The sequence below is a fragment of the Mytilus californianus genome, unplaced genomic scaffold, assembly GCF_021869535.1.
Source record: "Mytilus californianus isolate M0D057914Y unplaced genomic scaffold, xbMytCali1.0.p SCAF_6, whole genome shotgun sequence".
In the NCBI taxonomy this organism is placed as follows: domain Eukaryota; kingdom Metazoa; phylum Mollusca; class Bivalvia; order Mytilida; family Mytilidae; genus Mytilus; species Mytilus californianus.
The window spans coordinates 103681528-103825706 of record NW_026262712.1 but is presented as its reverse complement, the minus strand read 5'-3'; the positions used below and the strand labels follow the sequence as shown (position 1 = coordinate 103825706).

At 32.8% G+C, this 144179-nt stretch overlaps 3 protein-coding genes across 8 annotated transcripts in view; all 3 read right to left on the bottom strand.

Moving 5' to 3' along the window:
- Positions 1-9201, bottom strand: part of LOC127706246 (uncharacterized) — a 13878-nt gene extending 4677 nt beyond the window's left edge. Inside the window, exons 1-4 of the mRNA XM_052210748.1 lie at positions 8688-9201; positions 4346-4457; positions 3830-3955; positions 138-324 (exon numbers count right to left, since the gene is read on the bottom strand). Of these exons, the coding sequence (XP_052066708.1) occupies positions 138-324; positions 3830-3955; positions 4346-4457; positions 8688-9111 (849 nt within the window). The 5' untranslated portion in view covers positions 9112-9201. The remainder of the gene's footprint in view (positions 1-137; positions 325-3829; positions 3956-4345; positions 4458-8687) is intronic.
- A 14218-nt stretch (positions 9202-23419) lies between these two features.
- LOC127706245 (choline/ethanolamine kinase-like) lies at positions 23420-73584 on the bottom strand. Of its 4 annotated transcripts, XM_052210745.1 has the most exons (11): positions 73524-73584; positions 69593-69699; positions 66975-67217; positions 46089-46311; positions 45447-45580; positions 44463-44564; positions 39048-39106; positions 36246-36330; positions 33763-33874; positions 32794-32961; positions 23420-26406 (listed from the first exon to the last, which is right to left on the bottom strand). In XM_052210745.1, exons 3-11 carry the CDS (start codon positions 67133-67135, stop codon positions 26335-26337), a joined length of 1116 nt encoding a protein of 371 aa, XP_052066705.1. In that variant the 5' UTR covers positions 67136-67217; positions 69593-69699; positions 73524-73584; the 3' UTR covers positions 23420-26334. The 4 variants fall into 4 exon arrangements, with proteins under 4 accessions (XP_052066705.1, XP_052066704.1, XP_052066706.1 ...); XM_052210744.1 differs by lacking the exons at positions 69593-69699; positions 73524-73584 and having other exon boundaries at positions 66975-67365; XM_052210746.1 differs by lacking the exons at positions 66975-67217; positions 69593-69699; positions 73524-73584 and adding an exon at positions 66882-66965.
- Positions 73585-90819: 17235 nt separating this feature from the next.
- On the bottom strand, positions 90820-136338 carry LOC127706247 (choline/ethanolamine kinase-like). 3 transcript variants are annotated; one of them, XM_052210751.1, is made up of 12 exons: positions 136181-136338; positions 129097-129148; positions 127460-127556; positions 118840-119056; positions 110838-110971; positions 105073-105093; positions 103565-103648; positions 100834-100892; positions 100124-100208; positions 98805-98916; positions 97220-97396; positions 90820-95344 (listed from the first exon to the last, which is right to left on the bottom strand). In XM_052210751.1, the coding sequence occupies exons 2-12, from the start codon at positions 129134-129136 to the stop codon at positions 95285-95287; spliced, it is 1086 nt and encodes a 361-aa protein (XP_052066711.1). In that variant the 5' UTR covers positions 129137-129148; positions 136181-136338; the 3' UTR covers positions 90820-95284. The 3 variants fall into 3 exon arrangements, with proteins under 3 accessions (XP_052066711.1, XP_052066712.1, XP_052066710.1); XM_052210752.1 differs by having other exon boundaries at positions 136185-136285; XM_052210750.1 differs by lacking the exon at positions 136181-136338 and adding an exon at positions 136045-136140.
- Positions 136339-144179: the final 7841 nt, after the last annotated feature.

Here is a 144179-nt window from a genome sequence, read left to right as displayed (position 1 = left end):
TAAAAAGACTGATCATCAAATGATGAATGATAGTTTAGTACAAAAATAAGCAAGTTGTATTATTTTAAGAAGAACAGATATTACACTTAAGATGTAAACTTTACATGCTATAGTTAATATCTACATGTAATACTTACCCATTCATACTGAAATCCAGCAAAGTGAAGCATAACTTTTAATCTGTCCTTTTGACGATATGTTCTGAGAACTGGAAGTTTATGAAATGAAGAAATCTCCAGTGATAGTCTCAGTGGATATTTAAATAAAGTACTCCGATTCCACAATTGATCAAACTCCAATACAGCAGGATACTCTTTTAAAGCTCTAAAATATATATTCAAATATCTGTCTATGTAAACGCCACTTTCAACACTATTGTGCTATTTCATGGCAGGCAGTTTTATTGGTGGAGGAAGCCGGAGTGCCAGGAGAGAACCACCAACCTTCGGTAGGAAAACTGACAATCCTAGTTAAGATTGGAGTCTAGCACACCTGCCAGGTGCGGGATTTGAACTCACAACCTCAGTGTTGACAGGCTAGTGATACAGTAGGTGGACTACTTAGACCACTCAGTAACCAAGGCCCCTTAATTCCAAATCAATCTGGTTTTAAAAAAAAAACAGCTATTAATCTTCAGGGTACCAGATGATTGCTAAGTCAAGAAAATTAACCTTATTTCGAATTTCAACTTCACAAGTTCTATCTCTAATTTAAATGCATTGCACTATTTGAATGATTCATGATAGATTACTTTCCATAGTTTGAGCTGTCAACACAATTTAATATAAACATGATAAAATAAGATGGATGGATGGATGGATGGCTGCTTAATGTCCAGCGTCAAATAAATATGCATATTCAGGACGAGAACATGTTAATGTAATATGAATATAAGCCCTGCTTTGTACTAGACCGACACGCTGAGCCAGATTTTTAACTTGCTAGTTCACAAGGTAACAGTCCACAGGTAGACATGTCACCTTACCTGGACACATTATTCTGACTCTGAGCCGACAAGTCTTTGCTCTTACACCTTAATGCTGTGTGCCTTGCAGAGAAGCAGCAAATACCAATTTTAAAGTCTTTGGTTTGAACCGGCCAGGGTTCAACCCAGGACCCCCCCGCACTCGAGACAAACACGCTACCATGAGACCACTGAGGCGTTGATAAAATAAGATGTTTCAAGCATGCCAATGAATCAATTATCCGCCAGACACTAAATGATGTGGATGTAGGCACTTATAGGTCACCATTTATCAATTAGGCCTACCCATATCGTAATAAGTTTGCTTCTCATAATCAAAAAGCTTACAAACTACGTATTCCCATCCCCTATTACATTGTGTTACTGTATATTGCTTTAAAGACCCCATTAATTTTCCCTTTAATTATAACAGAGTTCCAATGTCCCCTGCGTTGAACATATTTTATCTATCCAAGGTACAAGGGCAATAACTAAAAAAAGCACTTTTTTGTTGTTCTATAAGACTTTTTATTAATATCTTAGAGAAATGAAGACTTCAGAGCAAACGTGATGTGATTTCCATTATAATTAATTTTTCCAAGGGGCATAACTTGTTAAAAAAATATGATCATAACTTATTTTCGAAAGTGTCAAAGACATTGCTGATATAAACCTATGATATAAGTTTCATAAAATTCTGGCAAGAATTGAACTTATGAGACCGCTAACAACGCAATTTTCCATATAATTAATATTTCCAAGGGGCATAACCATGATAACTCTTTTAAATTTTTTTGATCGGCACTGATTTTTGAACTCGTCAAAGACATTGCTGATATAAACCTATGATTTAAGTTTCAGAACATTCTGGCAAGAATTGTACACATGAGAGCGCTAACTATGCAATTTTACATATAATCAATGTTTCCAAGGGGCATAACTCTTTTTATAAAATGCTTCGCTGAGCGCAGCTGGATATGACCGCCGAGGTCCAACCCTGAACAGTTGGGGCAAAAATGGACACAATATTCCCGCTTGATACAGATCTGAATTTGGATTGTAATTAAATATTTGACACATAATAGGTTTCTGGCACAGAATAACTGTAGTCAAAGAACTTAGAATTGGGAATATGATTTGAATTTATATTAAAATTTTTGCTTTTGTGCAATACATTATGCTGTTGCGAATTGCCCCCCCCCCCCCCAAAAAAAAAAAATGTATCCCCTTTTTTTTTTGCTTTTGTGCAATACACTATGCTGTTGCATATTGACCCCCCCAAAAAAAATTTTTTTTAATTTCTTAAATCTGAAATGAGAAAAGATTGCCCCCCACCCCTTTTTCCAAAAAAAAAATTCTTTCCCTCAAGATATGGTCATAATCTCAATTCAAATTTCCAAGAGAGTTTGCAACCATAATTACCAATTTAAATACATTATAAAAGTCTTAAAATAGAAAATGACATAAATAATCATGGCTAAAATTAATATTCCTTTAATAATAACTTCTAAAAATAGATTGACAGCTTATCATCTCAAGACAATACAACATTTCTTTATAGATAATTTAAAAGAAGTGTAAGGGAGGTAGACCCACACATACACAACATTGTACTTTAAATGTGTTTGGATTACCTCCCTTACACTGCTTTTAAATTGTCCATTAACCAGGAAACCCTTGTTTTCCCCCTTTTCTGCCCCTAATTCCTAACCGGTTTGAGCCATAACCCCCCAAAGTCAATCCTAACCATCCCTTTGTGGTATGGAAACTTGTGGTATAATTTCAGAGAGATTCATACACCATTTTTGGCCCCTAATTCCTAAACTGTTATGACCATAACCCCCAAAATCAATCCCAACCTTCCTTGTGTGGTTATAAACCTTGTGTTTAAATTTCATAGATTTCTATTTACTTATACTAAAGTTATTGTCCGGAAACCAAATGCCTTCGGACGACGACATACCAATATATGACCGCAAAATTTTTTGCGGTCGTATAAAAATAATTGATCTGCACTGATTTTCGAACTCGTCCAAGACATTGCTAATATGAACCTATGATATATGTTTATTTAAAATCTGGCAAGAATTGAACAAATGAGAGCGCTAACAATGCAATTTTCCATATAATTAAGGTTTCCAAGGGGCATAACTCTTTAAAAAATAATAAAAATAATTGATCGGGGCTGATTTTCGAACTCTTCCAAGACATTACTGATATAAACCTATGATATAAGTTTCATAAAAATCTAGCAAAAATTGTACATGTGAGAGCGCTAACAAGACCGGACGGACGCCTGCATAACTGTGGATTCATCTATTTTTGTGGTATCATTATTATGGATTGAGGACAAATTGGAATAACTTGATATCCTGGTTTCAACAATTTCTGTATACAAACTTATATGAATTATTTTTTGTTTTGCATCATTCTGTGAGATCCACAAAAAGTAATTTCCAACTAGTAATAATCATGATAATGAATCCACTGTAATTTGAAATATTAATCACTTCATACATTTAAGTAGACAGCACACAGTACAAGCCCCCTCTTGTCTCCCTTGTTTACGTATATTAATAAAAAAATAATTTGTTTTAAATAATTGTATTAAGGTATTCCTAAACTGACTGCCACTTTCAAATACTGTACAATAAAGGGTGATCACAAATGTAGGCACACCTAAATGTCTCACCTTCTTATTTGTAATACATGTATCTATGTAACATATGTTTTTGGCCAACATAAGGTTCTAAGTCACTTCACTTCCAACTTGACAAGGCTATCAACTTACTTGCTTAGTACAATTTATATAATACTTTCACATTAGTTTTGAAGTGTTAAGACATTTCAATGTATATCACTTACTTGCTAGGCTTGTGGCCTATAGGACTGATCAGTGCAATAGATCTGACTGCATGTTTATTTAATAAATTAGCTGTATAACTTATGACTGTATTACATCCACTTCCTTGTCCAATAAGCATATCAATTCTGCAATGAAAAGGAGGAAAATGCTCATACTCACTTTAGCTAATGATATTCACCAAAGCTTAGAATTAAAAACAACTTTTTATATTCAGTAAGGTGTAATACATATATCCATTCTGCAAAAATCTCAATAATAAATGCACGCAATAATTTCTGAATTTACATTACGGTACTTCTTTCATTTACTTTATCATGTAAAACATACATGGTACCCAGGGAAGGCACTTTAAAAATGGGGTAACTATGCAAAAACATAGATGACATCTACCCATAGTTGAGTTTTAGAAGTGTCTTCCCTGGGTCCCATGTATGTTTTTATGGAACAGCCCTAAAGAGAAGGATTCAGTTTAAAACATGAAATTTACCAATACCTATATAAATGTACATATATACCTTTCTATACCAATAGTTTTGAGGAAATCATGAAGAAATGTAACTCTTTCATCTGTTTTACCAGAAAATGTGGTATCATCATATTTACTCATCCCTCTTGTATGGGTGCTATCTGAAAAATATAATTAGACATCTTCACTTAGTGTCATCATATTTACTCATCCCTCTTGTATGGGTGCTATCTGAAAAATATAATTAGACATCTTCACTTAGTATCATCATATTTACTTATCTCTCTGGTATGTGTGCTATCTGAAAAATATAATTAGACATCTTCACTTAGTATCATCATATTTACTCATCCCTCTTGTATGGGTGCTATCTGAAAAATATAATCAGACATCTTCACTTAGTATCATCATATTTACTCATTCCTCTTGTATGGGTGCTATCTGAAAAATATAATTAGACATCTTCACTTAGTATCATCATATTTACTCATCCCTCTGGTATGGGTGCTATCTGAAATAAATAATTAGACATCTTCACTTAAAGTATCAGTATATTTACTCATTCCTCTGGTATGGGTGCTATCTGAAAAATATAATTAGACATCTTCACTTAGTATCATCATATTTACTCATTCCTCTGGTATGGGTGCTATCTGAAATAAATAATTAGACATCTTCACTTAAAGTATCAGTATATTTACTCATTCCTCTGGTATGGGTGCTATCTGAAAAATATAATTAGACATCTTCACTAAGTATCATCATATTTAGTATAATTTACTCATTCCTCTTGTATGGGTGCTATCTGAAAAATATAATTAGACATCTTCACTTAGTATCATCATATTTACTCATTCCTCTGGTATGGGTGCTATCTGAAATAAATAATTAGACATCTTCACTTAAAGTATCAGTATATTTACTCATTCCTCTGGTATGGGTGCTATCTGAAAAATATAATTAGACATCTTCACTAAGTATCATCATATTTAGTATAATTTACTCATTCCTCTTGTATGGGTGCTATCTGAAAAATAATTAGACATCTTCACTTAGTATCATCATATTTACTCATTCCTTTGGTATGGGTGCTATCTGAAAAATATAATTAGACATCTTCACTTAGTATCATCATATTTACTCATTCCTCTTGTATGGGTGCTATCTGAAAATTTAATTAGACATCTTCACTTAGTATCATCATATTTACTCATCCCTCTTGTATGGGTGCTATCTGAAATAAATAATTAGACATCTTCACTTAAAGTATCAGTATATTTACTCATTCCTCTGGTATGGGTGCTATCTGAAAAATATAATTAGACATCTTCACTTAGTATCATCATATTTACTCATTCCTCTGGTATGGGTGCTATCTGAAATAAATAATTAGACATCTTCACTTAAAGTATCAGTATATTTACTCATTCCTCTGGTATGGGTGCTATCTGAAAAATATAATTAGACATCTTCACTTAGTATCATCATATTTACTCATCCCTCTGGTATGGGTGCTATCTGAAAAATATAATTAGACATCTTCACTTAGTATCATCATATTTACTCATTCCTCTTGTATGGGTGCTATCTGAAAAATATAATTAGACATCTTCACTTTGTATCATCATATTTACTTATCTCTCTGGTATGGGTGCTATCTGAAAAATATAATTAGACATCTTCACTTAGTATCATCATATTTACTCATTCCTCTGGTATGGGTGCTATCTGAAAAATGTAATTAGACATCTTCACTTTGTATCATCATATTTACTCACCCCTCTGGTATGGGTGCTATTTGAAATAAATAATTAGACATCTTCACTTAGAATCAGCTCGTTTTTGTGTCCTTTTTTTGTCTGAGTTTCTTGTCAATACTGCTATCTCAAATTTGTCTACAAATTATTCCATGCTGTTTCTGTGGAATTGTACACTTAGCAAACTTAACAAATATACCAGAAAGAAAAATTCCCCATATCTCCCTTGTCATACAGATCTGCATAAAAGTTAATGAGCTTAATTTATCATAAGCAAAACTGATCAGTTTTACACAAACCACATCTTCGATAGCCAAGGGTTACGATCCACTTCCCTCCTCTCCACCCTTGGCGGATTGAGATAGAATTTCGGAGACACAAGGTAATGATTTTCATTGGTTGCAGTCGAAACTCACTGCATCCAATCAAAAAGCGCATATAACATGATCACGTGTAAATGTAGAAAGTGTATGTAAACAATTGCCACGTGCTTATTGTGCAATAAGTCTTTACACCCCTAAACATACGACTATATTTATTGACAATTTGAATGTTTTTAATCAACTAATAGAAGTTCCTGTGTATGTTTCTTGCACAAATGCATTAATGTCAACGTATATTTTCGTTTCCTGCTTTACCAAGTGCGTAGAATCTAGACGCTACCGTGTTTTTACCTTCAAATTGAAGAGTTCAAGTGCTACCATTGGTCAGTCAGGGGACTTATTGAAATAACTGATTTTTAAATCACTAATTTAAGTAGCAAATTCAAAGTTTTGTCACAAATTGTGATTTTGTAGTTTTACCAAAATTCTAAACACATAGGTTTAGATAATATCTTTTCATTAGTAAAATTGAAAAAAATGAACTTTTTGCTTCTTTTAAGCAGCAAGGTTTATGCCTTTGATGCAATCATTTAGCTGCAAATTCTATTTTAGTTGAAAAAATGCTATAAAAATGGCTTTACATAATGAACTGATACTTTCTGAACAGATTTTTCCCAGCAGTGGGAGCATTTTTCCTGTAAAATTCAAGGTTTCATCTTATAGATTATGTAATAAAATTCTACTGTTCGCAATCAAAATTTCACTGTTCGGGGGTGTTGAAATTAGTGGGGGTTATTAAAATAATGATACTTAAAGAAGTGATTTTTTGGAAGGAAATTAAGGTATGATACTTAAACAAGTGATTTTTATGTCATTATCCTAGATTTAGTACAAGGTCATCACCTGACATGACCCGGTCATCCTAGCAACACAGATGTTGGTTCTGATAATTTTAGCAACATAATTAGTCCCTGGATCATTAGTATTCTATATTTAAAGCTACAATAAAATTAAATCACTTAGTCTAGTGATTAATTTGTATTACTTAAATAGATGATTATTAAAGAAAGACAACTCTTACTTCTAACCTTTATGGACATAATGTTACTTGAATCAGTGATTTAGAAAATCACTCATTTAAGTAAGTCCCCTGACTGTTGGTCAAGAATAATGTATTAGGAATGGGCGTGACTTTAATCTTCCGATAGATAGCGCAACATTAATGTTATCACAAATGTTGGCTTAATCTGCCAAGGGTGGAGAGGAGGGAAGTGGATCGTAACCCTTGGCTAGCGAAGATGCACAAACCATGGCATCAAAACTATCATTACTATACCTGCTATTATACTAGCATATGATAAAAAGAACATAACAGGTTTACATGTACATGTACTACATGAAATAGCATCCAAATGAAAAATCCATACAAAATATCATGACAAAAATCTCCTTGATTCTAGACAAGCCTTTATCATACTAGAAGACCTTTCATTACATTGTACATGTACATGTTCATTAACACTGAATTCCCTAAAGGAATGACCTTTTCATATTCTGAGAAGGGGACAGGGGCCTTTTGTGTGGTTGGAATATTTAACTTACCATATTGCTTCAATTGTTTTTGGTATTTACCAAGCCTGTTAATTCATTTATTTTAACTTTTGTACACAAAATTAAGTCACATTTAATGGGACAGAATATCCATTTCCATTAGGCAATATCAGAGAATTTTATCATGTTGTTATTTACAAAGCGAAAGGCTTCAAATATTGTCAAAGCAGCATGTCATATTAGAATCATTCATTTTGAAAAGAATTTTTCTTCATCACTGGATTTTCTGTACATTTTCTGCTATAACTTACACGCACAATGCAGACAGATAAAATTTGCTGCAAAAAACTATCAAATTACCATGGACATTTACTCAAATTTTACCTGGGAATTCATCCTTACATGTAAATGTAGCATGCTTAAGTTGGATGATTTTTTTAAATAAGGTTTTCCTGTTGAACTATTTAAAGAAACTGTTTTATGAGGCAATACCTAGGTATGAACTAATTTACCAGACATGGTCGTCTCCAAGTAAAACATGGCAAGCCTACATTTATACTTGCTTGTATATTTTTGGATTGTTCTAAGTTGTTTTTCATTAAAATTACGATCTTCATATCACTAGGCCTTCAATCAAACACACAGTAAAATGATTTACAAACTGTTTGATATCAACACGTGAATCATAGTACAGTCTTTGACAGGTAGATTCACAGGATTTACACATGAAACATGTAAGTAGTATGTAAAAAATTTTCACCTGGAAAATTAGGTGCAACAACTCTATAGCCAAGGTTACAAAATGGTTGAAGTATAGGAATCATATCATTTAGTGAACCAGGAGTGTCATGGAGTGCTACTATCACCGGTGTATCAGGATTGATGTTGATTCCAGGGTGTGTATCAAAATATGCAGTGTCAAACATCACACCAACAGGAATATCCATCCAGAAATCTACACAGGTGCGTACGAATACATATCTAAGATTTAGTTCCCCAATTTTAGGCGATATTAAATCTTTTTCTTGTGACTTTTTAAACAATCTGCTGAAGCCTCCAGTGAAGGTCGATCCCATACGAACTAAGTTTATACTTTTGCTTCTTTTCTTAAAATCCCTGTTCACTGAATTTATACGCGTGTTTAAAAGTTTTTTGCAAATATGTTGCAAATTTCGACTACACATCCTTTGAACTGTAGTAATGAAAGATTTAAAGACTACACAGCGTAATAATAGTCTTCATTCCAAATTTGTTTTCTGTAATGGGCGCAGACATTTTCGATTTCTAAATAAAGGTCAAATTCCGGACATGCAATTCGGAATATCTGTATTCGTACTTTTCAGAATCGCCCTAGGGCTTTGATCCACGAGCACTTGTCTCATGTACACTTTGATATAACACTGTATACCTGGGAAACAACAACAGTAAACTCAAATGCAATTGATAAAGAAACCCAAACCAAACTCATGGAACTAACAGCATGATCATTTTAACTTACCCAAATCCACTAACTACCAACAAGAGAGAACAACTTTCTTGATAAAGTACTAACTTCAAATCCACCTCTAGCAAAATCTTCAAAAATGCAACAGGCAGATCAGACAACGAAATGGTAATATTACAGACTGCGACACCAAGCCTTACTAGCAACGCACTAAACCAAGAAAAGTCTATATCTACTCAAAGGCAAATTGGGAGAAACTAAATAAAGACATCACCAAAAACATCATAAAGGACAACAACAGATGTACAATCAAGGCTCAAACGTCCAAGAAATTAGTGACACATTTGAAAATAGAATTATTCCAAAGCATGGACAAGCACATACCATCCAAAGAACTTGATCCGCTCAAAAACAGCCTCCCTTTAATAACACACAAAATAAGGAACTTGTTTAAAAAGAAAAGCAGTCTTTACCAACATGCAAAGCGTACAAAGAAATGGACTAACTATAGACACTTCCAAAAGAAAATTAATAGACATTCGAGCTAGGAAAACTGAATGGACATATATCGGCAACGATACCATACTAAATGATTTAGAAACAAATAATTCCAAACCGTTCTAGAAATATATTATATCCAGGAAAAATGACAACATTGGAGTGTCCCCATTAAAAAACAAAGGCAAACTCATTAGCGACAGTAAATGAAAAGCCGAAATATTAGAATACAACAATTCAAATCTTTCTTCACAATTTGACAAATCCACAACAATACTAGAAACAATAAAACATCATTATAACAGAAAAGGGACTTGGAAAACTGCTCAAAGATGTGAACCCATCAAAAGCTTCTGGATCAGATGGAATCCTGAACAGAATACTCAAAGAATGCGCAAGTCAAATAATACCAGGGCTGGCATTGATCTTTCAAAATGAATCTGTAGACACTGGAACTCTACCACACGACTGGCTAAACGCAAACATATCACGCGTATTAAAAAATAGAGGCTCTCAAGAGCCTGTGTCGCTCACCTGTATCTACTGTGGTTTTGGATACCATGTAACATAAGGTTACATTTTTTGTAAAATCATTATAAATAGTATTAGATACCTTAATAATGATTGAGGCCAAGTTTGGCTTAATTTGGCCCAGTAGTTAAATTTAAAGCAGGTCATCCCATTGTAGTCTTACAATAGTTACTGAAGACCCTTATCATTATTTAAATTAGTTTTCAAGTCAGTTGTGACCATTTGAAATTATTTTTTTTTTAATTTTCCCATAGACTTCTATAGTTAACCCCTATGTTCTATTTTTAGCCATGGCGGCCATTTTGGACAGGGTCATCTGATACATTTTTCAATCAAGATACCCTATTGAAAATTGTGGCTAAGTTTAATTCTATTTGGCCCAGTTGATTAAGTGGAGAAGATTTTTACAAAAATTTACGAAAAATTGTTAAAAATGGACCATAAACGGCAATAACTCCTTAAGGGGTCAATTGACAATTTTGGTAATATTGACTTATTTGTAGATCGTACTTTGCTGTTTACAGTCTATCTCTATCTATAATTATATTCAAGATAATAACCAAAAACTGCAAAATTTCCTTAAAACTACCAATTCAGGGACACTGAGCAACTTAACAACGGGTTGTCTGATTCGTCTGAAAATTTAAGGACAGATAGATCTGAACCTGATGAACACTTTAATCCCATTCAGATTTGCTCTAAATGCTTTAGTTTCAGAGATATAAGCCAAAAACTGCATTTTACCCCTATGTTCTATTTTAGCCATGTCGGCCATGTCGGTTAGCCGGCGGGGTCATCGGACTCGTTTTATAAACAAAATACCCTAATGATGATTGTGGCCAAGTTTGCTTAAATTTGGCCCAGTAGTTTCAGAGGAGAAGATTTTTGTAAAAGTCAACGACGACTACGGACGACGGACGCCAAGTGATGAGAAAAGCTCACTTGGCCCATTGGGCCAGGTGAGCTAAAAAGGAGATGAAAATGCTGCCGAGAATTGCAGACCTGTATCATTAACATTAGTTCCATGTAAAATCCTAGAACACATTATATGCAGACACTTAGTGAAACTTCTAGAATGGCATGAAGTTTTAACATCATTAAACCATGGTTTCAGATCTGGCTATTCATACGAAACACAATTACAAGTCACATTAAACGACTTTGGGAAAGCATATGACGGCGGTCTCCAATCTGATCTGATTGCCATCTTATATTTCTTCAAAGCTTTCGACACAGTATCCCATAAGAAACTACTGTAAACTAGAGGCTCTAAAGAGCCTGTGTCGCTCACCTTGGTCTATGTGCATATTAAACAAAGGACACAGATGGATTCATGACAAAATTGTGTTTTGGTGATGGTGATGTGTTTGTAGATCTTACTTTACTGAACATTCTTGCTGCTTACAATCATCTCTATCTATAATGAACTTGGCCCAGTAGTTACAGTGGAAAATATTTTGTAAAAAATTTACAAAAATTTACAAAATGTATGAAAATTGTTAAAAATTAACTATAAAGGGCAATAACTCCTTAAGGGGTCAATTGATCATTTTGGTCATGTTTGACTTATTTGTAGATCTTACTTTGCTGTACATTATTGCTATTTACAGTTTATCTCTATCTATAATAATATTCAAGATAATAACCAAAAGCTGCAAAATTTTCTTAAAATTACCAATTCAGGGGCAGCAACCCAACAACGTGTTGCCTGATTGGTCTGAAAATTTCAGGGCAGATAGATCTTGACCTTATGAACAATTTTATCCCGTCAGATTTGCTCTAAATGCTTTGGTTTCAGAGATATGAGCCAAAAACTGCATTTTACCCTATGTACTATTTTTTAGCCATGTCGGCCATCTTGGTTCACGGGCAGGGTCATCGGACACATTTTTTAAAACTAGATACCCTAATGATGATTGTTGTCAAGTTTGGTTAATTTGTCTTAGTAGTTTCAGAGGAGAAGATTTTTGTAAAAGATTACAAAAATTTACGAAAAATGGTTAAAAATTGATTATAAAGGGCAATAACTCCTTAAGGGGTCAACTGACCATTTTGGTCAAGTTGACTTATTTGTAGATCTTACTCTGCTGAACATTGTTGCTGTTTACAGTTTATCTCTATCTATAATAATATTCAAGATAATAACCAAAAGCTGCAAAATTTTCTTAAAATTACCAATTCAGGGGCAGCAACCCAACAACGTGTTGCCTGATTGGTCTGGAAATTTCAGGGCAGATAGAACTTGACCTAATGAACAATTTCATTCGTCAGATTTGCTCTAAATGCTTTGGTTTCAGAGAAATGAGCCAAAAACTGCATTTTACCCTATGTACTGTTTTTTAGCCATGTCGGCCATCTTGGTTCACGGGCAGGGTCATCGGACACATTTTTTTTAAACTAGATACCCTAATGATGATTGTTGTCAAGTTTGGTTAATTTGTCTTAGTAGTTTCAGAGGAGAAGATTTTTGTAAAAGATTACAAAAATTTACGAAAAATGGTTAAAAATTGACTATAAAGGGCAATAACTCCTTAAGGGGTCAACTGACCATTTTGGTCACGTTGACTTATTTGTAGATCTTACTTTGCTGAACATTGTTGCTGTTTACAGTTTATCTCTATCTATAATAATATTTAAGATAATAACCAAAAGCTGCAAAATTTCCTTAAAATTACCAATTCAGGGCAGCAACCCAACAACGGGTTGTCCGATTCATCTGAAAATTCCAGGGCAGATAGATCTTGACCTGTTAAACAAATTATTTTCATGTCAGATTTGCTCTAAATGCTTTGGTTTCAGAGATATAAGCCAAAATCTACATTTTACCCTATGTTCTATTTTTAGCCATGGCGGCCATCTTGGTTGGTTGGCGGGGTCACCGGACACATTTTTTAAACTAGATACCCCAATAATGATTGTGGCCAAGTTTGGTCAAATTTGGCCCAGTAGTTTTAGAGGAGAAGATTTTTGTAAAAGTTAACGACGACGGACGACGACGACGACGGACGACGGACGCCAAGTGATGAGAAAAGCTCACTTGGCCCTTTGGGCCAGGTGAGCTAAAAATGGGCGAATACGAAATTAGAGGACTTATAAACAACTGGCTGAATATTTTCTTGACAAACAGAAAAAATGAAAGTGGTAGTAGAAGGAGAACAACCAGAAGAATAACAGTTGACTGATGTGTCCCACAAGGCACAGTCCTAGGAGCGTTTCTTTTCCTTTGTCATATAAATGACCCCTAGACGCAGTCAGATCTTAAGTTCTACTATTCGCGACCATGACATGTTCTAAGAATATCTCAAGAACCTAGAAGTATAGACCAAAAGTGGGAAATGAGGTTCAACGAGAAGAAATTCTACATCCTATTAAGCATACAAAACAAGTGCCAAATATTCTACAGTTTAAACGGACACATTCTACAACAAGTCCAACATAACCCATGATACTTGGATCAGAATTTTAATCAGATTGTGAAAAATGCTAACTCAATACTTTAGGCTTTTGAGAAGGAATTTGAGATATTGCCCACAAGAATTCAAGAAAACGGCATATATTTCGCTGATCAGATCAGCAATGGAGTATGGAGCAATAGTATGGGACCCCTTCACCATGTTCACATCTACAAACATCAACAAGCTTTAAAGGATACAACAAAAATCAGCGAGATTTATAACAGGAGACTACAAATCCAGAGAAGATAGGTGCGTCTCTAATATGCTCACCAAACTTGAACTTCAAGGTCTACAGACAAGACGCTCATGACAAAAGCTTGTATAAATTTTTCTGTACAAAGTGGTTGAGGAGCATTCCTGCAATAGAACCAGACGAATTAAGAAAAAAAGCACGTCCAAAAAGAATTACTGCCAAGAAATTTGACAACTATACCAGAAAAAACATATTGTGGAAAAGCAAGTAAAGAACAACAAAAGTGTTTTGAATTTCCAATTAGCAAAACACCACAATATTCAAACTCATTCTTCGTGAAAACAGTGATCGAGGCGAACCACCTTGAAGACACTGTAGTGCGCGCACCGAACGTTGAAAGCTTAAAAAAAATCAATAAATCGGCGGCCGTTGTATTAAAGCCAGTATTGGAACACACAACGTATGCATACAGATACATATACAGACATGTAAGGAATTTTATTTTTCAGAGACAAATAAATGTCTGTGCTTTGAACCAACAGACGGAGACTGCAATTAGTTACAATTGCAAATAGTTGATACCGATATGAATCCTTCTGATGTGTGTGCAGTAACAATGTAGTGAAATATTTTTTTTCTTTCTACAGCAGTTTAGCTGATGAAAGAGTAGATACGAAAACGCAGTAAATCGTAATGCAGCAGCCCCGGAGTTATTTAATCCCTGCATATTTAATGCATGTATTCGTTAAGAAGAATTGAGGGACATCATATATAAATTTAAAATACGGGATTACCATTATTGTAAATTCGTATGGATAAGACTAAGAGCAAGAACACATTAAATAAGTGAAAATAAGTTAAAATATAATGGAATATTAACATTTTTTTTAAATGAAAACACTCACAATATATATAGCGTTGTTGTGTTCGGTTTTAATTGTATAAATTTGAAGATTGTTATAGTTAAATCAGAATAGATTGATATGATTCATTTTACATCATAATCATACTGATGAAGGATATCTGTTATCCGAAATATTTATAGATATTAGTAGTTACATGTAATGTTTCCTTTTTTTTCTATATTGGTGTTGTTTTGTACACTCTTTAGGCGTTTACATATATTATCTTCATGTCTAATATATCATGTACTGTTTTACAACTCTACTAGCGGATTCTACTGACGAGGAAAGGTAACAATAGGCCACCGAAAGCTGAATTTTTTAGTTAAGTCTAGGTGACCGAGTGGTCTAGAGCGCTGGACACAGTGCAGGCGGTCACGGTTGTCTCGATATCCCAATAGCAAGAGTTCGAATCCCGGCGAGGGAAGAACAAAAATTTGCTTCCGCAAATTTGTACATTGTTGTGCTGATATTTAGAGTAATTATGAATATAATATGTTTTTTTCAGCCGTGTATCACCTTCACTGGTGCTCCAATGGATGGATCTGTGACGTGTCGTAGAGTTGTCACTTGTTTAGACGTACTTATATATGTATATATAAAATATATATCCCCCAAGCGCCTATGAAGAAATCTTGAAAATGTTATCTTGAAGTGGAAATCTTGAAAAGGATAACTCCTGTAAAAATCTTCAAAATGTATATTACATTGTATAGTTAAAAATTATTCTTTGACAAGATAATTGTTAAAATTGAAATATTTGAAAAAAAGAAAATTTAGTTTAACATTAATGTGAGAGAAATTCGTTTTTAGTTATCAAGAAATTTGTTCCATAAAAAGAACGAACGGTGCTTAGACTTAAACTTTTACTTGAGGTTTGCTCCATGGGGAGTTATGGGGTGGAATTGTAATCCTGTTGGTAGTTTAGCGGACACAGACTGCTTCATAATCATATCAAATGAGAAAGAAGATCAAGTTCATAGCCGATTTTCAATAATCAGACAATGGTCGTCAAAATACAAGCCGAATAATCGGGCTTTTAATAGCGTACTACACGTTTCTGAGACATATGCATCTGTTTTTTTAATTAATCAAAAGAATATTTCCAACGAGCGTAGAATGATGATGATGATGATGATGATGATGATGATGATGATGATGATGATGATGATGATGATGATGATGATGATGATGATGATGATGATGATGATGATGATGATGATGATGATGATGATGATGATGATGATGATGATGATGATGATGATGATGATGATGATGATGATGATGATGATGATGATGATGATGATGATGATGATGATGATGATGATGATGATGATGATGATGATGATGATGATGATGATGAAGGAGGACAAGAACATATAAATGTAATATGCTAGTTCACAAGGTAAGCAATCCGCAGGAACAGATGTCACCTTCCCTGACAGTCTTTGCTCTTACTCTTTAATGCAGTCTTAACAATGAACAAATCACATACAGCCTATTAAGTTATTGGAATATGACAAAGTTGCTTTAAATAACAAGAAATAAATGGAGAATGTGTCCCCATGCTTGCATACAACATTATTTAAAAAATGCTTATAAAAGTCTTAACTAATTTTGAAACAAGCTATTGGCTTAGGGATATTGGTTTGCAGAAAAACCTGATTAAACCTCAACTTTAGATTACTAAAAAGAAATTGAATTCCCTCCCTTTGTATCAATACACAGCTAGTACTGTATTAAATTCTATCAAATTACTTCTTCATGCAGAAGATGCTATATTCACTATAAATAATTTATCAGTGGAAGGCAAAATTAAACATTGCATTGTATAAAGCATTGATTGTAGTTGATTCAACTATAATCATGGACAAAGGAAGATAACTCCAATTTTAATAAAATGCTCCGCAGGGCGCAGCTTGATACGACCGCAGAGGTCGAACCCTGAACAGTTGGGGCAAGTATGGACACAACATTCAAGCATAGGTTTCTGACACAGAATGAATGTGGTCTAAGAACTTAAAAATTTTAAATTGGACATTCACCTATTATGGTCCAATATCCAAAATCTAAATAAATGGTTAGATTCAGCATATCAAAGAACCCCAAGAATTCAATTTTTGATGAAATCAAACAAAGTTTAATTTTGGACCCCGATTTGGACCAACTTGAAAACTGGGCCCATATTCAAAAATCTAAATACATGTTTAGATTCAGCATATCAAAGAACCCTAAAAATTCTATTTTTGTTAAAATCAAACTAAGTTTAATTTTGGACCCTTTGGACCTTAATGTAGACCAATTTGAAAACGGAACCAAAAATTAAGAATCTAAATACACGGTTAGATTCGGCATATCAAAGAACCCCATATATTCAATTTTTGTTGAAACCAAACAAAGTTTAATTTTGGACCCCGATTTGGACCAACTTGAAAACTGGGCCCATAATCAAAAATCTAAATACATGTTTAGATTCAGCATATCAAAGAACCCTAAAAATTCAATTTTTGTTAAAATCAAACTAAGTTTAATTTTGGACCCTTTGGACCTTAATGTAGACCAATTTGAAAACGGAACCAAAAATTAAGAATCTAAATACACGGTTAGATTCAGCATATCAAAGAACCCCAATAATTCAATTTTTGATGAAATCAAACAAAGTTAAATTTTGGACCCTTTGGACCTCAATGTGGACCAATTTAAAAACGGGGCCCAAAATCCAAAAACTTAATACACGGTTAGATTCAGCATATTAAAGAACCCCAAGAATTCAAGAATAAAACCCCATTGAAATTGATCAAGAAATAAGCAATTTATACGAAGTATCTTCTTTTGCACAATACTGTGCAATTGAATATTTCTTGCTATTGCGCAATACTGTACAATTGACAATTTCTTGCTATTGCGCAATATTGTGCTATTGAATATTTCTTGCTATTGCGCAATACTGTGCAATTGAAGATTTCTTGCTATTGCGCAATACTGTGCAATTGAAGATTTCTGGCTATTGTGCAATACTGTGCAATTGAAAATTTCTTGCTATTGCACAATACTTATTAGATAATAATTTACACATCCTGTTTGGTGTGTATCTCCTACCATATCATTATTATTTGCTTTTAAATATTAATCAGAAATAACCAACTTAAAATGGAAAATTTTAAAAGAAAAAAAAAAGGAAAAAAAGAAAAAAAAAGAAAAAAAAAATCCCCCCCCAAATTTTTTGAACCCCCTTATGATTCATCACCCCCAAACTCAATCCCAGCCTTCCCTTTGTGGTATGGTACCTTGCAGTACAATTTCAGAGAGATCCATACACTTGAACACAAGTTATTGTCTGGAAACTAGAAAAATGCTTATTTTTGGCCCCTTTTTGGCCCCCAATTCCTAAACGTTTCGGGCAATTACCCCCAAACTCAATTCCAGCTTTCCCTTTGTGATATGGAACCTTGTAGTACAATTTCAGAAATATCCAAACACTTACACACAAGTTATTGTCATGAAACTAGAAAAATGCTTGTTTTTTGCCCCTTTTTTGGCCCCTAATTCCTAAAATTTTGAGGCAATTACCCCCAAAATCAATTACAGCCTTTCCTTTGTGATATGGAACCTTGTGGTACAATGTCAGAGAGATCCATACACTTACACACAAGTTATTGTCTGGAAGTTACAAAAATGCTTATTTTTGGCCCCTTTTTGGCCCCTAATTCCTTAACTGTTGGTACCATAACCCCAAAAATCAATCCCAACCTTCCTTTCGTGGTATTGAACCTTATGGTAAAATTTCATGGAGATCCATTCACTTAAACTAAAGTTAGAGTGCGAAACCCAATGTGTCTTCGGACGACGCCGGACGACGCCAGACGACGACGACGACGACGACGACGACGCCAACGTCATACCAATATACGACCAAAAAATTTTTAATTTTTGCGGTCGTATAAAAACTACTTGATTGATACTTTCAGAAAAAAAATGAAAAACTTAGCAAATTCAAGCTAATTTTTCAATTTGCAAAGGGCATAATTCTAGAACAGTAAAGTGACAGCACTAAAATTCAAACTTGATCTGTATATTGTGGTAATAAGCATTGTGTATAAGTTTCATAACATTTGATTGAAACAAACTAAAGTTAGATTTTGATTTGATTTTTGGTGTTTTAAAGCCACTTTTAAGCACTGCTTTTGGGCTATTTCGTGGCGGCCAGTTTTTATTGGTGGAGGAAGCAGGAGTGCCCGGAGAAAACCACTGACCTTCGATAGGAAAACTGACAATCCTAGTCAATTAAGATTGGAGTCGAGTGCACCCGCACGAGCGGGGTTCGAATTCACAACCTCAGTGTTGACTGGCTAGTGATTACAGTAGTAACTACTTAGACCACTCGGCCACCGAGGCCCCCAACTGAAGTTAGAGAACAGAAACGAAAAATTTAGCAATTTTTCCATTTGTAAAGGGGCATAACTCTAGAACGGTAAAAGTGATGCCACCAAAATTCAAACTTGATCTGTATTTAATTGTAATAAGCATTGTGTATAGGTTTCATAACATTTGGTTGAGGCAAACTAAAGTTAGAGAACGGAAACCAACTTTGGGACGTAGGTACGGACGGACGTGAAGACGGACAAGGGCAAAACTGAATGCCCCTCCGCTACGGCGGAGGCATAAAAACCAACAGCCAGATAAATACTACAAAAATGAACGAAAAAAACAAATATGGCAGGCAGCTACTAACAATAATCACTGGATTACAGGTTTCTGGCTTGGGACAGGCACCTACGAAATATGACAGGGTTTGATATGTTTGAAGGTACTCAACCCTCCTCCTAACCTGGGATAGTGATGTAACAACACAACACAAGAACAACTGTGAAAGTTGGCAACTCTTTTATCGGTATCTCCTTTAGTTAGTGCCCGAAACAGCCATTTCTAGCAACGAGCAATTAAGACTTGAAATAAGTTTCAAACGGAAAAATGATAATAAGTTATATAATGGGAAAATATGTTCTCAAGTAAAATTTTGAATCTATACTCCCTTTAGGATACTAGTAACTGGTACCGGTATTCCCACTTTCTTGAATCTGCATAACATCTGATTTATGTTTCACAAACTTTTACTTATTTTTCAGAACAACAAATTAATGTCTTGTGGTATTTGCTATAGTAAAAATAAACACTTTGATTAGTTGTCTCATTGGTAATCATTACATATCTCCTTATTTTTTTATTGATTGCAGGGTTTGTTACTTGTTCTGGTGGATACAGTAAAATGTGTCCCCATGCTGGTGGTGTATGCCTTTACATTTGTCAGGGAGAGAACCGTCTACCTTTAGTTTTTATTATTTAATTTGTTCTATTTCTTTCAATTGATTGCATTGTATTATCTTGAACTCAATTGGATAGTTGTCTCATTGGCAATCATACCACATTTCCTTATGTAATACCATCATCTTAATATTAAAATTCAAAGACATTATCAATATTTTCTATATTTTAATAAATATTAACATTAACAATAAGAATGTACATAAATCATCAATCTTTTTCTGCATATAATGATACATACCAATTTAATGATGCAATACAATATATAATATTAAACAAAGGACTTGAAAACAATAGAGTAAAATCATGTAAAACAAATAAAAAAACAAATATCAATTGCAATAAAATGCTCCGCAGGGCGCAGCTTGATACGACCGCAGAGGTCGAACCCTGAACAGTTGGGGCAAGTATGGACACAACATTCAAGCTTGATACAGCTCTGAATTTGGATTGTGATTAAATATTTGACACAGCATAGGTTTCTGACACAGAATGAATGTGGTCTAAGAACTTAAAAATTTTAAATTGGACATTCACCTATTATGGTCCAATATACATGGTTAGATTCAGCATATCAAAGAACCCCAAGAATTCAATTTTTGATGAAATCAAACAAAGTTTAATTTTGAACCCTTTTGACTTCAATGTGGACAAAGTTGATAACGGGGCCCAAAAATCAAAAATCTAAATACATGGTTAAATTCAGCATATCAAAGAACCCCATATATTCAATTTTTGTTGAAATCAAACAAAGTTTAATTTTGGATCCCGATTTGGACCAACTTGAAAACTGGGCCCATAATCAAAAATCTAAATACATGTTTAGATTCAGGATATCAAAGAACCCTAAAAATTCAATTTTTGTTAAAATCAAACGAAGTTTAATTTTGGACCCTTTGGACCTTAATGTAGACCAATTTGAAAACGGAACCAAAAATTAAGAATCTAAATACACGGTTAGATTCGGCATATCAAAGAACCCCAATAATTCAATTTTTGATGAAATCAAACAAAGTTAAATTTTGGACCCTTTGGACCTCAATGTGGACCAATTTAAAAACGGGGCCCAAAATCCAAAAACTTAATACACGGTTAGATTCAGCATATTAAAGAACCCCAAGAATTCAAGAATAAAACCCCATTGAAATTGATCAAGAAATAAGCAATTTATACGAAGTACCTTCTTTTGCACAATACTGTGCAATTGAATATTTCTTGCTATTGCGCAATACTGTACAATTGACAATTTCTTGCTATTGCGCAATATTGGGCTATTGGATATTTCTTGCTATTGCGCAATACTGTGCAATTGAAGATTTCTTGCTATTGCGCAATACTGTGCAATTGAAGATTTCTTGCTATTGTGCAATACTGTGCAATTGAAAATTTCTTGCTATTGCACAATACTTATTATATAATAATTTACACATCCTGTTTGGTGTGTATCTCCTACCATATCATTATTATTTGCTTTTAAATATTAATCAGAAATAACCAACTTAAAATGGAAAATTTTAAAAGAAAAAAAAAAGTAAAAAAAGAAAAAAAAAGTAAAAAAAAATCCCCCCCCCCCAAATTTTTTGAACCCCCTTATGATTCATCACCCCCAAACTCAATCCCAGCCTTCCCTTTGTTGTATGGTACCTTGCAGTACAATTTCAGAGAGATCCATACACTTGAACACAAGTTATTGTCTGGAAACTAGAAAAATGCTTATTTTTGGCCCCTTTTTGGCCCCCAATTCCTAAACGTTTCGGGCAATTACCCCCAAACTCAATTCCAGCTTTCCCTTTGTGATATGGAACCTTGTAGTACAATTTCAGAAATATCCAAACACTTACACACAAGTTATTGTCATGAAACTAGAAAAATGCTTGTTTTTTGCCCCTTTTTTGGCCCCTAATTCCTAAAATTTTGAGGCAATTACCCCCAAAATCAATTACAGCCTTTCCTTTGTGATATGGAACCTTGTGGTACAATGTCAGAGAGATCCATACACTTACACACAAGTTATTGTCTGGAAGTTACAAAAAGCTTATTTTTGGCCCCTTTTTGGCCCCTAATTCCTTAACTGTTGGTACCATAACCCCCAAAATCAATCCCAACCTTCCTTTCGTGGTATTGAACCTTATGGTAAAATTTCATGGAGATCCATTCACTTAAACTAAAGTTAGAGTGCGAAAACCAATGTGTCTTCGGACGACGCCGGACGACGACGACGCCAACGTCATACCAATATACGACCAAAACATTTTTAATTTTTGCGGTCGTATAAAAAGTTATTCAAATAAATTCATGACTTCCTAGATCATGTTGTGTTACTTCATTCATATGGAGACACTTGCATACTATATTTGACTATACACCAAATAAATCATCAATGATTGCTTACAAAGTATTGAAAAAAATGGTTGCTGAAGAAGTATTAGTATTTATAGTAAAGAAAATGTCAACCTCATTATACCATCTATTAAATTATTGCGAGGTTTTTATTAATTGGAATAATGCCATCGGACAAGTATAGCAGTAATAAGAACTCATATTCTGATATTTGAAACATATAAATTTTTTCTGAAATCGCAATAGTTAACCTTGCATTAAAAAAAACACAATTATAAATGCATGCAATAATTTCTGAATTTACAGTATTAAGACTGCAAAGGATATTTCTCGTCCAGAACATGCATGAAATATTTACTACTGGACATTTAGCAACCAACAATCAATCAATCAATATTTCTTCAAGAAAAACATAACACTTCACCAAAAAACAACAATAAATAAACATGATGCATAAAAAGTATTTCAGGATGACATACTGTCAGTAGATCTTAAAAAGCAGGACAATGATACCTACTTTCGACTGAATGCTGAACAGCTCAGAAATGTTCCAATGCATGCAAAATTAGATAACCTTCAATCACACAGCACCTGGGATATATTTTTCTCTAACATTAACCTTAAAGTCATACAAACATCAAATTCAGTTCATGATAATCTACTTTTCAGATGGAACCTCATTACAAAATCAGACGATTCTCTTTTTAAGTATCTTATACATCTAACACATGGACATGGATATAGATGCCCAAGGTAGCCCAAGAAACCATCTCATTTGTTTTGAGGGGGTAAGGATCTTTTTTCAGGAATTAAAGATTGAGCAGTTTAATTCACTGGAACTTAGGAATAGCCAATTTATTTGTAGGGAACAGACACATTAGGAAGTCAGGAATTCAGAAATCCATTTAATTTCTCTGGGGTTCAGAATATAAGACCCCTCCTATCCCACCTGTTTGACATGACCTAAAATGTAATGTAATTATATTCATTATGAAAGACAAAATATAGACAGAGCTATCAGAGTTCATCTATTCAAATACAAACTTATCTATTTTATTTTACACAGTCATGCTGGTATGCTTGTTGCCACATAATTCAACCACAGCAAAAGGCCAGATACAAAAAATCACTTTTACACTTCCTTTGTTTATAACAAATGCATTTACAAAAATAAAAACTTATATAAAATATGAGAGTTGGTCCCTATCAATAGCTTAAGAAGCACAAAATCTGTAACTTCATTTTTATTGTATATTACAGGGATGTATGTATTCTACATATGAAAAAAATATTTTTCTCTCCATTGAGGCACTTTTTTTTAAAAAGGAAGGAGAATCAAAATTAGATATATATCAACTTTCTTTCAAACATAAACACCCCCCCTCCCAAAAAAAAAATCGGATCAGGTTAAAATAATGATGTTATATGGTAAAAGATATTAGTTTAAAAGTAATTTTCCTTGACAATGATGACAGCAGTATGCCAGTATATGAGCATACTTCATATAAAAATTAATAAATACATTTACCATATCTTCAAAACATCTATGGTATTAAAAAAAGTTTTAAATTCTAGATAAATTGATACATAGACCCCCCTCCCCACCATTCAGTTTCTATTCAGTAAACTATTGTATTGGGCATTTCAATGTGTTTAAAGCTAAAAAATTGTAAACATAACATAAAAAACATGAAAATACATACTATATAAAAATAATTACAACAAAACTGTAACACATGATTAACATAAAGATATATATATACACACAATATCACTATGCAAGCTTAAAATAATACTTAGGAATCCAATCCTGTTCAAGTACAATCGATACCCTGCTTATAAATTCATAATTAAAAAAAAATCTGGTAAATATCTTTTTGGTTTACAATCATGAGTTGTAATGCTGAAACATCATCCCAGAGTCACTGACTTATTTCTTGATTTTTTAAAATGAACACGTATACATACCCTTAAACCTTATAAACATATTTATTTCTCAAAGAATGATGCAAAAAATGTGCATAAAAAAAAACCATAATACAATATAAGTAAATGAGAATGTAATTTGAGTGTGATGTCTATGGTCATTTATTATAAATGATTCTGGCAGTAATAGAATAAACTCTATAGACCAAATGCTACACAACAGATATCACAATTCACAAGTTAAAGCTTTAACACATATCTGGGACTTGAAATCAAAATGAAATTAAAGCAGTCACTTTTGAAACCTGTATCAATATTCTAAGACTATGCATATGAATAAAATATGAGAAAATTACGGGACTTTGTAGCACTTGACACAATGACATTAAAGCAATCAAATGCATCGAAAGTTTATGATATGAATAAAATATCAGCAATTTAATTATGAATAGCTACATACACATTTGATTTGGTATAACAAATTAAAAAAAGTTATAGTACACATATGTACAATTTCCTTTTATTTTTCAAACAATACAATCTGATTAAAATACAGGTCATGTGTCCATGCTTTACTTACAAGGATCTGAAAATGATCTGTTCTTCTTTATGTTTTAAAGACCTTTTTAAATCCTCTGGTTGTCATCATTATACACACCTTCTAAGGTATGTAGACAGAAACTTCATTAGGTGATGTTATAATTAACAGAAACAGATCTGTATTTTTATAAGACTGCAAACAAAAGTTCAGTTTACTCATTCTCTACCAATCTTACTGGGACTCTTGTTAAACACTTTTAATAGCAAGCAATTGAAATTTAATATACACCCTGTTACCACATAAATACTCTGTTTAAAAATACAATGTACATATAAAATAACAACAGAACCAGACAGACATTACCTGATACAAAAACAAAAATTTGAATTTTCTTATATTGAATTGACAGAGAGTTAAATGTATATTCATTCAAAATCTATTCCAAAATTTTAGGGCAACACACATGATTTATAGCAAATGGGAATTAACTACAATTCTTTTTTGAATTTTTATAAAGGAAAATCATTCTTTGTTGAGTAGAATAAAACAAATGGTAAATAGAAATTGATTTCTTTGGCATATTTTTATCTTTTATATCTATCCATCAGTCTGGAAACGAGAGAAGCCGGGACATCATATTTTTATCTTTTATATCTATCCCGATGATCAGTCTGGAAACAAGAAAAGCGGGGACATATTTTTATTGTACATATAATACGGACATACTTTAAGCAACATATCCAGTATGGCTGCCTTTGAGATGCATAAGTCTACCTTACTGATAGAAAATAAAACATACAAATAAATATATCTTAAAATTGAGAACCTGCAGTTAAAGATATTCAGACATTTTTTAGTTTCAAAATAAAGTGAATACAAAATTAGAAACTAATTTAAAAACAACTTAACTTAGTTAGCATCTTAACTTAACAAACAAATAAAATTTGAAAGACTGAATTAAAAAAAGATGTACAACTGAACACATAATTTAGAAATTTCACTTATACAATAACCTGTAACCAATTCCTGTAATGGATTCCTAATTATACAAATCATAACAGAATTATAATCTGAATTTCAGCATCATCACAGTAAATAAGAGAAAAGGCATAAAAACAACTATAGCACCTTGAGCAAATCAAAATTAAGTCTGTTTTTTTCACAGGTTATCTCCCCTCCATCACTATCCGCTCTGTTGGGACTGATATAGAAAGGAATTCAATGTGGATTATCACAACTGTGTAGAACATTATACTTAATCTTTCTCATCTGGAAACAATTCCTTTTTCAATCTGAAGTATGCCTCTAATCGACAAACAGCATATTCCTACAAAAAGTATGATGTCTTTATGTTAGGTTATCAAAATAACTTGTATGTCATAGGGTTAGTTTATACATAATATAACTTGTATGTCATAAGGTTAGTTTATACATAATATAACTTGTGTGTCATAAGGTTAGTTTATACATAATATAACTTGTATGTCATAAGGTTAGTTTATGCATAATATATAACACTATGGATTCATTATCATTTGTTGGATACCAATTTTCATGTTTTTAGTGTGTATAGGTAAACAAGAAATTAAATGTTTCACAAAGTACAAATTTTCTTTGGCATATATGTAGGCTTTGGAAAAACCACAAAATCAAATATTCATGAAAAAACAATTTTCTACAAATCCATGAAAATTGGTATCCATGAAAATAAATGAATCTACAGTAAATATTATAAGGCTATATAACTAGAGGTTCTAAAGAGCCTGTGTTGCTTACCGGCATCTTCAACAATGGCCACTTTTGAGTAAAAATCATCATTAAAGGGGAATAACTCTATCAAGAGTTAACTGATAATTTTAGTCATGTTGGCATACTTGTAGATCTTATGCAGCTGATAATTTTTCCTCTTTACTGTTTCTATTCATCTATCATAGTTTTCAAGACAATTGGTAAAAAAAGTAAAAAAATGTAAAAAATTATCATTAAAGGACAATAACTCCAATAATGAGTCAACTGAAGATTTAGGCCATTATGGCTTATTTGTGGGTCTTGTCTTGCTGATCATTTGTGCTATTTCAAGTTTCTATCTATCTATTAGAGTTTTCAAGCTTATAGGCAATAAACTGCTTCGCCGAGCGCAGCTGGATACGACCGCAGAGGTCCAACCCTGAACAGTTGGGGCAAAAATGGACACAATATTCAAGCTTGATACAGGTCTGAATTTGGATTGTAATTAAATATTTGACACATTATAGGTTTCTAACACAGAATAAATGTAGTAAAAAATTTTGAAATTGGTTGTATGATTTGAATTTATATTCAATTGAAGATTTCTTCCTGTTGTGCAATACTTAGTAAATCTGTTTTCAGACTATATACAAAGGATTAGCAAAAAATTGTGACCCCCAATTTTTTTCTTTGGAAAATTGAGTTTCTTTCTTTATACATAATTTAAAAGCAGTGTAAGGGAGGTAATTAAAACGTTGTGTTTGGATTACCTCCCTTACACTGCTTTTAAATTGTCTTAATTGTCCATTAACCAGGAAACCCTTGTTTTTCCCCTTTTTTTGCCCCTAATTCCTAAATGGTTTTAGCCATAACCCCCCAAAGCAAATCCTAACCATCCCTTAGTGGTATGGAAACTTGTGGTATAATTTCAGAGAGATCCATACACCGTTCCACAAGTTATTGTCTGGAAACTAGAAAAATGCTTATTTGGGCCCCTTTTTGGCCCCTAATTCCTAAACTGTTAGGACCATAACCCCCAAAATCAATCCCAACCTTCCTTTTGTGGTTATAAACCTTGTTTTTAAATTTCATAGACTTCTATTTAATTATACTAAAGTTATTGTCCGGAAACCAACTGTCTTCGGATGATGACGATGACGTGATACCAATATACGACTGCAAAATTTTTTGCGGGTATAGAAATGGGAAAAATTGTCATTAAAGGGCAATAACTTCAATAAGGAGTCGACTAACAATTTTAGTCATGTTGACTTATTTGTAGATCTTGTCTTGCTGATCATTTGTGCGATTTCAAGTTTTAATCTATCTAATATAGTTTTTAAGATATCAGGCAAAAAAGCCAAAAAATTGTAAAATGGTCATTGTAGGACAATCACTCTAATAAGGAGTCTATGATTTCAGCCATGTTGTTTTATTGTAGATCTTTTCCTGCTGATCATTTTTGCTTTCAAAGTTTCTGTCTATCTATTATAATTATCGAGATAATAGGCAAAAATTAAAAATAAAATGCTCCGCAGGGCGCAGCTTGATACGACCGCAGAGGTCGAACCCTGAACAGTTGGGGGAAGTATGAACACAACATTCAAGCTTGATACAGCTTTGGATTTGGATTGTGATTAAATATTTGACACAGCATAGGTTTCTAACACAGATTGAATGTGGTCTAAGAACTTAAAAATTTTAAAATTGGACATTCACCTATTATGGTCCAATATCCAAAATCTAAATACATGGTTAGATTCAGCATATCAAAGAACCCCAAGAATTCAATTTTTGATGAAATCAAACAAAGTTTAATTTTGGACCCTTTTGACCTCAATGTGGACAAAGTTGATAACGGGGCCCAAAAATCAAAAATCTAAATCCATGGTTAGATTCAGCATATCAAAGAACCCCATATATTCAATTTTTGTTGAAATCAAACAAAGTTTAATTTTGGACCCCTATTTGGACCAACTTGAAAACTGGGCCCATAATCAAAAATCTAAATACATGTTTAGATTCAGCATATCAAAGAACCCTAAGAATTCAATTTTTGTTAAAATCAAACTAAGTTTAATTTTGGACCCTTTGGACCTTAATGTAGACCAATTTGAAAGCGGAACCAAAAATTAAGAATCTAAATACACGGTTAGATTCGGCATATCAAAGAACCCCAATAATTCAATTTTTGATGAAATCAAACAAAGTTTAATTTTGGACCCTTTTGACCTCAATGTGGACAAAGTTGATAACGGGGCCCAAAAATCAAAAATCTAAATACATGGTTAGATTCAGCATATCAAAGAACCCCATATATTCAATTTTTGTTGAAATCAAACAAAGTTTAATTTTGGACCCCGATTTGGACCAACTTGAAAACTGGGCCCATAATCAAAAATCTAAATACATGTTTAGATTCAGCATATCAAAGAACCCTAAGAATTCAATTTTTGTTAAAATCAAACTAAGTTTAATTTTGGACCCTTTGGACCTTAATGTAGACCAATTTGAAAACGGAACCAAAATTTAAGAATCTAAATACACAGTTAGATTCGGCATATCAAAGAACCCCAATAATTCAATTTTTGATGAAATCAAACAAAGTTTAATTTTGGACCCTTTGGACCTCAATGTGGACCAATTTAAAAACGGGGCCCAAAATCCAAAAACTAAATACACGGTTAGATTCAGCATATTAAAGAACCCCATGAAATCAAGAATAAAACCCCATTGAAATTGGTCAAGAAATAAGCAATTTATAGGAAGTATCTTCTTTTGCACAATCCTGTGCTATTAAATATTTCTTGCTATTGCGCAATACTGTACAATTGACAATTTCTTGCTATTGCGCAATATTGTGCTATTGGATATTTCTTGCTATTGCGCAATACTGTGCAATTGAAGATTTCTTGCTATTGCGCAATACTGTGCAATTGAAGATTTCTTGCTATTGTGCAATACTGTGCAATTGAAAATTTCTTGCTATTGCACAATACTTATTATATAATAATTTACACATCCTGTTTGATGTGTATCTCCTACCATATCATTATTATTTGATTTTAAATATAAATCAGAAATAACCAACTTAAAATGGAAAATTTTAAAAGAAACAAAAAAGGAAAAAAAGAAAAAAAAGGAAAAAAAAATAAATCCCCCCCCCCCCCAAATTTTTTGAACCCCCATTATGATTCATCACCCCGAAACTCAATCCCAGCCTTCCCTTTGTGGTATGGTACCTTGCAGTACAATTTCAGAGAGATCCATACACTTGAACACAAGTTATTGTCTGGAAACTAGAAAAAAATGTGTTTTTTGGCCCCTTTTTGGCCCCAAATTCCTAAACATTTAGGGCAATTACCCCCAAACTCAAACCCAGATTTCCCTTTGTGATATGGAACCTTGTAGTACAATTTCAGAAAGATCCATACACTTACACACAAGTTATTGTCATGAAACTAGAAAAATGCTTGTTTTTTGCCCCTTTTTTGGCCCCTAATTCCTAAAATTTGGAGGCAATTACCCCCAAAATCAATCCCAGCATTCCTTTAGTGATATGGAACCTTGTGGTACAATGTCAGAGAGATCCATACACTAACACACAAGTTATGTCTGGAAGTTACAAAAATGCTTATTTTTGGCCCCTAATTCCTTTACTGTTATTACCATAACCCCCAAAATCAATCCCAACCTTCCTTTTGTGGTATTGAACCTTGTGGTAAAATTTCATAAAGATCCATTCACTTAAACTAAAGTTAGAGTGCGAAAACCAATGTGTCTTCGGACGACGCCGGACGACGACGACGACGACGCCAACGTCATACCAATATACGACCACAAAAATTTTTTTGCGGTCGTATAAAAATGGTAAAATTCATCATCTAAGGGCAATAACTCCTTCAAGAAGTCGTCTAACAGTTTTGACTTAAACGAACAATAGGTAGAGCTCAATATTCTGAACATTTTTGCCGTCAAATTTTCTCTATTCATAGATTAGTTTTCAAAATAATAGGCAAAACTTGCATTTTACCCCTATGCTCTATTTTTAGCCATGTCGGCCGTCTTGGTTGAATAGCGGGGTCATCCGACACATTTTTAAACTATATACCCCAATGATGATTGAGGCCAAGTTTGCTTAAATTTGGCCCAGCAGTTTCAGAGGAGAAGATTTCTGTAACAGTTAACAGACTTCGATGGACAACAATTAAGTGATGAGAACAGCACACTTGGCCTTTTTAGGCCAGAAAAGCTAAAAATGGAACTTAAAACTGACAAGCAGTATCTGTTTAGCCATTTAGATCCTGTATTTGGAACAATCTTTGGTCATTTCTGTTAAATGTATTCACAATGTGCCTAATTTGACATATGACATATACACTAGTTAAGAGTTTATTGTTGAAGACCATATGAAGATCTCTAGTTGTATTTTCTGGTCTTGTTGTGCTTTAAAGTTGCTACCTCATTGATATATACATATATAGATTATACCACTGCATCGAGCATGATACAAGATTTCTCCACTTGAGACAGTTAAATTTTCAAATTTCAATATTTTAAATTCAACTACCGAAATGGAGGAATATCCAATTGCATGAGATTTGGCGGTAGAATCTGTTTTTCTAATGGTTTTTTAAAAGATATGCAGACAAACCTAATCCTACCTTTTTAATGAACTGCAAAAACATGTGATCTTTCTTTGTAAGGTCATCATGCATGGTCGCCTTTTTTCGAGATGTCACAATAGGAAATCAGAGGAAAGCAGGAAATTTGATGTCAGAATTTTGATCAATAAAGAACTGAGATGAAACTAAACACACCTTGATCATTACACGTTGATTAAATAAAAATAATCAACAGGTAAAGAAAAGGATAAATTGGCTAAGAATTAGCAGTGGTAGAATATAGATTCTACCACTGCATCGAGTGTGATATGATATTTATCCACTCGAGACAGTTAAATTTTCAAATTTAAAACGCGAGGCTCACCGAGCGTTTTAAATATTTAAAATTTAACTGTCGAGAGTGGATAAATATCATATTACACGAGATTTGGTGGTGGAATCTGTTTCTCTAATGATTTTCAAACAATATGCAGGCAAACTTATTCCGTCTTTTCGAATGATCTGTAAAAAGATGTGTTCTTTCTATGTGACGTCATCAGGCATGGTCGCCTTTTTTCATGCCGTCACAATAGGAAATTCAGAGGAAAGCAAGTAAATTCGATGTCATAGTCGGATTTTAACCAATGAAGAACTGAGATCAAACGAACCACACTTTGATTAAATTTTTTTTATACAATGGATGCAGAAAGGGATAAATTGACGAAGAATTAGAGTAACATATATATATCCCAAACACTCCTATTATTCATCCATCTACCATGTGTACTGTATATGAATAAAAGGAGATCTCTTCAGACAGCACGCCAAAGACACAAAACCAAAATTGGTTGCCAAATACAGATGAAATATAGTTTGTATTAACACTTTTTCATATACATGTAAGAGACTTTAATATGTTATAATGTTTTAACACCCAATCACTGACCTTAACTATTTTAACCAACAAATACTGGTATCAGAACACTCTTATATCGACTTTTGGTATGACTATAGCATGATTTTTTTCCACACAATTTCAGCATTGAAATGGGACTAGAAAGATCTGGCTTTTTCACCACATCTCCTTATTTTTATATAGTATCAACGGTTTCATCGCATTAACTACATGAAGCATTGCAAACAAATATTTGTGCAAAAGGGCAATTATAAAGCCTGATCTCAATGAATTGAATGAAATTATTTCTGTACAATTAATTTTCCTGAACTAATCCCCAATACCATTTCTGTCATTGGCCTTTCAGGGACATATCTGGCAAATACATGTATGACTGGTTCCAGACCCTTGGACTATCAACCCAAATTTTGGAGCCAAACACAATTGGTTATTCCTCAGCCAGTTGCATGAATAACATGAAACTCACCAAATATCCAAACTGAATATCCGACTTGTCTCTCTGGACGATTGACCAGACTAACCACATTAGATGTGAAGCTAAGGCACATGTATTAGCCTCTCTGTATAATGTCTCTAGTATTTCATCTGTACAGGCCTCATTCTTAGCATCTAAGTATGCCCTGAAGAAATGGAACTGAAATAAAAGGAAAATCCAAATTAAATAAAAATACACTGTATCATAAATATATGCTATATGTAATTATAATGTCTCAACATTTCTACAGTGGTTTATCATTCAGATACTAGAAAACTTGAAATTAACACTTTTTCTTTCTTTTTTAATTTACGAAATGAAAGCATGCTTTGAAAACAATACAAGAATGCATGAAGTCTCTGCAATATAATTCAAATTTTAATTACAACTTCATCATATAAATGCTTGTTTCAAATATTCTTTTTTGTCTTCATCAACATACAGTTTATATATAAATATATTTAACTGGGAAGACAATGTTGACCATAGAATAGACCAATCATGGCTGAATATAATAAATAATAAGCAAACATTAAGTAATTGATTTTCACATGTGAAATAGGCTTTTTTCAAATCAATATTTATTTCCTTTTTTTTTTAAATTGCCTAGCTATATGACATTAAGACTAAATTTGATCATAAGGGAGGTAATTCAGTCAAAAGCTGAATTGAGTTTGATAACTTAGTATTTCAAAAATTTAAATCCCAATTATTATAAGTAAGGAGATACCCAAACAGACATACCATAGCATATAATATGTCACAGATTGATGTAGAAAGCTATCTTTTTTACCAATCTTTATTAATGATTAAATATCAGCCCACTAATTCATCTATACTAATCCAGACTGGCCAACATTGTACTTATGAAAATTGAGGAATGATAAACCACTGTATTTGAGACAATTGATGGGGTAGGAATTTCTCTGTTGGTTTCCTGAAAACATAACTGATACTCACTTGTTCTTGTTTAGATGGGTAAGATTCTTCATGGTATGAATAATAAGGCATTTCTTGTTCACTTTGATAGTCTAAGCACCACTCACAAAAGTGATTACCAAAATCAAACCCTCTGAAAACAATAAATAAAGATATACGATTAATAATTGAGTCTAAGCTGAGATGCCTTGTTAAAATCTCTGGAAGGAGTAACTTGGATTTTAGACTCGGACCAAAAATTGGTAATCCACATAAATTACACTACCGGATTTAGCCGTGTATAGTACGCACTTTCTTAACCCTAAAAATGTAGTTGATAAGAGGGGTTGCGTATTATACACAACTACAGATGGTTTTTGATTTTGATTTTTTAATTTAAATTTTTTTTTTTAATCTTCATTTTGTATATATATTCAAGACATTTCTTTTTCTATTTATTTATTTGTAATCTTTTTTTAATAACGTTTTTAAATAGTCTTTTTTTTTAACAACATAAAAAGGACTTTCATTCTGGACAGATTATCTATATCAATAAATAAAAGTGGAAAATACTAGCCACTTAAACATGGAATTTTAAACAAATTGATTCCAAATGGAGCCGTTGCCATTAAAAGAGTTGACATTTTCTTCATGTTAAAGATAAAACCATCTTCGCTCTCATCCCATATGGATTTTACTGACCCCATATATATCGTATTATGTCACTAGCACACTATGCAACTAATAGTGTTCTATTTCAATATTTCTGTCCCCATAGTTACAACAGTATATAAATGACTCTCATTGAGAATATTTCATTTCGACAAGAAATGTTGTAATACATAATAATATATGACCTAACCAAAGCTCCATTTATGACAAAACCAAAATGATTTTTATAAGCATTTTTTTTGTCAATGCCATTTGACTAAAAGTGATCAATAACACTGTTATATCAATATATTTTCTCCAGGGTTTTAGCTAAGCTGCTTCCTTCATAAGTTTTGTTTAAAGTAAAATATACAAAATGTATTTTGGAGGACTATATTATATCAATGAAAAGACCTGTGAATACACCAACACCACCCCAGGTAAATAATTGTCTGCTTTGATTATGACATACACATTTTTAACTACACTACATTTGATGGAGGTTGGAAATGAATGTTGTTAGACTTTGTGATGATGTACTGTTATATTAGTATAATTATTAATAAAGTATTACCTAGAAGTAAGATCTACCATGCCATTCACCAACTAAGCCAACTAATCAAGCTAGACATAAAAAAGAATCTATAACATGGAATATGTTAAGTGCTAAAACACTTTGCTGATGAAGAACCATTGAAGAAAAAAATAATATGACCAGTTAATTTTCAAAGGACTAATAATTAAGAATTTTCAGTTAAAAGAGTTTTGCTAGTTGATTTCATTCATAATTGCTTGCCATAGCTCTCTGTGATCACTTTAAACTGAATCTGAAGATTATGAGAGTGTAACAGGAGAGCAATATGACCCCCTTATAATTATCCTTGAGATCACCACTCAAATCCACTGTGCTAAAGATGTAATTCCCTCGTTGAAGCAATTATGGCTAGCTTACTATTCAATGAACCAATTTATCCATCATATCAACTCTATCCACTAGTTGGGTGCCATATACAACAGACGAGTATGATACAACACTGTCACCTCCAGAAATCAAACCTAGGTCATCTGTGTTAGAAGGCTTAAAGTGACTGAGCTAAAGAAATATTTCATACGCTAAACTGATTACAGTTAAGACTGATTGATTGTTGGTGTTTAAAGCCACTTTCAAGAAAAAACCATGACCTTCGGCAGGAAAACTGAGAATCGCAGTTTACTGAGATTGGAGTCAAAACGCACTTGCCATGTGCGGGGTTTGAACTCACAACCTCAGTGTTGACAGACTAGGAATACAGTTAATAAACTACTTAGACCACTAGGCCACCTAGGTCCCATCTACAGTTAAGAACTGTTAATTCAGAAACTATTACGTGCATTTAATACTGCAGTTGTAAAACAATAGACACAAATGAGAGTTTTATTATTGAGATTTTAGGAAAAGCTAAAATAATGCTGTCAAAATTCATTTTTGCAACACCAGTATCAAAACATCGCAATAATTTCTGAATTTACAGTATCTACATCTCAAGCCAATGTGCACTAAACTATACTTCTATTTATGACTTAACATAGATATAAACAACAGCAAACTTTGATGCTGCATACGATGATTAAATAAAGTAGGCCTGGGTGAATTGAGAGAACCCTTAAAATCACTACTATGTTTGTAATAGGCAGATTCATCATAGCTGTTAAAGCATTCATATGAAATAGTATCAAAATAATCTGTGTTAACTAGAAGCTTAGAATATTTATAAATGAATATGACTTGTATAAACATACCGTACATGTAGCAGTGACTTTTAAGAATAACATATCTAACCCAGGCCTACCTTCTTTAATCGAGATATTTAAAATAGACCCCTCTGAGAACATACCTATAGTTATAACTGCAATACTCTAGATCTATAACAGTCAGCTGTTTTTCTGGGTCTTTACAATCTTTCATATATAAAAGGTTTCCTGAATAAGAAAAACTAAAATGAGTATACCTGTCAAATTATTGGATTCATTTATTTTCTAAGCACACTTCAGTTGTGTTCTTAAATGCTAAAATTTCTTGAAAAAAAACTAATAAAAATGTTACATGCTTCCAAAACATTTAACAATGTCTCCTTTTATTCCAACAATTAGTTCTGCATTATCTTTACAGAATGGCTCCCAAATTTTATAAAGACTTCAGGCAACTACTATATACCCAAACCCTGTACAATGCACCAGCAACTCTTTTCACAAAAAATCTTAAGAGTAAAAATACTCGTAAGTCATACACATTTCAGTATAACTTACGACTAATTTTAATCGTAAGATTTTTTGTGAAAAGAGTCGCAGTATCTTTTCTTGTTAAGCTTTATGAAATTCAGAAGTAAATTTCACAAAAGTGTGCATTATTTACACCCATCATGTTGTAACAAATAATTCTAATGCAATTTTGCATATTTCAAGGCCATTTTACATCATAATAAAATTTTAACAAATATTATTGAACTGATTAAAATATTTGCTTGTTAAACTTCAAAATGCATAACTGAACTTTACTTGATATTATTGTTATTTGTACAATATGGTACAACAGACCACTGTATTATAATAACATAAAACAAGAAATTACTTAATAATTTGTTATTTACATGTATATATAACTTTCTTAATCTGTATAACAACCAGCCTATCTTATTACTTAGACCAAGACAAATTCATGTCTTTCATTAATCATAAAACGAGCAGGAGTTGGGTAATTTAATTAAAAGCTCGGCTCATCCAAAACAATCTACAATGATCTATATTTAATGATTTACAGTGGCTGTGGTGTCATCTGTTTTATTACAAGGGAATATCAAATCAATAAATGAATGTATATAAGTTTTCATTACATACCAATATTATGGCATATGTTACACTTTAACAATCAATGAAGGTCATGTTATTCTATTAGTCATATCACAAATCTTCCCCGTTCATTGACCGGTATACAGAAATGAATGTCAACTAATTACAAAAGATATTTCACTAGATGAGCAGTACCTATGTGTATGTTCATGTTGTGTATCCCCTTCTAAGAAAATATGGGAAGGTATAGTAGAATGATTTCCAATGAGACAACTATCCGTAGACCAAATAACAAAGATGTGAACAATTACGAAACACTGGTATACAGACACAAACATTTATCTGCTTCGGGATTGTTACCACATTTTATTTGTTAAAATTAATTAACTAAATTTAGATATAAAGTAAAACATCCTTGTTTCTCTCTGATTTTGTCACTATTATTTCATGGAAAGTGAACAGTTTCGCTGAACTAGTATACATTATTGTTAAGGGGCCAGATGAAGCCCGCCTACCGCAGAGGGACTTTCTTACTGCAATGAAGACCAATTGATGTGAAAAATAGGTCAGTATGTTTATAAAATCATTAATACTGTGAAAATTAAAGAAAATCCTGAAGAGAATCAAATACCAGTTCCCTAGCACAACCTCAATACATATATATACATATATATATAAATATATGTACAAGAGTTCTACAAACTAAAAAGATTCCACATTATAATCTATAGAGAAGTTTGATAAACAATGTGTCCTATATACAGACAGATTGAGTGATGAACAAGATGGACAGACAGATTGAGTGATGAACAGGATGGACAGCCAGACTGAGTGATGAACAGGATGGACAGACAGATTGAGTGAAGAACAAGATGGACAGACAGATTGAGTGATGAATAGGATGGACAGACAGATTGAGTGATGAACAGGATGGACAGTCAGATTGAGTGATGAACAGACAGATTGAGTGATGAACAGGATGGACGACTGAGTGATGAACAGGATGGACAGACAGATTGAGTGATGAACAGGATGGACAGACAGATTGAGTGATGAACAGGATGGACAGACAGATTGAGTGATGAACAGGATGGACAGACAGATTGAGTGATGAACAAGATGGACAGACAGATTGAGTGATGAACAGGATGGACAGACAGATTGAGTGATGAACAGGATGGACAGACAGATTGAGTGATGAACAGGATGGACAGACAGATTGAGTGATGAACAGGATGGACAGACAGATTGAGTGATGAACAAGATGGACAGACAGATTGAGTGATGAACAGGATGGACAGACAGATTGAGTGATGAACAAGATGGACAGACAGATTGAGTGATGAACAGGATGGACAGATAGATTTGAGTGATGAACAGGATGGACAGACAGATTGAGTGATGAACAAGATGGACAGATAGATTGAGTGATGAACAGGATGGACAGACAGATTGAGTGATGAACAGGATGGACAGACAGATTGAGTGATGAACAAGATGGACAGACAGATTGAGTGATGAACAGGATGGACAGACAGATTGAGTGATGAACAGGATGGACAGACAGTTTTGTTGATTTATTGCTGATTACTTAATGTCCAGTAGGAAATATGTCATGTTTTAATTCAGGAAAAGCACAAATTGGGTTTTCAGAAAAAGTGGGTATCTAAGAAAGGGTTAGATATTTTGTACTGCACAGCCAAACAGACATCTTTTTTAAATAGGTTTTACTACCAGATGGGATGTCAACCCTGGAGGTTACTTCAGTATTAACAGGGGTAAACTAATATTTGAAAATTTCAAGAAAGAAACATTTTCTGGTCAATGATAAATACTGTATATGCTCTCACCTTCTTGTAAATCATTGTGTGAAAATACAACTGGTGACTTCAAATCTTCTATCTTCTTCCTGCATAAAATAAACATAATAAGGGTTACATTCACAAATACATGGTAGAAATAATTTAGTTTATTTTTTTTATGGTGTCATTGATAAAATTGTGCAATTTCAACTCATCCTACTGATTAAGAAACAAAAACTTATCAAATCTTAAAAGTGGGTCTCATTGGGGTCTAAGCGTGATGCGGGATTGCCGAATTTTGTAAGCGTGACAGTCAAATTATTGTGCCGTGAAAATGGAAAATGAAGTCTAGCGGGATACGGGAAATTACAAAAAAATGAGAATTGCTTACATACATAGTGTAAGCCGGATACAGGAATCTGACAAAACAGTAAGCAGGACCCAGGATCAGAAACCCCCAATGAGGCCCCCTTAAAAATAAATGTGTAATTAAGTTTATGGAAATGTTAAATTTCATTCATAACCATGACAACAAAAGTAAAACAATAAATTTAAAATTAAACAAAAAATCTAGTCATATAGCAAAATTACCATGAATACTTTAAAACTACATTTTAAATTTATTGTTCCTATGTTTATGGTCATCTTGATTTTACTAGCAATGTTTATTTATTTAATCTTTTCACTGACGCAGTCAGTAATGATTTCGGTTTGTGACCTATTTTTAAAGGACGCTTAACTATGGTAACGGCATGCATGATGTCCCAAATTTTTACTCTGATTGGACGAAATTATGGATTTGAACAAATACCAATAAAAAAAGATATATGCTATAATAAAAGGAAAACATTTCAGACATAAAATCGAACTTAAAAATGAAATTATCCAGATAAATACAAATACAGTCAGGTAAAGAAAGTGTCATTATCACCACTGTCAAATAGTTTGGATTTTGTAAGCTTAGCCTTTTATACATGAGTAGGTAAATATCACTTACAGGTTCATTAGATCTACCGGGTCAATCAGGCTATTAAATATCTCAAGAGCAAGTGCAGTCTAAAAATTCCAAGGCGTAATAATAATCTCAAAGAGTACAAAATATTATACTTGAAGTGAAGAATGTCAAAATACATATATCGCAAATTTAATTACTTTTCAAAAGCTGTATTATATAGATCATCTCCTTTGGCGTCTGGCCGTCCCTGATATACATACCGAAAATAGGTTGTATCTCTAATTGTTAAAGTTGTGCTTGACATATAGTTATAATTGACATTTCTTCGTGGATCTAAACTGTTTCAAGTTTGTTCTTCATTACAGATCGTAACCTAATAATAAGTTATTGTCTGGAAACTAGAAAAATGCTTATTTTTGGCCCCTTATTCCTTAACTGTTGGCACCATAACTCCCAAAATCAATCCCAACCTTCCTTTTGTGATATTGAATCTTATGGTAAAATTTCATAGAGATCCATTCATTAAACTAAAGTTATTGTGCGAAAACCAATGTGTCTTCGGACAACGACGACGACGCCAACATCATACCAATATACGACAGCAGAAATTTTTTGCGGTCGTATAAAAAAAGGAGAAGTGATATGATTACCAATCAAATGAGACAACTATTCTCTAGAGAATAAAGGAAAAAGGTGTCACCCTACGGTCTTCAACAATGAGCAAAACTCATACTGTACAGCAAGCTATATGTTTGTTTTCTTGTGCGACATTTTCTGCTTTACTTGTTACACTATAATATAATTTAAAGTTAAAACTCTGATTAATTGATAATTTCTATCATTTACTGAATAGATTAACAAATGACGGCTTCTGGTCCAATGTCAGTAAAATACAGCACACTAGTGGCCCTCTATTTGTTGATAAGAAGGATTCAAACTGCAACTCTATGGCAGTAAACCAATCTTTTGGAAGACGTATTCCTGTGCCTGGAAAGACAGTATTTCCAAGCAAATTGTCTGCTAAAGTATATATTATATTAAAAAAAAAAGTGTGAATTTTAAATGGATATTGTACTTCATCACCTTATTTTTTAAATAATGTGTTGTTTACAATTTAAATCAGTCAAATCTTAAAACTTGGCCAGCCAAACCTTAAATGCATACTTTTAAACTTGGTCAGGTTGAGAACTTACAGTATACTTTCTATCAAGGTTGCATAACAACATACAACTATGCCCATTAATACAATCCTTTCAAGTTAAAGTTTTCTTGTGCGACATTTTCTGCTTTACTTGTTACACTATAATATAATGTAAAGTTAAAACTCTGATTAATGGATAATTTCTATCATTTACTGAATAGATTAACAAATGACGGCTACTGGTCCAATGTCAGTGAAATACAGCACACTAGTGCAGTGGCGGATCCAGGGGGGCGGTTCCTGGGGTTGGACCACCCCCCTTTTTTTTGACGATCAATGTATTTGAATGGGGACATATAGTTGGAACCCTCCCTTTATCCTGGGTTAGGAACCCCCTTTTATAAATGGCTGGATCTGCCCCTGTAGTGGCCCTCTATTTGTTGATAAGAAGGATTCAAACTGCAACTCTATGGCAGTAAACCAATCTTTTGGAAGACGTATTTCTGTGCCTGAAAAGACAGTATTTCCAAGCAAATTGTCTGCTAAGGTATATATTATATTAAAGAAAAAAGTGTGAATTTTAAATGGATATTGTACTTCATCACCTTATTTTCAAAATAATGTGTTGTTTACAATTTAAATCAGTCAAATCTTAAAACTTGGCCAGCCAAACCTTAAATGCATACTTTTAAACTTGGTCAGGTAGAGAACTTACAGTATACCTTCTATCTCTGTTGCATAACAACATACAACAAAGCTCTTTAATACAATCCTTTCAAGTTAAAATTCAATGATACCATACAATTCAAATAGACATTTATATGTAAATGTCAGTTAAATGGAACATTATAATATTAATACTTTAGTAGCATAATTTTTAGAAATACTGTTGCTCTTTTTTTTCCATTATACTTATTTATCCATTTTGAAACTGATTGTTCCTGTATTTGTGTTACTTGCTTACTTTTTATTACCATTACAGAAATTATCCAAAATATAAAAAACAATAAACAGTGGCTTGTTATTGCCAATAAGATTCTGCAGGGGCGGCACATCATGAACATGTAAAATATTACTTAGGGAATATAAAGACATTAAATAGGAGTAACTTTGCTTTGAGAAATTATTTAGAAAATTAATAAAAAATTACTTGGACTCAATTTCAAAATGGTAACTTTATGTTGTTGTACTGGTTATATTTGTTGGACTCGGGAGGTGCGATTGGGACGCTGAAGTGTGATTGGAACGCTGAAGTGCTATGGTCTTCGCCGAAGTGCGATGGTCTTTTTGCTGGTCTATATGACACATGATTCATAGTTTTAAATCTACTATCTAGTTAGTATAAAAATTTGCATTCATTATTGTCCATAAAACATGTATGGTATTTTGGTGTCGATGAAATCTTTGTGTATGGTTGCAAGAAAAGAATCTGTAAAAGAACTATCCTTCTGCAATACTAGTAACCCAATTTTGGATGATGTGATAATGGTATATGGATTGGATATCATCTGTAGGTACCCTGCTAATATTATAGTTTCATTTATACCTTTCATACTTTTAATGTACATCGTCTTAAAAGGCGTTTGCAACATTTGAAATAAAAGAGTATATTTCATATTATGTATCTTATACTAAATGAGGGATCGCCCTATTCAATTTTGCTGCCATCTCTCGATGATTTACTAGTACTTAATAACTGAAAATTTACTATAACAAAGAAATTAACATCTATATAGACATGTGAATATGATAAACATTGGAAATATGGTTCATGTAATCCATCACACTTCAGCGTTACCACCAACGCACTTCGGCGTAGCTATCAACAAGAAGTGGTACAATGCCACCATCGCACATCAGCGTGACCATTGAAGTTTGGAGTACCATCAGGGTTCAGAGTCCTACATATTTCCTGTGGAAAATCCTCTTATGTGGAGCAGGATGTGCTAACCCTTCAGCAGCACCTGAGATCACTGTTGGTTGAGTTTGTGTTGTTCAGCAGCACCTGAGATCACTGTTGGTTGAGTTTGTGTTGTTCAGCAGCACCTGAGATCACTGTTGGTTGAGTTTGTGTTGTTCAGCAGCACCTGAGATCACTGTTGGTTGAGTTTTTGTTGTTCAGCAGCACCTGAGATCACTGTTGGTTGAGTTTGTGTTGCTCAGCAGCACCTGAGATCACTGTTGGTTGAGTTTGTGTTGCTCAGCTTATGTATTGTTTTTAAGACTGTTGTTTCATTTTTTTTTCTTGCAATAATTTTGTTTGTCTCTCTTTAACTGATCCCTTAGGTATCATTTGCCTCTTTTAACACATGTCCAAATTCTAAAGTTTGGAATGCAGATTAGACAAGGGCACAAAGGTTTTACTTGGCTTATAAAAATGGTCTTTAAAGTAACATGCATTTAGGTATAGTCTTCTTTTGGAATTTGATACACATGCTGTGTACTGAATTAAACTTAAATTAGTAGAAACCCAGTTGGAGAAAAAATCTATAAGGTAGGTTTTTGTCAGAAGTAGGGGTATGTCTGTACACCCTCAACCAGGGGGAATAACCTCCTGGAAAAACAAAAATTTCTTTAAAAGACTATGAAAGGCAAATTCTAATGATATGTGACTATAAAAGTCAGAGCCACCCTCGAAGACATCCCGACTACAAGCCTGTGAATTGATTATTATACGCATTTATATTAAGACACTACAATATAGAAAAAATATAAAAGATAGGACAAATTAATACTTGTGAATAGCTATTCTCTTCTGTGCCAAGGAGTAACAATATTTTTTTAGAGCACTCAACTAGTAAACTCTGACAAAAATGTTTTAAATAAGTCTTAAATTGTTGAAATTATCTTATAGTATCCATGCAATTGTTATATTAGAAATTAGAAATATTTTGAAAGTTAGAGATCTTTGTGACACGACAACTCTGATGCAGTCAGATATTATCTAACCTAGTTTACTTCTCACCTTGTGTCTTTGAAGTTTGGCCACAAGATGTATCTTTTAGATTTTTAATTGATAATATCCTGATCCTATTAGCCATGTTAGCAGCCATAAATTGCTGTTACAGAATTTGAAGGATTATGGGCAATTTCATTGTTATTCAAAATGAAAATATCATCATGCCACTGAGATTAAATACCCTTTGTTTAAGACATTGAAAGCTGATCGCATTTGGACATTCTTTTGAAAATATTATCCAGAATGCTTCAGATTAAATTGAATTGACAGATTCCTTGTATACGTATGTAGCTAGTACGTTAAGACACTGAAGGCAGATCATATCATTTTGATGTATACTTTTGAAAATATTACCTAGAATGCTTCAGATTCAATTGAATTAATGGGATTTCTTGTATAAATACTTACAATAACCAAGATAACTCTGCCTCTAAATCATAGGATGTTATCTTTTGAATGTTTGGATCAGTATCATCTGGTCTGGTATTGTTCTTAGCTTCGGCTAACCAACTAAATAACAAATCATAACAGCATTTACAAATAATCAACAATCAATCAATTTATATATATTAAGCAATACTTTTACACTGCAGCAGAAGGCAACCGTTTAATTGATAAATTTATGTATACATTATATAAGACTGTAACTAAAGGAATGTTTGTACTTGTGCATGAGAAATAGTCAATGAAAAATCAATATATGTTTTTAACAAGATAAAAGTAGAAAATCTCTAATATAAGAAATCCTCTGCAAAATATATAAAAAAACAAAAGAAAATATCCTTTAAAAGAGATGTTCTTAAACTATTATATAAATATCTTTTGTCGCATGTCAGAGCTTATGTATGATTAAAAGCAGATGTTTGTTATATACAATAACATGTACGTCGATGAGACAGCATGGAAACAACACAAATAACCAAAAGACAGCTAGAGATCAACATACAGTATCAATAATAGACAGGTGTTTATATTACATGTTATTACAGCTCTAATATATGCTGTTGACTCCAATTTTCAAATTGATAACAAATATTAAGTTACGTCATAATTCTATAACACAATGTATGAAGAAATATTTAAAGGACAATTCCTAAACTTGTTGGCTTTATTAAAAATATTGTAGTAAAATCATAATTTTGACCTCAAGATGCTAGTTTTTTTTATACATATACATTTTGTTTTATGTTTTTACATGTAGTTCTTGTCTAAAAGACATTTATCCAATGTCTCCATAAAAGCAAGCTAAAAATATGCATATATTTTAATATGCTTAGTTTAATATTCATGATATTCCACTGCACACTATTATCAGTATAGCTAACTTTTTTTCCACCAATGATCAGTTTATACATCATGTACATGTTATATATGAAAGTCATCAATACTTACTGTCTAGTGAGTTCTCCAAGAAATCTTGGTTCTTTACATAAAGGCATATTCAGTTTATGAATGACAGCCAATTTTCTTGCTATCTTGCTGGATATCTCTGGTTTGTGTAAATCTTTCCTTGTTAAACTCCTTGTCTACAATAAGCATATTCTTACATCATGTACATATATAAGTTTGCTATGCACTAAAAAAAAATTCCAGCCTCATTTGATTGAATGAAATGTTGGAGATTTTGAACAAAGTACTTGATTCTAAAACATAATTTGATATCAATATCTGCAGTCAGAACAATCTCTCATCAAATCATATCCTGCATCTTAATTTCAACAAAAACTTTTCAAATAAATTGTACTACACATATTAACTATTATATTGAAATTGGTTATTTGAGAATAATTAATGACTGTTTGAGTTCAAAAGTGATCTGCTATGTATTTTTTTTAATATTCCTCTATTTTATATGACCGATAAATGTAGCATCATGATACCCTACCATAATTTTTTTCCTGAAATCCTAATTCTGAAACCAATTAATTAATTTTACTGGTCATGATTGTTTTGCATTCATTTTTATCAATTTCTCTTTTAACCTATGTGCTTAAATTACTATAAACATCTGTGATAATCAAAGCAAAGTCTTACTGGAATAAATTCTTCTATTCTTCCATTTGGATACAGTCCATAACATTTTGGTCCCAAGTGTTTCTCGGACAGTAAACAAAACACCACCGAGTTCTGAACAAGGAATTTTAAGTCTTTGGCAATATCACCATACACTCGCAACAAAACAGTTCTTGGTTCATTGTTTTTAGTCTGTATATTGTCTGATAATTCACAGGTATACAAAAGGTTTGTTAATCCACCTCTGAAATAAAAAGATGCAAAAAAATAATAAATGTCCATGTTTATAAACACAATGATAGATTAATATATGTTTAAAGTCAACAATGTTATAAGTGATTCACAATAAAAAGGATTCCATCATTAATTACTGACAACCACTACCTGACAAATCGTTTGATTAACATGTAAGACACACACAGTCAACATGGGCATGGTGGAAGGCGAAATTAATGATACCAGTACAAAGGATAATCATTATACAGTTAAACCAGAAAAGCACTTTCATATCATTAAGCCATAGCCTTATCAGACACATGACAAAAACACAAGTAAAAATGCTCATTACAGAGATGCAACTAATCGTCGGACCTGTCGGCCCCAGGGTCCGACACTTACGGTTGTCCGATTGCCCGGGGCAAGCTAATGCCGTATTCGGACAAGTAAAAACATCATCTTGGTTGTCCGATCGGGCAAGTGAAAAAAAAAGTGTTATATGATTAAAATTTCACAAAATCAATAGTGTCTGTTGTTTTGTCCATAGATTACTCAGTGATAACACCACACGGTCGAGTAAAGTGGTCTTAATCCCCCTTCAATGCGTATATTTCGTCAATTGTTCGCACTGAATTCCCCATTTTACCAAAAATAGATCACGTTTAAAAATATTGGCTAATCAGGCGGCCGCAGCGTTGCTTCGTCATTATCGTTATCCATCGGGACACCACTCGGGCGTTTCCGACGCACATGTTATTCCCACCGACCAATGGAAAGCGGAGGTCTATTTTCGTTGTTCTAACTTTATAATTTGACATCGGATGTGTATTTCCCTAAGATGGAATAAACGTAAAAGCTTGAAAGAGAAAATGAAATTAAACTTTAACAAATTTGTCAGTTGTCAGTTTATCAAGAAGGGTTATTTGAAATGGCATTTCTTAGATAAATTATTATGAAATAAGTATCTCTATGTAAATGATCCAATTCCCGTATATTCATCGATCTTTTCCCTCCCTCCTCGGCTTATATATGCCTCATAGTATATTTTCATACTCCATAATCAATTTACACCCCATATACATGATAACTATTTTATCTGCATGTACTACATTAAAACCACAAAAATAGCATGTAAAAGTTTGGGCATGTAGATTTCACTTTGGACAAGTAAAAGTAATAGGGCACTTGCCCAACTGGACAAGTTGGTATAAAAGTTAATGTCGAACCCTGGGCCCGAGGGGGCAGAAATAATTGAGCAGGTCCGGCATATTGGGCTTTTGTGCTAGAACTAATGACCGGCAGGCAGTTCTCTTGGATTTTTGTAAGATTTAGCATTTTTGGTGCTAACCTATTAGTGGGAATTGCCTTGTTGTAAATTTATTAATTAAAGTTAGTAAGTATGTTTGCTTTAGATGAAAAACATCAATGCTTTGTAGGTCAACTTTCCCGGTAAACAATGGGGATACATGAGATTGGGGAGAGAAACGGCAGTTTTCATTCTTTCTGTAACTGTAACTGTATTGCGAATCTTCTTCCAATAAAGGAGCACCTCAATTGATGAGTAATTATCCACCAAAATAAAAGTTAATGTATTTGAACACTTAAAATGTGTCATTTATTATATGAAAAGTAGTCTTCCATTAAAAGTTTGTGTACTATCATAATGGTAAAAAAATTATAAAATTTTCAAATGTTGCTTTTTAAAGTTTAAACATATTTATTCATGCAATTTACAAAGATATCAAAATATACAAGGATAACAAAAAGTAAGATCTGGAAACAAGCTGCACGCAGCTTATATCAATCTGATTGATTTTTGTAAGTACATGTATCCCTGTGATGAGAGTTGTAACTGGGAACTTTAAAGAGGGAAATTTAAAACTGAATTGACTTTTCAGTCCTCACTTTCCTGAGAAAGATGTAATCAATTAAAAATCTTAGAGCACTGTCAAAAAAACGGAGAATGGCCCTAGCCTGATGTTCAGTGGTACACAATAAACAAATTTAAAATATATTGTAGTAATTATTAAATAAAAGAACTCAATTGAATTTTAGATATTTTCTAAAAATAATCCACTAAAGCAGCTGTCACTGTAAAGACATCCTATCTCAGTTTTCTTACTGTATAAAAGGCTGATATAAAAAAAATGTAGGTCTGGCAAAAATTTGCTACCCTGCAGGCCCCAATGTCTGACAGAAAAAAAAAACTGTTTGCATCTCTGTCATTAATAAGCTCAAAGTTTATTACATTAAATGAAAATAAAAGAAAAATGTGTCCACAGCAAACAGATGCCCCCACTTGTAAATATCCTGCAAATTCAGCAATTTTTCTATTTATAAAGGAACGTTACTCGAGAACAATGTAAGTGACGTTACCCAAATTCAATCCTTGTCTGTGTTTGATGGTAATAGAAGCATTGTGTAGGATGAAACATTTAGCTGAGGCTTACTAAAGATAGAGTGTGGAAATGATAAATTTAGCATTTTCTTTTTCATTTATAAAGGGACATACCTCGAGAACGGTGAAAGTGATCTGTGTTTAATGATAATAAGCATTGTGTACAAGTTTCATAACATTTGGCTGAGGGAAACTTTAGTTTGAGAACGAGAAACTAATTTCGGGATGTACAGATACACTGACAGACAGATAAGGGTAAAACTCAATGCCCCCTCCGCTACATATTTTGTATACCGGTAAGACATTAAACTTCTTAATGTAATATCACATATATAATCATGATAATGTGAATAACTTTAACCTTTATAATCATGATAATGTGAATAATTTTAACCTTTGACAGATGACTGCAAATAATAAATACAAGTCCTGAGTTTTTTAGCTTAAAAAACATATTTTGATGCAGCAAGGCAACTTATCTTAACATTGTTTTAGCTACATGTTATAAGATTACAGTTTCAGTCATGGATTAACATCATTTTTTTTTTTTATGTTTATATGATTTTATAAAAAATTTACAACACTTGAACTGTCCAACTGACTACATTTCATCAAAACTTGATCAAACATAAAGAAGGAAACTTTGTTTAATCTACTTCCTTAAGCAAGTTTATTTTCTTATATGCGATAAAATGTTATTTGGATTTTATATTCTTGGACAGATATATACATGATATATATACATGTATGTTCTTCTCATGATATAAAAATGTGATCTGAAATAAAGCCGCCAATATTAGAGTAACTTAGTTTATTTAAAAGTGGCATGATTTCACCTTCATCAGGTTAAGAGAACTTTACTGTACTTTATTTCAGAAGATACAATGTACCAATCACTTGTTATTGTTTTGCTTAAACATGTACATGTGTATTTGATAAAGATTTTATCAGTATCATAAAGTGAAGTGTGTACTGTACTGATTATTAAGTGCATGAAATATATATTCTTTAGAGCAATCACCTCCCCTTGTTATTGCACAGATCTAAAAAAATAAAGTACAGAGGACTCAAAACACTAATACAGCTAACTTTGTCTATTATTCATATGTCCCAAGTCAGAAAATCTTTTGTGGTTGTTTGTTTATGTTTAATGTTTGTTTTTTTTTCATTAAGGAATAAACTGCTGAATTGATCTCTTTTAAATTTATTTATAATTTTTCTCCACTCTGGATAGTTTACTGAGGCTTAACAGCTGTGCATATAAAATAAATAGATAGATACTTGTCTAATGTTAAAAACTGTAAGAGTGTTTGTATTCAAATTTTGTATATCAAGTGATTGAAGTACATATCTCATAGATGAATACCAACAATTAATGTTTCCTGCATCTAAAATGTTATTACAAACATAAGCATCATAAAGTAACCCATCCTCCAATTTGTTAAGCCTGTGTACATATTTTACCATAGATATAATGACAGAAAAAAAAAGAGGAAATCTTGCAACCTCTGATAACACTGCCAAATTTTTTATTTACACCAAGAATATACTTTAGATATCTGAAATCTGATTTTCCAAATAATCATTTATATATATAAATGTAAATTAATTCAAATAGATAATCACTTTTTTCTTGCATTAGCAGCAGAGTTAATCTTAAATGTACCCCAAATTTCACTACAATATAAGAAAATTGGTTTTATTGTGTGATCATATAAATGAATTGTAGTATCAATACTTGGATTACAAGCTGACATGGATTTTTGTAGTTTAAATTTTGCCTTTAAGGACTTTTTGAATAGCTCTTCTTTCCCCTGCTGAAAAAGACCACTAGAAGTAAAGACTATCCCTAAATATTTATATCTGTTAACACATTCTATAGCCTCATTATCTAAACAAAGTGATTCCTTCAAAAATTTTCCAGGCTTGTTAAAAATTAAAACTTTTTGTTTTGGACAAGTTTACATCTAGACACCAATCAATACAATAAGTATGCAGTATATCAAGTCGGTTTTGAAGACCCTGTTTAGTGTTTGATAATATAATAATGTCATCGGCATACATAAGACAATCAATTCTACGCCCATTGATATAAACAGCATCTGGACTCGGCTCAAATCTTGGAGGCAGATCGTTAATGAAAAGCTTAAAGAAGTTTGGGCTTAGAACATCCCCTTGCCTTACCCCAACTAGCGAGCTGAATGATGGCGTTAATACATTACCCACTTTCACTGACATTTAATTTTTTCTTTATTATTCATATGCATGTCCCAAGTCAGAAAATCTATTGTGGTTGTTTGTTTATGTTTAATGTTTGTTTTTTCCATTAAGGAATAAACTTCTGAATTGATCTCTTTTAAATCAATTTATAATTTTTCTCCACTCTGGATAGTTTAGAGGCTAATTAACAGCTTTGCATATAAAATAAATAGATAGATACTTGTCTAATGTTTAAAACTGTAAGAGTATTTGTGTCCACATTCTTCCATTTCTTTGACTTTGGGTGACTGTCCTAAACCCCATATAAGAGACAAGAGAAGAGAAGAGATATATATATATATTGACCATTAACAATGTGAGATGATCTGGAAATTATAAGATTTAAAGGCAAATGGGTAAAATTGTCAGGATTGTTCTAATATATATATGTGTACAAAAGTCATTCCTTTTTCAATATCTCCCTTGATTACATGTATATACAAATTTGTAAATTTTCAAAAAAAATATGTTGAACTAATTTTCCAACAGATTTTAATGAAATTTTCATCATTAAACTCAAAAATATTTGTAGTTGTCTATATTAATTTTCATAATTTTGTTTATATCCTTAAGATTTCCAGAATTTGTAAGTTAAACACATGAACTTACTTATTTTGGTCACAAGTTATTATGTATAGCAATATTGCGACATCAAAACAAAAATTTACATCTAAAACATTCGCAGTCAAACAATAAAACAATCAGGAAAACCAGAGAGAAGTGAGATCAAAATATGGTTTTAGAAAATTTATTGATTTAAAAAATTTAAAATAAGGAAAAACCTATTCAAAGTAATGACTTTTTTCCCTATATTGATTTGTTCAGGAACATATATATTGATATACTGTTCCCAGATTTGTTGTACATCTTTTAAATACTATGGTGATATCTTTGTGACAGGTGTTTCACATTATTGTTCAACAATGTGTACTTATGTGCTAATCTTTTATAGCTAGTAAATGTACCTGATAGGAGGGCATTGCATTGCACTTGAACACAGGACTTTTCTGATCTTATAAAACAATTAAGTTGACTTCACATTTGGAATACCAGTATTACATGTTGTTTTGTTTTAATTTACTAACACATGTTTACATATTGTCAAAATTGTGACATTTTGTTTATCACAAAGTGTAATAAATTAACCTATTTAATTATGATGTCATCTCACCTGATCTGACAAAAGAAGAAGCGTCTTCTTCTTCTTCTTCAGGAAGTCCACCCTATCTGCAGGGTCACCGCATTTAAAAAAATTGTCTATTTTTAAAAATGCGTTATTAAAAATTTTATGTACTAGTTAAAATTTTATTAACAATATTAACAGAGTTAGAAAAGGACAAAAAAAAAAAAAAAAAATTAATTAAAAATTAAAAATTAAATAAAAACAGGAACTTGTATTTACACTACACATGCCCAGACTGATGTGAGTTTACAAAATTTACATTTATTTCAAAATGGATAAAATACTAGCTTATCAGTTGTTTGTAAAATTCTCTTAGAAAAAAGAAAGTGAAATGATTTACTATTCAGTATTAAGTAATGGGTAAAATAATGCACTTGTGTGGATAATATTTATTTTATATGTACTTAAAATCTAATAAAATGCTCCGCTGGGGCGCAGCTTGAAACGACCGCAGAGGTCGAACCCTGAACAGTTGGGGCAAGTATGGACACAACATTCAAGCCTGATACAGCACTGAATTTGGATTGTGATTAAATATTTGACACAGCATAGGTTTCTGACACAGAATGAATGTGGTCTAAGAACTTAAAAAATTTTAATTTACCTATTCAAACCATATCATTATTATTTGCTTTTATATATAAATCAGAAATAACCAATTTAAAATGGAAAATTTCAAAGAAAAAAAAAAACCCTCCACTAAATTTTTTGAACCCCTTATGATTCATCACCCCCAAACTCAATCCCAGCCTTCCCTTTGTGGTATGGTACCTTGCAGTACAATTTCAGAGAGATCCATACACTTGAACACAAGTTATTGTCTGGAAACTAGAAAAATGCTTGTTTTAAGGCCCCTTTTTGGCCCCAAATTCCTAAATGTTTTGGGCAATTACCCCCAAACTCAAACCCAGCTTTCCTTTTGTGATATGGAACCTTGTAGTCCAATTTCATAAAGATCCATACACTTACACACAAGTTATTGTCCTGAAACTAGAAAAATGCTTGTTTTTTGCCCCTTTTTGGCCCCTAATTCCTAAAATTTAGAGGCAATTACCCCCAATCTCAATCCCAGCCTTCCCTTTGTGGTATGGTACCTTGCAGTACAATTCCAGAGAGATCCATACACTTGAACACAAGTTATTGTCCTGAAACTAGAAAAATGCTTGTTTTTTGCCCCTTTTTGGCCCCTAATTCCTAAAATTTTGAGGCAATTACCCCCAAACTCAATCCCAGCATTCCCTTTGTGGTATGGTACCTTGCAGTACAATTTCAGAGAGATCCATACACTTGAACAGAAGTTATTGTCTGGAAACTAGAAAAATGCTATTTTTGTCCCCTTTTTGGCCCCTTATTCCTAAACGTTTTGGGCAATGACCCCCAAACTCAATTCCAGCTTTCCCTTTGTGATATGGAACCTTGTAGTTCAATTTCAGAAAAATCCATATACTTACACACAAGTTATTGTCCTGAAACTAGAAAAATGCTTGTTTTTTGCCCCTTTTTTGGCCCCTAATTCCTAAAATTTTGCAGCAATTACCCCCAAAATCAATCCCAGCATTCCCTTTGTGATATGGAACCTTGTGGTACAATGTCAAAGAGATCCATACACTAACACACAAGTTATGTCTGGAAGTTACAAAAATGCTTATTTTTGGCCCCTTTTTGGCCCCTAATTCCTTAACTGTTGGTACCATAACCCCCAAAATCAATCCCAACCTTCCTTTTGTGGTATTGAACCTTATGGTAAAATTTCATGGAGATCCATTCACTTAAACTAAAGTTAGAGTGCGAAAACCAATGTGTCTTCGGACGACGACGACGACGACGACGACAACGACGACGCCAACGCCAACGTCATTCCAATATACGACCAAAAAATTTTTAATTTTTGCGGTCGTATAAAAAGCATGTAAACACGTAAACAATACTAGTTTTTCAACTGGAAATTTATAAACATCGTACGATTTAAATTTCAAGGAGTGTCTTATTACCACAAAATACCCAAAATATACCACAGAACTTCGAAATATTAATACTTCAGACATTATTTATGTTGTTATTGTTAATTCTTTTAACAATTTGACATTTATTATTAAAAAAAAATTAATTTTTCTATTCAGAAATTAGGGTCGACTCACTATCGCTATGCCCCTAACTGAATCATCCCTAGTCCAAATAATTATGATGTCTCGAAAAAAATTAAAATAGCCTTGCAAGACGTTATAATTATTTGGACTAAATCATCCTATAATTGGGTCCATACCGAAAACACCTATTAAAACCATAATATACAAAAATAAACTGACAGTTAACAGATTAAAATAATGGGGAAGAACAATTTCATAACTTTTTTTTCTCAAATAGTGAAGCAAAGTATCAGACACATTCTTATCTTGTATTTTAATAATCCACATTTGTTTAGTTTAATTGATTTGTATAATTGGTTTATAAAGGTAAGCAATACAGAATAGACTTTTGATGTCAATGTTTGTTAAATAACATTTAATAAAATGCTCCGCTTGGCGTAGCTTGATACGACCGCAGAGGTCGAACCCTGAACAGTTGGGGCAAGTATGGACACAACATTCAAGTTTGATACAGCTCTGAATTTGGATTGTGATTAAATATTTGACACAGCATAGGTTTCTGACACAGAATTAATGTGGTCTAAGAACTTAAAATTTTTAATTTACCTATTATGGTCCAATATCCAAAATCTAAATACATGGTTAGATTCAGCATATCAAAGAAGCCAAAGAATTCAATTTTTGATGAAATCAAACAAAGTTTAATTTTGGATCCTTTTTAACTCAATGTGGACCAATTTAATAACGGGGCCCAAAAATCAAAATACATGGTTAGATTCAGCATATCAAAGAACCCCATATATTCAATTTTTGTTGAAATCAAACAAAGTTTAATTTTGGACCCCAACTTGGACCAACTTGAAAACTGTGCCCATAATCAAAAATCTAAACACATGTTTAGATTCAGCATATCAAAGAACCCCAAGAATTCAATTTTTGTTAAAATCAAACTAAGTTTAATTTTGGACCCTTTGGACCTTAATGAAGACCAATTTAAAAAACAGGACCCAAAATTTAATATCTAAATACATGGTTAGATTTGGCATATCAAAGAACCCCAATAATTCAATTTTTGATGAAATAAAACAAAGTTTAATTTTGGACCCTTTTGACCTCAACATGAACCAATTTGATAGCGGGGCCCACAAATAAAAAATCTAAATACAAGGTTAGATTCAGCATATCAAAGAATCCCATATATTCAAATTTTGTTGAAATCAAACAAAGTTTAATTTTGGACCCCAATTTGGACCAACTTGAAAACTGGGCCCGAAATCAAAAACCTAAATACATGTTTAGATTCAGCATATCAAAGAACCTCATATATTCAATTTTTGTTAAAATCAAACTAAGTTTAATTTTGGACCCTTTGGACCTTAATGTAGACCAATTTGAAAACTGGACCCAAAATTAAATATTTAAATACACGGTTAGATTTGGCATATCAAAGAACCCCAATAATTCAATTTTTGATGAAATAAAACAAAGTTTAATGTTGGACCCTTTTGACCTCAATATTAACCAATTTGATAGCGGGGCCCACAAATAAAAATTCTAAATACATGGTTAGATTCAGCATATCAAAGAACCCCATGTATTCAATTTTTGTTGAAATCAAACAAAGTCTAATTTTGGACCCCAATTTGGACCAACTTGAAAACTGGGCCCAAAATCAAAAATCTAAATACATGTTTAGATTCAGCATATCAAAGAACCCCATGTATTTAATTTTTGTTAAAATCAAACTAAGTTTAATTTTGGACCCTTTGGACCTTAATGTAGACCAATTTGAAAACTGGACCCAAAATTAAAAATCTAAATACACGGTCAGATTTGGCATAACAAATAAATAAATGTGGTCAAATCTAATGCGCCATACTGTGCAATTAAAGATTACTTCTTGAAATTTTTCAATATTTGAAATTTGAAAAAAAATAATATTTGAAGAATAATTCTTTTTAATTTTTGAAATCTGAAATGAGAAAAAATTGACCCCCCACAATTTCTTTTTACCCCCCCCCCCCCCCCCCTTTTCCCCCAAAAAAATTCTTTCCCTTAAGATATGGTCATAATCTCAATTCAAATTTCCAATGGAATTTGCAACCATAATTACCCATTTAAATTTACAATAGTGCTAACTTAATCTATTTTATAATAGAATTTAAAATATGGTGTCAAATCTTTCATATGGATTTTTTTGTAAGATGCAACATTTGCAGATATTTTTACTGGTCTTTCTTTATAAATATGCATTTCTTTAATCATAATTTAAAAGCAGTGTAAAGGAAGTAATCAAAACGTTGTATGTGGATTACCTCCCTTACACTGTTTTAATTTGTCTTAATTGTTCATTAACCATTACTTTATACATAATTTAAAAGCAGTGTAAGGGAGGTAATTCAAATGATGTATTTGATTTATCTCCCTTACACTGCTTAAAATTATGTTTTGTACTAAAGTATTTGTCCATATAAAAATGCTTGTTTTTTGCCCCTTTTTTGGCCCCTAATTCCTAAAATTTTGAGGCAATTACCCCCAAAATCAATCACAGCATTCCCTTTGTGATATGGAACCTTGTGGTACAATGTCAGAGAGATCCATACACTAACACACAAGTTATGTCTGCAAGTTACAAAAATGCTTATTTTTGGCCCCTTTTTGGTCCCTAATTCCTTAACTGTTGGTACCATAACCCCCAAAAATCAATCCCAACCTTCCTTTTGTGGTATTGAACCTTATGGTAAAATTTCATAGAGATCCATTCACTTAAACTAAAGTTAGAGTGCGAAAACCAATGTGTCTTCGGACGATGACGATGACGACAACGTCATACCAATATACGATCGCAAAATTTTTTTGCAGTCGTAAAAAAAATATGATATATGATTATGTCATCTTATTAATTTTACAAACAGTGTTTTGTCACATTTATAGTTATCATAATTATATATATATATATATATATATATATATATATAATGGGTTTAATTTCTTTTTACTTTCAGACTTTGGTCTAATCCATTTCAAGATGTTGTCCACAGATGTCACACATGCAATTAATGAAAAAATGTACAGTGGAAGGAAGATATTACAAGAGAAAGAAAAGGACAATTAAGGATTTTTCAGCATTAAACATTGTTTCAAAATATATCTTACTTCTTCATGCATAAAAAGTAATATGGCTTCAGGATTAACTAGATTTTATTTACTAGATAACATTTAAAAAGCAAGGATAAAGCTGTCATGTAGTCTGTTGTGAGTTTAGATCTTTCAGCAGTATTTTGGCTATATAAAATAAACAATTTAAATTTATTTTTTCTACAAATGTGTAGTCATCAGTTTGTAATGACCATCTAATGCTCAACTTTTAAAGACCTGGCCCTCAACTTTTAATGACCTGGCCCTCAACTATTAGCCACCTAGCCCTCAACTTTTAATGACCTGGTTGTCAACTGTTGGCCAGGTAGCCCTCAACTCTAATTGCTCAACTGTTGGACACCTAGCCCTCAACTATGATATTTTGCTCAACCTTGCTCAACTAACTTGCATAAAGTTGAGCAATTGATAGTTGAGGGCTACCTAATGTACTTAAAATCTAAAAAGCATGTAAACACGTAAACAATATTAGTTATTTAACTGGAAATTTATAAACATCGTACAATTTAAATTTCTGGGAGCGTCTTATTACCACAGAACACCCAAAATATACCACAGAACTTCGAAATATTAATACTTCAGACATTATTAATGTTGTTATTGTTAATTCTTCTAATAATTTGACATTTATTATTACAAAAAAAATTAATTTTTCTATTTAGAAATTAGGGTCGACTCACTATCACTACGCCCCCAACTGAATCAATGATTCCTTAGTCCAAATCATTATGATGTCTTGAAAAAAATTAAAATAGCCTTGCAAGATGTCATAATTATTTGGACTAAATCATCCTATAATTGGGTCCATACCGAAAACACCTATTAAAACCATAATATACAAAAAAAAACTGCTTCGCTGAGCGCAGCTAGATATGCCTGCAGAGGTCCAACCCTGAACTGTTAGGGCAAAAATGGACACATTATTCAAGCTTGATTTGGGTCTGAATTCTGATTGTAATTAAATATTTGACATATTATAGGTTTCTGAATAAATGTAGTCAAAGAACTTGAAATTGGTTATATGAATTGAATTTATATTCAATTAAAGATTTCTTGCTGTTGTGCAATACTTAGTAAATCTGTTGTCAGACTATAAACAAATAAAGTTCAACTAATTCTCAATGTCATATTAGAAATTAATGAAAATAAAAAGGGAGCTTACATCAATAGATATAAACGATTCACCAAAGTTTCATGAGAATTGGTGACAGCATTTTTGAGTTATTGTCTGAAAACTGGAAAATCACCCCTTTTTTAAAAGAATAAAACTCCACAACTCAGAAATGTAAAATGTAAAATTTATAAAATTCTAAAGGGAGCTTACATCAATACATACAAACAATTCGACAATGTTTCATAAGAATTGCTGAAAGCATTTTTGAGTTTTTGTCCAAAAACTGGAAAATCCCCCCTTTTTTATGAATAAAACCCTGTAACTCGGAAACATAAAATCTAAAATTTATAAACATCAAAAGGGAGCTCATGTCAATAGATATAAACAATTCATCACAATTTCTTGCAAGTTGGTGAAAGCATTCTTGACTTGTTGTCCAAAAACTGGAAAATCCCCCTTATTTTAATGAATAAAACCCTGTAACTCAGAAACGTAAAATCTAAATTTTATAAAAAACGAAAGGGAGCTCACGTCAATAGATATAAACAATTCACCAAAGTTTTATGCAAATTGGTTAAAGCATTTTTGAGTTAATGTCCGACATGTTGACGACGGACAGACAGACGGACAACGGTATACCATAATACGTCCCGTATAATTATTCAAAGATAATTAGATGTTAAGATTACAGCTTCAGGCATGGATTAACATCATTCATTTTTTTTATGTTTATATGATTTTATAAACAATTTATAACACTTGAACTGTCCAACTGACTACATTTCATCAAAACTCGATCAAACATAAAGAAGGAAACTTTGTTTAATCTACTTCCTAGCAAGTTTATTTTCTTATATGCGATAAAATGTTATTTGGATTTTATATTCTTGGACAGATATATACATGATATATAAGGATGTATGTTACAGTGAATTTGTAGAATCCCTGAAATATTTTGAGATTTTAAAAAATGCCTACCAGTTTTAGTAATATTGTTAAATCCCTGAAATTGTTAGGAATTTTATTAATAAGTTTATGTCTTCTCATGATGTAATAAAATGCTTCGCTGAGCGCATCCTGATACGACCGCAGAGGTTGAACCCTGAACAGTTTGGGCAAATTTGGACACAATATTTCAAGCTTGATACTGTCTGAATTTGGATTGTGATCAAATTCTTGACATAATATAGGTTTCTGACACAAAATAAATGTGGTCAAAGATCTTACAAATCTATTGCACAATACTGTGCAATTGAAGATTTCTTCTTGAACTTTTCAAAAATTCGAAATTTGAAAAACATTTTAACAAAAATATGAATCCCTTAAAAAAATAGGAAAAAAAATCCCCCCCCAAACTTTTTGAAACCCCCCTTGGAGCAATAACCCCAAAACTCAATCCAAGCCTTTCCTTTGTAGTATGGAACATTGTAGTACAATTTCAGAGAGATCCATACACCTAAACACAAGTTACTGTCTGGAAACTTGAAAAATGCTTGTTTTTGGCCCTTAATTCCTACATGTTTGGGGCATTTAACCCCAAACTCAATCACAGCCTTCCCTTTGTTATATGGAACCTTGTGGTACAATGTCAGAGAGATCCATACACTTACACACAAGTTATTGTCTGGAAGCTAGAAAAATGCTTGTTTTTGGCCCCTTTTTGGCTGTTGGCCCCATAACCCCTAAAATGAATCCCAACCTTCTACTTGTGGTATTAAACATTGTGGTACAATTTCAGAGCAATCCAAATACTTATACACAAGTTATTATCCTGAAACTAGAAAAATGCTTGTTTTGGGCCCCTAATTCCTAAACGGTTGGGACCATCATCCCCAAAATCAATCCCAAACTTCCTTTTATGGTATTGTCAACCTTCTTAAAAAATTTCATAGAGATCCATTCTCTTAAACTAAAGTTATTGTCCGGAAACCAATGTGTCTTCGGACGACGACGCAGACGACGACGACATCATACCATTATACGATCCCAAAAAATTTGTTTGCAGTTGTCTAAAAATCTGATCTGAAATACAGCCGCCAATATTAGAGTTACTTAGTGTATTTAAAAGTGGCATGATTTCACCTTCATCAGGTTAAGAGACCTTTACTTTACTTTGTTTCAGAAGATACAATGTACCGATCACTTGTTATTGTTTTGCTTAAACATGTACATGTGTATTTGATAAAGATTTTATCAGTATCATAAAGTGAAGTGTATGAAGTATATTCTTTAGAGCAATCACCTCCTCTTTTTATTGCACAGATCTAAAAAATAAAGTACAGAGGACTCAAAACACTAATACAGCTATCTTTGTCTATTATTAGATAAGATAAGATAAGAATTTTATTAATCTAATTAGGAACCCATAAAAGAGGGACAAAAGATACCAGAGGGACAGTCAAACTCATAGATCGAAAAACAAACTGACAATGCCATGGCCAAAAATAAAAAGACAAACAGACATGAAATAATAGTACAGATGACACAACATAGAAAACTAAAGACTAAGCAACACGAACCCCACCAAAAACTGGGGGTGATCTCAGGTGCTCCGGAAGGGTAAGCAGATCCTGCTCCACATGTGGCACCCGTCGTGTTGCTTATGTTATTACAAATCCGGTAAATAGTCTAATTTGGTAAGTCACATTCATGAAAAGGGAAGGGTATTGTAGTTACAACATAAGAAACATATCCGATATCATCTGTGAAACGGTTATTCCATAACGGTTAACCAACTCGTGATGGCATCTGTAAAATTTACGAAGGGATGATTTCAACTTCACCATTTGGAACTCTTGGTTTAATAGCTTCCTTGTGAGCAGCAATCCTCTATCAAGGAAATCATGATAGGAAACACAAGCCCGGGAATATCATATCAATTGGGAGATATATACTCTGTATGCAGGCGCTGCTGGAATGTTGCTGCATAGAAATGGAAAGTTCACAATTGGGAAGCTGAAATCATCTCTTTTGTCGTAAAGTTTTGTTTTCAACCGACCCTCATTGTCAATTTCTAGATGTAAGTCAAGATATGAGGCACACTTAACTGTATCTGTAGTATCCTTTATCTCTAGTTCGATGGGATAGATTCGTTCAACATAGTCACCAAATTTTGTATTATTTAGTGAGAGAACATCATCTATATAGCAGAATGTAGAGTTAAAGGATATTGCTAACTTCTTATCTTTCTTCCTAAGAAGTTCCTATATGAAGTCAGCCTCATAATAATAAAGAAACAAGTCAGCAAGAAGAGGGGCACAATTGGTTACCATTGGAATTCTGACAGTCTGTTGAAAAACACGTCCTCCAAACGTAACAAATATGTTGTCAATCAAGAAATCAAGCATCTTGATAATGTCAGTTTCAGAGAATTTTTTGTTTGAATCAGAGTGATTCTTTACAAAGTAGGATTTATCCCTCCCCAAGACAAGATACTTGTATCTACGTTTGCCATTCTTTTTAATGAAACAAAGTAATACCAACTCTTTCAATTTGTCTTTTAGTTTGGAATGGGGAATACTGGTGTAAAGTGTAGAAAAGTCAAATGTTTTTATACTATTGCAAGATGAGAGAGTCTTAGATTGTATGTTCTCTAAAAGATCTTTGGAATTTTTTAGTATCCACATCTGATTCACGCCACCTCTAGAATAGGCAGTTTCACAATAACTTTGGAGCCCAGCTTTGATTGCTGATAAAATAGATGTTAATAATTTAGAAAGAAATTTCGTGGAGCACTTGGAAGACCCAGCAATATACCGTTGTTTGTAAGGACACTTATGTAGTTTAGGATCCAATACAGTGATGGAACATCCAGTTCTTCATCTTTGGTTGAAATTCCAGGATTTCCTCTTTGGTAAGTGTCGTGAGGCATCATTTACAACAATATTATGCACAATATGATTGGAAAAAAGAAAAACTAGATCCTAATATGATACTATCATATTATGGACAGGATCAGAGCCTAACACATCATGTGTCTTACATAACTATTACAATAATTTCATAATAATTAAATATTATTTTATATATTTTGTATCCACCTGGATCTTATTTCTAAACACTTAATAATATAATTGCCTAGGCACATAAGACATGTAAGAGTTGGTAAATGCTCATTTATGAAAAGCCAGAAATATTTTTTATCCTTGAGTAATTCTTTAAAATTAGTACAAAAACTGTTTACTTTATCCCATAATAATTTTCTCTGTTCGTTATATAAAGGACAACTTACTGTAAAATGGGTCTCATCTTCAATAGAATTTGAACCATGTGATAGGCAGTGATGACATAGACGCTGAGTTCTCTCTATGTATTTTTTACTATATCTATCTTTCTCAATTTTAAGATCATGTGCACTTATTATCATTTTACATATAGCTCTTCTTATATTAAAATCTTTAATTAATAAATAAGCCTCCTTTAGGAAGTCAGTCTTGTGGTTGAAATAATTTTCTAATTTACTATTACCTTGTGATAAGGTATCAGATCTTTTGACCACCCAAAATGTTTTAAAACTGTTACAAAGTTTACATTTTACAAATTTAATTAATTCATTGATGAGCTTTGTATTCAAATTTTGTATATCAAGTGATTGAAGTACATATCTCATAGATGAATACCAACAATTAATGTTTCCTGCATCTAAAATGTTATTACAAACATAACCATCATAAAGTAACCCATCCTCCAATTTGTTAAGCCTGTGTACATATTTTACCATAGATATAATGACAGAAAAATAAAGAGGAAATCTTGCAACCTCTGATAACACTGCCAAATTTGAGGCTTTTTTATTTACACCTAGAATATACTTTAGATATCTGAAATGTGATTTTTCCAAATAATCATTTATGTAAATTAATTCAAATAGATAATCATTTTTGTTCTTGCAAGCAGCAGAGTTATCTTAATGGTACCCCAAATTTCACTACAATATAAGAAAATTGGTTTTATTGTGTGATCATATAATTGAATTGCAGTATCAATACTTGGATTACAAGCTGACATGGATTTTTGTAGTTTAAATTTTGCCTTTAAGGACTTTTTGATTAGCTCTTCTTTCCCCCTGCTGAAAAAGACCACTAGAAGTAAAGACTATCCCTAAATATTTATATCTGTTAACACATTCTATAGCCTCATTATCTAAACAAAGTGATTCCTTCAAAAAATTTCCAGGCTTGTTAAAAATTAAAACTTTTGTTTTGGACAAGTTTACATCTAGACACCAATCAATACAATAAGTATGCAGTATATCAAGTCGGTTTTGAAGACCCTGTTTAGTGTTTGATAATATAATAATGTCATCGGCATACATAAGACAATCAATTCTACGCCCATTGATATAAACAGCATCTGGACTCGGCTCAAATCTTGGAGGCAGATCGTTAATGAAAAGCTTAAATAAGTTTGGGCTTAGAACATCCCCTTGGCTTATCCCAACTAGCGAGCTGAATGATGTCGTTAATACATTACCCACTTTCACTGACATTTCATTTTTTCTGTACATATCTTTATTATTCATATGCATGTCCCAAGTCAGAAAAATCTATTGTGGTTGTTTGTTTATGTTTAATGTTTGTTTTTTCCATTAAGGAATAAACTTCTGAATTGATCTCTTTTAAATCAATTTATAATTTTTCTCCACTCTGGATAGTTTAGAGGCTAATTAACAGCTTTGCATATAAAATAAATAGATAGATACTTGTCTAATGTTTAAAACTGTAAGAGTATTTGTGTCCACATTCTTCCATTTCTTTGACTTTGGGTGACTGTCCTAAACCCCATATAAGAGACAAGAGAAGAGAAGAGATATATATGTTGTGTACAAGTTATCATTTTGTACAAATTATAATTTGTACAAAAAAATTGTACAAATTATAATTTGTATTTTGACTTTGTACAAATTGCAATTTGTACAAAAAGTGCTTGTACAAATTACAATTTGTACAAAATTTGACTTAAATTCACTTATAACTTGTACAATATTTAATAGTATGGATTTTGTTATAAACAAGCATTGATACACACTATAGAATGTTTATTCAATGACCACACAATAAATCCTATTTACAAAATACAAAAGTACCCAGATGGAGACAGGAAATGTAATTGACACATGCATGCAAGTTAATTCTGATAGTACAATATAAATTGGCCCCAGTGACAATTCTGATGGAATAACAAAAATTGGCCCCAGTTACAATTCTAATAGTATAATAGAAATTGGCCCCAGTGACAATTTGATGGTACAATAGAAATTGGCTCCAGTGACAATGTGATGGTACAATATAAATTAGCCCCAGTGACAATGTGTCGGTACAATAGAAATTGGCCCCAGTGACATTCAGGATGACGCTGACGTTAAGTGCCAGGCCAACAGATCCAAGCCGAATACCTAACTAAGAAAACGAAACAGAAATAATCAGAACTTGCAGTGGGGGATGATGTCATAATACCAATTTCTCAGTATGATCGTGCCCCAACTGATCCTCGAAATATCTTGGGTGTAATTATTGGCTCTGGAAAACTTGGGTACCGCATTGGAACAGCTGTAGGAATTTTAACAGGATATTTGTCGAGAAATCAAATTGAAGCTGTTAAAGACACATCTTTATTCGCCGCAACGGTTTCTGAGCTTCAACTTTCGCTACGTGAAGCAGTTAAGAAGCTTTCAAAAACTAGTGGTAAGGGGTTTCTTTCGTGTAAATGCAAACGGGGGTGCACCACTTCTAAATGTAAATGCAAAAAGCAAAAGATGTTGTGCAATTCCCGATGCTATAATTCACTCACATGCTCAAACAAATGATACAAAACTATTTTTGTATTTTGTAAATATAAATTTGTGTGGTCATTGAATAAAAAATCCATAGTGTATATCAATGCTTTTTTATAACAAAATACATACTATACATTATTGTACAAGTTATAAGTGAATTTTAGTCAAATTTTGTACAAATTGTAATTTGTACAAGCACTTTTTGTACAAATTACAATTTGTACAAAGTCAAAATACAAATTATAATTTGTACAATTGTTTTGTACAAATTATAATTTGTACAAAATGATAACTTGTACACAACATATATATATATTGACCATTAACAATGTGAGATGATCTGGAAATTATAAGATTTAACAGCAAATGGGTAAAATTGTCAGGATTGTTCTAATAAATATATGTGTACAAAAGTCATTCCTTTTTCAATATCTCCCCTGATTACATGTATATACAAATTTGTAAATTTTCAAAAAAATTAGGTTTAACTAATTTTCCTACAGATTTTAATGAAATTTTCATCATTAAACTCAAAAATATTTGTAGTTGTCTATATTAATTTTCATAATTTTGTTTATATCCTAGATTTCCAGAATTTGTAAGTTAAACACATGAACTTACTTATTTTGGTCACAAGTTATTATGTATAGCAATATTGCGACATCAAAACAAAAATTTACATCTATACATCTAAAACATTCACAGTCAAACAATAAAACAATCAGGAAAACCAGAGAGGAATGAGATCAAAATATGGTTTTAGAAAATTTATTGATTTAAAATATTAAATAAGGAAAAACCAATTCAAAGTAATGACTTTTTTACCCTATATTGATTTGTTCAGGAACATATATATTGATATACTGTTCCCAGATTTGTTGTACATCTTTTAAATACTATGGTGATATCTTTGTGACAGGTGTTTCACATTATAGTTCAACAATGTGTACTTATGTCCTAATCTGTTTTGCCTGATACAGCTCTAGTAAATGTACCTAATAGGATGGTTCAATCATGTCAATGTCTACTATATATACATGAAAACAATCATGGAAATTTATGAATAACATTGACTTTAAGTGTGGTAAGGCAGGACACAAACTCATAGTGAAACTTTCAGAACATAAATTTATGTGCAATAATTTAAAGCCAGATGTCATGGGATTTTTTATGTTGTTGGTCCTGCAGGTCTCATTGCACTGATGTTTAATGTTGCCCAAGGCCAGATTTTTTTTTAGGAAAGGGTGGGGGGAGGGCATTGAATAATTGCACTTTAACCATGTAAACACAGAACTTTTCTGATCTTATAAAACACTTTAAGTTGACTTCACATTTGGAATAATTCTGTGCTACATAGTGATATATGTACACAAAATGTATGTTCATGCAAAAAATACAGACTATTTTAAAAATTGAACATCGAAAGGAAAGACAACCGTTTGTTGCCTTCAATATTAATGTGGCATAAACTGACATATGAGATTAAAGCTAGAGTCTAAAGAGTGTTACATGTTGTTTTGTTAACATTTAATTGTCTTACACATGTTAACAAATTGTCAAAATTGTGGCATTTTGTTTACCGCAAAGTGTAATAAATTAACCTATTTAATCATGATGTCATCTCACCTGATCTGACAAAAGAAGAAGCATGTAAACACGTAAACAATATTAGTCATTCAACCGGAAATTTATAAACATCGTACGATATAAATATCTTACCCTAATTTGGTGAATATGAAATCTTCTTTTTTGATAGTTGACCACGATCCACCAAGAAATTCCCGACACCATTGGTAACCTTGCTCTCTATGTGTCTGATATAAAATCAATTCTTTATTTCCACTCTCTAAATGTTCTTCTACGTTCATTTTTTCACACATTCCACCACGCCAAAGTTCACAAACGATATATATGACACGTTGGACTTTATCAATGAACTTAGTCAATATTTGTGGACCATATCTGTAGATAGACATTGCATTAAGATAAGTGGACTTGGATATCTTTACTTGAAGGTTCATATTTCAATCGGTTGAATCTCTAAACTTGATAACGATGTGTGCTTGACTTGTTTTACTCTCGAAATCTATGTCAATGTTTGTTTACAAGTGTGCGCACAAGATTTTATATTGTGTACGTTTTAAAAATAGACTGACTGGTTTCCCTTTGCCCTGGATCATATCGTTTTTATGTTTGAGCCTACTGAAATGTTCATATGAACTTAGTGACACAAAGTGCCAAGAAACCAGCATTCACCCGCCGTTACCGGTCATATCTGGTTTAGCTGGGACTATTATATTATATAGTATAATAGTCCCAGGGTTTAGTTATTAAGTCGGTTAAAATCTGTTTACAAAGTTTTTAATTGTAATCTGTGTGCCGACTTTGAGAATAAAAGTTAAGCAGAGACCTATATACTAAATTTATATGTCTCTGGTTAAGAGAGAGAAAACAAAAAAAAACAAGCTAGAGTTGGGACAGTATAATAGTCCCAGATGACAGCAAATTTTACTGACTACAAAATCAAAGACATCTGTTACTGTATGGTATATTAAAAATTAATTTGTATTTAACCAAAGTCGAAATAAATGTTTGTCCTGAAAGGGGGGGGGGGAGTAGGAGCCTTACATGAGGGAGATGTATTCTTGAATCATTTAAAATGATTTCCACAATATTTTAACAGCAAACTTCAAACAATATCCATAATATCATGAAACAAAATAGGCATCGGCCCAGTGGTAGTAATTACAACGGTACCAATTTTCTGCCGACCTGCGACTCTTTTCACAAAAATACTTATGATTAAAATTGATCGTAAGCTATACTAAAATGTATATGACTTACGAGTATTTTTACTCTTAAGATTTTTTGTGAAAAGAGCCGCAGATGTGCATTGACAATTATAATGTTCTTCGGGGTTACTCGATGCCGAAAGATTTGAAAATTCAAAACTTGTACAACTGACGCTGAAGAGCTGATAAAACCAAAAAGGAACTAACATGTAGTCAAATCCGGACAAAGAATCAGAGCTTTGCAGGAGAGAGATATATTCCATAACTGAAAATAATTTCCAAAATTTTATTACAGCAAATTTCAATAAAAAAATATCCGTATTTTCATGCAGGTATCGAAGTACTGAAACTTCATCATTCACCTTTTGGGACGGCCCGTCGCCTACTTTTTTTCCGCGCGAACATATGTTTTTAATTTTTTTTCAAAAAAAAAAATAAAAAAGAAAGATACGATCTTCCTAATCAGCTTAACCTCCAATCATCAAACTGTCATAGTGGTTGAGGGTTGCGCCAGAGGCTATTTTTTCCAATTAAATGATGTTTGCAGTTTTCACCCAAATTTGTCAATTTCCCCCATATCTTTGCAGGTGTAAGATTTCTATCACTGATAAAATTGTTGTGATCAATTTATTAGTTGAAATAAGTCTTTGAGCTGATTTGTCTGGAGTAATGCATTGATACTTTGTGTCGAAAGTCGCAATTAATAAAAAGCCATGAACGATAAAAGATCGACGGACTTGATGTTACGACAAATGTAACATATCTATGGACATATATGACTCTAATGTACAGTAAAAACCCAAATGATACGAGTTATGTTCATACAACACGTGTTTCTGATTGACATTCATCTAGTGCGCTCGTGAAATAATATTTAAAAACATAAATAATAAATTTAGAGCAGAAAGGCCTTTCTAGAACGCTCCAAAACGAACTTTAAGGTCATCTCAGTCTAGTATGTTGAAACCTAAGTTACAACAGCAGACATCGTAAATCACAAACAAAATCACATCAATAACAAAGCACTGCATGGCTGCTGTGTGGGTGGGAATATCAAGGACTATATAGTCAACCAGCAGAGGTAGTAATAAAGAGCTGTGCCATGAGCGCATGATACGCCCGTCGCCCTTTTAGTTCGTTTTTATGGTGTAAATGAATTTATATGACCAACTAGAAATACTATGAGCACTGCTCATATAGACACCCCCCCCCCCCCCCCCCCCAAAAAAAAAAAGAAGACATGCATACCGTGACAGTGGTACCCATTGACACAAAACGACGATTTTTCAACGAATTAAGTTCCATTACTTCACAATGTCATATCAGAAATTTATATAAAAAGAAAAAAAAAAACAACAACAAAAGGGAGCTTATTTCAATCATAATATATAAGCAGTCACCAAATATTCATGAAAACTGCCCAAAGCGTGTTTGAGTGGAAGATCCCCTTTTTTTTATCAAAAAGTCCCAATACTCCAAAACGTAAAATCTGAAATTTTTAAAAAATCGAAAGGGAACTTGTGTCAATATATATAAACAACTCACCACAGTTTCATGATGAAAATTGCTCAAAGCTTTCTTGAGTTTTAGTCAGAAATCTGGAAATCTCCCATTTTTTATGAATAACATCCCACAACTCGGAAACATAAAATCTAAAAATAAAATTGGCGTACATACAACTCGCACTCATGACCAAAATGTTGGAAAGTAAAAAAAGACTATAAAACGTTTGAGAATTAAAACCAATAAGGTTTAGATAAAACAACTAAAACCGTCTAAGATAAACTTTGTAACGACCGTTAAAGCCATAATGGCGAATTAATAATTTTGCAGATATGCTATCAACATTGCCACGATGAACCCTTGCCTCAGTATAAGCAACATTCTATGAAAGTATCTCGTTAGGAAATGCAACCGACTATTACTACCGATTTCAATATGTAAATCTAGCTGCATCTAATATAATTATATAACTAGATTTACATGTAAACTAAAATGGTATACTGTCGGTCTTTTGATAGAAGAAGAAAATTATGCTACTTGTTACATTCATAAATTATAAATGATAAGCTTCACTTTTGTAAAAAAAAAAAAAAAAATGAATGACGAATTATTTTTACATTTGGCTTGTCTCCCGTTGACCATATGTAAAATTCTATCCATCTAGACATTTTGTCTAAGAAGACAATCCATGTAGCAAGTTAAACTGTATAACAACGTTGATTCCAGCAGAATATCGTATAAATTGTAGATTAGTGTACGTCCTAGTTTCAAAACCATGAATTGTAGTATGTCATTGTTTAATTGACTGCTTTTCATAATAATGAAGTTCAACGACCCATTGAATGCAACACACATGTATTTTCATTACATTTATGTATTTTAGTCACTGACCAAAACTAACATTTTACTATAGTGATTTGAAAATAGGGATATGACATTTACAACTTGGTAATGCACAAGCTAGCGTACAGTCAAACCTGTATATAAAGGTTACCAGAGAGGTGACCTTTAAAAAGTGGTTAAAATGCAAATGCGTTACTACAGCGGAGAAAGAAGAGAGAGCTGAGAAAGACAGGTTTTCGCTTAAAACAGGTGACCTTTATTGCCGGTTTTACAATTATATGCAATCCTTAGATGACTTTTCGACACAGTTGTTGAAGTCAGACATGTGTTATGCTTCAAAGATTAATTTGAATTGTATATTTTATTTAAAAAATTCCAGTTTATAAAATAGAGTAGAAGTTACCAAGGCGCCAATCAAAAGCCATACATAAGTCGAACAAAACAGACAGCTAGCACCATGCTTAGCTAAAAGAAGAAAAAAAGGCGAACAGTCCTAAAATCCCTACAACACGAACCACTAGCAAAAACCCAGATGCTCCCAGAGAATCAGCAGTTCTTGCTTTAAAATATGTATTTTTACTAAAAGTGATGTTCCCCCACCCTTAAACAAAATTACCGTAGACTATTTTAGCTGTTGATTAAGCAGGCGCTTGGGAAATGGGCCCCGTTTGTTGTCTGCTTTCTTTATGTTTAATTTTTTATGTAAATATTTTTAACATTTGACCTTATTTTCACTTATCTATTGTTTTCATGCTAGCTCTTATACATACGATATTACAATAGTAGTAGTTAATTATATATGCCACTATTCTTGGAAAAAAAATTGAGTGGTAGCATGTGTCACCGTCGTATTTATTCGAATGATTAAATGTTTGATTTTTCATTCATCAGTTCATTTATTTCATTTATTCCATTTTCTGTTTCATCATACTCATTATGACGTTTGACTGAGACTGACAACATTTCTAATCCACCTCACTGCACAATTTCAGATACACGTCACCACACACATGAACGATTTAGATAGAATAAAATATGATTGCACGTACGCGGGAAAATAAATGTACGCCTTATATATATAGATATTTAGTATTTCATTAACTGAATAACCGCCTTTCTGTGTGGATGCTTAAATGCTAAAACAATATTTGCAGTTAATAAAAGTGGTACCAAAGTCACTGTCTGAAAATTGCCATAACGATATTTTGGTGTACGTCCAGTTCACTGTGACACATGTATAGATTAAAACATAAATATTTACTAGAAAGAGATTTTAAAATATAAAAAAAAAAAGAGAAAAAGAATAAAAGGGGAATCCATGCCCTAAGTGCCCGTGGTTCGTTTATGTCCTTGGATTTTGGATTTGATGCTTTCAAACGTTTTGTATCCTATATTTTTGGTCCTCATGATCACACTAAAGGGGTTTCTCGGAACATGTCATGCGTACTATTAAAATGTATCATTAAAGAATGATTATTTATAGTATCAGAGCTAACGAATGATTTATTAAATAGGTCGGACACTTGTTATCGTTAAGTTATACTAAAGTTTCTGTCTTTTTAGCTTGAAAAAAAGATCGACGATACCAAAAAAGAAAGCAAAAAAGTTAGTTGAAGATAAACTGACAATACCAGGGCAAAAAAGAAAAAAGTACAAAACACTACATAGAAAACTGATCTCAGGTGCTACACACGGGTATATAGATCCTATCTTAATTTCACCTCGTCCAAATGTCCAGTTGATCTATTGTCATCATCTGGCGTCCGCATTCCATCGTCTGTTTATTTTTGACAGCTTGGTCAACCAAAACTGCAAAGCCAATATGAACCAACTATAGATGTCCCCCCCCCCCCCGCATTAAATGTGCTCACAAAGAACATATTACAATATGAGAAAAACAACAAATCAACAAAAAAAAAATAATCAAGTATGCATACAAAGAAAAAGAAAAGCAGTTTTAACATGTATGAACTACACAGTCACACACATAATATATACTATATATATTATACATCTTATATGTTGAGCTTGTAAAAATGACTTCTTTCTGATTAAACAAAAACAAACATTCTTATCAGTGTCAAATCTTAGGTGTGAGTGGTAAACGCTCAAAGGAAGAGATAGGATAAAAAACATTATTTGGCCCTTAAAATAGCAAAAAATATTAAAATATTCAAGCCTTTCAAATTTATAAACGAAAAGGAATGTATAATCTGTATCTTTTAGTGAAGAAATGTCATTTTTGGTCTTAAACATATCGAAATTAACCAACTATTTCAGATAGAATGACAAATATAAACACCAATAACTACAAACTAAAGTCTAGTAGATCTTGTGAACATCTGAAGGGTGTTATCCGATTAATAAAACTTGCTACATATTTTAATTCAAGGGGCTAAAAAGTTAACTTTTCATTCAAGCAGAGACCAAAAAATGACAGGACGGGTATACATAATCTTTGCTTATTTGAATCAACTGTCGAAGATTGTTACAAATTCCGCTAAGTAAAAAACGCTTATATTGACAGTGGGTTAAATGTCAATGTAATCGTGAATAACTTTTAGATACAAAGTATAAGATTGGACATATTGATAGGTTTATCAACACTCGGATTAATTCGCCTTTTTGGAAAATTGAAGACATCCAAATTCCACACCCAGCTGGTATTGTTTAATTTAAAAAAATTCTCAAATAAACATTTAGTCCTTTGTCTTTTGTTGAAGACCGTATCTTGAGCTCTATATTTCTTCTTTGGTAACCTGTTTTGTTTCCTTGTTGACGTATACACCGTAAAGACACATTGTATGCAATGCAGAAATGAGTCCTTTTCTTTTTTAATAGTTTTATTTTTACATCAAAAATATCATTTTCACAAGTTTTGATTAGTAGAAGCCGGAGAGCACCACTAACCTTCGGCAGGAAAACTGACGGTCCTAGTCAGTCAAGATTGGAGTCGAACGCACCTACAAGGTTTGAACTCAAAACCTCAGTGTTAACAGGCGCTCTAGGGATACAGTAGATACACTTATTAGACCGCTAGACCACCGAGAGCCCCGTAGTGATTGGCCAAAAGTTTATAATTGACATGCTTTATCCATGTTCGTTAACTAATATCAATTTTATGAAATACCTCTGATATCTTGTCATACTAAGTTGTTGTATCAGCGGAGTATGTGATCTGCTTTGATAACTGTGTTTGTGTTTTCTTCTTATAACCATTCTGAAATATTTTAAACTGCATTAAATTGTGTTATTCTGATTTGATAGATAATACAAAAATAAGAAGATGTGGTATGATTGCAAATGAGACAACTATTCACCTGAAACCAAATCCCGTGATTATGACCAAATGTAGGCCACCGTACGGCCTTCAACAATGCATGAGAAAAACCACTACCGTATGGTAGGATACAAATTGCCTCCGCATGACAAAACTTAAAACAATTCAAGCTATAAAATAAAGGAAAAACGAGCATAGCACACAGCAATCAACGACAACCACCGAAATAGAAGTTCCTGACTAGGGACCGGCTCATAAGGAATATGGCAGTTTTATTACTCAATAAATTTTCATGGATCTTTATCTAAATTTACGGGCTCTATAAACAACATCACCTTGAAATGTCGGAGTCTGATCTTAAAACCAGTCCGTGTTATATATGAGTATATGACAGTTTTTAAATTACCACCTATTGTATGAACTGCATGACTTCCATCAATGTGTCAAAAACCGTGCTAATAAATTTCAATTGTCATTGCATTGCTGTCATGGTTCCACCTTGTAAAGAATCCCACAGTTTTAATTGTTTTGGTTGCCGCCGACTGATTCCAATTCTATAAGTTTAATCCTATTTAACTGTAGAGGGTTTTGGCAATATCGTCCTGTGCAGGTAAGGGGCAAAGTATCAAACGTTTAAAATGTCTACAGTCTTATTAAATTTTTTAAATAGGATTTAGAATTAGAGTTAACGTTGTTTAGATGTCGAATGAGAACGAACGTGTTTTTGTTTTATTAGAAAAGAAATTAATTGCGCATGTCGTATGTAAACCTCTAAAATAGTGGAAACAAAGAAAACAGATGAGTTTTATACATTCAAATTTCAAAATCTTTTCTTAAATCAATGTTTTTGAAACGAAACTTGTTCTTCGAAAGTATTTTTCTCCCGAAGAAAATGTATAGTCGCAGTTTTACAGTCAATTACAATTCATACTGTAATCAACTGCAAAGAAACACTTTTTTGATATACCGAAAATGACTTGTGACTATTGACATTTTACACGGGTTAACAGTTTTAGGCTTTCAACTTACCCATACAAGAAACTACAGTTACCAAAAACATAATCCTTTCGTATTTGTTGACAGAAAATCATTCTAGCCACACTAGATAATACTTTAGGTTGTGCCATTCAGATTGTGGTCCTGTTACAGTATAGGTTACTTGATAAAAGTTCAAGTTTCAAGTCAACTTAATGTTTCATAAATAGAAAACTATGCCTCATGTACATGTATTAAAATAGAGGTTCCGGTAAGCTTAAGTGTGACGTAAAGTTTACTATTTAAATAGCATATAATAGGTCTAATAACACTGAAAAACACATGTAAATAGAATCCGTAAATGTATGATATGCCAGGTCAGCGATGAAATAAAAGGATACGATACTTAAACTTGAGCTATATTGGAATTGCTACTGTTTATTATTTCATATCGGTTACGAATTAGCTTCTCTTATTGGATAACAAGGAGCCACATGACATTCTTTATTCTTCAGTCTTCAGTAATAATTTCTATCGGTCTTTAACAGAAAAAAAAACGGACCAGAAAACCGGTCGTTAACAGACTTTTACATGTTAATGACCGGTGGGGCGTGGTTTCTCTGTTTAGAGAGATGTCACTTTAATAAACCATTTTCCTGTTTTCAATTTTATATTGAAGTTGTTGAATTGTTTACCGTATGTTTTCGTTAATTATAAAATTATAGAAAACTTTATTTTGTTTTCATATACTGAAAAATTGCACTTAAATGAATGGCAGTGACTTATAGTTATCACTATGACTGGTCTTCACTCTTTCCTATAAAAATCAAACAATATTCGCATTTGTTTTTAACAATTTGAATTTATGAGAATTTTTCCTCAATGAATTAAACATAATAGTTAATAATTACATTGTACATATGTATGTTTCACTATGATACGTTATTTTGATTGGCTAACAGCAAAAGTCTCGCGTCCTTCTGAAATTAACATTCATGATGACACGAGGTCCCACAATAAAGAGCACAGGTAAATTTGATAGAAATCGTGTTTTCATGATCTTAGCTATAAAATGTAATTATAAGTATTGAATGCTTCTTTTTGTAATTTCATAGGGTTGTAAAAGCGTTGACCGTGCGCACATTTTTAGAATGCTTCATACAAAATGTACTTCGGTCAACGCTTTTACACCCCAATGAATTTACAAAAAGAAGCATTCAATTCTAAATTGAAGAACTGGTCATTATCGTCATACATGGACTGCCCGTAGGACAGTGGTATTGACTGCGACAGCGATAATGATCTCGCCTACGGCTCAGTAATTATCGCTGCCTTAGTCAATACCACTGTCCTGTGGGCAGTCCATATATCACGATAATGACCAGTTTTTCAATAACTATTATGAAAATGTTTTTGTTACCTTTCGTGATGAAATATGATTAGTATACCAGAATATAGGAGAGGAGGGGGTTGTCTCTAGCCTCTTAACTCAACATCTAATAATAATAATAAAAGTATATAGTGCGAGCATAAAAATATACATAGTGTAACGTGTTTGGCTTATAAACTTTCTGTTCGTATCCGTTTTCACAGAATCTGAGATACTCCAATATCAATCTTTTAATTAACTCAAAACCTAACTGCAACTTAGAAGCTTTAATAAAAACTACGAAACCAACCTTTAAACTTTGAAACTTAACATAATTAACTTTGTATCAAAAAGTAGTAAAAAAACTATAAGTTCAATTTAACCTTAATTCTTTCACTGACTCCGAGGTCCCAACTGATTTGCTAAACAATTATAACGTTTCAAAAACTATAACAGAAAACAAGCTTCAAAACCATAGGTTCCTGAGACACCTAGTTCTGAGACACCTAGTTCCTGAGACAAATAGTGCTGAAACACCTAGTCTCCGATGCACCTAGTTCCTGAGACAACTAGTTCTGATACACCTAATCTCTGAAGCACCTAGTTTCTAAGACAACTAGTCTCCGAAGTACCGAAGTCACCAGACTATTACAAGCTACCTGTTCGAGGGACTGCGACCATTCCCGTGGGAAATTACAGTTTCAGAACAACCCGGTAGCTTGCAACAATCGTGAAGACTTCTAAACCGCTTGCTTCAAACCACAAGCTTTCAACTTAATCCTAGTGGTTTATCAACTTCTTTATTCTAACTACTTTATTTGATTGTATTTACTTTCCGATGCTTAACCATCAACCGCCAAATAACAAATGAACGAACTCGCAACAACAACAAATGGAAGTGTTTAACGACCTTGACTTGCTAAACAGCCCTTGCACGGTCGGACGAACTCGCACAATGCATCGGTGTGTTTATATACTGCTCTCTTCGAGGTTCGCGCTATAGGTATATAAACACACCGACGAACTCGCACAATGCATCGGTGTGTTTATATACCTATAGCGCGGACCTCGAAGAGAGCACCATAGAAACAACGAGTCTCATAGCAACCAAGGATAATTCCATGTAGTTTTCGTTAACGTATTGTTTAAACGGGTAGTTTATTATGGATTACAATTAAACATTGAATTACAAATATTATTATTGATTAAAAGAGAGAAATTCATTGTTCTTATTCAGTAATGACAAAAAATATTCCTGCCTCACACCATTTTTCATAAAAAATAGTTTTATTTTCAATTTTTAAAAGTGTATTAAACCAAATAGGCTGGCTCATGAAGTATTCCCTTGCCGAACCCCTCTTTGTATATTAAAGAAACTAGAACAATGACCATTATTTATAATACAACTTTCGATATTAAAATATAAAGATTTTACCCAATTACAGAAACCAGGACCAAAGCCTAAGAATTCAAGTGCTTTATTTATAAATGACCATTCAAGAGTATCAAATGCTTTTTCAAAATCTAAAAGGAGTAAAAGTCCAGGTATATTTTCTTCTTCAGTTCTTTCTATTAAGTCAAAAATAAGTCTTGTACATTCCCCAACGTATCTACCTTTAATAAATCCTAACTGTGTTTCACTTAAAATGTGTTTGAGCAAAGGTTTTATTCTATTTGCAATAGATGAGGAACATATTTTCATATCAACATTTAGAAGGGTGTGCATTAGTGTGTTCGCACACAGGATGGTGATATGCATCAAGTGCGGTGAGGTCGTAGACTTAAAACCCACCATCAGCTAGTCCACTTTGTGGATGAAAAGAGAGCCGAGTGCGTCAGTCTCTCCTGCTGGTACAAAGCCTCTACACCATCAAGACTCTTGCAATGCCTTCTCGCGGCAATACACGGCTACTGGGGTCCAGTATCCCAGGCTAAATTGCAAGGGATCTCAGAGCAGCAAGGGCCCTAGAGATGCAGAGTGCAGGCCCGCCAGCGAGTGGATACACCCTCGGCTGGCTCTCATCAACCTTGCCCAAGCTATTGGTTAAATGCCCCAAATACGTTACAGAAACGACTACAGTAGAAAACCCTCTTACTCCTCAACGGCTTGAGATAGAGGTAAACACAAAAACAAAACCACGAGGACAACATATGACGCGAAGGTCGATGAAGTTGTTCTCACCTAAGTATCCAAACAAAATTGGGACTTGGAATATACGAACACTGTATCAAAGTGGAAAGAGCTTGCAGACAGCCAAAGAAATGGACAGATACAGTATTGAAATTTTAGGACTCAGTGAAGTAAGATGGAATACATCTGGCATGACAACGCTAAACACTGGTCATACCATCATTTATTCGGGTAACACAAACGCCACTGACACTCATGATAAAAGTGTTGGATTCATGCTTACTAAAAAGGCAAAGTAGTCTCTCTTAGAATGGAACCCTGTGTCATCTAGAATAATCACTGCCAGGTTTGACACAAAATTTCAGAAAACAACCATAATCCAGGTTTACTCACCAACAAATAATGCAGATGAAGAAGAGAAAGATGACTTATACAACTCTCTGCAAACCATTGTAAATTCTGTGCCAAAAAGAGACATCCTCATGATAATATGAGACCTCAATGCAAAAGTGGGTAAAGACAGGACAGGGAGAGAAAGAGAAATGGGTGAAATGAATGAGAACGGTGAAATCTTCGCTGATTTCTGTGCTGTAAACAGTCTAGTAATAGGTGGTACACTTTTCCCACATAAAACTGTCACAAGGTTACTTGGGTTTCGCCAAATGGAGTGACAGAAAATCAAATAGACCATATCGCTATATCACAAAGATGGAGGTCATATGATACAACTAAAACTACTTTCAACAAACAAAACAAACAAAACAAAGTCTAGAAGAAAGAAATTAAATGTTGATTTATTCAAAGACCCTAAAGTTGTTCAAGACTATTAAATTCTGCTTCAAAACAAATTAAGTGTACTTGAAAACCTACATGATGACGAAACTAACATCAACACAGCATGGGAAATGACCAGAGATTCTATTGTTCAATCAATTGAAGAAACTGTCGGTTAGAACAACTAGCCAAAGAAGATGAAGCTGCCTGTAAGTGGTAAACACCCAACCTCAAATACACCAATCAAAGATAAAGACAACAAGACCCTCACTCAACTGGAAGAACAACTTGAAAGGTGGAAAGAGCATTTCGAGCAGGTTCTTAACCGACCGCCACCTACAGATCCACCTGAACTACAAAATGGTCCAACATTGAACATCAAAACCAACAAAATAACAAAAACTGAACTTACCAAAGCTATCAAAAGTCTAAAAAATGGGAAAGCAGGCGGCATTGATAACATACCACCAGAAGCTATTAAGGTCTCGGATGATACCTCTGTCCTTAGCATGTTACAACTACTAAATAAGATCTGGCAAGAAGAAGAAATACCAGATGATTGGAGTAAAGGACTTTTAGTGAAAATCCCCCAAAAAGGTAACAAGACATTTTGCAACAACTGGAGAGGTATCATTGTATTGTCCATACCGAGCAAACTACTCAGTAGCATCATCCTTAGCAGAATGAAAAATGAAGTCGATAAGATATTAAGAGATGAACAAGCTGGCTTCAGACAAGAAAGATCATGTGTAGACCAAATAGCTACATTGAGAATTATCATCGAACAGACAATAGAATGGCAGACGACACTCTACCTAAATTTTATGGATTTCCAGAGAGCTTTTGATAGCATTGACCATCAGGCCCTCTGGAACATTCTGGGACACTATGGAATTCCATACAAGATCATCAAAATGATAAAACTGCTATACAACCAATTTTCCTGTCAAGTTATACACGGTGGAACTATGACCGAACCATTCCCCGTTACAACTGGGGTACGTCAAGGTTGTATTCTCTCTCCGCTCCTTTTCCTAATTGTAGTTGACTGGGTTGGTAAATCAGCCTACAAAGATCCGAAAGGCATTGGATGGACTCTCACAACACGTCTTGAAGACCTAGAATTTGCTGATGACATTTGTACACTATCCCATCGCATCCAAGATGCACAACACCAGACCAAAAGACTTGAAACAGTAGCAAAACAAACAGGCCTATACATCAACGCACAGAACACTAAATCAATGAGGCTTAATACAAACCAGCAAGATTGTCTTAAGATCGACGACTCTACTGTTGAAGATGTACAACAATTCACTTACCTTGGAAGTATTGTCAGTACATCAGGAGGCAAAGACGAAGACATATCGGCGAGAAAAAAGAAAGCACAGCAGGTATTTTCCATGCTTAAACCTGTTTGGAGGAGTAATGCTTTAAGAACTAGCACAAAGTTAAGGATATTTCCAACCAATGTCAAATCTGTACTCTTATACAAATCAGAAACTTGGAGAGAAACAGCTGCATCTATCAAATCAATCCAAACTTTTGTCAATAAATGTTTGAGAAACATCATCAACATCAGATGGCCAAACAAAATATCCAACAATGAGTTTTGGAGAAGAACCAAACAACAGCCAACAACTCAGAGAATTAGAACAAGAAAGTGGAAGTGGATCGGGCATACCCTCAGAAAAAAGAAACAAACATTATCAAGCAAGCCCTAGAATGGAACCCTCAAGGACATCGAAAAAGGGGAAGGCCAAAAAACACCTAGCGCAGGGGACTAACAACTGAGCTGAGCAAAATTGGAAAAACCTGGAAAGAAACAAAACGAACAGTCATGGACAGGAAGAAATGGAGAGAAACTGTAGTTGCCCTATGTTCCCCTTGGGACGAAGTGGATTAAGTCAAAGTAAGTCATTTAGAAGGGTGATAGGTCGCCAGTTTTTGAATAAAACTTAGATTTCCCTTCTTTTGGGATGCATGTTACAATGCCTTGTCTTTGCGAAATGGATAAAGAGCCTTCTTCAAAGCTATAGTTAAAGGAATTAAGTAAATAGAACTTAAGATGATTCAAGAAAAAATTATAAAACTGTGTACCAATCCACCCCTGGTGATTTATTATTTTTCATGTTTTTTAAAGCATTCAGACATTCATGAGTTGTTAATTTTCCTTTAGCTTCTAACATTTGTTTTTCATGTTCCATTTCACAAAATGCGTTTTTAGATGAGTATAAATTTTTAAAGAATTTTCTCAGTTCTTCGAATATTTCAAATTGATCAAAGATTTCCTCCCCATATTCATTGATAACTTTAGGAATATTTTGTTTCATTATAATGTCCCATTTTGTTTTTGCTCTTGCAATTATACCATTTATTTTGTTTCTCTTAAAGTTTTTAAACTCTATGTTTTGAATTTCAGTTTTTGTTCCTGTTCTGGTGTAAGTCATATATATTTGTAAAATGTTTAATTGTTGTTCAAGTTCAGAATCTTCCTTTGGACTTTTCTTTTTTAAATATTAAGTATAAGAGTTAGTTTTTCCTCTTATTGTACGTTTCAATAACTTCCAAAATATATAGGTCTACAGATAATTCTGTTTCTTCCCCACTATCTGTTTTTGATAGGTTAATTTGATCAACAGTGTCTGATATACACTTTTAATCTCAGCCACATAATAAGTATCATGTAGTAAGCTATTATTGAATTTCCAATTACCCCTCCCCCTTTCTTGGTTATAAAATTTTAAGCAGAGAGAAACAGAAGAATGGTCAGAACGGTAGCTAATATCTATATCAGATTTATATACAAAGGATACATAATCAGTGGATATAAAAAATAATAGTCTAGTCGACTTTGTTTATGTTCAGGGCCTCTCCATGTATATCTTTTCTTGTCTGGGTTATTTGCTCTCCAAACTTCCACTAAGTCCAAAGAGTTCTTTATTTCTATTAATTTTGTGTGCACTTTTATATTATTTTTTTTTTTATAATTAAGTGTATCAATTTCATAATCTTGAACTACATTCCAGTCCCCCTCGCCCATAATAATTGAAGAATTTTGAATACTTCAAATTACCTCCTGAACTTCTGAGAAGAAATCTGGATTATCATTATTTCGGCCATTTATACCAGCTTAAGTTACTCGATACTCATGAATGGTCATATCTAAAATTAGATAATTTCCCTCTTTATGTTTATATTCTTTATGAACAATAACTTTGAATGTATTATTCAGAAGTATAGCAATTCCCCTGCTGTGTCCGGTAAACGAGCAAAAAATACGCTTAGTATCCCCGTTCATTTCTTCTTCTATTTTCCCTTTCTTTTGTGCAATGTGTATCACTTTATAAATAACACATAGCTGGGAGGGTGATAGAGCAGATTGTTACCCCGAGAAAACATTGTCAACTGAGGCGAAGCCAAGGTTGACCATGTCTTTTCGAGGGGTAACAATCTGCTCTATCACCCTCTCAGATATGTGTTATTTAATTTATTATACTGAATGTTCTGTTATTACTGTCGATTAAATTTCAAATTCAAAGTAATAAACTATGACGTCTTGTACATAACAACCATCCGTATTTAATAAAGCGCACACTTGATCAAGCGTCTCCGTGAAGGGTAATAGAGTATTTGCCATAGGATAGAGTCGTATTTAATAAAGCGCACACTTGAGCAAGCGTCTCCGTGAAGGGTAATAGAGTATTTGCCATAGGATAGAGTCGTATTTAATAAAGCGCACACTTGATCAAGCGTCTCCATGAAGGGTAATAGAGTAAATTAACACCCTCGTATAAGCCAATCAAAATATGGCATTTTAACGTGAAGTATAATAAATAAAATTGTTATATCATAATTTTTATTACATCTATCAACAATATCTCTACGTTTCACCTCTTCTGAAGTCCCCTTTAATTAAGAGCTCCTAAAGTAACCGCCATAGAACTCAAAATTTCAAATTAAGTTGCTTATATACATGTATACATGTAATCACATAAATCAATTGTTGAAATAAATAATAATTGTCACTTAAAGATATGAAGACAAGTTTAATCAATATATCGAATTCATAGCTATACTCAAGTTGTGAAACATGAAAAAAAAGTATTTTTCTTATCACTATTCCCTGACACTGACAAGTTCAACTTAAACACAACGAATCGAAAGCATACAAAAATGTAATAAGTGAAAAAAAAGGTATTTTGGAAATAAATAAACCCCCTAAATTGCCCCCAAAGAAGTAATTCCCTGTGGTACCATTTAATAGAAAGGACAACAAAGTCATGATATGCTCTCCGGTTTTTTTTTTCTAGCTTAAGAATTATGAAAACTACAGTATTATATGTAGTTATGACTCATGTGAGAGAAAGAAAAAGAAAAAAGACCAAACAAAATAACCAAACAAACCCTGAGCATGGATGTACATGCATTCCATGAGTACATTTATCCTTCACTGTAAAGAAGTGTTTATTGAAATATTTAATCAAATGAGGCTACTGCCGGATGTGTATTAGTCTAAGGCACGGTATGCAAAAAGAAACTGTTTGCAAAAATTTAGAATTTGCGGTTAAAAAACAATCCAAACTAAAAGTTGTTGCTGGAATGTTACCAAGCTTTTCTTACCTAGCGCACATATTTATCCGTCTATATGACTGTAACTATTGTATTATGTGGTAATTTCGCCTTAAACTTTCTGGGGTAAGACGAATTTTTTAAGCGCATGGAGGTCGCCATATTTGACAACACGTCTTTGTTATTTTTTCTTGAACGCGGACCTCGACGAGAGCACTTGTATATTTCAATTGTGCAAACAAAACACGTGCTTATAACAGCTGATTTTTTTTTACAGCGGATGACCTTGAGGACATTCCGGTATTATGTTGTCGCAGACATTTCTACTTACGTGACTTGTGTTTTTGACTGATAACCGAATATATTTCGTATAAATACGCGGATATTATCGAGTGCAAAATAACATTCCTTATCGCTTGTTATAAATTCATCTCTTCAATGAATACTCATGAAAATATATTTTAAGAACATAAATAAATAATATGAAAATGTTTTGTCGTGAGAAATATATAATATTTATAATTTAAAAAATCATTAATATCTATGCAGACGTACCGACAAAATGTGTGTGCGGATGAATATCTCTTATCGCCTGCTTGTTATATATTAATTTCATCAATACATATTCATTAGCGGGAGAAATATAAATGCCTACTCAAATCAAACCTATTAGAAAAAACGAAGAGTGTCCACCATGCACTTGCACTGCACTATCATTAGAATAGTAGAATGAAATGATGGTATAAATGGAAGAAAATTTGCCGGTAGAGTTATTAATATGATCTGCTTTATATATAACTGTTGTACAAATATTAATATAATATATAACAACAAACCAGATTATACTGATAACAAATGATTCCTTTTGATTATATCACTACAATATAATAATTATTACGGTGATGTTGAATTCTCTGTCATTTATTCATCATCCACACAGGAACTTGTCTCAGCAAAAAAATCTATGTACCTTAACCTAACTTTCAAGTATAGAGATATGATTTTTTTTCTGAGAAAAGTTCCTGTGACTATCCACCAGAACTTGCGGTCATCCGATGTTCAGTACTTCAGTACTTTGATTAAAAACGAGGACTTCAACGAAGACACTCCAGGCAATACACAATTTAGAAAATTTGTAAAAATACTCGCAAAGTTAAAAAATATTTAAGGATTTCAATCTGAAGACAAAAATATTGATAATAAATGTAAATAAAACATATGTTTTAAACATAGAATAACTGAACAAAAACTTTTATTATGTACATTTTATCTAAATTGTGTGATCTATGATCGCTTGAAGACAAGCTTCAGAAATGGAGCATCTCGGAGGTATACCAAATTGTCTTCCTCTTGGATTCTGGTAACATTTCTTGTCGTTCTTTCAAAAGTTCACCTCGACGAACTGAGAGACTGGATGGTAGATCTGGCACGACACTATATCCTGAGCGAGGCGGTAATTTTATAGCCGCATTAAGAATTTCGTCCCGGTCGATCAGACTCGAAAGTCTTAGCATAATCTTGCGTCTGTCATCATCACCAGATGGTAGACGATGGACTGCGATGAAAAGCATGTTGTCTGCACGTTTCGGTGGGATTCAATGTATTCCTCAGAAAGGCTCTTGTGAATGCCTCGGTAGTTTGGTAGTTCCCTTTTAATACGAGCTCCTTGCACACCTCGTATAACGATATTCCACTTACGCACCCATATTTCTAGTTTCAGTCGTTCAGTTTGTTCCCTTTCTATCACACTCTAGGTTTGGTATGATTTATGATTTAAGATTTTAAAATAAGATAAATTTTATTAACTAATTTTGGGCCCCGAAGGGCATAAAGATTATAATAATGTATGTGTGTATTGTGGATTTCATGTAGTTCAGAGTTCATGAATTCATTGTGATTCTCTATGAGGTCAACCCTTTTTCCGTCTGAATTTGTTTTGTCTTCAGCATTTCAACTTCACTGTTGATGTGCAAATGTAATTTTTCAAAACACTTTGCGATGTCCTCAACGTCTTTGCATTTATACGACGGGAGTGAGTCACTTGTGTTGCTCATTGTGCTCGTGTGGAGGGAAGGAGTTCAAATAAAATCAAAGTTTTGACACTAAATTAAATGAAAGTCACTAATTAAACGACAGTTAATGGTAAACCGATGAATAAGGAAGTGTTCTTCCATATCAGTTTTCAAATTCTACAGCAAAATAGATCCTTTTCACACAGAAATACCGGGAGCAAAATTTTCGTGTTATTCAAACATGGCAGTCACCGAAAGTCCAATATTGTTGCTTTAAACTTTTAAAATGATATAATGAAATAGTGATTAGTTACCTTAACTTTTATATACATATAGAAAATAAAAATAAAATAACAGTTATATAAGGCAAGATCATGTAAAACCAACAGTAAACACACTTGAAAACAAACAATATAAAACAAAAACACTGTAGACGAACCACGAGAAACTCGACTATACGACAAATAAGACATACGTGAAATGTACCGAAAATACAGAATTCAAACCACAAACGATAAAACATAACACAATATCTAACGGACTTACAAAAGAAACATTATAACTAAATACATGAATTGGATGTATAAATACCGAGACACATCGTACAGCAATGCGAATTCACACTTGGCAGAACAGTCATATTCGGGAATAGGTCACATTAGGTACCTAGCAGACCAGACGAATTAGATGTAAACCACAATCTAAGACGTGGTAAAAATGTCGTTAGGTAGTTAAGACACAGACACATCGTATAGCTCAACCAATTCGTGATGGTGTCCATAAAATCTACGGAGTGTCATTTTTAATTTTTCCTCCTCATAACTCTGTTGGAGCAGGTTTTGCGTAAGGAGCACACTCCTGTATATAAAGTCCGTATAGGGTGAACATGCACGAGCATAACGTATCAATTGAGAAAGTAAACACCATACGACGGGGCAGAGGATATGCTACTGCTGAGAAATCGGAAATTGATTATTGGGAAGTTGAAATCATCCAGGTGTCACAGATTTTAGTGTGAAGTCGTCCATCTGTGTCAATATTGAGGAAAAGATCAAAGTATGAAGCAGTCCTTCTAGTTACTGTAGTATTCTCCATTTCAAGTTCACTGGGGTATATGAGATGCAAGTACTGACTGAAATATAGGTTATTTAGTGTTAGGACATCATCAATATATCTGAAAGTAAAATTAAAGAATTTCGCAAGGTGCATTTTATTTTTGTCTTTTAGAAGGTTCTGAATGAATTCTGGCCCATACGAGTACAAAAACAAATCGGCCAGTAGGGTGCACAATTAGTACCCATTGGAATACCGACTGTTTGTCGAAATAGCAATCCTCCAAACTCAACAAATATATTGTCGATCAAAAAGTCCAGCATTTTGATAATGTCAACTCCAGTCTTTTTTCTGAGAGAATCAGTGTGGTTCTTCACATAATAAGAATTATCATAATCCAAACATGAAATTTAAATCTACGATTCCCATATTTATAGAAAGAGCTCTGTTTAATGAGATGGTGAAGTCGATCCTTCAATTGAGCATGGAGAATAGCGGTGTTAAGCGTAGAAAAATCAAAGGTCTAAATGTTCCTGCAAAATTGCAGAGATTGTGATCTAAGATTTAGCAGTAGATCTTTAGAATTATTAAGAATCCACATCTGATTGACACCACGGGTTGAATATATCTCATCAAAATATTTTTGAAGGCCATCTTTTACTGTAGAAAGAATAGTAGTCAGCAATTTAGAAAGATGTTTAGTCGAACATCCTTATGATCCAGCTATGTATCGTTCTTTACAAGGAGTTTTGTGAAATTTTGGTATCCATTATAATGACGGTATATTTTCTTCGTTTTCTTTGATGTTAATACCAAAAGAAAGAACGTGATAAAAAGGCATAGTGTCAAATTAAGCTTACTAGTATTCTAATCAGCAGTCCAAGATATGACAATACAACCTTGGTGATGTTTGAACAAAAACATGAAAGTGAGAAGATACCAAGAAGGCATTAAAAATCATAAGCCCAATAAAAACAGACACCACCATTGCAACAGAAAACAGACGAGCAGACAAACAAGTTAACAGCTTACACAACGCTTCACAGAAAACTTAATATAGAGCAAAATTTGCGGCTAAAACAGATTCTGTAGAAGAGTAAGGAGTTTCTGTTTCATTATCGGCACCCTCTGTGTTACTCAGTGCAAGTAAATATACGATGAAAAGTCGCATTCTGTATTGTCACAATCGAGGAAAAAACAATATGTGCCACAGATATTTCAAAATGGTCAACCAAATCATGACCGCGCCATATCTTCTTTGTAAGTTCAATGATATTGTTGTTCAAGAGCAAGAAGGGAAGCACGTGATCACCAAGTCAATCTGCCTTTTGAGAATGAAGAAGTAATCGAATTTATGATACCAATTTTAGTGAGAACGACGATGTTTCTATAATTTCCTTTTCCACTTACAAAGATACTAGAAAACACCCGCGAAATCGCGGGTATCAAGTTTAGAGCTTGGTTGAAAGTATGTAAACTGTCGTAGGATGAATTTTTGTAAAAGATTTTATGTCTGGAGAATTTCAGAAAAGGTATCAAACTGAGTCAAAGGCACTTGGAGACAGGACAATTATTTTAAGCCCTCTCCCTTTTTTCCAAAGTCCGTTATTTTTTTGATCTCTGTTAAATTCCATGATTTTCGCGTTTCTGTATACTATGAACATACACATAATATAAATACAGTGTATTTGCTATTAACTATCAATTCCAAGTTTCTTCTCTACGGCGATCACTGCTATATTATTATTATTATATAGAGAGTCTCTATACATTATAGGATTATAATCATAGTATACATGCAGAATAACGCGAAAATAATTGTCTTGTCCCCGAGTAATTGTGAAAATTATGTTTAAATAGGGGAGTAAAAAGGGGGTGGGGGTATCTGCACGGAAGAACGCGAAATGAATTGTCATTTCACGATGAGCGAACAATTAAAAATTTCTTGCATGTTGATCTTTTTATCGATTTCAAGAAACACGGTGAATAACGAACCTTTTTCACGGCTGCACGTGAAATAAAAAGTGGCAAAACACGTTGCACGAAAATAACCCTTTATCCCCTCTTTTAAAGTTTAAAATCGGAAGTCTTGGGTATGACTTAAAAGTCGGTCTGATGACGAAAACAATACCCGGACGCCTTTTTCTTCGTTTTTCTCCCAAAATAACCCAAACTGAATAATCATAAGAACGGATGACAAATGCGACTATGCATGGTACCTATAGAACAGAGAGGCATGATGATTAATTTATTTGGGAAGGAAGAGAAGCGACACACAAAATGAGGTCTTCTCGTTTAATAGTATAGATAGATACGCACAAGGCCAGAAGAATTGGAAGCACAAATTGCCTAAAACATCCTAAATTTTTTTAATCTTCGTATACTTATTTGACCTTTTACTTTTTTTGGTTTTACTTCGAAGGTCACTGATGAGTCTTTTGCAGATGAAATGCGTGTCTGGCGTACAAAATGTTAAGCCTGGTATCTATAATGAGTTTATTATGAACATTGAATCCAAAAGAGATCTAAACAGGATAGCCACACTCAATTTCGATGAAATCTGCATAAGGTATTTGTAACTAAAGTTTTATATTTTACAAAATACATCATGCAAGGTGTCAATACAGAAGCTTTGGCTACTGATTTGAAAGTGCTATAATTAGTCGACAGCACTGACAAAATCATAGTTATCAAAACCGATTAATCGTAAAAATTATATTGTCAAGATCATTTGACTTGAAAGCCACTGACACTGTAAAAACGTGTAATTATTCATTTCCTCAAAGATTTCCTAAAGTTTTTCATGATTTATTTCTCCAATACTCAACTTTATTTTTGTCTAGATAGTATTGAACAAAAAAAAATGAGCAACAGACCGTGTTATACTGGTAGAACAGGAGATGTTTACCCTACCAACACACATAGATTCCTCTCAAGTTTAAATGCAGATCGTGTTATAATAAATGTTTTGATGACTATCGTTTGTCTCTATTCTTAAGATGAAGGAGTATGTAGTTTTACTTTTGTAGTCAGTGCTTTGGAGTTGACAGGATTTGTAACACGTTATAAAAAAAAAATCCATTTTGATAAATGAAGAAATTATTTAGAAAATAAGGTTCCATATCCCTCAGGCAAAGTTGACAATAGAGGAATAGATTTTCCCTTCTGATCATATACCTCACGAACATATTTATAGCTGACTATGCGGTATGGGCTTTGATCAATGTCGTAGGCCTTACGGTGACCTATAGTTGTTAATTTCTATGTCATTTGGTCTCTTGTGAAGAGTTGTCTCATTGGCAATCATACCACATCTTCTTTTTTATATTATGTATTTATTGTGGTTGTGGTTGGTTGTGGTTGGTTGTTGTTTGTCATATTTGTTCTTCGTTTTATCATAAAGTTTTCGAATTATTTTTCATTTTTTTTATATTGTCATATCGGGACATTTAATAGCTGAATACACGGTGTGGGGTTTTGTTATTTGCGTAAGGCTGTGAAGTAATATATAGTTGCTTTCATCCACGTCATTTGGACTCATGGTGGATAGTTGTCTCATTTGAAATCATACCACAACTCCTTACTATAGAATATTTTAATCTAGTGTCATCAATAAATTTTTTTTACAGTTAGCCATTTTAGAACATTAAATTTTTTATGCTTAGAATGGCACATTCGACAAGGCAAATATTGCTACATACTTATGAAAAGTAGTGGGCATTAGGGTTTCTGGACTGTTTGCACGTCCTCCCGTCCGTACCGTACTGTGTCGAGTTAAAGTTTTGGTTTACGGTAGGTTAAAGTTTTGGGTGTTGTTAAGAACTGAACCTCTAGATAACTTTTTGTGTAAAAATAGAGAAAATTTCGTATTTTAAAAATTTAACCAAATCTGTAAAAACGTTGCAGCTTCGAAACGGACCATCATACGTGTAAATGGAAGAAAATGCTACCATCACTGCCTACTTGAAATGAACTGAGCGAATTGACCCTGTTTGTTACTATTATGTGGTGTTACAAGACGGTCTCAGGTAAGGGGAATGTTGAGCGCTCACAGACATGTTTTGGATAAACATTCTTTATTTGGTCTCTGGTTGATAGACGTCTTATTGACAATCGATACAACATCTCCTTACTTTTATAATAATATAAGGCAACATATCAACGACAACATTACTCCAATGATAGTGTGTTTTGCAACATACACAAATACAATATGTTTAGTTTAAAAGGATTATATATGTAATGTATCTATCACAAAAGTACAATATAATTTTTTTTTTATTATAAAACATATAATATCAAATCTTAATTATAATATCTTGGATACATCACAGTATTATCTGTAGCTGTATACATTTATATGGCATACATTGTTAGAAGTCATTTCATATCTCATAAAAGTTTTTCAAAAATAAAATCACAAGCCTGACGGAGCTTAAATAATAGAAATATCCAAAGATTCGTATGATATAATGCAGTGGAACTGATTCTGTAGCAACACAATTTCTATTGTTACTTCCAAATTATTTATTGCATTTCTGTCTAGATTCAATTTTCGATACGAAAGGAAGAACTCACTCTAGGTATAATACCACCAAATCAAAAAAGGGTCTTCAAAAATATTCCCTTGAATTTGACAGTTGTAGGAAATTAATCCTACATTTCACTGCAGTAAAAAATTTCTGAGTCATAAACATATACCTTGGGTGTTTCAAAGCACCATTATTTTTTATTTGGTGTTTCTATAGAATATTTTGGAAACTTGAGGTTACATGGTTACTAAAGCTTGTACACAGGGAAAAATGGGTGAACATTTGATTGGTTAACTTCCAGTGATGGTTATTTCTTATATGCAAAGAAATGTTATGTGAAATTTTGTATTAGTACTGGACAGGATTAAACTTTATTCGAGAAGTAAATGGAAATGGAATTATTTGAGAAGTGTAAATTTATTAAAGACTGATAGGGGGAAATCAATGATGGTATTACACCAATTATGGGAAGCTGCACATGCACCTATGACCTTATGTTTACTCTCTCGTTTGTTAAAATTTCATGCTATTTAAGTGAAATATTACAAAAATGAAATATTCTGAGTGGATTGAGTCTCAAAAACACATTTTATGTGAAAATTGCCTTGAAATAGGACTCTACCATAAATATTAGTAGACAGAGCAAGCCATACTCAGTGTTTTGAGAGCCTTTTCCGACTTTTTCTCCTTATTTCTTATATTTTGCTATAATAGAAAACTTTTTCCTCAGAAACAGTTTAATAAATATAAAGTTATTAGTACATGAATTATTTTTGAAGCGGTAACAACAAATTATTCACTATAAGGGAAGCTTTTTGTGTCCCTCTCTGGAACGCGACGTAAATTTTAGTTTTACGTAAGGACTTATTAAAACCTCCATGGAGTAGGTAAAATTTTATATGGATAGTTCATTCAGCTTGAATACTTCAATTACTCATTTATTATCACATTAAATGAGTGAAAGTTGCCCCAAAATTTTTATTTATTGGCCTAAAAAGTTGAAATTTGGAGGAAATGAGATGTATAAATGGACCAAAAGTGACCTTATAATGAAGACAAAGAGGTCCATTAGTGGTATTTATCATCCTAGAGTCATCTTTTGTATCAAATTCAACTGTTTGCATGCAGATGAAATAAATATTTGGTCATTTAGTGGTCCACACTATATTCTATCATGATGCAGCTTGATTTGGATTTTTCGAAGAAATTTTGCTCGAATCGCTGTAGATGTCGTCTTACATTATACTAGATTTTTCTCAAACTATTGAACTGATTATGACAGTAATGCTTGAAATAACCAGTACTACAAAGTAAAAAATTCACATTCATTTTATTCAACAAAAAAGTCTTCTTTAGGTGTAATACCACCACATCTTAGTACGTCACATCCGGTTGCCTACGAAAAAGGGTTGAAAAAAATATTACATTTGACAGTTGTAGGAAATTAATCCTACATTTCATTGCAGTAAAAAAATCTGATTAATTAACATATACCTTGGGTGTTTCAAAGCACCATCTTGTTTTCATTTGGTGTTTCTATAGAATATTTTGGAAACTTGAGGTTACATGGTTACTAAAGCTTGTACACAGAGAAAAATGGGTGAACATTTGATTGGTTAACTTCAAGTGATGGTTATATGCAATGAAATGTTATGTGAAATATTGTAAATAGTACTAGACAGGATTAAACTTTACTCATGCCAAGTATTTCTTTATTTGAAACAAAGATAAATTCTGCACAATTTTTTGAAAAGTGTAAATTTAACAAAGACTAATAGGGGAAAATCAATGGTGGTGTTACACCTCTATTGAATTTTAGAATAAATAAAATCAAAGATATGCTGAAGGATGTACACCTCTGAGGAGCCAAACATTTATAGAATTAAACTTTTTTTCTCAACCTGAATTTTTCCTTTATATGACTGTAAGAAAGTAATTGATGACTAAAAAATCATATTGTGGTGCACTTCTTTTTTTGCTGCGGCCATTTGTCCATTTGTCCATTTTGGAGTTATTATCATGAAAAAAAAATTCACAGTTTCACAATTAAACTTCCACTTAAGATATGTTGACCAATCTGAATAAATTTAACTTAAAAAAACTATAGTTTGGTGTTAAGATTAGAAAGTTTTAAAAAATTTTGTTGCTTTTTCGTGTCAAATTGACCATGCTGTCAAATTTGTCAAATTTGGATTTTTTTCTTTTTTTTTTTTTTAGAACAAAATGCATATTATGTCAACTTCGTTGTTATAAATGATTGGAAAAATACATATCTAAGAATTTTGAAAAGAAAAAAATGATATGGGATGTTCATATTTTTGGTAAAATAATTTCTTTTTACCCCTCACCCATTCTCTCAACATTTTGGTTGATGACATTGACCGGATTGGTTATAAAATTTGGAAATTTTGTTTATAAAAAACTGCTTTTTGTAAGTAAAGAATTTTTTCACAGAGTTAAGTTTTGTTACAATATTTTTAAAATTCATTGATATTTTCCTCTTGTATCATATGTTTTGGAAATAATTCCAGAATGAGATTTCAACGAGACTGAAACATCAGAAGAATACATCCCTAACATGTTCAAGTAATTCAATAAAACAATAATAGTTATCTCCACGTCAGTTCAGCTTACAAAATAAAAGATAAGATTGTTCTTGAATATCCTTTAACTAAATATATTAAAATTATTTCAAGTGATTAAAAGAACTATTTAGATAAACAGTGTAGCATCTCTACCACAATACAACTGCCAATTATTAGCAGTTAATACACAATAAAAAGATATGACTACAACATTTTTTTTGTTGGCGTCTTTGTTAGATTAATTTGTACGTTTGTTTGAATTTGCTAGAAAGTTGTGTTGTATATCTGTGATTGTGTATGTTTACACAGTTTTTGGTTTTTGGATCCCAATTATTGTCACATTTACCTATAATTTCTGTTGTGGTTGCTTACTCAATTTTGTCAATATGATGGAACTATGAACAACGGTTATGCAAGTTGGAGGTTTAGCTAGCTATACAATAAGGTTTAACTCACTATATTCTTCCGAAAATATCTGTACCAAGTTAGGAATACCCTTTTTGAATTTGTCTTGAAGCTTGGTATTTTTGTTACACTTCTATATATATATATAAGATATTAACTCAGCGATTATCATTATATTATAGAACGATGTTCCATTCTTATATTCACAGATTTTCCAAATAACAAAATATATGATATTCACAATGAGAACAAGTTTAAACACAATACTTCGGAAGAAATTGTCTAGTTAGATAAGGGCAGTTTCATTCCACGTGAAATCAAGTATTTATACTTTATATAGCTGAAATCGAAAATGAAGATGTCGATTTCAAAGTAGTTACCTCTTAAAATACTTAGCATATTGCAATCATTATTGTACATATTTATCATGGGACAATCATTATTACATTTCTATCATATATCAATATTTCAAGATATTTTGTCAACTATGTTTTTCAAGGAATAATAATTTGCGTTTTTTATTCCAAAAAACATTATCGTTTGCACGAAGTACTCGAAAATTGGCAAAAATAGTGTTGACTGATTAAGGTGACACATCTAATAATTATATAATCTTGGGTTGCTTTCATGGGCAGTTTTCATACGAAATGAAAGCACACGACGAAATTCCATGATTTATCTTTCCGCTAGTAAAATCATATGAATTGCATCAGTAAATATTTTACACATGAGTTAATTTACATAAAAATAAACATTGGGTACACTCTGATAATATTATAAGATGTAAAAATACATACAAAATATATTAAAAACACAGAAGACAAAATTCAAATAATAGCGGTTGTTGTTATGTTTTTCATTGACGATAATGAGAAACAACTGAAATTCTGATACTTTCATAAATGGGAAAAAAATGAAATCTACACTTGTATTGTTTTGCCTGGACTATGTTTTAAATAGAAACGGAATGATAATGCCAGTGCGTTTGTGAAACAGCTTTTTCGATTGCTTTTTGTGCATCGTATTAAAGATAAAAAAGTTTGAAATAGCCAAGACAAAACTTTGCAAATTGTTATGACAATGATAGAAAATGATTTGTACATATCCATTCAAGTTCATATCTTCCCTTCTACGATAATTTCTTTTTGCAAATCCAAAACTGGAGCATAGTCAAGGTTATTGAAATGTAAACACCTGCTTTTACTATGGTAATCTATGTTTTTTCTTCTTTATATATTCATTTAAATGAACAACTGCATATTCCTTTAAGGAAATGAAACTTGCGTTAATATAGCATATTGTCAAGGTCATGATTTTAGACTGCTTATATGACATGGTTATACTAATACACAATCCGTCGAAGGTGTACGAATTGACATTTTTGTCTAGGAGAACATGGATTATTAAGTGGTTGAAAACATCGCACGAGCTTTCAGTAGCTACATGTAGAAGTGCTCTTTCGACTGTACTGTGTGTTTTTATTAGTGTATGTGCTAACTGGTTTTAAAAGTTTGTTCATATGTTGTGTTGTTTCATCCACAGTTCCAGGATATTGGTTTAAGTGAAAACATGGTGACCACATCACATTTTTTATGGACACGTTCCAAGCCAGGTCCCTAACTTCAGTGGTTGTTGTTGTTAAGGTCTGTTTAATTGTTTTTCTTTCTTTATAAAAGTTTCAGTATCAATCAGGTTATTGGTTTTCTCTTTTTAATTGTTTCAAATTTTGTTATGCTGGGGCTTTCTATAGCTTAAGATACGGTATGTAATTTGGTCATTGTTGAAGGTAGTACGCTGACCTGTAATTGTTTGTCACAATTTTGTCCTATAGTCTTTACTGATAGTTGTTGCATTGCTATTATGAAAAATCTAATTGTTAAACTAACAAAACAAGTGTTCATTTGGTTTCTAATAAAAAAAAGATAATACAAACAATCTTATATTCTGTTTTTTTTTTTTAAATACACATACAATCATAGTTTTATTGTATATGAGTGATTATATACACAGCCGTCTGGATGAATTGTTGTTTTTCCTATCAATGCGTTGACATGCGTTCAATAACTTTTGAAATAAATATTAACTATCCTTTCTTTTTTTCATTTGCAATTAAAATCGTTATGATAATGATCTTATAGTGTTGAAAAAGGTTACATATACGTATGGTCATGACCATTTGCGTATACTCCTATTGTTCTGACCATATGAGTATATACTCGTTTGGTTATAAACGGCCCGGACCATACGAGTATTTAAACAATATAGGTATATTTCGGATAATTTATTACTGCCTTCGAAGGAACACACAGCTCATTCTCCGAACCAAATCAGCACAAATCATTGACTTATTGTTAGTTTTATTTCATGAGTGATTACATACAAAGCCAAAACACTTTGTCTTTTACATATTGTCCGAATCTTGATGAATCTGTTACATTGTTTTTGCTAGAGTCAATTAAAAATGCTTTTATCCTGTCGACATTTTTATATCTGTAAGTGAAACAACAGGCGTTTTGGGGCATATAACTTTTTCTTTTTTCCCCTGTGTTAACATGAGTTTATCTATGTTTTTGTTTCTTCTAATTTGTACTTGTTTTCACTTAACTGATGTATTCTTGTTTCTATTCATTCAATTTTATCATAACAGTAGTTTATAAATGAAAACCTTACAATAAATTGAAATATTTAATAAATTTTAATTTACTAAACACACATTTAAACGCCAAAATAAAGAAGAAAAAAGAGGATACAATGCCCGAATTATTTGTGAGTAAAACAGTTGACTACTTGTGTAACTATTCATTTAGATATCGCTTGAAATTATATTTAAAAGTCGAAGCCGCCGTAATGTGTTTCATAAGGAAAACTCGATATTGACCAATTAAACTATCCATTACTTAAATAACGTCAATATAATTCACTTTATTTTATTAATCACGACAAAACGATTACCATTCAATTAAATGAGACAACATTCAACGTATTAATCTCCCGGAACATACGGACCATACGCGCATGGTCGGAACATATGAGTATATACGTATGTGATCATTACCATACGCGTATGGTCCAAATACTGATATGGTCCGTATCAAATACACAAATGTATTACGAAAAATGGAGTCTCGCTATACTCACCAAATATCCAAAAGAAATTTTCTCTCCTCTAATGTGCTGATCAACTCCCCATATTGCCCACATTAGATGTACAGCTAATTCACATATTTCAGTTTCATGCAATAATCTGTTTACGTCGCCTTCTGTTGGATCTCCCGTATTTGATCTTGCCATTAAATATGCTTCACAAATCTGTTTCTGTTAAAGGAAGGACGGAGAAGATTATGTCTGAATAACACTTAAGATATACGAAGTTTGGCATCGTTTTTATCAAAAAAATTGTTGATTCACTCTTATTTGTGGTGTGTACCAGTTTTCTTCGATTTCATGGGTATTGGTTGACCACGAAAACATGTCCAACATAATTTTAGATTTTATCGTCTTGTATAAAGGCTTTGGCAATTCAACGAAATCCAAAAGCAACGATGACACACATTTTCATCACGCGACGAAAATTGATACTCACGAAAGTAAATGATTCCACAACATGAAGGAATTGTTTTGTTGTACTCGTAAACTTTTACGCTTCACTAATTTTATATGCATATTTATTGATTTTGAGTATGCTATAATGATGTAAACATTGGGTTTTTTCACCAGAAGGAAGAGATGATCAAAAATTGCTGTTGACGGAGGTGAATATCTACTTTATTTTACGAAAATGATAGATTTATTATCATGAATTCAGGCTTTTAATGTATAATGTACATCTTTTGTGCAGTCTCTTGATATGTTTACTCTATGCACACTCGATGAAAGTCGCCTCTGGCAAGGCAAACTTCTTTTGTTCAGAGGACACAATAGTCATATGATTACCATAATGTTGATAAAATATTTCAAGAGCAGTGCTATATTTCTTTACATGAAACTACACAGTAAACTCATTAAAACATGTGCGGTCATGTTTGTTTATAGAGATAACATTAACGAATACAATTAAGAAGATCCAAAAATATAATTAATATAAATCGAAGAAACACTGATGACATAAAAATCACAAGAAAAATAACCCAGTTCACAAAATTATGAACACAGAACTGAAGATTGAGCAACAATCTTATAAAAGGGATTATCATTGATGTATAAAAGGACCATCAGATTCAGTTCTGCCGAATGTGTAATACTCGCGAGTGTTAATGTTTCTAAAATTTGAGTAGTAATTTAATCTATTATAAGACATAGCACAAAAACAAATTGATTAACTCCCTTTGTCCTACCCAAAGAAATAAAATACTCTAAATCTTTGGTACACGTAATTTGACAAACCGTTACACGTGACCGAAAGTGAAAGTTTAAGATAACAAGTAGTTTTTTCCACCACAATCAAATTCTTTTCTTAAAATAATAAGTAACATTACATCTTCAGATATAATATACATGTACTTAAATCGGCCAAAACTACGATGTTCATCAGTAAATTAGAATATATCCATTAAAACATTGCAATGGCACCATCACTGATCCGATGTATCAAAATAAAACAGATACGGTACCGTAGTTGTCTCATTGTCATTTGTACCACATTGTTTTTATATCAATAACGGTAATGAAATAAAAGTTAAGAGAACGCGATTATTCATTACTAATTTATAACAGAAACACTCACTCGGATTTCTGGATCAGGATAGTCCACGTTGTTGAACTTGAAATATGGAGTATCTGGTACATTCCGGTATTCAATACAACATTCAATAAACAGCATACTTAAATCGTAGGCTCTAGTATCAAATAATTAAAATCTTCATCATCATCGTAATAAAAGAATTTGGGCAACAGTATACAAACTGAACAAAAAATTATGGAACATCAATACATTGCAATTATGTTAAAGATTCCAAAGCGTAACTTCCTAAAAATATATCTGGAAATCTTTCCTATTTTTGATTGAAGAGGAAATGCTTAAACTTGTTAGGGAAGTCTATGAAGTCTAGACAGAGGCTTATTCTTACAATGTAATGTCACTTTAATCGAACTGTTGAAGATTGAACTGCAAGGACAAAATTTTACAGATGTATCTTATGACAATCCGTTTTTTATATTTTATTTTATTTTCAAGATATCATATACAGTTAACAAGATATCTTATAAACTCAAAACGATTTCTTCAATATAAGCTAAAAGAGGGACGAAAGATACCAGAGGGACAGTCAAACTCATAGATCGAAAACAAACTGACAACGCCATGGCCAAAAATAAAAAGACAAACAGACAAATAATAGTACAGATGACACAACATAGAAAACTAAAGACTAAGCAACACGAACCCCACCAAAAAATGGGGGTGATCTCAGGTAAATATGATATCTTATAAACTATTTTGGATATCTTACAAATTGAATAAGATATCCTGTTAAAAAGTTTACAGAGATATTGTTTTTTAGTTTATTGGTTGAGATGAAGAAAAAAACAATTACGGAATAATTATTTCTTTGTTTTCGTTATTTTTGTGCATATTGTGCTTTGTGTCATGAATTGATACGACATCATATTCTTAAAAATCTTAAATGTATTTCTTATAAGGCTAGCGCACAACTTTTTAATTGTTGAACAACATGAATGACAGCAATAACATGTAGGTTAAAATTTACCAGCTCCATAATATTCAAGGGTAAAATCCATAAAAATGCAGAAACGAGTCGAATAAAAATTTTAAAATGGGTGAATGGACCACAACCACCATCAATGTTACATGCACCGCTATCATCACCACCAACAACAACACTCTCAGACAAACATTCTCACACACTGTATAATTGTAAACACTCTAAAAGTAAAGTAGAAGATACCAAACCGAAATAATACAGTACACAATATTCGGAAAAGCAGTTTGATCTATAAACAGGTGAATACACAGATGAATCTTTTTGCAAACCATTGTCAAATTATGTTTAAACTAAACGGGTGTTTGCTTGATTTAATAGCTACCGGTAGTTGTAGGCACTGTATTCGAAATCTATCAATTTCAAACTGGCTAGAAGGTCGGTTTCTTCTGTAAGGCGCAGTATATCTCCTAAAATAAAAATCTAGTTGTAGCCTAATTGTATTAATATCTATTATTTAAACCTTGCTTAGAGGTGCTGATTCTTACGGAGCCTTGAAGACCTTAGTTTGTTGGTTAGACCGATATGTTTAACCTTTTTTGCAGAGTTGATGTTGTTTCACAAATATCGTATACCAAGAACTACCAAGAACTAATTTGGATCCTAACGAATTTTGTTGTCTGTATAAAACAAGATTTGTTTATTTCTAAATAGTGGCAACCTGAATAGAATAGAATCATGATTGTCATACGTTTTGTAATTGTTTTGTTTTGTTTTTGTGTTCAAACTGTAATATATGACGTAAAAGTATTTAGATTATGCAAAAGCAAATTAACAAACATGATATATATGTATTGGTAAACCTTTTGGTTTAGTATCAAATATATTAATAATCATCCACTGCACCCCTCTCCTTAAAATCCGAGATTTAAACTTATGTTTATACCAGTTTTGTGTCAAGAATATGCTCTCTCTTTTGACAAAACTATTGTATCATTATTTTTATCATAATTATTATATTAGTGAAATTCCTGTTTAGGATTAATTACCATACTTTCAGTAATTGGAAAGGAGATTAGAAAGTAGGTTTCTTACCTTCTGTCAAACCGTTGTGTGAAAATACAACTTCTGATTTCAAATCAACAGTAGCCCTTCTAAAATAAGAAACTTCATCCGTGGAATAGAAAATATTTAAACCAGATAATAAGATAATAATAACCTTTTAATATTCGTTTCCAGCATTAGCCGGAATTTCAATGATTTTTTTTATAGATACTACATTTTTTGGGAATGTTTTTTCTTTCAGCAGACAGTTTTCATTTGAGTGGGAACCATCTGTTTTCCACTTATCGTCGATCTACACCGGAGTCCTTTATATCTTTTTAAATGATAGCTTTTTCTGACAAAAAAAAAAAAAAATGAAAACAACAAGTTATAAATTTCATGCGTCCGAAGCGCTCTCCTGGATTTACCTTCATCAGGAACGCTCAAAGCCGAATATTTGAAAGCCGAGGATGTATAAAACCGAAATAGTTGAAGAGCTATATAATAATACAAATACCTCAAATTAGCCAATTCTTTCTAATGCCAATTTTGCCTGAGGGAGTTACAACCTTAGTTTTTTTTACAATTTCAAAATTTATAAACGGGCTATTTATAAAGGTTCATTATCAATCATGTCAGTAACCAAGACCACTGAACTGATGATACCCTCGAGCTGATAGTCCACCAGCAGAGGTATCACTCCAGTGCTGTAAAAAATGAAAACAATAAGTTAAAAATTTAATGCGTCCGAACCGCTTTTTTGGATTTACCTTCACCAGGAACGCTCAAAGCCGAATATTTGAAAGCCAAGGATGTATAAATCTAAAAAGTTGCCTTTATTTCATGAGTAAAGCGAACCTCGAATTCGTATGCTTCGAAAAAGAGGCACGAAAGATACCAGAGGGACAGTCAAACTCATAGATCGAAAACAAACTGACAACACCATGGCCAAAAATAAAAAGACAAACAGACAAATAATAGTACAGATGACACAACATATAAACTAAAGACTAAGCAACACGAACCCCACCAGAAACTGGGGGTGATCTCAGGTGATCCGGAAGGGTAAGCAGATCCTACTCCACATGTGGCACCCGTCGTGTTGCTTATTTTATTACAAATCCGGTAAGTAGTCTATTTTGGTAGGTCACATTCGTGAAAAGGGAAGGGTATTGTAGTTACGACATAAGGAACATATCCGATATCATCTGTGAAACGGTTATTCCATAACCAACTCGTCATGGCGTCCGTAAAATTTACGAAGGGATGATATCAACTTCACCATTTGGAACTCTTGGTTTAATAGCTTCCTTGTTTCCTTCATGATAGGAAATACAAGCCCGGGAATATCGTATCAATTGGGGGATATATACTTTGTATGCAGGCGCTGTTGGAATGTTGCTATATAAAAATGGAATGTTCACAATAGGGAAACTGAAATCATCTCTTTTGTCGTAAAGTTTTGTTTTCAACCGACCCTCGTTGCAATTTCTAGATGTAAGTCAAGATATGAGGCAGACTTAACTGTATCTGTAGTATCCTTTATCTCTAGTTCGATGGGATAGATTCGTTCAACATAGTCACAAATTTTGTATTATTTAGTGAGAGAACATCATCTATATAGCGGAACGTAAAGTTAAAGGATATTGCTAACTTCTTATCTTTCTTCCTAAGAAGTTCCTGTATGAAGTCAGCCTCATAATAATAAAGAAACAAGTCGGCAAGAAGAGGGGCACAATTGGTTCCCATTGGAATTCCGACAGTCTGTTGAAAAACAAGTCCTCCAAACGTAACAAATTTGTTGTCAATCAAGAAATCAAGCATGTCAGTTTCAGAGAATTTTTTGTTTGAATCTGAGTTATTCTTTACAAAGTAGGATTTATCCCTCCCCAAGACAAGATACTTGTATCTACGTTCGCCATTCCTTTTAATGAAACTGAGTAAGACCAACTCTTTCAATTTGTCTTTTAGTTTGGAATAGCCAAACATCACGTCTACTTAAGGCTTGTTTCCAGAATTAGCAAAAACTACGGAATCGCTGAATTAATCAACAAATATCTATGTCTAATTCGCCTGAGTGAGAAACTTTGTCTTTCTGTTTCTGGCGGCGTTTAAAAAATATTCGGTGTGTAGTTGTATGATCACAAGCACATCTCATATCTCATATCCATTTTTTTTAGATTATTTGCCTTCCCTTGCCATATTCATGGCATATTGACGTTTGAAAATTAACCGTAGATTAATGTTAAAGTTTTTGATTTTGTGATAGACAATTTGTGGTGAACCACTCAAGACATACCCCTGATTTTAGACACTCACTTGTGACCAAAATTATATTACAAATAGCAAACAGTACACGTGTGGATAACACTAATTGTAATTATCAGACTGAGTAGTTTGCGATTATGAGTTTATTTTTTAGAAAATTGAATTCTTGGATTAGTGAATTCGTTTAATTTGTTCGCTTTTAATGTAAATATAAAACAGAAAGAAAAGGAAACATATGTTTTTCTAAGCGTTACATGTATTGGTCTTTATGCGGGACGGCTGACAGAACTGCGTTCTTTCCCGGAGTACATGATTTTATTCTAGATGTTGAGTGAATAAAGTGTTGCTGGATCGTTTTTATCTGTGCAGTATCTTATATAATTGCTTGTTTATTTTTATTTTTCCCAAGATGCTGTAGCTCCTTTGTCTCCTTCGTTATCTGTTGTTTGTTTATTTCAATCGTGGTATATTCCTTATATTTCTTATGCATAGCGCCTAGCAAGCTTGAACTTACCTTACTTCCCTCAGATTATGTCTAAAGTCAAATGAATCAATTGTCCTGACAGTACCTTGAGTTATTTCAGTGGTTAACAGCCAACTAAAAATAGATAAACAGCAATGTTGACAAGCTTTAACATGATGAATTCAAGCAGTAAGGTCTAGATCACTCGCCTGTTGAAGAACATCCACCAGAGCACCGTCAGCTTGTGATATGGCAACTTAGATGGTAAATTTGATTTGCCTCCTTTTGGATAGAAGCTCAAATTTGGAATACAAGATTAGATAAAGACAAGATGTGTACTTCCACAAGGATTGTTAAAATACACATACATTCATAAATACGTGTATTTTCACAAAAAGATGTCATGTACAAAATCTTTCTTGTCTTATAACTTGAATCAATTATTTTGTCAGGATTAATCTGAATATATATATAGACATAATTACTCTAAATATCAGCACAACAATGTTAAATCTGCAAATTTGCAGAAGCAAATTTTTGTTCTTCCCTCGCCGGGATTCGAACTCATCAATTGGGATATCGAGACAACACCGCCTGCAATGTGTCCATCGCTCTTTTTATTCTTTTTACCTTTATCTGCTACTATGTATACTAAAAGTAAAAAGACTAAAATATTTATCGATTCTAAATATTTTGTATAGAACTAGATAAATATGTGATGTCCCCATGGTATACAGGTATAGATGGGGTGTTTATATATTAGAGAGTAATGGACAAAAACTTTCATCATAAATGCATATAATGTACACATGTTAATATCGATTCATTACATTTGCGCGGATTTGCATAACATTTGATTGATAAAAATGCCGAGAAATATCATTACGTTTGTGAAGATTTAAAAATTGTAATTTAAAGGGAAATATGACATTTACAATCTTTTGTCCCTGTCAAAGTACTTGTGAGATGGCTTTATATAGCAGTAGTCCCAGATGGTGGTAAAATGTTCATCAGTCCTAACACTCATTTATAAGCAGTAGTTCTAGTTCTGGTTCCAATAAAATCATGATTTTTGTTCAAATGACACGAACAAATCGCATCCATAATCGCTCAGTATAAAGTATATACTATGACTTCACATCAAGTTATTAGCAAGGTTAATATACGTTTAGATCTGTAGGTTAAATTCGCGCAAATTTAATATTTCTTTTTTTGCGCAAATGTTCTGTCTAACTGATAACCCCCAAATCCGCGCTAATGTTATACGCCCGTTTATATTGTCTATTTCCTGTTTCTGTCTGGCTTTGCATGGCACATTTTGTAAATTTTTGTTGTCCGATTTTAGCAAATATAGTTCACGTTCCATATTTGTGCTTATAAATCTTCCTTCTGCTTTATCATAATCTCGCCAACAAAATAATGCTTTTACTTAACGGAAAAATACGAAATACGGAAATCCATGTGCACTTAGAATAATATCTGAACCTCACCAACCTGCTTTATAGTACGACTTCGAGGAATATATCAACAATAAAACCAATAAATTAAAGTATACATACCGTTGAATGTTTGCAATTCTCCTGAAATCAAAAGAATGAAAATATAATAACACTGAAATGCTTATACTTAAGAAACAAATATATTTCCGACGATTGTGACCATAGTATCATTATGGTCAGAAACATTGGAGTCAAGTTTACATTAAGGCTAAAATAAATTTACCTATCCGTACTGGTAAATTACATATACATTTATCTTTATCAATGTTTGATATAAAATATAAAATTAGAAATAAATGTCACTTATAAATAAGTTAAAAAATACGGCCTACACAAAACTACGCTCATTTCAAAACAATACCAAAATTAAAAAGAAAAGAAAAAGCTTGAAGTTTTACATCATTTTACGGTAATAAGTTTACGGTTTAGATAGAGCAGAGTTACAAGATTAAAGATTTAAAAGGCTGTAGCTTTTAATTCACGTCAAAAACAAATCTCTGAAAAAAATTAATTGGATTATGTACTGGCATGAAATTACGGATTTTGTGTTATTAAAATTTGTTCTTACAAAATTTTTGAAATTATTTAAAATTAAGGAATGTATCTCCCTAATGCAAAGCTCTGATTCCTTGCCCAGCTTTGGCAATACTTTTTTGTCCTTTTTGATTTATAGCGCTTCATGTTTTTAATAAGCTTTGGTTTTTCAAATATTTTGTCCTCGAACATCATTGAACAGACATTGATTGTCTAAATGAGCATCTGGTGCAGAAAAATTGGTACCGTTTATGCTATTACTACCACTGGGTCGATGCCTCTGCTGGTGGACTAATAGTCCCCGAGGTTATCACCAGCCCAGTAGCCAGTACTTCTGTACTGGCATGAAAATACGGATTGTGTGTTATTAAAATTTGCAGTTACAAAATTTTTGAAATTACTTAAAATTAAGTAATGTATCTCCCTCATGCAAAGCTCTGATTCCTTGCCCAGCTTTGGCAATACTTTTTTGTCCTTTTTGGTTTACAGCTCTTCATGTTTTAATAAGCTTTGGATTTTTAAATATTTTGGCCTCGAGCATCACTGAAGAGACATTGGTTGTCTAAATGCGCATCTGGTGCAGAAAAATTATTACCGTTTATGTTATATAACATACACGATGTTTTAAAAACTTACTTAGTGCTATGAAAGTCATATTATACCTCAAATCAAAATAAAATTAGATATGTTTTATATAATTTTAAATTACTATAAAACAAGTGTACATGAACTTTATTACAAAAGAATACTTTATCTTATTAAAATCTTCCACAATGTACTGCTAGTAAATTATTGTTGTCCCGTATTCTAGTTCGAAGATAGTTTTTCCGTATGCCTGGGAGGGAAACCCGTGATTAAGACGGTAGACAACGCCCAGAGGTGTTAATTGATTCTGATCTGAGAGAATAAAAAGAAAATAACTTTCCATCCCATTTAACAACTATTTTGACAAAGTTAAGAAACAAATGGAAACGCATAGAAAATATATGAAAAAAAATTAACTAAGCCACCGAAAAAAAAACAAACCGAAACACATGACTCACCGATGACTGTTGTAGTGACTGACTTTCACAGTAGAAAGATTTAAAAGGCATTACAGACATCCTTATAGAACAACTGGACTCGAACCAAATCGAGGGCATATAACAATGGCTAATTGAATCAATATGGAATACGACAACATTTCCGTCAAACAAATAGGTCATCAGCAAAGACAGATCAGTTATTTGTAAGATAGTGGTATCTTTGGCAATGAAAAAAAAACCCCAAAAAACTGCGACTCCATTCAAGTCAAAATGTGTGGACAAGAATCTGCCCTCATTATTTGTTTATATATGGAACCCTTCATTTATTATAAACTGATTTGGAAAACAAACAACTAAACAAGTATAATCAAGCAATAACAAGGCAATTAAAAACGCATGTGGAATCAAACCCTTCATACATCAACTTAAAAAAACATCAATTTAACGAAACCAAGTCAGATAAGATTTCTTGACATAATACAACAATGGCATTTGGAGCAGATTGTCCCATTTCCCTATAGACCAGTCTTGACAATAAACCAAACTTGCGTGTCCCAAGCAAGCTGCCCTTCATCCAGTGATTTTTCTAAATTGCTGTTTGCCGTTTATCCTTATAATGTGCATTCTTTGTCTTTTCCTGGTCGATTTACGAGATTAAAACATCGGTAAAATACACTGTGTCTAAACTAAACCGGCAAAAAATGTTTGGACTCAATAGTATCTAACATCCGGTACGGTGTCGGACAATCAACAGATAGAGAAAAGGTAGAATTTCTGTTTATCTATTTGTTGTTTTAATGATATTGAAGAATATACATACACATATAACTATTTTCTATTGTGAGATGTAATATTTTCTACAACCGTTCTAGATTAATGGAGAAATAAGTAAAAAGGCACATCAAAATGGTGAATTGAGTGAACCTTACCTCGATTTGTTTAATTTCTCTTTAAACTGATGCACATTGTACGGAAAGAAAGATATTAACACGGAGACTGCAAGACTAGTCACTATGATCACCTCAATATTTGCATTTCTGTACGTGGAACGAAAGAAATGAGTCATGTCAAAATTGAAGGACCCGGTTTTGTCAATGTGTACGAACCGGTTACGTCCTAAAACTTCACAAAGCAGACCCGGTTTTGTCATAGAAAATAATGCATAATCTCATGACGTAAATTAAAATCTGGCGTTCGACAGGAGTTTGAGGGTTTGTTAAAATACAATTACTTTCAGAGGATAACTTATAACCTGTTTGAATCCGCAAACACTTGAATTCCTGCTATATTGGAACAAAACTAATTTCAATTTTGTTTTGTATATAAAAAAAAACTAATACTCTAACGGGGAAATACAAAAGAAATGAAAGTTTTGTAACGCAATTGGATTTTTTTATATCAATTATGTAAATTTAAGTGTTCAAACTTTAATAGTGTAGGGCCTTGAAAATTGAAGGACGCACATTTGATATGTGATTTTCTGGGACAACAAGATGGTTAACTTAATGTTCCGCTCTACCTAAAGGGGTGAGGCAGTATGATCGCTGGAATATAAATATTCTGAAACTAAATGTTCATTATAAAGCAAGAGAATAAGACAAATGTATATGCATGCAGAATCGTCCTAGAAAATGAATTTCCATGCGGCGCAAAGGATCACAATAATGCGTTAAAAATCTTTTTACGGTCCTTGTTACTATAATACTTAGTATAAATTAGTATAGTAGTCTCAGGCTATCCAGAAATTGCAATAATGATTATTTTATTAACAATTTTATAAATAAACGGTTTTTATCTCTTCATTGTGTAATGATTATCGCACATTGACAAATGTTCCACAATTAAGGCACGTTGGACAAGTTTATAATTGTCAATATGCAAGTGCGGACCGAGGACTTTTGGAAGGGGCGTATTCATAAAACGGATTTTATACACCCGAGCGTTGCGATTTGATGCTAAAAAATCATATATAAATCGTGAAAAAAACCTGATAAAATAATTATTTCTAGCCACCAAAAAGGAGACAGCGTACTCACTCTACACCCCTGGATCCGCCACTGATACAATGTAGTTATATCGTATACCATCATACAAATTTAATAAAAAACGAATAAACAGAGACATCCGCCAATCGCACATTTACTATAGAGGCTCTTTAATCAAATGAGTTAAGCCTTTTTCAACTGACTGATTTTTATAGTTTTTTTTCTATTGTGCTGTTATACCACTTTTTATTGGGAAAGGGGAAAGGGGGGGGGGGGGGGGGGGGTGTGGCGCTAACACCTTCAACCCCGCCACTCTTTCGTCTTGCAATAGTTTTAAGTTATTATCATAATCTACGTTTTGACACTTTACACAAGTATTTCCCTTACCAATATCAAAGAGAAATCAAAAGACTTAGCCCTGCTTTGTTTCATAAAAAGAATGGCCAACGTAGACAAATGTATCTTAACGTAGGAAGGGATCAATCGTTCTTGTAAAAAATCACTCTGATTCAAACAAAAAGTTCTCCGAAACTGATATTATCAAGATGCTTTATTTCTTGATTGACAACAATATTTGTTATGTTTGGGGACTGCATGTATACAAATAATTGGTATTCTCATGAGAAACAACTGTGCTCCTACATATTTCACACTTTATTCATACGAGGGAGAATGAAAAGAAGCTAGCATTATCTTTTAACTTCTTTTCTAGCTATACTATACAGATGATGCCCTATCAATAACTAATTTAAAATTTGGTGACTATGTTGAACGCTTCTACAGGATCAAACTTGAAATAGACAAGATACAGTTAAGTCTGCCTCGTGTCTTCACTCACATCTAGAAATTGACAATTAGGGTTGAGTTGATTTCAGATTTCCAATTGTTAACATTCCATTTCTATGTAGCAAAATGCCATCAACGTCTGCATATGGAGTATATATCTACCAGTTTATACGATATTCTATGGCTTGTGTTTCCTACTATGAAGTTATTAAACCAAGAGTTCCACTTGGTGAAGTTGAAGTCATCCCTTCGACAAATTTATTGACGCCATTACGAGGTGGTTGACCGGTATTGAATATCTGTTTCACAGATATTTTCCAATCATCGTAACAACAACCCTGTCATGCTTTTCCCCCTAATGTGACATACCGAATAAGACTTATCACCAGATTTGTACTTACATGAGCAACACGACGGATGCCACGTGTCGAGCAGGATCTGTTTACCCATCCGGAGGACACGAGATCACTTAAGTGCAACAGCATGAACATTGAGAAGATACAACCATGTATTTCACCTTTATAAGAATGACATTTGCTAGACACAATGCAATAATGAAACAAACCCCCTAACATTGATTTTTACAGTCTTGTAATTTTGCACTGACACTATCGTCCCAGGCTAGCGGGAGGATTGCACGCTCGAAAAGATGTTTAAGCAGGCCTTATTCAATATGATCTCGGATATTAAAAAGGATATTTTTTAATACATGTAATACCAATCGGAGATATCATGAAGAGCTGATTATATATAATGACGATGACAATGGCAGCATCTTTACCGAGAGGAAAGTTTAAATTTACTTCGATAAGATGTCGAAGTTACTGGTTCCCGAATTCAAGAATCATTTGTATGTCTATAGAAAGCGGTTGCAAGGTTAGGATTAATAGTACCTGTAGTAAAGTTTACGACAATGCAAACGTCCTTAACTAAATATTACGTTGCCATTTTGGACAAAGTTGTATATTTCAATTTGGATATACCCCGTAATGTACTATTCCGACACGCTGAGTATATGTTGTAACAGGATAGATAAATCTGTAATAATTACCATAAGCACATAACTCTGACACATACTGTGACTATAATGCGGTCAATCCGTGCTTGTTCACCAAAATTTTAAATGCTTTGCGAAGAAGTAGCTAAAATCCTTTGTTTTCTATTTGCATTTTTGAGATCAAACTGATTTGGCATTCAATGCAAGTACGCTACTATTGCATGAACATACGGATTTTTTGTTATGAAAATTTGCTGTTACCAAATGTTAGAAATTATTTTCAATAAAGGAATATATCTCCCTCATGCCAAGCTGTGATTCTTTGCCCGGATTTGGTTATACTATTTTTACCTTTTTAGATTATAGCTCTTTATTTTTTTTTATATTTTGATTTTCAAATATTTTTGATTCGAGCATCATTGAAGAGACATGTGTTGTCGACATGCGCATCTGGTGAACGCAAATTCAGAAAAGTTTGTGCCAAATAACGATACTTACGGAGCACAAAAATCAATAAGAAACGTTGGTGCTTTTGGCAGTGGCATATCTTGTTCATGAATTTCAGCTAATTTTCTCGCTATCAGCTCGGCATATGTTCCGGACGTCAGGTCAGACCTCTGTAGATGTTCACACTAAATCATAAAAAAACAGTAAACATTATTGTGACTTTTAAAGCTGCAACAAATAGTTGATATTTTTCTGCTGTTACCAAACATTGACATTTCTGTTACAGTTTAAATTTGAAGCGGGTAAAATAAGATTACTTTGTTAAGGTGTGTATTGTATGCAAGTCGTTGGCTATGCCCGTGTCTGTGACGTTCTATATTTGAATGAATATCTTCATGAAATAACTGTAAATTATCTAGTAAGTGATTTTGTAAACAAGAACGGGTTCTGACTATTTTCCGCTATCTTCCAGTGAATACAATATCCCAGAGCCGGTGTTTTCTATCATGATTTCCATGAGAGAGGGTTACAACTATTAATCTAATTGTAAAGTTGAATTCAATATTTAGAAAGTTTGAAGTACGCCCCCCAGGAGTGGGATGAACGTTATAGAATACATTTGTCACAGATGATCACGGATATGTTTCAATGGTCTTAACCGAAATCCCTTCTCTTTTTCCTCGAATTTTCCCTTTTTGCATGAATCTTCTCTTTTTTCTCTAATGTGAGAAGTCACCGAATGAGAATCATTATCGAATCAGTACTTACCATTAGCAAAGGGTGCAACATGTACAGCAAGGTCTGCTCACACTTCCAGAAGACCAGATATCACCTGGGTTTTGGGGCTATTCCAATTGCTCAGTCATTAGTTTTATATATACTAGTATTGTTTTGTGGACTTTACTTAATTCATTGTTTTGCCATGGCACTAATAGTTTCTCTCTGTCTTATAAGTTTTTCGATACAAGATATATTCTGACGGTTTTAATCTAGAACCGTACTATGATATAATAATATTCTAAAACAGTAAAGATCATTTCTATGACCGACTCTTTTCACATGGTTTCAGATAATTACGAATTGATCCCAACTGTAAGTAGGAATTCCTGATCAATCATAGGTGTGTTTTATGTTCTGTTGGAAATTTGGCCTAAGATGAATAATTGGATAATCAGAGTAAAAATACCCAAAGGACGATGTGAATTACTTTTATTGAACATTATTTGAAAAGGCTTTGAGCATTCTTATGTCAATCACATTTCTCTCAAACTTGTTTTCTTTTTTTAAGATGCAAATTCATACAGAAGCTCTTCCAAAATTACGATAATCCGTTAATTTCAGGGCATACGATACAGTTTCGATCCCACGGTGATTTTTTTACGAAAATTTGCAGACAAGCTATTATACACCTAGTTAATTAAAATAAGCAATACAAAATATACTTTCATGTGCAACTTTTAGAGATAAATGGGATCAATTTTTTTGACATTGACTTCAAATTTCAGTTTCTTGGACATATCTATCCTTTGAACAAACATACATAACTTTTTTGTTTCAAAATCACTTTTAAAAAATATTTGGAATATTTTTTTACATAAATATGTTGTAATTTTATGTATCAATTTTTGTAATTAGGTTATTTTTATTAAATGTTTATGATTTAAGAAAAAAAATGTCTTTTTTGCCGTATATTTTATAATCTTAAGAAAAAATCATCGGTGATTTTTTTCATAAAAATTGGTACAACTAATCTTCATACATAATCAATCCAAATATCATTTTCAAAAAGAAAAAGAGAGGTCGATGTACTCCTTTTCGAGATAATGATTAAAATCAGTCGAAAAAGCATCTTTTCCCAATATTGCACAGTTTGACGTCGCGAAAAATAACATTTAACGTTATCAAGTTATCAATGTCATTATCTCCGTTGTTACAATATCGTTTGCCCTTATGTCATTTCAGATTTAGGCATTTTGTGTCAGCTGTTCGGACTCCTAGGAGGATTTCCAACGACACAGGGAAAATATTTTGCCCGTTATCATTCACTTTTCTTTTCATGGTAGAATTTAATAGCATTTAAGAGGTCATTTACCAAAATATAAGCATATTTAAGATTTCGTTTCTAACGATTTGAGAACCAAATAAAGCCAATGCTAAATATAAGGTAAAAGTCCGAGTCGGCGTTTTCCCGCCATTTTTTAAAAACTATACCCGCACTTTAAGTATTCGATAATCATGTAATTGATAAGTGATAGATGTAAAAGCAACCTCACCTTCAACCCGATTCACAAAATCAGAAATATTTGAGTTGTAGTTCAAGAGAAAAAATAGCAAAACTTTTATGTGCAGGACTGACGGACCAACTGGCATACTTAGTTTTATTATGCCATAAACGGATTGCGGCTAATTACATTCCGGAGCTCTTTTGTTCATTCCAGGATTTTGGTAAAATTAGCGTATCTTTAGTGTTTTGTTATTTTTTGTGTTTTGTTGACTTTTGTGTGTCTTTTTGTCGTTTGTTTTTGTTGCCACATTGGCGTTTTCTGCCTTTCCTTTGATATAGTATATTTACTATATTTATTATCTTAAATGTGATAAAGGTAGTTGAGAACACTGCTGGTGAAATTTTCCTCCACGAGGGTATCACCAGTTCAACAGTCAGCACTTCTGTATTGACGTTGTGACATTGATATGGTCATAATTATAAATTAACTGTTAACAAGAATTTGATTTTTTTTTTTAAATATTTAGTATTGTGTACCCTAGGAATATAATACATTAGCTGCATTTGGCAAAACCGTTCGGAATGTTGGGTCCTCAATGCTCTTCAACTTCAAACTTTATTTGTCATTTTAAGCTGTTTTGATTCGAGCGTCACTTATGTATAGAACCACAAATTCGGGCCCAGTCGGAAAGAACATACGAGAAAGTAGCACATATTGAAACAAAACAGTTCCTACGCATAGCTGTATCTTTTTCAATAGGTGAAATAGTTGGTTAGTTTTGGTTTCAAATGAAAGGTTGGGGACTTGGAATCACTGTAGAACCGTTGTTGAAAGTTTCTTTTAAATAATAAAAAAGTATATAAAATTATAAAAGGTGAGCACATTTGCCCTGTTGTTCAGATCAGAAGTACCTGTTTTTGTTCTATCAAACCTCCGGGAACCAGTACGCTCTAATATGCAATTAAAGGTATGTTGAATTTTTCAGCACAACTCAGGATAAGGTATAGTTCTGACATGAAATGACTGCCACTTTATTCGAATTTAAGGTTAAGTAGCAAGTAATGCTTGAAATTGCAGAATTTAACATAGAAAGCAATTGGGCAATGAATTAGTGGTTTTATACCTGATGAGTCTTTTGTAGACGAAAAGTGCGTCTGACGTACAAAATGTTAATCCTGGTATCTATGATGAGTTTATTGATTCCAATATGTCGTTATGGTAACCGTCAATTTATTAATACTGGTTCTCTGTAACTATTTAAACTCTTACATAGGGAGTGTGGCACACATGGTCATCGATTTTCTTCAAACTTCACACACTTCCTAGTCTTGATGAAACAAACGAAAAATGGCAAAATTTTGGTTGCTATGCATATCGGTTGCCATAGCAACCGATGACCAGTTTTACCTGTTCTGGATAAATATGATTTAAGCTGAAAAAGTCTATTTTCAACATAATTTTTCATAGTAAATAAATAAGTGAAAGAATAATTTTTTATGATTTTATTAAATATATGCATTTTATTAATGTAATTTAATAACTGATATCTTCATATCAATTTTCAATCATAACCACAAATACCCCCCTTTTTATGTGGTTTGCATTAGGTAAAAAATACCCTTTTGAGGTCATTTTTGAATGCTCACCAAATTTTTTTGCGGACACCTGAGTAAAAGTCAACCATGAATTCATAAATACAATAGTCTTATCTTATCAATGACGCGAAAAAGTCATGGGGAAGTATGTCTCATTATTTTGTTACCATGGATACAAAATGCTTAGTTTTAATTTTTTCAGAAAAAAAATAATTGAAAAATTGTGAAAAAAAAATGTTTTAAAACCTAATTCTGCAGTCAGAAAAAATAAATAAATATACAATTTGTAGAAATGATTGTAATCATCAAAATTTTAAACATATTCATATATAACGGTATTATAGTTTAAATTCAAAAAGAATTGTGTCGCTATGGAAACAATTTCATGATGATACACAAGTTTAAAACAATTTAAAAAAAGTTCCAGTTAGTTTCTTAAATGTGCACAAAAGTAGGAAAACTAAAACACTTATCAAGTTTCATTGTATACACACATGTGTATATAATAATAATTTTGCTAGTATAGTATATCGATAATGGTGTTACCACTTGAAGGAAACAAACACAATTTCTCTAATCTTGATAAAAGTGCTGATTATGAAGAAATTTCATGAAAGATTTTGTGAAAAAGAAATGATCGATTAGTTGTGGTTTGCTTTATGTCCAGTGTCAAACATCTCATGCATATTTCAGAAGAGAACAAAATCATTTAATTTAATAGAAACATTGTAGGCCCTGCTAGTCTAGTGACCAAAAATTAATTAAAGGTAATAATTTGATACAATTCAACACAATAAAAAATAGAACAAAAAGAGTGAGACGTTGATCCTCTAAATAAATGATAATTGACCATCTAACCTCTCTTTGTATAAAGGAAAAAATACCTACATTATGAGCTGTTTATTTTCTTATTCATTCTTAAACTCAATGTTGAAATGGCAAAGCATGCATAGCTATACGTTTTGAATAATATTCGTATTATTGGATGATGAGTATCTATATGAAGATCATTTTTGAGTTAAGTTGAAAAACAAACAATTTCAGAAAGGTCCTGCAATAGGGGTAGGCTTGGATGAAGGCGGACAATTTGAAATATCACTGGAAATCGGGATCAATTAGACAAGGACAGAAATTTCAACTGGTCAACTAGGGAGCCCCTAAAATAATTAACGCAAGCGTTCTTTAGCAAACAAATGGCGTAACCAGCCAGGTTGGGTACAGTCAGCCGTCGATCCGATGGTCCCTGCTATCCATCCGACATATTTCTTGTTTGCCGTTCTGGCCGGGGAGGAATTTTTGAGATTTATTCCCAAAGTTCCATTTCTCTACGAGGACCCGCGGAAAATCTGTCAGCGGGCAGCTGCGGGTCTTACGACGAGCAGCCGTGGGGGGCGGGGGGGGGGGATATAACATCTAGACAATTTTCATATAAGGGGTCCCACTGACTGCCACAAGAGAGGGCCCGCTACATACATGCTTCAGTGATTCCATATGTTATCAACCAAATGTTTCCAATGAAAGGCGGGGGTAGGTCCTTCGGGCCCCCAGGTTCCGATTAAAGTAGCACTATCTTAACATTAGTAATAGGCATTGGATTTTTCAAATTTGAGAAAATAACGATTATCTTTATGGATTTTTAGCAGCAAATTAAAAAATATTGACAATATGAAAACTTAACACAGGGTAAAGTTAAAAGAATTATATACATGTAGCTGAAGGACGCCCCCGGGTGCGGGAGATTCTCGCTGTATTGAAGACACATTGATGGCCTTCGGCTGTTGTCTGCTCTATGGTCGACTCGGGTTGTTTTCTTTTTGACACATTCCCTAGTCCATTCTCAATTTTATGTACATATAATTTGATTTTCACTGAAAGCCCATTACAGAAAGATGTTTCTCAAAATTGGTATATTGGCTTTCTTTTAACAAAAAAAATTAGATTTTACTATGAAACAGAACTCAATGTTTATAACATATTATACATGTGACTTTTTGTCCGTGACTTTTTGTCTGTGACTTTCTGTCCTACATTCTGACAGTTATCTTGACCAGGAAAAATGACTATATACCTATTCATATGTAAAAGGCTTTGCATCAAATTTATAGAAACACTTAGATTGAACCATTAATTTTATCAAATAAGAAAATATAAAATGATTTTCAAACATATTAGCAAACGATAAATGTATTGACTTTCGGATAGATTTAAACTAAGACAAGGCTCTTGCATACCTCAAGTTAAGTCCGCGAATATGTTTACTTATATTTTATGAAAATATTTTAAACTACCAAGATATCGTGCATACAGGGGCTCAGGCATACCTCAAGTAGTCCTCAAAATGTTTTTTTGTTTGTTATGAAAATATTTAAAACTACCAAGATATCCTGCACAAAGCTCGGGCATGCCTTAAGTAGGACGTGGAAAAAATTATTTACTGTTAAGAAAATATTAAAAAACAAACTATATTGGAAATATCAACTTACATGTATTTGTGGCCTACGTCACACCTTTTTTGTGTTACTTTATATTTGTGATCAAACTTGTCAAATTATAACCGGTAATATACGACATGATTTACAACACAGTAAAATACAATCTACTACTCAATACTATAAAAAGTTTTAAAAACCCCGTGCTCGTCACAGTACCCTTAACTGTTTTTCCCAGGTTTTTTTTTATTATTTGATAAAGACTTTACCATTCAATCTTAATGTTGTTTTTTATAATAAATTTTAAACAAATCCTATAAGATAAAAATAAATATTAGGTAGTACAACATTCAGGACACAGTCAACGTTGGTCATGTCAAGTTTTTTACCCAAAAACATATATTTTTCCTATTTTTTTTAATAATGTAAAATAACAAAGAAACGTTAGAAAGGTCACTTTTTCGGAATTTTTTATAAATTTTTCTATATTTATATATTAAATAATGAAATTTTATTATTATTTCAAATTTAACATATATCTTTTAAGAAATCAAAGAGGTTATTAGCATATTCGTTTTGTCCTGTCATTGTCAGCGTTGACAGGTCGAGTTTTCTGCAGATTTAAAGAAGTTTTCAATATGTTTTCTTATATTTATGTATTGAATGGTCTAAATTTATTACAATTCAAATACATGTATGACATGAATCCTTTGAGAAATAAAAAAGTTTTTAGCATTTTCGCGTTGGTCCAGTCATTAGTGTAACCCACCAAAGGGAGATAATTCGTATTGTGAGGAATATTGCACATGATCATTTTTTAGAAATTAATTTCACATGTTTCTAGGTAGATTCCTCATAACTTTTTTTGCATTTTGATAAAAACAAGAATGAAATTAATTGTTTTTGTGTTTCTTTTTAATAGATGTAGCCGCATAATTTCACAGCACTACACCAAATATTGTATTTTTCTCAAAAATCCCAACTTTCTCCGCTGTTACCATGGTAACCAACCAATATATATATCGGTTGACATTATTTTTCTGACTAGGCTTATAGGATCTACATATCAGCCAATTTTCAGAAAGATCGGTGATTATGCGTGCCGAAAAAGTTTAAGTGGTTACAGAGAATGAGTATTAAATGTTTATATCAGTCCTTTTTTCTCACAGATGTATTGGACCAGTTTTTGTATATGGAGCACACTCTTGATAATGAGGTCCGTAAAGTGTAAGCATGCACGAGCAAACCATATTAATTGAGATATATTACGAATTACGATAGTATCTATTGTGTAAAAATGCTAAGAAATTAAAAACCCACGAAAAACAATCAGACAGAGATTGACCTATCCAAACTTCTACAGAAAATTTAGACAAATTGACAAAGTAGGTAGTATGATAAATTTTTAGCCCCTTAAGCTGCAAAAATAGTGACATTTTCCAATCCTTTCAAGGAGAAGGTATAATAAGAGTCATTGGTCCCAGAGCTTGCACAAAATAGTAAACTTATGCAATCCTTTCATAACTATGTTAATCATATTAATAAATGAACCAGTTGAGGTAATCTGTAAATTTTAGTGCAGTGTTGTCACTATGACGTCGAAATGGATATATTCAACATAAACATGCATTTTATGCATAATTTTTGGACAAAATATATATCACTAAAAGCAATATCCAAAAGGATATTTTAAAATTTTTAGCATCTTTGTAAATGAGTGAAAAGCAAACTAAAAGAGAAATAGCAACAATTAGGAACCCAAATATATTGCAAAAGTGAATGCAACACATATCAGTACAATTACCGTATAAAGCTCTTCTATTCTGCCTTTATCACTAAATCCGTAGCATTTCGGTCCCAGATTTAGTTTAGCTAAAAGGAGGAACACACATAAATTGTTGATAAGAAACGTTGGAAATTGCTCTTTTGCGATTTTTCCATAGATCCTAACCAGAACCTGTTTGTGTTCTTGTCCATTGGCTCTCCATGTGCATTTGTATATGTGGTTTGTGGTTGGTCTCCTAAAGAAACAAAGGAAAGTTTTAATAAGCATAGGCCTTGCGCCCCACTGATAGCCAACGAGTATAAATCATAATGTATATATATATATATCTTATTAATATCTCAGCTTGAGGACTCAATTGAATATTTGAAGATCTTTAACATGTTTTGCATACCTAAACTCACAAAACTTCCCAAAACCGTGGACTATTGCTTCATTTCTGTTTCCAGTAATTTCTATAACTGATGTTTCTATGCTTTTATCTAGGCCATAAGTTTGAATTGTTTCATATTCTGTCATTTCGGGGACATTACAGTATGTCCTTTGCTGATTGTTGAATGCCATACGATAACCTATAGTGGTTTAGATCAACATTATTGGACTCTTTTCCTCTGTAAATATCGTAAACTTGTATATGTATGATGGCTCGTTTCGAAGGTTAGGGATTTTCACATATAAGGTAAAATAACCTCGGTGCGAAGTGGGATAACATTTTTCACAAATTTGAAAACCCATAAAGACCACACGTGATATTGCTTCATCAAGTAAAAATCCTTATTTTCAAACGGGTAAATTCTAGAGAAATTCAGTTTTGTACACACATTTAACTCTTTCACTTTCACAGCGGTTCAGTGTACGGAATTTTAAGCGGTACGGTGAAGCAATTTTAAGACAATTTGTTCGCGTTAAGTCTTGCTTCTTTGACAATTTTTGACGTTCACACGTGGTTAAGGGCTCAAATTAATACTAAGAATACCAGCAATGTGATTCAATGAGCATCAAACTTCTGTGATTTTCTCTTTAATATCGATTTGTATCTTATTGTCAAGTACGTTCACTTAAAAAAAATATATATTTCAGATTATTTTCACAAAATAATGTTATAAAAGTATAACAAAAGTATAAACAAAAACTCAAAGGCAAATAAAAATGGGATTCCATAAAATCTGACAAAATCAAACGCGGTCAATACTGGAACAAGTGAAAAACAACTGCCATATTTCTGACCTGGTACAGGCATGAACCGATACAGAATAATGTTTATTTTGAAGGAAAATATGAACATTTTTAATATATGTGCAGTGTGTTTAGAAGCATAAAATCGGAATAATAATTCTAATTTGTACCTAGTTTAAAATGTGTTTCCTTGTATACCATCTGAATCAGAAACTTGAAATGCACTAAAATTAATGGTCATAACTAACAAAATGTTATGAAAAAGAGAAACCTCAAAACATATTCTGCAGATTTTTAGCGAAGTTGAAATAGATGTTATAAAACATTGTTTCGTATGGGATTGCCTATGGTAAAGTTGAAAATACCTTTGTTCAAATGAAGGGACATGTATATGTCAAGAAAAAAGGTAAATTTAAGGTATGGTTTCTCCTATATTTGCTTAATATCATGAATTTGGGGAAAATATATATCATCTCAACGCATAATTTCTAAATGAAACCAAGCTGGACGATGTTTTTCTTATTTTGTTCTCTCACTCTTCCATTGAAACTTCCCTTGAAAAGGCCAAATTAAGTTTAATGCTTGAATAAACACGATTTAGACAGAACATTGTGTCAGGGATTGGATTTAAACGGGAAAAGCTTCTGAAATCGTTTTTTTATGTTACGGACATCGAGATTTCATGGCATATAGCACGTATTTCCTCCTTCTATACCAATATGGCAACTTGTCTATCTCTAAAATACATGACTAATTGCTATTCCACCAAAACTATACCCTATTTGCGCAACTATGTGGCTCTACACGACTTTTCCACCATGGAATTCGTATTTTTTTCCGCAAATCATGTGACTTTTGGAAAAATACCACGTAAACCTTCTTTTGAGGCGCATTAAGGATATTGGCCTATTTAAAGAACATTTGGAACAAAATATATAAAATTAAAAATCACTCAGAGAACAATTGAAGGTCTATCCATCCCAAATTTGCATCTTTTGATAGGAAAATATTCAATTCCGATTTAAAATGTCAATTTTGCTGTCAGAAGATCGCTTATATTACGCTGATTCCAAAAAATATATGGTAATTATATACTTATGTTAAAAATAAGGAAGATAAGAAGTACTTCCGTTTACAAAATTCCACTTCCGGTTTTAAATGAACCTTAATTCTTAATGATTCTTAAAATAAAAAGTTCTAGTAACTTTTACATAAAAATAATAGAAAAATGTCTACTTTCGGTTTAAAAATGTCAAATCTAGTTGTACTTCTTCAAGGTAACCCAATGACTTTATCATATACTATAAGAAGTTATGACAAAGGTCAAAATCTAGAACGTCAATTTAACCTTTGGCCTTTACCAAGATTTCATGGTTATAAATCAAGAAATTCAAATCAAAAGACCGTAGTCTTCACTATATATGGTTAATGAGTTACACTGTAATGTTTAATGAGTTACACTATATATGATTAATGAGTTATATGACCATACAGCTAATTTTGAATATAAGAGGGAAACAAACTCCCATTTAATGTCAACGTACCCTTTTAACCAAATTATATATGTTACAACATGTCGCAAATAACAGTTAAGTAAAAATATTTTGTCGATATCTTATACGGTTTCTGAGGATAAGCAATAATAAGCCAAAATCAAAATTTAAAACATGACCTTGACCTCATTTCTTTTTAAAGGATCAAGGACCTCAAATCAAAAGACCCTAGGTCTCCATACCTTATGGTGAACCAGTTATAATTACATTTTACTAATTTTAAATACAGAAGGGGAAATAAGTCTCTAATCCGGAAAGATTCATTCTGAGGACCTTCACTGAGATAGCTGTGTCAGTGGAGTAATTGTTAATAGCATGTGCAATACTGTTGTTGAATAATAAAAAAAAAGCAACTGAAACAGAAAAAAAAACATTCTGAGGACGTAACGAGCAATTTGGAAAAATACATTTGTCCCTTTCTTTTACTGTTTCGAAGGAGTAGTCATAAAAAATGAAGACAGTGTTCGGGGAGATAACTCTTATAGGAAAAGTGTTTGGTTATACCGGGTCAGTTTCAAAAGCGTTTAAACTGTACAATATCATATACAAAATATCTAAGCGACATCTTTTGAAACACCAATACAGTGAAAAAAAAGATAAGGCGGAAGAAAAAAAAATAAAAAAAAAAATATCAGAACAAATCAAAAGTTCTTTCCACGGAAAAAATTAAGACCTAACAATTGTGGAATTGATTATTATTGTTTTTAGTATACACAAATCTTTCAGATCAATTACGTGTTTGTGATAATCCTTTCGATTCAGTTGACAGTTATGACTTTTCGAATATTCACACTACACTTCCACACAATCTTATCAAACAGCAAATGTCTTATTGCAAATGTATTTCCTTCAACTCACAGAAAACTGACTTTTGTTATAAAAAGGTAAATGTTTTAGATGTATTTACTGTAACTGGTATGAGTAAACTGGTAAATCCATAAAAGTGCTTCCGACGCATGAAAAAATGAGTGTTTTTTTCTTTCATTAATTAGTTAATGGTAAACTCAACAACATTTACCGTTGTCTTGATGATATTATTGCTTTATATAATTTAGAAGTCTCTAATTATATGGCGGAAATTTACCAAGGGGAACTTATTTTATATTAATCTTATTTAAATATAAAGATATTGAAAATATAAACCTCAATGATTGTCATTTTTTTTTTTGACATTTCAAATTCATACGAGAAACCCACTACCATTAGTAAACGTACATAAACATACTAAAAATATGTCAATAATAAGCATCGCTTGCTTAAACAAACTATGTAAACAGCAAACTGTGATTGTTTTGTCTAGTAAAATTATAGATATTATATAAGGTCTTGACATGAACCTTTACGGACTTTTACTCAGTCCTTCAAATCTTTAAGGCAAATTAAAATTGACATGCAAAGGTTTCAAATTTTCAAAATTAAATAACAAATTAATCAGAATCACATTAAAAATTTAATGCACTTGAAGTATAACTGATCATCCATTATCACCTCAAAATTTTGTCTGGCCATTACAAATAAGACAACATTGTGATGGTCACATTTACAGTGACCATAGAGCATATTTTCAACTGCTAGTATTCTGATGGTTAAAAAACACAGGATTTGTCATTGTCGTTAATTGTTAGTCGATTTATCGAATGGCGATGGTAAAACAATAGTTGATACGTTATCCAAATCCACGTTTCCTTGTGTAATTTTGTATTTATAGAAACACATAAGTAATAAAGAATATACTGAACATACTGTATAATAAAATGTGATAACATCTTAAATATTTTAATTAGAAATACTTAATCTGTTAATTAGAGTGACAACATTGATATAATGCAAACTATAGTGTTAAGAGCTACATTTGTGAATTTTAAAGGTATATACTTTCGTTTTATCTGAATTTGCTTCATATTATTTGTAAATGTAAGATACAGATCTGTCAAAATTTGATTGGCAGACAACAGTCTAAAATGAGGTATTTTTTTCCTAATGAAATTCAACATCTACGACGTGCTCTCCATGATACAGTTATGATCATGTATAGGAAAACAATAATACAACATGATTAAATTCATAGTTTCTTGGTTATAGCACTAGCATATAATCATAATAACTTCGTGCCTCTTTATAGTAAAGTTATAGGGTTGTTGTTAGCATTAACTGTACGTATACGATCATTATCAGTTTCATGCAAAATGTAAGGATGTTTGTTTAGATACTTTACAAAACTGGAATGTAACTTTCTATTAATTTATAAGAATACATACTGCCGATTCGATTTATTTCTTTTCCATGCTATTAATTGATTGATTAATTGTTTGTGTGTAAAGCCATTTTAAGCACTCGTGGGTATATCGTCAGTTTTACAGGCATAAGAAGCCCGGAGAGAACCACATTCCCTCGGCAGAAAAATGGCAATCTAGTCAATTAAGGTTTGAGTATAGAACGCACCTTCAAGGTGTGAGTGAATGTGAATCAAGTCAAAACATGATACCAACAACTTGATTTCATCTTTAACTAACTAAACAAAAATATGGTCAAAAAACAGTTTAAGAAGACAGTATCAAATGACATCCACTGAATTAATGGCTCCCATGTCGGCATAGGTAAGGAATGAAAACAACACGTTACAAATGTCATGCGTCAGAAGCGCTTTTCTGGATGTACCTTCATCAGGAACGCTCAAAACTGAATATTTGAATGACAAGGATGTACAAGAACCAAAACAGCTGCGAAGCTATATGACCAAACAGAACATAAAAAGAGCCGTTACCATCTAAGGTCAATATTGCCTGAGTTGAAATCTTAGTTTCTTATAATTTCAAAATTTACTAACGGAAAATTTTAGAAAGATTTGTTATAAATCATACCAGTACCGAAGTACTGACTACTGAGCTGATAAGGTAGCAATATACAGTTAGGAAATAAATTAAAACTTACCCTCATAAATTTTACCATCACCTTTTCCTTACTTTCTTATAAATCAAGCTTGCTGTTTGTGTCATATATGTGCATATGTATGTAATCAGTATCTTCCATAGATTTGATATCCAGTAGTTGAAATGGTTATTGATACTTTCGTTTTGGTGTATCAATGGCAACAACCAGCATGTATTGGCTATACAATATTGCAAAAAGGGGGGTAAAGATGTCACAAATTTCCCCAAAATTTTGCCAAAAGTGGAATTTCAATCCCTTAGAGTGATACCTTTTCTGAAACTGTTTACATATATCTATCAAGAGATGAAAAAAAAATTATATGGCCTACGACTCATTTTTTTGTAAAATTGCGTCAAAAAGTTCAAGTAAAAAAAGTCTTTGTAAACATTACAAAAATTTCTGGACCTATGGCCAGTTTAGCTATGAAAATACGTACAGACAAACAGAAAATAGTCCATAAAACATGTACAAAATAATATGGATGTTCTTATAAACCCACTTGAAGGCTAAATTAGTCATCAGCTGTCTAAAAATGAATTTTATTGCAGAATAACTTTCATACTTGAAAAATCCAACGGGGCCAAAATGTGAAACTACACTTCTAACTGTGTATTGCTACATGATACCCTCGAGGACTGATAGTCCACCAGCAGAGGTACAGTGGAGATCACTTCTAACCTCTCATTAGAACTGTCAGTATAATCTGTCATAGAACTGTTCTAAACTGTCCTAGAACAGTTCTACCTAGAACAGTTCTACCCTAGAACTGTTCTAAGTAGAACTGTCAGAATCAGTTCTAGGTAGAACTGACTAAATCAGTTCTAGGTAGAACTGTCAGGATCAGTTCTAGGGTAGAACTGTCTAAAACTGTTCTAGGTAGAACTGTCCAAATCAGTTCTAACCGCAGTACTGTCAGCAGAACTGACTAAATCAGTCAGGACTGTAGAACAGTGTTTTTGACTAAATCAGTTCTAGGTAGAACTGTCAGGATCAGTTCTAGGGTAGAACTGTCTAAAACTGTTCTAGGTAGAACTGTCCAAATCAGTTCTAACCGTAGAACTGTCAGCATAACTGACTAAATCAGTCAGGACTGTAGAACAGTTCTAAATGACGTCACTGCAGTAAGGGCATCTTAGAATTTAGAAAACTTTGAAAAATCAGTTCCAATTACTTTACTGTTTAATAGCAGATTTTCTATATTTTTACTGATATCGAAGCGGATAGAAAGGTTATCAAACTCATCGGAGAAATATTCTTATATGATCGCATACATGTATCGATCCAGTGCTGGAAAATATGAAAACAACGTGTCACAAATTTAATGCGTCCGAATTTGGTGGTATAACATTTTTGTTAGCTCTCAACCATCCGCTAATCTGAACAGTGATAATCATTTTTAAACCAAGTTTAACCTTTATAAAAAGGTATGGAGTGTTTCGCGCTATCAAAAATTACGTCAACATGTAGCAGCAATTATTGATCGGGTCTTGAATAACTATACTTTAGTTTTAATCCTTATCTGCCGTAATTAACATTTTATTTTTGTTTTGTACGTTTTTATATCTCATTGCAGCTAATAGCACATTTGCCAATCATGATACAGCCAATCAGAACCGATATGTGTGAAAAAAAATAAGTTCAAGATGGAGTGATTATCGAATGAAACTTTTAGCTTCACACAGTGGTGCGATTCAAATACAAACAGAACGTTTATTTATCCGTATCACTTCAACATTATCAAGTAATCAAAATAAACTGCCTGAGAGTATTTATTGATATGAATTTGACGCGACATTATATCGCAAGGTCAAACAGTAAAGGAAAAAGTATTCATTAATCGGGTTTAGGTTCGGATCTTAAATACCCATACTGTAATTTATCATTATTTTATATCTTCTACTGATCTCTACTGTACGGGACATGTTCCAAATTCTGTACTTCATTTTAGTCAATAGAACCTTGGACATAAACAAAAAGCATTACTTACAAGTAGATTATTGCTTAGTTCCACATTTTGAAATGCTCTCCTATGCACCAAACAATAGTATCGGCTAATTTCCAATTTGAAGTAACAATTGTTATCGGATTCAGGGTTAAATAAATGGAACTCCCCTCTCTGTAGCTTGGTTTTAAACTACGTACAACATCGATGAAAATAATGCTGAAGTAGCAAATGGAACATTGACATTTTAGATTTTCACCGAAAAGTGGAAAGACCTATTGATTTCGTTCTGATTATTATTTTTGTTTTCTTCTCCCGCCACTTTTATTTCTTGCATGTAATTTTTGTTTTGCAAGATGTCGCTTAGATGTTTGGTGTATGATATCGCACAGTTCCAACGCTTATGAAACTGACCCTACTTAACTGAATACTTTTCTCTGTAAGAGATGTCTCCCCGAACACACTTATGTCAGGCGAAAGTATACAAAAACTATATATTTTGGCTATCATATGAGAAAGCAAATTATTTCCTTTTTTCAGACTAAAGACTAAAGACTAAAAAAATAAAGAAACCATATTTTTTCAAATCAGTATGAAGAACCCTATGATTGGACGCCATAAGTAACTTTGAGTAAAACTGATGTAGCTTTTATCAATTAGGGAAAAACATTCTACTGTTCTCTTTTAAATTTGTATTTAATCTTTATACATATCTGTTAAACAACATATTAACCGGCACAAACTTAAATGCACAAGATGCTCATTTCGACAATTAATTGAAGGGGAAACTATATCTTCAAAACTGTATTCAACATTAGTTTTTAATCACAAGCCTTGAAATAAAATCGTTGACCAGACCAATAATGCTATTTTCAAGTAGTACAGGGATGCCATTTTCACCTAGAGAGCTGCTACTTACGGTACTTTGTCCTCCTTATGAATTATTACAGTTCCGAGTGAACGGATCAGTCCTTTCAAAATTATCTGATGCTTGTTACTCTATATATTTATCAATAGTAACAGTATGCAAAATACTCACCCGATTTCTTCACAAGTGAAATTACTGTCATCTATCGAAAATTGTGCTTTGCATAATTCCAGACATTCCCTCTTTCGCTTTTGAAAAAAATATGGATCTGTAAAAAAAAAAGGCAGACATGGTGATTCTTACATCGCATAGCGGATAATCCATACATCGGAGTTAGTTTTTGATTGTAACCTTTATTTCTCGTAATAGATTAATTAGATTGGAACACAGTTACACTAAGGTTGCCTTAATATTCTCTTGTAAATTGTTTGTTGTGACAGTTGGGGTCATTTAACTACAAAGACGATATCAACATACAGCTGAACCCTTGAGTGACAACATTCTGTCGAAAGCCTATTCAGTGTATGATTAATATTTCAACAAATAGACGACATTCATGTTACATGTTCACGTTTCATGTCTTGAAATTGTATTTAAACAGATTGACAACTCCAAACTGGGATCTGTAAAATACGGCCATGCTATTAAGGGAGGTTACTCTTGCCTTCAAGAGCAACTTGCCGCCTGATAAGCAGGATAATTATTTCTACATCAAATACCGTATATTTTATCAATATTTAAGAGCATTTTAAAAGAAGTAAAAAAATCTATCAATTTATAATAGGAGAGTGGTAGGAATCATTGTTTATTCAGTTGACAATACACGTATGACAAAAAATAAAAATCAACGCAACAGGTGTACTTATCAACAAAAACAATTGACTAAAAAAAAATCAGAACTAGGAGTTATATCAGATGTATCGAAAGGTATGTCTTGCTATGTAGGAAAGTTTATTGCATTTTATGTTGTCGAATCTGGTAATTACTTACATTTGGTATGAGGTTTTAGCACATTCAAGCATTTAGTATAATGTATGCAATAAATTGTGATGCACTTATAGCCTTCCCTTTGTATTTAGTGGTCTAGTCTTTATGTATCATATTGAACTGGAAGGAAGAAGTGTTACTTAACTAAGAAATTTGTGACAGCTAATATGACTGTCGATGAAGTGTGTTGTAGACATTATATGCCTCTACATGGAGAAGTTCATCATTTGCTTTCATGGGAATGTCATTCATCTGTTTGAGTAGATGTCATCCGAATTCAACCATTACATGCATAATATTTATGAAGTACGCAATACAATGGCAAACAAGTATACACACATGTCATCCTCGTCTTTTTTGCCGATTGTAAACAGAACTATAACTTAAATAATGATTGATAGAATGCTGTAAGGTCTTTTAAATTCTCCTAGATATCATCATCTGCTATGCAATCGGTTTGTAATGCTAATAATGAATAATTTCCCTCATGGAAAAGAAACTATATATATATGTGCTCAAACTTTTGGTGCACACTAAATATGTATCCTTTTCTTTCTGAACATAGAGTTTTGTTCATCAACGGATGAGTGTTAATACTTAACAATGATTTAGACCTATACGCAGAGAGTATTGGTTGTCTAAAGGATCAAGTTTATGATCAGGAGTTTTACATTTATTGTTATTGGTAATTTGAGTTTTGTAGGGTTTGTTGTTTGAAAACCATTCTAGTATTTTCTAATGGTATATTTGAAAGTCACGCTCATAAACATGACAAGAGTGATCATTCTACAAATACTTTTTTTGTAAAAATTTCCGCTTACAAGTAACATCTTGTCTTGGCGGAGCCTGAGCCTGAGCCATTATCCCTTGGATCTACAATAAACCAAGATACATATGTACAAATAAATCAATAATAATAATAATAATAATAATAATAATAATAATAATTAATAATTATGATATTAATAATAATAATTGGTTTCTATGTACTTTTCTATGACATTATTACAAATAGGGCTGCTTGTGGTTTACTCATCATGATAACATTCGAAGAGTGCAAGAAAACTTTTGATTTGATAAGTTTTTCAAGTTCCATATTCTAGATTGAGAATTATGTAAAACTGTACAGCAAATAAATTCAATAAAACGTGACACCAAATCGGCAAAATCTGGTTTGTTTGTAAAGAACAGTTGGATTTGGCTATTTTTTAGGTCCTTTTTGGTTTATAGCTCTTCAACGTTTTCGATCCGTATACATCATTGGCTTTCAAATATTCGGCTTTGAGCGTTCCTGATGAAGATAAATCCAGAAAAGCGCTTCGGACGCATTAAATTTATAACGCGTTGTTTTCATTTTTTATGATGATATTGTTCTTGACCCCACTTACTATGAAGAGTAAAACAATACAATATCATCGTAAATAGCCCTTTCCAAAAATTAATTTCTGGAAGCACGAATTTTACTCTGAATTTATAATTTTAATTTTATTTTCGTCTCAGAATAGCTAGTCTTCTTGAGTTGCAATTTATCTGCTTTTGTTGGTATGCATGTAACGTTACATATGCTGGATTGCTAACTTTTGTTGATCAACCAATTATTTATTATTTGAAATAAGATAAATTCAATTCTGCATTACTCTTGAGTATTTTCCTTATTTCAAGCCTTCGTTGACACGATCACAACAAAAAAGAATAGAAAGTTCAAACAAATTTGTGCCAAATATTGACTTGGGTGAACAGTCCATTTTCAACAGTTCAAAAAGGGAATGAAAGCTGTGAATGTAACTTGAAAGCCCAGCCCGAGCGGTTCAAACAATTTATTTATTACCTGTTTATTACATGTATAGAATATATTTTAGCAGCAAACATACTTATTTTTCTAATTCAATTTGGCATTTAAGGTTAGTGAATCTTTTAGTTTTTATGAAATATTGTATGTAGTCAGAACAATGTAAATTTAGATAATTGCTCTTTGAATAGAGCCTTTTTTAAGGGGGTAGGCCTTGGTAACCCCAAAATTTTCCTCTCGTTTTTTCTTATATTTACACCATTGAAAAAGGAGCGGTCCATGCATCATCTGTCGAAGTCTTGTTGAAATTCACCGTTGCATTTTATGTTTAGGGTATATTGAATATGACCAGTTTTGGGGTACCCTAAAAAACGGTCAAAACACTACTAGGTATATATTATTGTGTGTTTTTGCAAATGTTGTCATTAGGAATACCCATGACTGTTAAAATGCATAGAATAAACATATTTTAAAGTAAATATAACTATCATGATAATACGTGTAGCCTGAATGTAAATAAATGATTTTTAATTATTGATAAGGCGAAAATTCTGGCCAGCTAACTATGCCAGAAAACAAAAGAATGTCTTTTAATTCCTGCAAAAAAATTGCTTAAACATTTACTGGTTATAAATCTTGAAAATCACAATCTTTTATTGAATTTGACCGCTTGAAATTTTCAAAATTTTTAAACAGGTTGGCTTTTCAGGCACAAATAAAAAGGAAATTGTTTGGACAAAATTTGCACGTGACAGGTGCATTTATCTCCGATGTTAATTGAAAAATACGGCCAGTTTTCTTGCCTAAAAGTAGGTGATTTTCTCCACCTCCCTCCAACAATAAAAACTAACCGCCTTGATATATCGAATAATGCTGAAAAAGGTGTTAAAACCAACAATAAATCAATCATTCGGTAAATAACATAACACGTGACTAAATCACATATGACATTTGCGCCGATTTTTTAAATTTTCGATCTTTCATTTGCGCCGATTTTATTTTTTCATTTGCGCCGATTTTGTACAGATAAACTAAAGGTGAATGTTTTTTTTATTTATCATTATAAACCTCTTCCGTTCGCCGGTTGTACATATGTTATGAATGGTCAATTATAACAAAAAAAAAGACATGTATATAACTGCTGTCCCCTGCAAGTAGAATTTTGTCTTTTTCATCTGGCTCAGAACTGGTGTTACGCTAAGCACAGAGTATAAAGACAAATGGTAAATGGCTATCGCAATTTTTCGGGCTACGATTCCTTCCCCCAGATGGAATCGAAGACTGCTTCATGTTTGACATAATGATAATGTCTAACGCTCCTTCTGATGACAAATGTCATGCATTGTTAGACTACGTACTAAGTACTTATTTGATTATAATTACGCTCAACTTCACGTTATGCACCTCATTTCTGGGCAGCCGCACCCATTGAAAACTAAGAGGATCGACAAATAACAGTTCAGAATCATTACAATGAACAAGTTATAATTAACATATATACAATTAGCTAACGGAAGAGGTTTACAATGATAAATAAAAAAAAAAAATAACGGTCACCTGTATAAATTTACCTGTACACAAATCGGCGCAAATGAAAGAAAAATGGGCGCAAGTGAAAGAAAAAATCGGCGCAAATGAAATGCAGATCGGCGCAAATGCAAAACGCCGTACAGGTGCCTTCTTACCTTTCACCTGGTCAAGTATGCTATAGGTGTGAACATTTAATCACTAAAACAACAGCCTACAATAATTGTTTTGTATTGTGTAATTTTATACATAAGGTGAGACGTAAATAAAATATTGAATTGAATTGTTTACATAAAAGGGGGGAAAGTAATAAAATTGTTAATTGAATATCCTAAGGCAGAAATAGTGTGATAAAGGATTTTTCACTATACTAATCCTTTATGTGATGTATGGTTTCCAACCAAAAAAAATATAAGCATAACTATTGGTGATAATTTATACCTATTAAAAGTCTCTATGTAACCAAAAAAAAAACGGACACTTTGAGAACGCCTAATTTGACTTTTACTATCTTTTTTTACTGCTTCCGGCGCACACATAATTATAACACTACCGTAACAGAGAGAAAAAAGAACAATTTGATCATCAATAATTAGAAAATTATATTTTCAATCATGATTAAAAGTAGTTTTATTTAAATAAAAAAAACGCAGAAAGCGGTCTATTACATTTATTCATCAGACAAACCAAATATGTATGGTAACAATCCGATCGGTATTGTTTGAAAAATCGTCGTTGTTGGACTCTTCGCATGAAGAATTAATATCCTTTTCTTGGTTATTTTCCACACACAATGGCTCAAATTGATGAGGTCAATTGTCTTTATAGTTTGTCAGTAATCGGGAAAAGTGCTGTCAATACCGTCAATAGTGTATCGGCATCGTCCAGTTAGAGACATTTTCCCAGCTTGTAACCACTGACGTAAGCACGATCACGTGATCGTTATCTAATTAAAAATCATTCATTATGACAAGCGCAGGATTCTTTGACCAGAAAAATGCCGATTGATCAACTTTTGACCAGCAAAATTGTACAAAACATGTTTTAAGACTAATATTTATTAATCTAATAACAAAAAAAAAAAAAAAAAAATCGTGTCACGTCTCCTTTAAAATGCTTGTAAATTTAGTTAGGTGTAGCCACAATTCATAAATGAACCTTAGATTTTAGTAAAATAGCATGATAACCTATTTTGGACAACAGTACTGTTCAAGACTACCCTTCTATAGTACTAACTGTTAACAGAAGGAAATTAGAACCCAGATGAAGTGTTAATAGACTGCTATCATACATCCAAGTACAGTAATGATCATCTCCAAAATTTAGTTACGCTTGAACTTGGGAAATCACAAATCGCATATTACATATTTTTTTTTTTTATTTTGAATATTCTGCCACTGTGAATTTTCAAATCATGAATATTAACCAAACAATAAAAATAAAGAGCTCCGACAGCAACGCATGATACGCTCGTCAATCTTTTAGCTCGAAAGTTCCAGAACTCCGCAATGTCATATCAGAAATGTTTGAAAAAAACAAACCAAAAAAGGGAGCGTATTTCAATAGATATAAATAAGCCTACAAAGTTTCATGAAAACTGCTCAAAGCTTTTTTGAGCTATTGTCCGAAAACTAGATAATCCCCCCTGTTTTATGAAATAAAGTTTAAATACTCGGAAACGTAAAATCTTAAATTTATAAAGATCGAATGGGAGCTTACGTCAATATTTATAAACAATTCCCCAAAGTTTCATAAAAATTGATGAAAGCGTGTGTGTCATTGTCCGAAATGTTGACGACGGACGGACGTACCGGACAGACGGACGCACGGACGGACAAACAACTATACACCATAATACGTCCCGTAAATGGACGTATAAATATTGGGTTTAATTCGTTCCAATTACACAAATTAATGAAATATGTTATTCACAAATCAACGGGTCTTCCGTGATGCTGATAACTTCAGTTAAGCACACCCGTGGTGCTACGTTAAGTATTATAGATACACTGGATAAGCTTTGATTCTTGAAAAGGAAATCATGAGCCTGAAGGGCAAATGGTTTGTTTTTCATGAATCAACGCGTATCCATTGTGTCTCTAACTTAAACTATTGTGTTGATGTCTTTTAAAATTAAAGCCTTTTCTTAACTAGGAGGTATTGTAAAAGAGTGTAAATAACCATGTTATCATGTTCAAAGACAACGATGCATTAATAATCAAAGATCACAATTAATTGGTTAGAGAAATACAAATTTAACATAACACGTCTGACTTTGTTTTATTAAGCATCTGAATATTATCTGTAATTTTCAAAATAAGACATATTCGAACTTATTTCTAAGCATATATAATAAGTATGTTACCCAAATTTCTGATCAAAAACTAATTCTAATCACATCACGGTTTACTCTCAATTTGCGAATAAACCTCTGGAGCGATATGTGGTAAAACAGGTGAAATTATACTATCTTAATAAAAAAATTAAAAAATGGACAAATTGAATGTAATCATTTTCTTTTCAAAAGCGTGAAAAAAGCCAATAATAATCCAAAACTATTATTACAAAAATATCCACAAAAACATACAAAATAAGTAAAACGAAAAAAAACTAAAGAATAGGGACAACAAACAGAACACAGGGATTCGAACCTTAACCGACTCTGTTCTCCTAACATGACTCTCCCAACGCGGCTACCAACTTATACATATCATATACGATTGTCTATTATGTGTTATCACTCTGTGTCCGTTGTACCGATGTTTATAATATTATTAGTTACATGGTGTGTTAGTGACCTAATACGATATATATGGGGTCAGTAAATTCCATATGGGGATTCGAGCTTCGCTCTCACCCCATATATCGTATTAGGTCACTAGCTCACCGCATAGGCGGATATAGGGGGCGGGGGGGGGGAGGGGCTGCGGGGCCCGCCCCCCCTTTCGTGGGAAAAAAATTGGTTGATTATATAGGGAATCACTGAAGCATGACTGGAGCGGGCCCCCCATTAGGTCAGTCAGCGGGCCCCCCTTATGAAAAGTTCTGGATCCGCCACTGCACCGTGTAACGAATTTATCTTACCGACTACTAGTATCTTCCCATGTGGTATTAAGACTAGCGGCCTATCAAAGTGATTTAAAAGACTTCAATACTTATTTTTAACATGCTTAAGAACCTACTTTCATTTGTCCATACAAAAAAAAAAATGCCAACAATAACAACGTGTTAGCTTTAAATATGTTTTACGAATGTATTTCAATCGTTTATTACCAGTTTCTTCGTCTGTTTAAACCTTTCAGATGTCATTTTTGTTTTAAAAGGGAAGTAACCCCTTACTAACCCCATATGGTTGCTAACCGTATATGGTAACTAACCATGTATTTTTTAGGACACCCTATATGAAATATATATGGTCACCACGTGTAGTCGATTAATCAATCATATCCCCATAAATCTATAGAAGGTAAGATAAGTTCATTTATAAGTACGTCTGAACCAGTGACGACTCTACAACAGATCACCAGCAGTGTTGGTGATACAAGGCTGAAAATACATTCTGTAAATATAATTCATCTAAACAACAGCCCAACAATGTTAGATCTGTAAATTTGCGGAAGCAAACTTTTTGTTCTTCCCTGGCCGGGATTCGAACTCATGCTACTGAGATATCGTGGCACCAAATCGCCTTGCACTATGCCCGACGCGCTAGACCACTCGATATATGTTCATTTATATATTTATATGAAATAGATATCTAAATTGCAACCCATTGTTATCCGAAAGAGTTCGTAGAGGTGTTGATGTCAATCACACATAACAGACTTCAAGAAGGAGTTAGATTCCCAGTGAAGGCGTATAAAAATTACAAAAGTAAAAGGTAAATTTTTGAATCAATTTCATGAGTAAACAGAAATCAGTAATAAAGTGGCCGATTCAAATTAATAAATAAGGCACACAAGGGAAACAATTGAATATAATTTGGTGAGTCCATTTTAGCGACAGATTTAGGAAGCGTTGTTTCTGGAAAAAGAAACCACGGAAAATGAATAGGATGACGTCACGGCAATGGTTTAAACAAAGTTATAAGAAACGGTTTATGCACTTCAATCGCAGGAGGGCTCATATTGGTATAAACATAAAATTATCTATATTCGTTCGAAATTCAGCATACCAATTTGTAACTGCGTTACTGAACTTGAAAATTGATACTTCAAACATCAACCAATGAATTATTAATAACAATACCACTTGCACTGTACCCAGTGCTACGAACTAGACATAATATAAACATACCTCTAGTTTTTAATCGTCGACCAAATCACATATAACATTGTATGCACAATTGAAGTTGCTTGAAGATGTGAAATATATGGATTTCCTTATTTGAAAAACTAGAACATGTAAAGGATACAATTATTATTTATCATTTAGTTATAATTTTTATACATACCTCATCATTTCTTGGAACAACTCTGTGATATATTATTTTCTCCATTAAATAGCCACACAATCTCTTACATTTAGTTCCAGACTTTGAAGTAAATAGATATTCTAATAACCGTATTAAATAATAAACAATGTATTACCTACATATAATGTTCTATCCCCCTGTATGCGCTGACTGAAACTGACGAGGTAAAACTATGTACCTCGTATATATATCTAGAATGAATGAAATACGAACCACGTATTTAAGTCATTTGTAATAAAACCGATCTTTTCACCCGTTTAAATAAAACAGAGGATTTTTTGTCACGTTGATACGTACGATCATTATTACAGAAGTAAACCAAAGTAAGCAGAACACGTTATCGTTTGCGATTGGGTCATATACAAGGTTGTTTTATTTGATAATCCTTATAGGATGAAACATGCCCCTAACGAATTTTGTTCGCAGAAAAAAATGAAGACTCTTTCTTCCGAAGATTAAAACAGAAATTTAGAAAACAAATATCCACTTCATTCAGTTTAGGGCTTAAGGTGTACCTCTTGTAACAGGTAAACATGAATATGCTCAACTGAACGTAGAAACAATTCCGTCCTCTTTTCGCGATTGTGACTCTAGCTCCTTAGTTCACCATATTTGTTTTAGTTAGAATTTTTCTTATTGCCTTTGGTCAGGGTTTCGTCTGTTTCTATTCGACTAATAGCTTCTATGTGCACTTGGTATCTTCTTTGTGTACATGATATATTGTATTCCAACTTTGGAATAACTTCGGAAATATTTAGTGACAAAATAGATCGATGGGTATGGTCTGAACATACTTCATTAAACATGCTCTTACAAAATTTGTTTTTAATATGGTAGGATCATGACACTTTCCGGACGACATTTAACAACTTATTATTCATTGTTATCATATATATCAAGTATGACGCGACGTCACTGTAAAAATATCTAGGATTAAACATACTTGGAACACTTAAATTAAAGGGAAAACAACACAGGTGTCAAAACGTTTTTGGTCTTTTGGGGCTGTGCTTGTCAGCAGGCTGTATGTTTTCTGGGAGATCATGTATGCATCGTTGTTCCTTTTCTTGTCCTTATAAGCTATCGTTGAATTTTATATTGTAGCAATTCGATTACTATATATAGAATATATGTCAAGGTGAACTGACCGAAAAACACATTTTTATCTGATAAAAATCTGTTTAAAATACGGAAAGCCACATATGTACATGTAACTGACTATTCGCTATGAAATTTAAATTCGGTGTATATGAATTCATGGTATTGATTCTTATACTTTGAAGATCATCTCTCATACCAATACCAAACAAATCGCATACATCAATATCAATTGGAAACACAACTTCAAAATACTGATGGATTCAGTCGAGAATTATTACAGGCAATGGGTTCAACTCGTAAAAGAAGACGTAGATACTCTTTCCGAATGTGTAAAGGCTGTGAGGTCGTTCATACAAGAACTGAATGGGTATATGAACACACATCGATCTTTTTTGATCCAAATGTTGCGAAGCACATGTCCTTTTTTCATGAGAAATATGTTGTTGTCCCCGCTGATAAATTTTAAAGCTACAAACAATGTAAGATAATAATAACAATTAACTGCTTGCTAAAGGAATAAGGTATTGATTATTCACTTCACTAACTCAATTTATACCCCATCGAAACTTACCATGGAAGAAATCCTGAATAATCATACGTCTGTTCTATGCTCCCTTGGAATGTCAACATAAGTTGAAGAACTTGATCTTCCTTCACTGTATTGGATACCTAAATAACACGTGTCCTTACAAACAAACATTGCACCAGGTCATGTTTTTCTCTGACTGTTTATGACGTCTTTACTAAACCATTGGATGTTGAATGTGTACTGATTGATAATTTATTCTTAGATGCATGATTTTTTTTATAAGTTGTTATTGTCTTTGAACTAGCTGTCAGTAACTACGAATACTCTCAGATCTGTACTAAGTGTCTTTTTGTTGTTGTGATGTCCAAGTACCCGGCCACGTCCACTCTGTGTTTTTGTTAGATGTGTTTCTATTTGTATCCATCTGATGAGTTAAGCCTTTTTCAACTGATTTTTATAGTGTGTTCTTATGTTGTACTGTAAAACCACTGTCCCAGGTTAGGGGAGGGCTGGGCAACTACTCTTGAACATGTTTAACCCCGCTACATTATGTATGTGCCTGTCCCAAGTCAGGAGCCTGTAATTCAGTGGTTGTAGTTTGTTGCTGTGTTATATATTTGTTTTTGTTCATTATTTTGTACATAAATTATGCCGTTAGTTTTCTCGTTTGAATTGTTTTACATTTGTCATTTCGGAGCCCTTTATAGCTGACTATGCGGTATGACTTTGCTCATTGTTCAAGGCCGTACGGTGATCTATAGTTGTTAATTTCTGTGTCATTTGGTCTCTTGTGAATAGTTGTCTCATTGGCAATCATACCACATCTTCTTATTTTTATATTATATTGCTTGGGCTTCAAAGTGCTCCACGAAGCCCCTTTCTAAATTATCAACATAAATTGAATTAGCAATAAAAGCCTGGCTTTAACGTTATTGCGAAACTACCTACTCTAGGGGGAGGCGTGAATCATATGAGAATACTTAAAAATTCCAAAGATCTGTTAGAGTACATACAATCTAATTCTCTTCCATCTTGTAATAGTATTAAAACATTTGACTTTTCTACACTTTACACAAGTATTCCCCACTCCCAACTTAAGACAAATTTAAAGAATTTGTCATGCTTTGTTTCATAAAAAAGAATGACAAACGTAAATACAAGAATGTTGTATTATGGAAGAATAAATCGTACTTTGTAAATTATCACTCTGATTCAAACATATCAAACAAAAGATTCTCTGAAACTGACATTATCATGATGCTTGAGTTATTGTTTTACTAGATGATGCTATTTGACTTTCTACATTGAATCGGCATCATAAAAGAATATGTTTAACACATGGAAACATTTCCATTTTGAACAATTTTCCGGGGCACACAGTGTTTCTTTAGAATATATTTGTGATCATGTGTGAGCCAAACAGGCGAGAGGTAGTTTAATTTAGCTATCTTAGCTATCATGACATTGCTTAATAAACTGCAAAAAAGAAATGCTTGATGTCAAGAAAATACTAAAAAAATCTAAAATTAAGTAGATAACGAAAGTTAACTGTTGACTTTATCAAAGTACATAGATACACCTTTTTATTTTATTTGATGCAAATGACAACGTGATTCATCATCTCACTACTTGTTGTTTTCAATTAAAAGTTAAGTTGAATTCTCAGTAAGAAGTTAGAACCCCTCGTTATGTTCAAGTGCATGCCCGAAATCAGTAACAAAGTTGTGTTTATGGTATTTACATCTTTGTAGTTTCGTCACCGTAGAACTTGTTATTAATGATAAGTTCTTTAATATGCTCTTGAATTGAATCTCAACTTTTCTAGATAAAATTGAGAATTAAAACGGGAAATGTGTCAAAGAGACAACAACCCGACCAAAGAGCAGAATACAGCCCAAGGCCAACAATGGTTCATCAAAACAGCTAGAAACCCTGCACCCGGAGGCGTACTTCAGCTGGCCCCTAAACAAAAATGTGTACTAGTTTATAGAAAATGGACGATGCACGTCAGTCCGAGTCCGATGTTAGAATAGGTAACAGAAGAAACTAAGCAAAAATGATAACATAAATTAACAAAGGACTACTAGCAGTTACTGACATGCCACCTCCAGACCTCAATTAAACTGATTGAAAGATTATGTCTTGATCATATGAAAATTAAGCACAATCCCTTCCGTTGGGGGTTTAGTATCATACTATCATAAAATATACGAGAAGAACAAAACCAATATCATGCCAACAACTGGTTTTAGAATAAATGTGTTTATTTCCGAATTAAATATGAATCAATTTTAATTCCAAAAAATGCAATCTTTAATTACCTGACAAAAAGTTTCGTTACTATATCCCTTCTGAATAAGTCTGTTTAAAGGTTTAGTAAGCTTTTGAGGTGAATGACGACATTTTTGTGCTTTGTATAGAATATTACCATAAAAGAATGGATATGAAATACCTCAACGTATAAGATATCTACACGGTGATTTATATTTGCGAATGATGTCCTTGTACCGATGATAACATTTAGTAAATGTTTTGACAAGTTTGTGATATCGAAAAACCTCGTGTAATAATTTTTCAGTAAAACAGCGATTTCTTTCATTAAAAAAAAAAATACGTTGTAATATACACGAACGAATCGAACAAGTTGAAATCTATAAACACCATAAGATGGTGACAAGAGCACGTCATCATCTAAAAATGAATATTTAACAATAGGATATAAAAAATCATCTCTCTTATTGTATATTTTGATATCAAACTTCCCGTGAAAGATAAAGATATCAAGATCCAGGAAGGGGCAGTTGTCATGTTAGTATTAGCTTTATTTAAAGTAAGTTGAGCATACGTTACTGAAGTTGCCCTTATTGAGAGCAAACATATCTAAAAGTGTATTAAATTTTTGTATCATATGTTGTTTTGAAGGGTCTATGGTGATTTTAATCATAAATTGTAACTCGTAACAATACAGAACCAAGTCCGCAATAAGTAGTGCACAGTTAGTCCCAATTGGAATTCTGATAACTTGACTATATACGGAATCTCCATATCGAACAAAAATGTTATCTAGTAGATTCAATTTAAGTGCAGTATTCGTATCAAAGCAGTACAATTGACTTATTTCTTTTGTTTGTTCTTACTAAAAAAATTACCAGTTTTGGAACAATATATGTAGTACATCACATAGTACAAAAATTAAGATACTTTTATTTTCATTTTGACTGTATTTTTACCTATTAATGGGTTGTCATTTTTTTGTCCATATGTTGCTGTTTTATAATTATTTCGTTTTTTTTGTCATCCTTAGATTAATTTGATAGATTGGCTATTATTTTAGGTCCTTTTTGGTCATATAGCTCTTCAACTGTTTTTGGTTCTTATACATCCTTGGCTTTCAAATATTCTGCTTGGAGCATTCCCGACGAAGGTAAATCCAGACAAGCGCTTCGGACACATGCAATTTTTATAATGTTGTTTTCATTTTTTGTATGTCGTATTTCAAATCGAATTTTGGCATACAGAATAAACACCATCATAATTAATCAGTCTGTTTAAACAAATTGTGAAATTTGTTTTTATCCAAGCATTTCTTTTACATAGTATAAAACAGCCCTCCGTAGGCGTATACGTATATAAAATTTGTAATATAATATAATTATTTTTGTCATTGTAAAAATTATGTCAAGGAAAAAAAAGTTATATGATATTTTTATTTTGTTATTAAGTAAGTATACTGACGCATTGTTCAAATATCTATCATCCAGGGGCCATGTCAATGAAAGTATCCTAGGATATGTCCTTAGATATGTCTTAGGACATTATTTATGATGGTCTTAGGACGTGTCTGAGACATGTCTTAGGATGTAAAACAAAACTATCTTAGGACAGTCCTAACTACGATTGTCATAAGACCGTCCTAACACATTTATTTAATTAATAAAAATATGTAGAGTAATAAATGACATAATTTTAATGTATTTCGGTATATATATTTAAAAGGTGGGAGGTTGCATCTTTTATGGGGAAAAAAAATTAACGCAAAATAAAGTGTTAACATTATACTAATATGTACATTATTTTATACTATAAAAATGATACATAAATTTCACTCAACAACAAAATTAATGGTCACAAAACTTTGTTAGAGGCGATAGTCGTGCTGCATGCAATTTTAGCCATATAAATTTGCTTTGTCCTCTCCATTTATTACATACATTGAATCAGCCGCTAAGTACGAAAAGAAGTCCATTTTTTTTCTGAAACCCCGAAATTCAAATGTTTTCCAAATTTCAATTATTATTTTACCATTTGGTCAGGTGCAAAAACTATTGCTAATGATGATTGATTTTTTTAGCTTAAAAAAAGCAGCACGAATTATTTTAAATGAGCGTAATTCTATGACATCGTCAAATATACTTTTTATAGAGCTGCGTTGGATGTCCATTTCATATGATTTTGTATGTAGAAAAGCAATTTGAGTTCTTGAAGTACATCACCAAATGACTCCGGAATATCTCAATGTATTTAGATAAGTGCATCATGTTAGTTCTAGAACAACCAGACAAAGAACTTGTTATAAACTTGTTATTCTTAAAACTCAAACTGAATACTATAAACCTCTTTGTTGATTTATGGATCAAATTTGTCTTCAAATTAAAAATAATGTCACATAATTGAATCTTTAAAAAACATATATTGAAGATATTTTTTAAATAGAGTAATTCAAATAACAGTATGATAGTTTAATATTGTATTAGTATTTTTATTATTGAGATTATGCCATATTTGTTGTTTTTATTTCGACTCATGACATCGTAATTGTTAGGACTATCTTAAGACCATCCTAAGACACCTCTGGATATATCCTAACTTTAGGACCAAATTTAGGACATATCTTATTTTAGGAGACTTTCTTTAACCTGACTTAGGACTAAGACGTGTCATAAGACCATCCTAAGACACGTCCTAGTCCTAGGACAGCTTCGTTTACACGGCCCCAGGTTACCTGACTGACAAATCATTGCTATTTATTTCAACTTTTCATCTTCTTTGTATCCATTAATGAGAACACAATACGCAATATTTTAGATGCTGTGGTAGCTGTTAAATAAATTTATCACTTTTTGCTCGTCTCTTATTTAAAAAAATACTTATTTATTAATCCGATAATTTCTTTTATATCTACATGTGAAAGTTTCAACAAATGTATCTTAACAATGGACAATAACTAATCCCTAGTAACATGATTATTAGGTTGTATGTACTTCTTATAAATAGTTCCAGTTTTGGAAATAGGTCTCGATCCGTAAACGCAGAACTAAATATCATTGCATGTCATATGTTCTTGTTGGACCGTTTATCAAACTGTTAAACTGTAATAAAACATCACCAGAAGTGGAAAAATGTTTGAATTTTCCTTAAATTTGTATTTAATTTTTCCGTCCTCTCCAACTTGAATTTTCATTGAATAACCAGCAACTATTATTGTATCGAGCGTGTGCAGTTACGTTTATTCAACACGATTCATGTACGGCTGATCCCCAATCACTTAAGTGACCTGCATTTTCATTCATAAGATTTATTTAAATTGTGACAGAAAACACCCCCAAACAGTATTTTTTGATTTCTTAAAATCTTACATCGTACGGATGGCAATCGTGATGACAACGACCTCGGGTGAAAAGTGTTGAGAAATCTTGAATGGTGAGGAAGGAATGCATCACACATATAAGGCCACACCAATTTGATTTTTAGTAAACATGTGAAATCCTTCCTTGTGTATTTATAATTATTTAAGAATTTTATTTGCAGTGTTTAGTTGTTAATTAGAATAACGCAGGAGAAATATTTTAAATTTTGAAATATGAATGGTTTTTCTCGGCTTTCAAAGAGAACTCAATGGGTGTATAAAATTACATTGGAATAACTTGTATTTATTTGAACAATTTACAAACTTTGCTAATATATGATATCGATTTCACCACGGTGATGATTTATAATTTAATCTAGTTAACATGAACATAATACATGTATATTATATTTTGTTATAAATTAGGCCGTTAGTTTTCTTAATTGAATTGTTTCATATTTTTCATATCGGGGTCTTTTATAGCCGAAAATACAGTTTGGGTTTTCTCATTGTTGAAGGCCGTACGGTTGCCTATACAGTAATTGCTTAAATCCTCTTCATTTGAACTTTGGTGGATAGTTGTCTCATTGGCCATCATACCACATCTCCTTATTTATATATATATATGTAGGACTCTAAAGTGCGAAGGTACTCTAAAGTGCGATGGCCACGCTAAAGTGCGATGACCACGCTAAAGTGCGATGGTGTCAGACGCTAAAGTGCGATGGTGTCAGACGCTAAAGTGCGATGGTTGTTTGTTTTTTTAAAGTGCGATCAGATGACATGCTAAAGTGCGATAGTACATGACACGCTAAAGTGCGTTGGTTTAACACGCTTTTAAAAGTGCGATGGTGTACA

Bases quoted from the DNA above. Each gene is read 5' to 3' on its own strand.
- LOC127706245 (XM_052210744.1), bottom strand. From the start codon at position 67,276: ATGAACCTTCAAGTAAAGATATCCAAGTCCACTTATCTTAATGCAATG. The intron at 44,565-45,446 runs GTAAGTATTGAT...TTTGTTATTTAG, and splicing joins CTTGGAGAACTCACTAGACA to TTGGTTAGCCGAAGCTAAGA. The intron at 33,875-36,245 runs GTATGTTCTCAG...TATTGTTTTCAG, and splicing joins TATTGCAGTTATAACTATAG to AGGGTTTGATTTTGGTAATC.
- LOC127706247 (XM_052210750.1), bottom strand. From the start codon at position 136,089: ATGGAGAAAATAATATATCACAGAGTTGTTCCAAGAAATGATGAG. The intron at 103,649-105,072 runs GTATGTATACTT...ATCTATTTTTAG, and splicing joins AGAATTGCAAACATTCAACG to TTGGCTGTTAACCACTGAAA. The intron at 95,345-97,219 runs GTGAGTATAGCG...ATTTCCTTAAAG, and splicing joins AAATTTCTTTTGGATATTTG to GAATATGCAGTTGTTCATTT.